Source organism: Erythrolamprus reginae, chromosome 2 (assembly GCF_031021105.1).
Source record: "Erythrolamprus reginae isolate rEryReg1 chromosome 2, rEryReg1.hap1, whole genome shotgun sequence".
NCBI classification, from domain to species: domain Eukaryota; kingdom Metazoa; phylum Chordata; class Lepidosauria; order Squamata; family Dipsadidae; genus Erythrolamprus; species Erythrolamprus reginae.
In genome coordinates this window covers 30,849,351-30,962,644 of record NC_091951.1, presented here as the reverse complement: position 1 = coordinate 30,962,644, position 113,294 = coordinate 30,849,351, and the positions used below count along the sequence as shown (strand labels likewise).

At 41.7% G+C, this 113,294-nt stretch overlaps 2 protein-coding genes and 2 pseudogenes across 2 annotated transcripts; all 4 read right to left on the bottom strand.

The window, feature by feature from the left end:
- Positions 1 to 1,939: 1,939 nt before the first annotated feature.
- On the bottom strand, positions 1,940 to 25,040 carry LOC139163153 (zinc finger protein 850-like; annotated as a pseudogene).
- A 3,852-nt stretch (positions 25,041 to 28,892) lies between these two features.
- LOC139159299 (zinc finger protein 850-like) lies at positions 28,893 to 57,332 on the bottom strand (annotated as a pseudogene).
- Positions 57,333 to 57,339: 7 nt separating this feature from the next.
- Positions 57,340 to 64,926, bottom strand: LOC139163116 (zinc finger protein 420-like). Its single transcript, XM_070744077.1, has 2 exons — positions 64,867 to 64,926; positions 57,340 to 61,005 (listed from the first exon to the last, which is right to left on the bottom strand). The coding sequence occupies exon 2, from the start codon at positions 60,434 to 60,436 to the stop codon at positions 58,991 to 58,993; it is 1,446 nt and encodes a 481-aa protein (XP_070600178.1). The 5' UTR covers positions 60,437 to 61,005; positions 64,867 to 64,926; the 3' UTR covers positions 57,340 to 58,990.
- A 3,541-nt stretch (positions 64,927 to 68,467) lies between these two features.
- LOC139163113 (zinc finger protein 420-like) lies at positions 68,468 to 78,195 on the bottom strand. Its single transcript, XM_070744068.1, has 2 exons — positions 78,114 to 78,195; positions 68,468 to 71,346 (listed from the first exon to the last, which is right to left on the bottom strand). Exon 2 carries the CDS (start codon positions 70,878 to 70,880, stop codon positions 69,333 to 69,335), a length of 1,548 nt encoding a protein of 515 aa, XP_070600169.1. The 5' UTR covers positions 70,881 to 71,346; positions 78,114 to 78,195; the 3' UTR covers positions 68,468 to 69,332.
- Positions 78,196 to 113,294: the final 35,099 nt, after the last annotated feature.

The following is a 113,294-nucleotide window of genomic DNA, read 5'->3' as shown; positions in this document are numbered from 1 at the left end:
TGAATGAAGGAAACCCAACTTACCTCGATTCTTTTTTCCTTGCGGAATTCAAGATGCCATAGTATTTCATTGCATAAAGCACTTCTTAGGTCGCATCCTGGACCAGGATGGAGGTTCATTTAAATGTCCCCTATCCTCTTGTCTCCCTTCAGGGACCTAATTTTGGCCCCTCAATTGGCATCCCAGTATTCCATAGCCAGAGATGGTTTCTAAATGGTATTGCTACTAGTTTGCACATGTGCTACTTCTGCACATACACAGAAACGTCCAGGGTGGGTGGGCAGAGCCTTCCAACACCAACACCACCAGTTCGCAGAACCGGTCCGAACCAGGAATAACCCTCTGCTGTCCTTAGCTACTGTTTTAGCTGCCTTAGAGAAAGAATTTGCACCTGGCAATTGCCTGGACTGGTTTATCTGCAGTTTCCTTGGCAAGGATTTCCCAAGTGGTCTCTCCCTTTCCTGTTTCCTAGGCCTGAGAGGACTCACCAGATATGCCCAGGTGGATTTACGCCTACAGCAGGACTGGAACTGAGTACCTCCCCGTCTTCAACTTGCAGCTTTTACCACTGCACCAAACTGGCTCTTCTTATTTCCCACAAAATATACTAGCTCATCTGTTCTGGTGGATCCAGACTTTCAAGATCTAGTCCAACATCTCAAGGTTGACTCAGCCTTCCATCCTTCCGAGGCAGGTAAAATGAGGACCCAGATTGTTGGAGGCAATATTCTGATTTTGAAAACTACTTAAAGGGGTCTGTAAAAGAACTATGAAGTGGTATATAAGTCTAAATGCTATTGTTATCTTTGCAGTTATGTTCCCATTAGTCTTCAGAAAATGGAACCTTTTTTGTCTTAAATCTGAGCTTCGAACTTTTCTTCTAAGGAAATGGAGTGGTGGTTTCTTGTCTGGCTCTAGGAAGGAGCCAGCACCTTTAGATTGCCCATTGCAGAATTTTAATTCTTTTTATGATAGATAGATGAAACTGGCTGATGGGATGCAGATAGATGATAAATAAACAGACAGAGTAAAGATGGACAGGTGATAGAAAGTATTTGTAGGTTTTATGGGGATTAATTAATTTGCTCTGCTGTAAATTATTATTATTATTATTATTATTATTATTATTATTATTATTATTTATTGGATTTGTATGCCGCCCCTCTCTGAGTCATCTGGTAGGACCCAGTGGGAGAGCCTTCTCCGTGGCGGCCCCGACCCTCTGGAACCAACTCCCCCCAGAGATTAGGACTGTCCCCACCCTCCTCGCCATTCGTAAGTTATTAAAAACTCATCTTTGTCACCAGGCATTGGGAAACTAACACACACCCCAATTGTCAAGGCCGGTGTATGGTTTGATTGGTTGTGTGATTATTTTAATTTATTATAAGGGTTTTAAATTGTATTTTAAAATTGGATTTGTACACTGTCTATGTTGTTGTGAGCCGCCCCGAGTCCTCGGAGACGGGCAGCATACAAATCTAATAAATTATTATTAATTATTATTATTATTTATAGGGAATTCCACTTTTGCCCACATATCAGTTTCATTGTGTCTATGTTGAATGTTTCTCTAATGGGATTCAATTACAGTTCTTTATTTCTTGTTTCTTTCTCTAAATGTAATTCTTAATTATGGCATAAATTGTTATTCCTCTCCTCATGCTCATACTCATAGCTCCACTTTCTTGCCACCTGGTATTTTGGTTGTAACGTTTCCCCCCAAGTAAGACATCCCCTGTTAATAAGCCCAATCGGGCTTTTGAGATCATGGCAATAAGGCCAAGTGAGACATACATTCCCCCCACCCCACCCCACCCCAAAGGGGGTGAAAATTGTGGTGCATCTTGAAATAAAATAATGATGAGTTACTCATTCATAAAATGTAGTTAATGTACCAACAGGCTTTATATACAATTAACATGCTATAATACTCTTTTCTAAACTCACCCAGGATATATTCAATAAAACAAATGAAAATGACTTGAGATAATTCTTCCTGGAAGAAGCCCAAGGCCAGGCTATTGGAATACCCCTGATCAGGATATAAAGCAGTAAGATAAGAATGTCATGGGGGGGGGGGACACTATTGGAGGACAAGATAAGATAGCCATGATTATTAAGAGAGAATTGACATGCTGACCCTTTAGAATATAGACTAACATAGAAAATTACTTAGCAAAATAAAAAGGTGTGGGGAGGGATTCTTAGGTGTGATGTGTATTGTGTAGGAAGTATAAGGATTGAATTGAAGAATGTGTTTTGCTCTTCTTATGCTCAATCGAACATGGGAAGAGACTTGGAGGTCGCCTTTGAAATAAACCTTTGAGTTGTGAACCAGATCTGTCTCTATATTGTGAGTATTAAAATAATTGGCAATCATATATCACAACGTTATACAACAAATGCTGCCGAAGCCCTGCCCACCAACCAGGCCCCAACTTTTGTCTATTTTCTACCTCCACACATGCTGTTTTTGGCACCCACACATCACATTTATGACTAGTTCTGGTGAATGGGCTGTGCTGAATGGGCAATAGCAGCAGTCAACAGGCCATGAAAAATAAGCTGCAGAAAACAGGATGTGTCAAACGGGCGGCATAGTAAAACGTGACAACAGAACTATCCAATAGCGTTACTAAAAAGAGAGAAAAAATAGCGTTACTAAAAAGAGAGAAAATTAAATAACACTCTGACTTTAATTAAATAGAATTTGATTATTTTAAGATTTGAAGTCTTTATTACATGGCATGTATTCAGTTAAAAGCTACATACATCAAAATTAATAATAGTAATTATACTAAAAAACCAAATACATTTATGTATTTATTTATACATTTATTTCTTTGGAAGGGACCTTGCAGGTCATCTAGTCCAGCCACCTGCTAGTGCAGGAGACCCTACATCGCACTAGTCCAATAGCAGTCCAGTCTTTTCTTGAAGGTCTCAAGTGTTGGAGAGTTCACCACCTCTGCACGCAAGTCATTCCAGTAGTTGATCCCTCTCAGAAAGAAAATTCCTCCTTATGTTCAGTTTGAATGTCCCCTTGGACAGCCTCCAACTGTTGCTCCTTGTCTGGCTCTCAGGTGATTTGGAAAATAATGTGTTCCCCTCCTCCCTGTGGTAACCATTCAAGTATTTGTAGACTGTTATCCTGTCCCCCCTTGACCTCCTCTTTCCTAGATGATCCATGCCCAATTCCTGCAACATGTTTTAGTTTCTAGTCCCTTTACCATTATGGTTGTTTACTTCTGCACTTTTCTAGAGTATCAATGTCTCTTTTTTAGTGTGGTGACCAAAACTGAATGCAATACTCTTAAGTGTGGTCTAATTAGGGCATTATAGAGTGGTAATAGCACCTCCCTTGTCTTGGAGTGTATCCCTCTATTTATGCACCTTAAGATTGTGCTGGCTTTTTTAGCCGCCGGTAAACATTGTTTATTTATTTATTTATTTATTTATTATTTGGATTTGTATGCCGCCCCTCTCCGAAGACTCGGGGCGGCTCACAACAAGTGAAAAACAATCCAATACAATCCAATTAATTAAAATATTATAAGTTTAAGAAAATCCCCTATACTAACATACACACATACAGGCATACCATATATAACTTCAACGTGCCCAGGGGGAGATGTTTAGTTTCCCCATGCCTGACGGCAAAGGTGGGTTTTGAGGAGTTTACGGAAGGCAGGAAGAGTAGGGGCAGTTCTGATCTCCGGGGGGAGTTGGTTCCAGAGGGCCGGTGCCGCCACAGAGAAGGCTCTCCCCCTGGGGCCCGCCAACCGGCATTGTTTAGTTGACGGGACCCGGAGGAGGCCCACTCTGTGGGACCGGATCGGTCGCTGGGATTCGTGCGGCAGAAGGCGGTCTCGGAGATTGTTGGCTCCTGTTTAGTTGGTTGCCCACTAAGACTCCAAAATCTATCTAAATGTAAGAACACACAGTTGTAGTTGGTTGGTGGATCCAGCGTGAGGCAATCTGTGCTGTGATTGGTTGCTGTGAGTGTGGAGGGAAAGGTTCCCTGTTTTCTGCCCTTTTCTTCTGTGGGCTTTCTATGCTGTTCTGTGATTTACCACATGATACTCCTGTTTGCTATGACCATTCTAAATTACAACAGTAAACACTGTAAAAAGTGACTAATGATCATTTTTCACAAATGCAATAGACTCATGGTCATTGTGTTATAACCTGAATTGAATTACTGAAATGAACACACTTAGAATAATGCATCAATCTTTGGTCACCATACTATAAAGAAGATGTTGAGATGTTAGGAAAAGTGCAGAGGAAAGGAACCATGATCAGGGAAATTGAGACCAAAACATATGAAGAACTGTTACAGGAACCGGGCATGGCAAGTCAAGATAGCAGCATTCCAGTATTTGAGGGGCTGCTACAGGGAAGAATGGGTCAAGCTATTTTCCAAAGTACCTGAAGGCCAGACAAGGGATAATGAACAAGGAGATATTCAATCTGGAAATAAGGAGACATTTTCTGACAGAGATCAATCAACCAATGGAACAGCTTGTCTTTGTAAGTTGCAAGAGCTTCATCACTGGAGACTTTCAAGGAGAGATAGAACTGCCATCTGTCAGAAATGGTGTAGGGTCTCCTGCTTGGGTGGGGTGTTGGTTTACATGACCTACAAGGTCCCTTCCAACTCTGTTAATCTTATATAATCTAAAAAGAGGATAGGATAAAATAGACTTCTTTATTGGCCAAGTGTAATTGGACACACAAGGAATTTGTCTTTGCATATGCTCTCAGTGTAAGAAAATGATACATTTGTCAAGAATCATAAGGTACAACAATAATTATTATAGGGTTCAAATAAGCAATCAGGAAGGAATAAATATTAATCTAAATTGTAAGGATACAAACAAGAAGGTAGAAACATAGAAGCATAGAAGACTGACGGCAGAAAAAGACCTCATGGTCCATCTAGTCTTCCCTTATACTATTTCCTGTATTTTATCTTAAGAATTTGTCTTTGCAATGGATATATGTTTATCCCAGGCATGTTTAAATTCAGTTACTGTGGATTTACCAACCACGTCTGCTGGAAGTTTGTTCCAAGCATCTACTACTCTTTCAGTAAAATAATATTTTCTCACGTTGCTTTTGATCTTTCCCCCAACTAACTTCAGATTGTGTCCCCTTGTTCTTGTGTTCACTTTCCTATTAAAAACACTTCCCTCCTGAACCTTATTTAACCGTTTAACATATTTAAATGTTTCGATCATGTCCCTTTTCCTTCTGTCCTCCAGACTATACAGATTGAGTTCATGAAGTCTTTCCTGATACGTTTTATGCTTAAGACCTTCCCCCATTCTTGTAGCCCGTCTTTGGACCCGTTCAATTTTTTCAATATCTTTTTGTAGCTGAGGTCTCCAGAACTGAACACAGTATTCCAAATGTAGTAGGGTCATAAGTGGGAGGAGATGGGTGATAGGAACAGTGAGAAAAACTAATAGTAATAGTAATGCAGCCTTAGTGAATTATTTCATGTTTTTCAAACTCAGCAAAATGTTTAACATCCTGACAGTGCTATCATAACATCAATCCACGGAGAGGGGCGGCATACAAATCTAATAAAAATTATTAACCTTCAAAAGGTAACGAGGCATCTCCCAGCAAAGGAGATCACAACAGGGGTTCTCATAAACTTGAAGCTGCTATGCTCAAAAACCACAACGCCTCTTTATACGTGAATTTTCGTGCTTTTGTCCCTCAAATGTTCTCCATTCTGTGCTTCACTATTCACAATCTTAACAGGGATTCTTCTTGCCCTCAATTTCTGAAAATGTTATATCTTGTGGGTCATGTGGATTTTCTTGTCTAACAAGGTCGGAAGCTTGCGAGAAGCACTGTTTGCTCTCTGCGCACTTGAAAGGTTCCTCACCTATGTGTAAACCTACATGATTGATAAGTTTAACTCTAGGACTGAAATCTTTCCCACAATCAGGACACTCATATGGTTTCTCCCCTGTGTGAGTCCTCTGGTGCAGTGATTTTCAACCTTTTTTGAGCTGCGGCACATTTTTTACATTTACAAAATCCTGGGGCACATCAACAACCAAAATGACACAAAATGACACTCTAACACAATACATATTATACATAGACAAAACCAAATGAGGCTGAGGCTTCATCTAGTGGTGGCAACATTTACCTCCAATCCTGACCAGGATTAGAAATCGACACCATTGGGAGGAGTAACAGCTTCAACTACTCGCTACGGCCACAAAATGACAAGTGCGAGGCAGCCCAAGTGGGGACCTTCCTGGGTGTGGATGAGAGGCGACCTGCTATTGGTTCATCGCTAGTGGTCGGGAGGAATCCTAGAAGGTGATTGGTCAGTGAGCATTCCCTGGGCCTCCACTCTTCCTGTCGCTGATAGCTGGAGGGATTGTGAGGGGAATGTTTATTTTTAGATGAAGGTGGCTGGCGGAAGGCCAGATAAATGGCCTCCGCAGGCCATATCTGGCTTGCGGGCTGTAGTTTGGGGACTCATGTTTAATTTCCCCACGGCACACCTGACCATGTCTCACGGCACACTAGTGTGCCACAGCACACTGGTTGAAAAACAATGCTCTGGTGTACTACAAGGTTAGTATTGTGACTGAAACTTTTCCCCAATCCAGAAAATTACACGGTTTCTCAACTGTGTGAGTTGTCTGATATTTTTTCAGGTTCCTATTCGAATTAAAATCTTTTCCACAATTTGGACACTTATATACAAGGGAGGACTACTGCCCCAGTAGTGGGGGACGCGGTGGGGTCCAATGTTGAATGAAAATGTAGGGCATCCTGCAAAAGCCACGCCCACAGTGTGGTAGTAAAAATTTTGGTAGCCCTTCACTGCTCATGTGGTTTCTCTCTTGTGTGACTTCTCTGGTGTCTCATCAGGTTGCAATTCTCACTGAAACTTTCCCCACAGTCTGGACACTCATACGGTTTCTCCCTTGTGTGAGTCCTCTGGTGTAGCACAAATTTAGAATTCTGACTGAACATTTTCCCTCAATCCAGACAATTATTATTATTATTATATTACTATATTGTATTATTTATTAGATATGTTAGATTAGATTTATTAGATTATATGGATCCTCACCTGTGTGAGTCATCTGATGTTTCTTCAGGTAGCTATTCGAACTAAAACATTTTCCACAATGTGGACACTCATATGGTTTCTCTCTTGTGTGACTCCTCTGGTGTCTCGTCAGGTTGGAATTCTGACTGAAGCTTTTCCCACAGTCTGGACACTCATACAGTTTCTCTCCAGTGTGAGTCCTTTGGTGTGTCATCAGGTGGTTATTTTGACTGAAGCTTTTCCCACAATCCAGACACTCATATGGTTTCTCTCCTGTGTGAGTCCTCTGATGTATCATTAGGTGGTTATTTTGAGTGAAGCTTTTCCCACAATCCGGACACTCATATGGTTTCTCTCCTGTGTGAGTCCTTTGATGTATCATCAGGTGGTAATTTTGACTAAAACTTTTCTCACAATCCGGACACTCATACGGTTTCTCTCCTGTGTGAGTCCTCTGATGTGTCATCAGGTGGTTATTTCGACTGAAGCTTTTCCCACAATCCGAACACTCATATGGTTTCTCTCCTGTGTGAGTCCCCTGATGTGTCATCAGAGTGGAACTATGACTAAAACATTTCCCACACTCTGGACACTCATACAGTTTCTCCCCTGTGTGAATCCTCTGGTGTCTAGTCAGGTGGGAATTTTCACTGAAACTTTTCCCACAGTCTGGACACTCATACGGTTTCTCTCCTGTGTGAGTCCTCTGATGTTTCACCAGACTGGAATTCTGACTGAAGCTTTTCCCACATTCTGGACACTCATAAGGTTTCTCTCCTGTGTGAGTCCTCTGATGTTTCACCAGACTGGAATTCTGACTGAAACTTTTCCCACACTCTGGACACTCATAAGGTTTCTCCCCTGTGTGAGTGCTCTGGTGTCTACTCAGGTGGAAATTTTCACTGAAGCTTTTCCCACAGTCTGGACACTCATACGGTTTCTCTCCTGTGTGAGTCCTCTGATGTCTCGTCAGGTCATAATTTTGACTAAAACCTTTCCCACAATACGGACACACATACAGTTTCTCCCTTGTATAACCCCTCTGGTGTAGTACATGTTTATAATTCTGACTGAAACTTTTCCCACAATCCAGAAAATCATATGGTTTCTCCCCTGTGTGAGTCATCTGTTGTGTCACCAGACTGGAATTCTGACTGAAATTTTTCCCACAGTCTGGACACTAATACGGTTTCTCTCCTGTATGAGTCCTCTGGTATTTCGTTAGGTCGGAATTTTGACTAAAACCTTTCCCATAATCTGGACACTCATACAGTTTCTCCCTTGTATGAGTCCTCTGGTGTAGCACAAGTTTAGAATTCTGTCTGACACTTTTCCCACAATTTGGACAATCATAAGGTTTCCTCCCAGTATGAATCCTCTGGTGTCTTTTGTACTTTTCTGGAGGCAGCGAAATACACTTTCATTGCTGGCTGGACTTGCTTTCCTTTCAAAGCTGCTTGGGTTTCTCACTTTTCCGGATTTATCTTGTTCGCAACTTTTCGGTCTACAAGATTGACATAAAACATTAGATTGACATAAAGTATTTATAAAATAGCTGCAGAAGATGTGAAAACATAAAGAAAGAAAAAACATGCATTACAATTAAAATAAGTCATAGCAAACACTCTTTTCCAACAACCCAAGAAATGATTATGCAGATAGATATCACCAGACGGTAAACACAGAAACCAGATTGACTATGTGCTCTACAGCCAAAGGTGGAGTACCTCTAAACCAGTGATGGTGAACCTTTTTTTCCTCGGGTGCCCCTGTTGATGTTTTTCCAGCACAGAGCTGCCAGAAGGAAGCTTTTAATGACAAGGAACCTAAATGGACAGGGGTTAATCTCTGTTTCTGAAAAGAAGCATCTTCAGAAATCTGTATAGTTCCTGTGTCTGTTTGTTCTGGTGATTGGTTTAACAAGCAACAGGTACTGTGTTTGCTCCTTTGCTTCAATCTAGTCTCAAGTGCTTTTTCTATCCGGGAGGCGTTCTTACTTCACTCCTTTAGTGGTTAATGGGACCGTCCTTTTGGGGTGTACTTCCAAGAGGCAGGATTTAAGCTTCGCACTGATTTTTTTACTGCCTTCCTGGGAGGCATGTGATCTTTCCTTAAATCTGGATTATTTCTTTAGGATATTTTATAAGGTGAGTGCGACCAGCTGGTACTTTTAAGGGGTAGAAATGGATCTAAGAATTGCTTCCTCTGGGCGTGCTCTTTCTGGAGAGCTTAAATTGCTTCTGATTTCTCATAGCATTTTAATGATTTTAATTCCTCAAGATGCTCTCGCACCTTGTCTGATTTTTAACTCCAGTTTTCAAATATTTCTAACCTAATGACTGGTTATTTAGAGCAGATTTTTGCAAGCAATGAGGTTTTTACTATTTTTCTACAGGTAATCCCTGATTTACAACTGTTCATCGCCACAGTCATGACAGGCCAGTTGAATACCGCCCCTCTACTTGACTGATGTCAAGTTGGACACACCCACCCAGTCACATGACCACCTGGACACGACAGGTGCACATAGAAACTACTCAGAGGGCTGAAAAAGTTACTTTTGATGCGTCCTCACACTTATGACTATCCTCACATTTTACATTTTGTGCCTTATCTTATTACCGTGGTAATGATTTTAATTCCTCAAGATGCTCTGGAAACTTGCCTGACTTTTAAATCCAGTTTTCAAGTATTTCTAATTTAATGATTGGTTATTTAGAGCAGATTTTTGCAAGCAATGAAGCTTTTTCTATTTTTTCTACAGGTAATCCCTGATTTACAGCAGTTCATTTACTGACCATTCAAAATTACAAAGTGATTTATGACCATTATTCACAGTTATGACCATTGCAATCACGATAGGCCAGGTAAGGAACGCCCCTCTACATGACTGATGTCAAGTTGGACACACCCACCCAGTCGCATGACCACCTGTACACGACAGGTGCACATAGGGACTTACTCAGAGGGCTGAAAAGTTTATTTTTGATGGGTCTTCACACTTATGACTGTTCTCACATTTTACATTTTGTGCCCTATTTTGTCACCATGGTAAAGAGAAGAACCGCAGTTGTGAAATGCATGACAATATTGTTAACAATGTGCAATGGGCATAAATGTGACAACTCTCATAAGTGCGGAGACAGGTCGTAAATGCAAGGACATTTTTTAGCTCTCTATGTCCCTATGCACTTAGCCATGCCCATCCAGTCACATGACAAGTTACTTACACCCACATCACACGACCAAGCCACGCCCCAAACAAGCCACAACCACAGAATCAGTTGTTAAAAAATTTGAATCCCACCACTGGAAGGAAGGACTTACTGGAGAAAAGCCTAATGATGGGAACAATTGAGGGCAAAAGAAGAAAGAGGCAACAGAGAATGAGGTGGATGGATGGAGTCACTGGAGCAGCAGGCGTGAGTTTAACTGGACTCCAGAGGATGGTAGAGCACAGGAAGGCATGCAGTACAGTTGTGGACTAACAACAATAATGAAAAGCAAACAGGGAAAAATGATAAATTAACTTCTAACCTTAATTATGATTCATTTGACATATAAAAGACCAGTCACAGTTTGATTATCCAAAAAACCATTAAATTCTCTTTAGGACTTCAGTTAAGTCAAAATTCTTAAATAACAAATTGTTTATTTTTAAATATACCAGGAAAGGTCGAGGCCAAATTATACAGATATCCACATAGGGACTAATATACATTGTACAAAACAATAAAGGAAACACTTAAAAAACAGAATATAACTTCAAGTAAATCATACTTCTGTGAAATCAAACTGTCCACTTAGGAAGCAACACTGATTGACAGTCAATTTCACATGCTGCTGTGCAAATGGAATAGTTGTGCAAATGAAATATCCAATGAGAATATTTCATTCATTCAGATCTAGGATGTGTTATTTGAGTGTTCCCTTTCTTTTTTTGAGCAGTATAGATTAGTACTGGTAATCTAGCATGCTTTCCTTCTGCGTCGGCTGGAGGGGTTCGGAGTGGGAGGCACTGTCCTTCAGTGGTTCTCCTCCTACCTCTCTGGTCGGTCGCAGTCGGTGTTAGTGGGGGGTCAGAGGTCAACTTCTAGGTTGATCCCTTGTGGGATGCCTCATGGGTCGGTCCTCTCCCCCCTGCTATTTAATATCTACATGAAACCGCTAAGATCATCCAAGAGCATGGGGTGAGGTATCATCAGTACGCTGATGATACCCAGCTGTACGTCTGCACCCCATGTCCAGCCAGCGAAGCAGTGGAAGTGATGTGCCAGTGCCTGGAGGCTGTTGGGGTCTGGATGGGTGTCAACATACTCAAGCTCAACCCTGATAAGATGGATTGGCTGTGGGTTTTGCCTCCCAAGGAGAATTCCATCTGTCCATCCATCACACTTTGGGGGGGGGGGAATTATTGACCCCCTCAGAGAGGGTTCAAAACTTGGGCTTCCTCCTCGAGCCACAGCTAACATTAGTAAATCATCTTTCAACTGTGGCGATTGGGGCGTTTGCCCAGGTTCACCTGGTGCACCAATTGAGGCCCTATTTGGACCGGGAGTCACTGCTCAGTCACTCATGCCCTCATCACCTCGAGGTTCGACTACTGTAACGCTGTTTACATGGGGCTACCTTCGAAGAGTGTTCGGAAACTTCAGATCGTGCAAAATGCAGCTGCGAGAGCAATCATGGGCTTTCCTAAGTATGCCCATGTCACACCAACACTCCGAAGTCTGCATTGGTTGCCGATCAGTTTCCAGTCACAATTCAAAGTGTTGTTTGTGACCTATAAAGCCCTTCATGGCATAGGGCCAGGATATCTCAGAGACCGCCTTCTGCCGCACAAATCCCAGCGACCGGTTAGGTGCCACAGAGTTGGCCTTCTCCGGGTCCCGTCAACTAAACAACATTGTCTGGCGGGACCCAGGGGAAGAGCCTTCTCTGTGGCGGCCCAACCCTCTGGAACCAGCTCTCCCCAGAGATTAGAGTTGCCCCCACCCTCCTTGTCTTTCGTAAACTCCTTAAAACCCACCTCTGCCGCCAGGCATGGGGGAACTGAGACATCTGTATTGTTTTTTAATAAGGGGTTTTTAGTGACTTTTTAATTATTAGATTTCTTATACATTGTTTTATTGTTGTGAGTTGCCCTGAGTCTACGGAGAGGGGCGACATACAAATCTAATAAATAATACTACGCCTATGAATATATGTCTCCTCTGCGTGAGTCCTCTGGTGTATCATCAGGTGAGAATTCTGACTGAAAGTTATTCCCCAATTGAGAAACGCATATGGCTTCTCCCACGTGTGTCCTCTTGTGTATCACATTTCCTAAAGTTAGTTGACACATTGAGGGCAGTAGCTGGGGGTTTGGATCCCTTCTTGGATAGTGTTTTCATTCAAATTATTCTTACTTGCTTCACGGGGTCAAGTTTGAATGCCTGCCATTACTTTATAATGGAAAAAATATATTAACCTTAATTATCATTCATTTTACAAATAAAAAATTAGTAAGATTAAGTTTAAATATACACACAAACATTAAATTCTCTTCTGGACTTCAATGCCAAGTTGGTATTTTCAAATATATCAGGAAATGTCGAGGCTAGATTATAAAGATACGGACATAGGGACAAATATAGATAGCTACGCCTACGAATATATGCCTGGTAAAAGTCCATTTCTACTTCAGCTTCAAAAATGTCTGAGAAGTGGGTACCCTTAAACGTTTGTCACTAATTTTGGAGGGTAGGACAGTTTCACCAGATCAGGGGCTTCAATTGATGCTGGTACCAAAAGCATCTGCAAGATATAATCCAGGTTTTGTGCATCAAACGCCCCAGTTTCCAAGGACATACCCATAAAATCAAAGAGTCCAATGAAGTTTTTTTTTTAAATCTCCCAACAAGCAGAAAATTGCAGGCACCACTTTCATAACGACCAGCACCACTAGAACAAAGTTTGGGGAGGGGAGGAACGTGCAGCAGCACCCGACATAGTTCAGCCTGGTTTCTTCTCTGCTTCAGCCTCGTGGAGGGAACCAAGCAGCCCTCCTTGCACCGGCTTCTCCCCCGACCTGTCCTCAACTCACCTTCCAGCTACTGAACTCTTGGGAAGAGCAGGAGAGGCGCCGTCCAAGCCACCGACCTCCGATGGGTCAGCCGGAAGAGAAGATTCCTCAGTTCTTCCTCTTTTCCACATCCCCTCTAGGAATCGAGTACTCCATTGTTTCAACCGCTTCAGGCTCCCTCGCGCTCCCTCCCATTGGATGTGGGTACTCAGCCACCATCGATGCCTTTCGGCTATACAGTATTTAGCCGCTTTCTAGTCGCCGGGTGTTTCGCCATCTAGCGACATAGAATTGAATTACAAGATTATGTCGTTTGCATGATTTTTGTTTGCTTGTTGTAAAGCGACATCGAGGACACTCATACCAACTGCAAGAACTAAAGCAAGGGAAAGGGAATGGGCTTTGCTGACTGGGCCGTATCATCAGCAAATCGGCCACAGCGAATAGACCGCAACAAACAGGCAATAGCAGCAGCCAACAGGCCATGAAAAATAAGCTGCAGAAAACAGGATGTCTCAAATGGGAGGCAACGAATGGGCAGTGGTAAACAAGTCGCAGTGAATGGGCCGCAGTGGCAAAAGGGCTTCAATAGTGGCAAATGGACCGCAGCAAATGGGCCAAATGAATACTGGATGGATACTGGGAGGCAAAGGCTTTTCTTTTTCTTCTTCTTTTCCTTCCACCAAAAGGTAGGTATGTCTCACAGTCCGGAGCAACTTATACTACAAAAAGATTACGGCGTTTCAAGCATTTTCAGAGCCTAAGCATTATAAAAGGTGACAACAGATCTGTCTAACTGCCTTACTAAAAAGAGAAAATTAAATAATATTCTGACGGGAATTTAATAGAATTTGATTATTTTAAGATTTAAAATATTTATTACAGTCGACAGCATAATGAACATGGCATGAATTCAGTTAAAAGCTAGACATCAAGATTAATAATAGTAATTATACTAAAAAACCAAAGACATTTATTTATTTATACCTTTATTTATTATTAGAGTTGGAAGGGATCTTTCAGGTCATCTAGTCCAGCCCCCTGCTAGTGCAAGAGATCCTACAACGCACTAGTCCAATAGCAGTCCAGTCTTTTCTTGAAGGTCACTAGTGTTGGAGCGTTAACCACCTCTGTGGGGAGTCGTTCCACTACTTGATTCCTCTCAGAAAAAAAATTCCTCCTTATTTCCAGGTTGAATCTCCCCTTGGACAGCCTCCAACCGTTGCTCCTTGTCTGGCTCTCTGGTGATTTGGAAAATAATGTACTCATCTCCTCTCTGTGGTAACCACTCAAGTACAGTATTTGTAGACTGCTATCATGTCCCCCTCTTGACCTTCTCTTTCCTAGACTATCCATGCCCAATTCCTGCAATCTTTCTTCCTATGTTTTAATTTCTAGCCCCTTTACCATTATGGTTGCTCTCTTATGCACTTTTCTAGAGTATCAATGTCTCTTTTTTAGTGTGGTGACCAAAACTGAATGCAGTACTCTAGGTGTGGTCTTATTAGGGCATTATAGAGTGGTATTAGCACCTCCCTTGTCTTGGAGTGTATGTCTGTATTTATGCAGCTTAAGATTGTGTTGGCTTTTTTAGCCACTGCTGAACATCTGTTTCTTGATTATTTTGTCTAGTATTTTCCTGGGAATTGGCGTAAGGCTGATAGGTCTATAGTTTCTTGGATCTGCTTTTTTGCCTTTTTTATAAATGGGACTATATTGGCTCATTTCCAATCATCTGGTAGTTCTCCTGTGATCAATGATCTTTGGAAGATGTGATATGAAGTGGTTTGGCGATGACCTCTGCTAGTTCATGAAAGACAAGAGCTTACGTATATAAAAACCGGAGTCTAAATGGAACTGTTAAAGTATTAACAGCCGCCCCGAGTCTTCGGAGAGGGGCGGCATACAAATCTAAGTAATAAATAAAAATAAATTAAATGTAATATCTGAAGGAGTGGGGCTGTACAGTGAGCCAGAATGCACAGTTATGGTTGGTTAATGGCTCCTGCATGAGGCAATCTGTGCTGTGATTGGTTGCTGTGAGTGTGGAGGGAAAGTTTCCCTGTTTTCTGCCCTTTTCTTCTGCGGGCTTTCTATGCTGTTCTGTGATTTACCACATGATGCTCCTGTTTCCTATGACCATTCCAAATTACAACAGTAAACACTGTAAAAAGTGACTAATGATCATTTTTCACAAATGCAGTGGACTCATGGTCATTGTGTTATAACCTGAATTGAATTACTGAAATGAACACACTTAGAATAATGCATCCACCGTTGGTCACCATACTATAAACAAGATGTTGAGACATTAGAAAAAGTGCAGAGGAAAGTAACCATGATCAGGGAAATTGAGACCAATTTCTCAGCTAGTCTAGTGAAGATTAGGACTTTAAGCGATATGATAGCAGCGTTCCAGTATTTGAAAGGATCCCATCAAGGATTGCCATCTATCAGAAATGGTGTAGGGTCTCCTGCTTGGGTGAAATGTTGGTTTGCATGACCTACAAGGTCCCTTCCAACTCTGTTAATCTTATATAATCTATAAAATAGGATAGGATAGGATAGAATTCTTTATTGGCCAAGTGTGATTGGACATACCAGGAATTTGTCTCTGCCTATGCTCAGTGTACATGAAAGAAAATGATACATTTGTCAAGAATCATGAGGTACAACAATAATTGTTATAGGGTTCACATAAGCAACCAGGAAGGAATAAATATTAATCTAAATGGTAAGGATACAAACAAGAAGTTACAGTCATAAGTGGGAGGAGATGGGTGATAGGAACAATGAGAAAAACTGATAGTAATTGTAATGCAGCCTTAGTGAATTATTTGAGGTCTTTCAAACTCAGCAAAATGTTTAACATGCTTACAGTGCTATCGTAATATCAACCTTCAAAAGGGAACAAGAGGCATCTCTCAGCAAAGGAGATCACAGCAGGGGTTTACATAAACCTGAAGATGCCACGCTCAAAAACCACACCTTTTTCTCTACAATATTGCAACAGTTATTTGCACATTAAGGTCAATAAGGTCCTATCTTCCAATATATTTTTTTAGGATGTGAAGCAGATCTCTAAATATAAATATATATGTTGTTTTATATTATATCTTGTGTAATGTGGAAAAATATTCCAAAGCACTTTTTCCCTGCAATTCTGCTATTTTTGCAAAAGGAAATATGCACTACCTTTTCATCATAGCAATACACAAGTAGTTAACCTTGATCAAGGTAACATTATCCATTTTCTTTTCCATTTCATGCATAATACTGAGAGATGTTTGGCTAAACAGGATCAGGCCAGAAATTAAATACTTCATCTCTCAGGTGAATTTGCAAAGGCAGATCAGAATGGAAATTCAAGCTTTCCTTTTACTGATGATCTTCTGGGTCATGTGGATTTCCTTATGTCTAACAAGGTCGGAAGCTTGCGAGAAGCACTGTTTGCACTCTGCGCACTTGAAAGGTTTCTCACCTATGTGTAAACCTATATGATTGATAAGTTTAGCTCTAGTACTGAAATCTTTCCCACAATCAGGACACTCATATGGTTTCTCTCCTATGTGAGTCCTCTGGTGTAGCACAAGGTTAGAATTCTGACTGAAACTTTTCCCACAGTCTGGACATTCATATGGTTTCTCTCCTGTGTGAGTCCTCTGATGTGTGATAAGGTGGTTATTTTGACCAAAGCTTTTCCCACAATCCGGACACTCATATGGTTTCTCTCCTGTGTGAGTCTGCTGATGTATCATCAGGTTGTAATTTTGACTGAAACCTTTCCCACAGTCTGGACACTGATATGGTTTCTCTCCTGTGTGAGTCCTCTGATGTGTGATCAGGTAGCTATTTTGACTAAAGCGTTTCCCACAATCCAGACACTCATATGGTTTCTCTCCTGTGTGAGTCCTTTGATGTATCATCAGGTGGGAATTTTGACTGAAACCTTTCCCACAATCCGGACACTCATATGGTTTCTCTCCTGTGTGAGTCCTTTGATGTACCATCAGGTGGTTACTTCGACTGAAGCTTTTCCCACAATCCGGACACTCATATGGTTTCTCTCCTGTGTGAGTCCGCTGATGTGTCACCAGAGTAAAACTTTCACTAAAACATTTCCCACAGTCTAGACATTCATACGGTTTCTCTCCTGTATGAGTCCTCTGATGTGTCACCAGACTGGAATTGTGACTGAAGCTTTTCCCACAATTTGGACATTCATACGGCTTCTCTCCTGTGTGAGTTCTCTGATGTCTCGTCAGGTCGTAATTGTGACTGAAGCTTTTCCCACAAACTGGACACTCATACGGCTTCTCTCCTGTGTGAGTTCTCTGATGTCTCGTCAGTTCGTAATTTTGACTAAATCCTTTCCCACAATCTGGACACTCATACGGTTTCTCCATTGTGTGACCCCTCTGGTGTAGTACAAGTTTATAATTCTGACTGAAACTTTTCCCACAATCCATACCTTCATATGGTTTCTCCCCAGTGTGAGTCATCTGTTGTGTCACCAGACTGGAATTCTGGCTGAAATTTTTCCTAGTCTGGACACTCAAACGGTTTCTCTCCTGTGTGAGTGCTCTGGTATTTCGTTAGGTCGAAATTTTGACTAAAGCCTTTCCCCTAATCTGGACACTCATACAGTTTCTCCCTTGTATGATCCCTCTGGTGTAGCACAAGTTTAGAATTCTGTCTGACACTTTTCCCACAAGCCGGACAATCATAAGTTTTCTCTCCCGTGTGAGTCCTCTGGTGTTTTTTCAGGTTGTTGTTTGAACAAAAACATTTTCCACAATGTGGACACTCATATTTCTCCCCAGTATGAGTCTTCTGATGTCATATCAGCTCATAATTTTCCACAATACGAACACTCATATGGTTCCTCTCCTGTGTGTGTCTTCTTATGCACAACTAGGTGGGAATTCTGAATGAAACTTTTTCCACACTCTGAACACACATATGGTTTCTCCCTGTGTGAATCTTCTGGTATTACCAGTTCAGAATTCCGACTAAAAGTTTTCACACAATCTAGACACTCATACAGTTTCTCCCCCATGTGAGTCTTCTTTTGTATCACACTTCCTAAAGCGACGAAATGGGCAGTGGGCGGCATTTACTTCATTGTGTTCTCACATGAATTATCGGCTGTGCTCTGCAATCTGCTTTACTCTAGAAGATGCATATATTGTGGGATTTTTCCACCAAGAATATTTTGGGATTTCCAAGGTGAAAAATATTTTGGATCTCTTCTTGGATGCTGCTTTCATTCAAGCTATTCTTACTTGATTCACAGGGTGAACTTTGAATGCCTGCCTATCCTATGTGACTATCACACGACCACTTCCTCTTGCACTGATTTCCAGATTACGTCTCCTTTTTCTGAATTGGAACACAATCCTCTGATCTTTTTCTGCAGTGTTTCCTTAAGTTCTACATATTCATTTTTTTCCAACTTAAAACTCTCTTCATATTCTCTCTTTTGCCCCACACCTGCCTGCAGAAGGAGAAGTCTTTTGTAGCTTTCTGGAGGCAGTGAAATACACTTTCATTGCTGGCTGGACTTGGTTTCATTCCAAAGTTGCTTGTGTTTCTCACTTTTACGGATTTATCTTCCTCGCAACTTTTCATTCTAGAAAGATTGACATAAAACATTAGATTGACATAAATTATTTCTAAAATAGCTATAGAAGATGTGAAAACATAAAGAAAGAAAAAACATGCATTACAATTAAAATAAGTCATAGAAAACACTCTTTTCCAACAACCCAAGAAATGATTATGCAGATAGATATCACAAGAAAGTAAACACAGAAATCAGATTGACTATGTGCTCTACAGCCAAAGGTGGAGAAGCTCTATACCAGTGATGGCGACTCTTTTTTTCCTCGGGTGCCGAAAGAGTGTGGGTGCGTGCTATCGTGCATGCTCGATTGCCCATACCCATAATTCAATACCTGGGGAGGATGAAAACAGCTTCCCCTGCCCTCTGGAGGCAGGAAACAACTTGTTTCCCAACTTCTGATTAGCCCAGAAGGGTTGTGTTTCACCCTCCCCAGGCTCCAAAGACTTCCCTGGAGCCTGGGGAAGGTGAAAACACCATTCCCCATTCCTCCGGAGGCTCTCTGGATGCAAAACAATGATCTCCCAGAGCCTCTGTGCCAGACAAAAACCAGCTGGCCAGCATACACAGGCATGTTGCAGCTGAGCTAGGGCAACGGCTCGCGTGTCAGCAGATATGGCTCCGCATGCCGCCTGTGGCACCCGTGCCATAAGTTCACCATCACTGCTCTATACAGTCAGTAAAAAAAAAAAAAAGACCAGGACCTGACTGTGACTCAGATCATGAGCTTTCACTTAAAGAAAGTAGGGGAATGTTGTAATCATAGATTTATAAGCACTGAAATTAAGGAATAAGATATTGCTGGAGAGTGATGTCATAAGCCTAATTATGTGCTGTATAAAATCTTAAATTCTTCCTCTATGGAAAGGCAACAAAGTCTAGGCTGAATAAGCATTCTGCAGAATCATGACCATGTATGGAAAGCATTTAAAGAAAACATATAGAACTTCCATATAAGGAAATATATGCATTACTGACATTCCTTTTCAATCACACAATCTATGGGAAAAGGCAAGGAAGGTAAGAAGTTTGCCTTATATGGTGCTGGTTTAAATGTATGTGGCGCTCGCTAATTGGTCATTCTGTACCACATGTCAGAACTGTGAATACACAATAAATAGGAGAAACCTGGATTCATTCTGGGTCGTCCTCCCATCGAGAAAACATTCTCTGTCATTTCATTCTGATGTGACAATTCATGGCCTGCTGTGCCTTCCCCGAGGGCCACCCACCGGGGGAGGGCGGAAGGCTTTCAGGGGAAAGTACTATGCCACTCAGGTATGAACTTAATTGTATCTCGGCTGAATATACAGTAGAGGTGACAAATAAAGTTAAGGAATTTTATCTGATAGACAGAATGGAGGTTCACAACATTGTACAAGAGATTGCAACTAAAACCATCCCAAAGAAAAGAAATGCAAGAAAGCAAAGTGGCTGTCTGAGGAAGCTTTGCAAATAGCTGAGGACAGAAGTTAAGCAAAGTCAAATGGGCCTTAGAAAGTCTGAGGAACAATAAAGCTAGTGGAGGTGACAATATTCCAACTGACCTTTCAAAACCTTAAAAGACAATGCAGTAAAAGTGCTACACTCAACATGGCAGCAAATTTGGAAAACTCAACAGTGGCCAAAGGATTGGAAAAGGTCAGTCTACATTACTATTCCAAAGAAAGATAATGCCAAAGAAGGCTCAGACCATTGCACCATTGCACCTATTTCACTTTCAAAGTTATGCTCAAAATCCTACAAGCTTAGCTCCAGGTGTATGTGGGCGGAGAACTACCAGAAGTGTAGGCAGGAATTTGAAGAGACAGCAAAACTAGAGATCAAATTGAAAATGAAATACTTATTAGAAGATATTTGCCTTTGTTTTTTCCTACCTTACAGGCTTAATCCTGCAAGGCATTACAACATTCTGGTGTTGTTTCTATAGCCTAATCTTGATTGTCCTGCATGCAGAAACTGCCTCTCCGTTAACCCTATTACATTTTGCATAGTTCCAGTGTCTGTTTGTTCTGGTGATTGGTTTAACAAGCAACAGGTACTGTGTTTGCTCCTTTGCTTCAATCTAGTCTCAAGTGCTTTTTCTATGGGGGAGGGGGTCTTACTTCACTCCTTTAGTGGTTATTGGGACTGTCCTTTTGGGGTGTACTTCCAAGAGGCAGGATTTAAGCTTCGCACTGATTTTTTTACTGCCTTCCTGGGAGGCATGTGATCTTTCCTTAAATCTGGATGATTCCTTTAGGATATCTTATAAGGTGAGTGCGACCCGCTGGTACCTTTAAGGGGTAGAAATGGATCTAAGAATTGCTTCTTCTGGGTGTGCTCTTTCTGGAGAGCTTAAATGACCCCTCTGCTACAGGGTTTCACTTTATGAGCAAGAGTTGGCTGCTGAGTTATCATAGCATTTTAATGATTTTAATTCCTCAAGATGCTCTGGAACCTTGCCTGATTTTTAACTCCAGTTTTCAAGTATTTCTCATCTAATGATTGGGTTATTTAGAGCAGATTATTGGAAGTAATGAGGCTTTTTCTATTTTTCTACAGGTAGTCTATGATTTACAACTGTTCATTTAGTGACCATTCAAAATTACAATGGCACTGAAAAAGTGACTTATGACCATTTTTCACACTTATGACCATTGCAACATCGCCACAGTCACGATAGGCCAGGTGAGGAGCGCCCCTCTACATGACTGATGTCAAGTTGGACACGCCCACCCAGTCACATTACCACCTCGACATGACAGGTGCACATAGGGACTACTCAGAGGGCTGAAAAGGTTATTTTTGATGGGTGCCTACAGTTATAACTGTCCTCACATTTTACATTTTGTGCCCTATCTTGTCACCATGGTAACGAGAAGAACCGCAGTTGTGAAATGCTTGAAACGGTTATTAAGAATGTGCAATGGGCAGAAATGTGAAGACTCTCATAAGTGTGGAGACTGGTCGTAAATGTAAGGACTTTTTTCAGCACTCTACTGGTCCCTATGCACTTAGCCATGCCCATCCAGTCACATGACAAGTTACTTACACCCACATCACATGACCAAGCCACACCCCAAATAAGCCACACCCACAAAATCAGTTGTTAAAAAATTTGAATCCCACCACTGGAAGGAAGGACTTACTGGAGAAAAGCCTAATGATGGGAAGGATTGAGGGCAAAAGAAGAAAGAGGCAACAGAGAATGAGGTGGCTGGATGGAGTCACTGGAGCAGCAGGCGTGAGCTTAACTGGATTCCACAGGATGGTAGAGGACATGAAGGCCTGCAGTAAAGTTGTGGACTAACAACGATAAGGAAAAGCAAACAGGGAAAAATGATAAATTAACTTCTAACCTTAATTATGATTCATTTGACATATAAAAGACCAGTCAGAGTTTGATTATCCAAAAAACATTATATTCTCTTTGGGACTTCAGTTAAGTCAAAATTCTTAAATAACAAATTGGTTATTTTTAAATATACCAGGAAATGTCAAGGCCAAATTATACAGATATCCACATAGGAACTAATGTACATTGTACAAAACAATAAAGGAAACACTTAAAAAACAGAATATAACTTCAAGTAAATCAAACTTCTGTGAAATCAAACTGTCCACTTAGGAAGAAACACTGATTGACAGTCAATTTCACATGCTGTTGTGCAAATGGAATAGTTGTGCAAATGAAATATCCAATGAGAATATTTCATTCATTCAGATCTAGGATGTGTTATTTGAGTGTTCCCTTTCTTTTTTTGAGCAGTATAGATTACTACTGGTAATCCAGCATGGTATCCTTCTGGGCCGGCTAGAGGGGTTGGAGTGGGAGGCACTGTCCTTCAGTGGTTCTCATCCTACCTCTCGGGTCGGTCGCAGTCGGTGTTAGTGGGGGGTCAGAGGTCGATCTCTAGGTTGCTCCCTTGTGGGGTGCCTCAGGGGTCGGTCCTCTCCCCCTTTCTATTTAATATCTACATGAAACCCCTGAGTGAGATCATCCAAGGGCATGGGGTGAGGTATCATCAGTATGCTGTTAACACCCAGCTGTACATCTCCACCCCATGTACAGCCAGCGAAGCAGTGGAAGTGATGTGCCAGTGCCTGGAGGCTTTTGGGGTCTAGATGGGTGTCAACAGACTCAAGCTCAACCTTGATAAGACAGAGTGGCTGTGGGTTTTGCCTCCCAAGGACAATTCCATCTGTCCATGCATCACACTCAGGGGGGGGGGAATTATTGACCCCCCTCACAGAGGGTTCACAACTTGGGCTTCCTCCTCGAGCCACAGCTAACATTAGAAAACCATCTTTCAGCTGTGGCGAGGGAGGCGTTTGCCCAGGTTCGCCTGGTGCACTAGTTGCAGCCCTATTTGGACCGGGAGTCACTGCTCAGTCACTCATGCCCTCGTCACCTCGAGGTTCGACTACTGTAACACTCTCTACATGGGGCTACCTTCGAAGAGTGTTCGGAAATTTCAGATCGTGCATAATGCAGCTGCGAGAGCAATCATGGGCTTCCCTAAGTAAGCCCATGTCACAACAACACTCCGCAGTCTGCATTGGTTACCGATCAATTTCCGGTCACAATTCAAAGTGTTGGTTGTGACCTATAAAGTCCTTCATGACATCGGGCCAGGATATCTCAGAAACCACCTTCTGCCGCACGAATCCCAGCAACCGGTTAGGTGCCACAGAGTTGACCTTCTCTGGGTCCCGTCGACTAAACAACGTTGTCTGGCGGGACCCAGGGGAAGAGCCTTCTCTGTGGCAGCCCAACCCTCTGGAACCAGCTCCCCCTGGAGATTAGAGTTGCCGCCACCCTCATCTTTCGTAAACTCCTTAAAACCCACCTCTGCCGCCAGACATGGGGGAACTGAGACATCTGTATTTTTATAAATAAGGGGTTTTTAGTGACTTTTTAATTATTAGATTTCGTATACATTGTTTTATTATTGCTGTGAGCCGCCCCGAGTCTACAGAGAGGGGCGGCATCTAAATCTAATAAATAATACATAATACTACGCCTATGAATATATGTCTCTGTTGTGTGAGGCCTCTGGTGTATCATCAGGTGAGAATTCTGACTGAAAGTTATTCCCCAATTGAGAAACACATGGCTTCTCCCACATGTGTGTCCTCTTGTGTATCACATTTCCAAAAGTTAGTTGACACATTGAGGGCAGTGGCTGGGAGTTTGGATCCCTTCTTGGATAGTGTTTTCATTCAAATTATTCTTACTTGCTTCACGGGGTCAAGTTTGAATGCCTGCCATTACTTTATAATGGAAAAATATAGAGATGCTAAAATGCTAAGTTAACCTTAATTATGATTCATTTTACAAATAAAAAATTAGTTAGCTCTAAGTTCAAATATACACACAAACATTAAATTCTCTTCTGGACTTCAATACCAAGTTGGTATTTTCAAATATATCAGGAAATGTCGAGGCTACATTATACAGATACGGACATAGGGACAAATATAGATAGCTACGCCTACGAATATATGCCTGGTAAAAGTCCATTTGTATTTTTGTCTCTAATTTTGGAGGATGGGACAGCTTCACCAGATCAGGAGCTTCAATTGATGCTGGTACCAAAAGCATCTGCAAGATATAATCCAGGCTTTTGTGCATCAAACGCCCCAGTTTCCAAGGAAAGGACACACCCATAAAATCAAAGAGTCCAATGAAGAATTTTTTTAAAAAATCTCCCAACAAGCAGAAAATTGCAGGCACCACTTTCATAACGACCAGCACCACTAGAACAAAGTTTGGGGAGGGGAGGAACATGCAGCAGCACCCGACATAGTTCACCCTGGTTTCTTCTCTGCTTCAGCCTCGTGGAGGGAACCCAGCAGCCCTCCTTGCACCGGCTTCTCCCTCGACCTGTCCTTAATTCACCTTCCAGCTGCTGAACTCCTGGGAAGAGCAAGAGAGGCGCCGTCCAAGCCACCGTCCTCCGATGGGCCAGCCGGAAGAGAAGATTCCTCAGTTCTTCCTCTCTTTTCCACATCCCCTCTAGGAATCGAGTACTCCATTGTTTCAACCGCTTCAAGTTCCCTCGCGCTCCCTCCCATTGGATGTGGGTACTCAACCGCCATCGATGCCGTTCTGCTGTATTTAGCCGCTTTCTAGTCGCTGGGTGTTTCGCCATCTAGCGACATAGAACTGAATTACAAGATTATGTCGTTTGCCAGATTTTTGTTTGCTTGTTGTAAAGTGACATCGAGGACACTCATACCAACTGCAAGAACTAAAGCAAGGGAAAGGGAATGGGCTGTGCTGACTGGGCCGCAGCAGCAGCAAATCGGCCACAGCGAATAGACCGCAACAAACGGGCAATAGCAGCAGCCAACAGGCCATGAAAAATAAGCTGCAGAAAACAGGATGTCTCAAACGGGCAGTGAATGGGCCGCAGTGGCAAAAGGGCTTCAATAGTGGCAAATGGACCGCAGCAAATGGGCCAAATGAATACTGGATGGATACTGGGAGGCAAAGGCTTTTTCCCCCTTCTTTTCCTTCCACCAAAAGGTAGGTATGTCTCACAGTCCGGAGCAACCTATACTACAAAAAGATACGGTGTTTGATTTTCAGAGCCTAAGCATTATAAAAGGTGACAACAGATCTGTCTTAACAGCTTTACTAAAAAGAGAAAATTAAATAATATTCGGACGGAAATTAAATAGAATTTGATTATTTTAAAATTTAAAATATTTATTACAGTCGACAGCATAATGAACATGGCATGAATTCAGTTAAAAGCTAGACATCAAGATTAATAATAGTAATTATACCAAAAAACCCAAAGACATTTATTTATTTATACCTTTATTTGAGTTGGAAGGGATCTTTCAGGTCTAGTCCAGCCCCCTGCTAGTGCAGGAGACCCTACATCGCACTAGTCCAATAGCAGTCCAGTCTTTTCTTGAAGGTCACTAGTGTTGGAGTGTTAACCACCTCTGCCGGCAAGTCGTTCCACTGGTTGATCCCTCTCAGAAAAAAAATTCCTCCTTATTTCCAGGTTGAATCTCCCCTTGGACAGCCTCCAACAGTTGCTCCTTGTCTGGAGATCTGGTGATTTGGAAAATAATGTATTCCCCTCCTCCCTGTGGTAACCACTCAAGTATTTGTAGACTGCTATCATCTCCCCCCTTGACCTTCTTTCCTAGATTATCCAGCCCAATTCCTGCAATCTTTCTTCCTATGTTTTAGTTTCTAGCCCCATAACCATTGTGGTTGCTCACTTCTAGAATATCAATGTCTCTTTTTTAGTGTGGTGACCAAAACTGAATGCAAGTGGTATTAGCAGCTCCCTTGTCTTGGAATGTATGTCTCTATTTATGCAGCTTAAGATTGTATTGGCTTTTTTAGCCGCGGCTGAACATTTTTGGCTCATGTTTAGTTTGTTGTCCACTAAGACTCCAAAATCTCTCACACATTCACTGCTGTTGAGATGTTTTTGCTGTTTGTATTTGTGTTTTGGGTTTTTGGTACGTAGGTATAGGATCCTACTTTTCTCTGCATTTAACTTCATTTTGTTCGTTTGGGCCCTTAGCACTATTTTGTTTAGATCCCTGTGTATCCTGAGCCTATCCTCTGGGTCTTGGCCACTCCCGCCAGCTTGGTGTCATCTGCAAATTTGATTACTTCCCCTTCTACTCCCCCATCTAAGTCATTACTGAATATGTTGAAAACTACTGGGCTTAGGATCCTTGTGGTATCCCGCTACTGACATCATTCCATGTGGACATGGACCCATTTAGTACGACTCGCTGAGAGTTATTGGTTAGTCAGTTTCCAATCCACCTGGTTGTGTTGCTGTCTACCCCACTTTTCTCTACCCTGTTTCCCCGAAAATAAGTCACCCCCGAAAGTAAGATATAGGAGAGGTTTCATAGAATAGCCTAATATAAGGCATCCCCTGAATGTAAGACGTAGATGTTTCATTTCGCAGCATTCCCAAACTGAACATATATAACTGATGTCCATAAATTGCATCCCAAAACTCTGAATCAATCAGATTTAAAAGACATCCAACATGCATCCAAAATGTGGCTGCGTGTTTGGATGCATTTTTGCTGCAGCAGGATATAGGATAAAATTCTTTGGAATAAAATAAGACAAAAAGTGAAAATAAGACGGACATATTTGGAAGCAAAAATTAATATCTCATCTGTCTCATTTTCAGGGAAACACGGTAGTTTGCGGAGTAATAGATTATGTCAACCTTGTCAGCACCTTTGCTGAAATCCAGGTACACTAAGTCCACTGTGTTGCTCTGGTCAATTGATTTGATCACAGTATTGAAGAATGAGGTGAGGTTGGTTTGGAATGATTTATTCCTGACACACCTGTATTGGCTATTGGGCATTATGTTATTTTTCTCTAGGTGGTGGCAGATCTGTTTCTTGATTATTTTGTCTAGTATTTTCCTAGGTATTGGCACAAGGCTGATAGGTCTATAGTTTCTTGAATCTGCTTTTTTGCCTTTTTTATAGATGGGACTATATTGGCTCATTTCCAATCATCTGGTAGTTCTCCTGTGAGCAAAGATCTTTGGAAGATATGATAAAGTGGTTTGGCGATGACCTCTGTAGTTCATGAAAGACAAGAGCGTAGGTATATAAAAACAGGAGTCTAAATGGAACTGTTAAAGTATTAAATGTAATATCTGAAGGACTGGGGCTGTACAGTGAGCCAGAATGCACAATTATGGTTGGTTAATGGCTCCTGCGTGAGGCAATCTGCGCTGTGATTGGTTGCTGTGAGTGTGGAGGGAAAGTTTCCCTGTTTTCTGCCCTTTTCTTCTGTGGGCTTTCTATGCTGTTCTGTGATTTACCACATGATGCTTCTGTTTGCTATGACCATTCTAAATTACAACAGTAAACACTGTAAAAAGTGACTAATGATCATTTTTCACAAATGCAGTAGACTCATGGTCATTGTGTTATAACCTGAATTGAATTACTGAAATGAACACACTTAGAATAATGCATCCACCTTTGGTCACCATACTATAAAGAAGATGTTGAGATGTTAGAAAAAGTGCAGAGGAAAGGAACCATGATCAGGGAAATTGAGACCAAAACATATGAAGAGCGGTTACAGGAACTGGGCAAGGCTAGTCTAGCGAAGATTAGGACTTTAAGTGATATGATAGCAGCGTTCCAGTATTTGAAAGACTCCCATCAAGGATTGCCATCTATCAGAAATGGTGTAGGGTCTCCTGCTTGGGTGGGATGTTGGTTTGCATGACCTACAAGGTCCCTTCCAACTCTGTTAATCTAATATAATGTAAAAATAGGATAGGATAGGATAGAATGATACATTTGTCAAGAATCATGAGGTACAACAATAATTGTTATAGGGTTCACATAAGCAATCAGGAAGGAATAAATATTAATCTAAATGGTAAGGATACAAACAAGAAGTTAGTCATAAGTGGGAGGAGATGAGTGATAGGAACAATGAGAAAAACTGATAGTAATAGTAATGCAGCCTTAGTGAATTATTTGATGTCTTTCAAACTCAGCAAAATGTTTAACATGCTTACAGTGCTATCGTAATATCAACCTTCAAAATGTAACAAGAGGCATCTCCCAGCAAAGGAGATCACAGCAGGGGTTCACATAAATTTGAAGATGCTACGCTCAAAAACCACACCCTTTTCTCTATAATATTGCAAGTGTTATTTGCACATTAAGGTCAATAAACTTTATATGTGAATTTTTGTGCTTTTCTCACTCAAATGTTCTCCATTTTGTGCTTCACTATTCGCAATCTTAGCAGGGATTCTTCTTGCCCTCAATTTATGAAAATGTTAGGAAACATAAATTCTGAACCCTCTTTACTTCTCTTCTCCTGTCAATTCATATCTCTGGAGCTAAAATTGGTAAGTAAATCATAGCATTCCTATCTTCCAATATATTTTTAAGGATGTGAAGCAGATCTCTAAATATAAATATATATGTTGTTTTATATTATATCTTGTGTAATGTGGAAAAATATTCCAAAGCACTTTTTGCCTGCAAGTATGCTATTTTTGCAAAAGAAAATATGCACTACCTTTTCATCATAGCAATACACAAGTAGCTAGCCTTGATCAAGGTAACATTATCCATTTTCATTTTTATTTTATTTTCAGTTTCATGCATAATACTGAGAGATGTTTGGCTAAACAGGATCAGGCCAGAAATTAAATACAATTCAAGGTTTCCCTTTACTGATGATCTTCTGGGTCATGTGGATTTCCCATGGATTTTCTCACCTACGTGTAAACCTACATGATTGATAAGTTTAGCTCTAGTACTGAAATCTTTACCACAATCAGGACACTCATATGGTTTCTCTCCTGTGTGAGTCGTCTGATGTTTCACCAGATTGGAAATCTGACTGAAACTTTTCCCACAGTCTGGACACTCATATGGTTTCTCTCCTGTGTGAGTCCTCTGATGTGTAATCAGGTGGTTATTTTGACTGAAGCTTTTCCCACAATCTGGACACTCATATGGTTTCTCTCCTGTGTGAGTCCTTTGATGTATCATCAGGTGGTAATTTTGACTGAAACATTTCCCACAATCTGGACACTCATATGGTTTCTCTCTTGTGTGAGTACTCTGATGTTTCATAAGGTGGTTACTTCGACTGAAGCTTTTCCCACAATCCGGACACTCATATGGTTTCTCTCCTGTGTGAGTCCTCTGATGTGTCATCAGAGTAGAACTTTGACTAAAACTTTTCCCACAGTCTGAACACTCATACGGTTTCTCTCCTGTATGAATCCTCTGATGTGTCACCAGACTGGAATTGTGACTGAAGCTTTTCCCACAATTTGGACACTCATACGGCTTCTCTCCTGTGTGAGTTCTCTGATGTCTCGTCAGGTCGTAATTGTGACTGAAGCTTTTTCCACAATCTGGACACTCATACGGTTTCTCCATTGTGTGACCCCTCTGGTGTAGTACAAATTTATAATTCTGACTGAAACTTTTCCCACAATCCATACCTTCATGTGGTTTCTTCCCTGTGTGAGTCATCTGTTGTGTCACCAGACTGGAATTCTGGCTGAAACCTTTCCCACAATCTGGACAATCATAAGGTTTCTCCCTGTGTGAATTTTCTGGTATATTACCAGTTCAGAATTCCGACTAAAAGTTTTCACACAATCTAGACACTCATACAGTTTTTCCCCCATGTGAGTCTTCTTTTGTATCACACTTCCTAAAGCTACGAAATGGGCAGTGGGTGGCCTTGGCTTCACTGTGTTCTCTCATGCATTATCGGCTGTGCTCTGCAATCTGCTTTACTCTAGAAGATGCATATATTGTGGGATTTTTCCACCAAGAACATTTTGGGATTTCCAAGGTGAAAAATATTTTGGATCTCTTCTTGGATGCTGCTTTCATTCAAGCTGTTCTTACTTGATTCACAGGGTGAAGTTTGAATGCCTTCCTATCCTATGTGACTATCAAATTACCACTTCCTCCTGCACTGATTTCCAGATTACGTCCCCTTTTTCTGAATTGGAACACAATCCTCTTTGATCTTTTTCTGCAGTGTTTCATTAAGTTCTACATATTCATTTTTTCCAACTTAAAACTCTCTTCATATTCTCTCTTTTGTCGATCACCTGCCTGCAGAAGGAGAAGTCTTTTGTAGCTTTCTGTAGGCGGCGAAATACACTTTCATTGCTGGCTGGACTTGTTTTCCTTTCAAAGCTGCTTGGGTTTCTCACTTTTCTGGATTTATCTTGTTCGCAACTTTTCGGTCTAGAAAGATTGACATAAAACATTAGATTGACATAAAGTATTTATAAAATAGCTGCAGAAGATGTGAAAACATAAAGAAAGAAAAAACATGCATTACAATTAAAATAAATCATCGCAAACACTCTTTTGCAACAACCCAAGAAATGATTATGCAGATAGATATCACCAGATGGTAAACACAGAAATAAGATTGACTATGTGCTCTACAGCCAAAAGTGGAGTAGCTCTATACAGTCATACCTCGTCTTACGAACCTAATTGGTTCCAGGGGGAGGTTCGTATGACGAAAGGTTCGTAAGACGAAACATTGTTTCCCATAGGAAACAATGTAAACTCAATTAATCCGTGCAACCCAAAAAAAAAACCCCGCAAAAAAACGCTGCCGCCTGGCTGTCACCTTTTAAAACAGCCTGTGGATTTCTCAGCGACCTCCCGAACGCCGAATGCCTAACCCTAAGTTCCGGGTTCGGCGTTCGGGACGCCGCCGAGAAGCCCCCAGGCTGTTTTAAAAGGTGACAGCCGGGCGGCGGGGCTTCCCAGAAGCCTCCGAACGCCGAACGTGGAAGTTCGGGTTTGGCGTTCGGCTTCGGGAGTCTGCTGGGAAGCCACCTGACTGTTTTAAAAGGTGACAGCCGGGCTGGAGGGCTTCCCAGCAGCCTCCCGAACCCCGAACCCGGAAGTTCGGCAAAGGTTCGGGGTTCGGGAGGCTGCTGGGAAGCCCCCCAGCCCGGCTGTGGCCTTTTAAAATAGCCAGGCGGCTTCCCAGCAGCCTCCCGAAGCCGAACCCCAAACCCGAACTTCCGCGTTCGGAAGCTGTTGGGAAGCCCCCCGGCTGTTTTAAAAGGTCACAGCCAGGCTGGGGGGCTTCCCAGCAGCCTCCCGAACCCCTAACCTTTGCCGAACTTCCGCGTTCGGCGTTCAGAAGCTGCTGGGAAGCCCCCCGGCTGTTTTAAAAGGTGACAGCCGGGCTGGGGGGCTTCCCAGCAGGCTCCCGAACCCAGAGGTTCGGCAAAAGTTCGGAGTTCGGGAGGCTGCTGGGAAGCCCCGCCGCCCGGCTGTCACCTTTTAAAACAGCCGGGGGGCTTCCAAGCAGCCTCCCGAACGCCAAACCCAGAAGTTCGGGTTTGGCGTTCGTAACACGAAAAAAGTTCATAAGAAGAGGCAAATTTTTTCTGAACCCCGGGTTCGTATCTCGAGTTGTTCGTAAGACAAGGGGTTCGTATCTTGAGGTACCACTGTAGCAGTGATGGCGAACCTTTTTTTCCTCAGGTGCCAAAAGAGTGTGGGTGCATGCTATCGTGCATGCTTGGTTGCCCATTCCCCTAATTCAATACCTGGGGAGGATGAAAACTGCTTCCCCCGCCCACTGAAGGCCCTCTGGAGGCAGGAAACGGCCTGTTTCCCAACTTCTGGTAAGACCAGAAGGCTCGTGTTTCACCCTCCCCAGACTCCAAAGACTTCCCTGGAGCCTGGGGAGGGTAAAAACACCATTCCCCATTCCCCCGGAGGCTGTCTGGATGCAAACAAACGATCTCCCAGAGCCCCTGTGCCAGACAAAAACCAGCTGGCCAACATACACAGGCATGTTGCAGCTGAGCTAAGGCAACGACTCGCGTGTCAGCAGATATGGCTCTACATACCACTTATGGCACCCGTGCTTGAGGTTCCCCATCACTGCTCTATACAGTCAGTAAAAAAAAAAAAAAAAGACCAGGAGCTGACTGTGACTCAGATCATGAGCTTTCACTTAAAGAAAGTAGGGGAAAGCACTACACCACTCAGGTATGAACTTAATTGTATCTCTGCTGAATATACAGTGGAGGTGACAAATAAATTTAAGGAATTTTATCTGATAGACAGAATGGAGGTTCACAACATTGTACAAGAGATTGCAACTAAAACCATCCCAAAGGAAAGAAATGCAAGAAAGCAAAGTGGCTGTCTGAGGAAGCTTTGCAAATAGCTGGGGACAGAAGTTAAGCAAAGTCAAATGGGCCTTAGAAAGTCTGAGGAACAATAAAGCTAGTGGAGGTGACAGTATTCCAATTGACCTTTCAAAATCTTAAAAGACAATGCAGTAAAAGTGCTACCCTCAACATGGCAGCAAATTTGGAAAACTCAACAGTGGCCACAGGATTGGAAAAGGTCAGTCTACATTCCAATTCCAAAGAAAGACAATGCCAAAGAAGGCTCAGATTATTGCACCATTCCAGCAAGCAAAAGAGCACAAAACTGGAGATCAAATTGAAAATGAAATACTTATTAGAAGATATTTGCCTTTGTTTTCCCCCACTTTACAGGCTTAATCCTGCAAGGCATTACAACATTCTGGTGTTGTTTCTGTAGCCTAATCTTGACTGTCCTGCATGTAGAAACTGCCTCTCCATTAACCCTTATTACATTCTGCATAGTTCCAGTGTCTGTTTGTTCTGGTCATTGGTTTAACAAGCAACAGGTACTGTGTTTGCTCCTTTGCTTCAATCTAGTCTCAAGTGCTTTTTCTATGGGGGAGGGGGTCTTACTTCACTCCTTTAGTGGTTATTGGGACCGTCCTTTTGGGGTGTACTTCCAAGAGGCAGGATGTAAGCTTCGCACTGATTTTTTTACTGCCTTCCTGGGAGGCATGTGATCTTTCCTTAAATCTGGATGATTTCTTTAGGATATCTTATAAGGTGAGTGCGACCCGCAGGTACCTTTAAGGGGTAGAAATGGATCTAAGAATTGCTTCTTCTGGGTGTGCTCTTTCTGGAGAGCTTAAATGACCCCTCTGCTACAGGGTTTCACTTTATGAGCAAGAGTTGGCTGCTGAGTTATCATAGCATTTTAATGATTTTAATTCCTCAAGATGCTCTTGCACCTTGCCTGATTTTTAATTCCAGTTTTCAAGTATTTCTCATCTAATGATTGGTTATTTAGAGCAGATTTTTGGAAGTAATGAGCCTTTTTCCATTTTTCTACAGGTAATCCCTGATTTACAACTGTTCACTTAGTGACCATTCAAAATTACAATTGCATTGAAAAAGTGACTTATGACCATTTTTCACACTTATGACCATTGCAGCATCGCCACAGTCATGACAGGCCAGTTGAGTACCACCCCTCTACATGACTGATGTCAAGTTGGACACACCCACCCAGTCACATTACCACCTGGACACGACAGGTGCACATAGGAACTACTCAGAGGGCTGAAACGGTTATTTTTGGTGGGTGCGTACAGTTATAACTGTCCTCACATTTTACATTTTGTGCCCTATCTTGTCACCATGGTAACGAGAAGAAGCGCAGTTGTGAAATGCTTGAAACGGTTATTAAGAATGTGCAATGGGCAGAAATGTGAAGACTCTCGTAAGTGCGGAGACTGGTCGTAACTGTAAGGACTTTTTTCAGCTCTCTAATAATCCCTATGCACTTAGCCATGCCCATCCAGTCACATGACAAGTTACTTACACCCACATCACATGACCAAGCCATGCCCCAAATAAGCGACACCCACAGAATCAGTTGTTAAAAAATTTGAATCCCACCACTGGAAGGAAGGACTTACTGGAGAAAAGCCTAATGATGGGAACGATTGAGGGCAAAAGAAGAAAGAGGGAACAGAGAATGAGGTGGATGGATGGAGTCACTGGAGCAGCAGGCGTGAGCTTAACTGGACTCCACAGGATGGCAAAGGACCGGAAGGCCTGGAGGAAAGTTGTGGATTAACAATAATAATGAAAAGCAAACATGGCAAAATGATAAATTAACTTCTAAACTTAATTATAATTAATTTCACAGAGGAGCCGGATTGTGGGGGCAATATGCTGACTCTGTTAAAAAGTGCTATTGCTAACATGTTGTAAGCCGCCCTGAGTCTAAGGAGAAGGGCGGCATAAAAATAGAATAAATAAAATAAATATCATAAATAAATAAAAGACTGGTCACAGTTTGAATATCCACAAAAACATTTAATTCTCTTCTGGACTTCAGTTACGTCAAACTTCTTAAATGCCAAATTGGTTATTTTCAAATATATCAGTAAAGTTAGTTGCCTCGTTGAGGGCAGTAGCTGGGCGTTTGGATCCCTTCTTGGATAGTATTTCCATTCAAGCTATTTTTATTTGCTTCACGGGGTCAAATTTGAATGCCTGCCATTACTTTATAATGGAAAAAATATACATGCAAAAATGCTAACTTTAATTATTATTCATTTTAACCTTAATTATGATTCATTTCACAGATGAAAAATTGCAAGATATAATCCAAGCTTTTGTGCATCAAACGCCCCAGTTTCCAAGGAAAGAACACATCCATAAAAGAGAAACATAGAAACATAGAAGTCTGACGGCAGAAAAAGACCTCATGGTCCATCTAGTCTGCCCTTATACTATTTTCTGTATTTTATCTTAGGATGGATATATGTTTATCCCAGGCATGTTTAAATTCAGTTACTGTGGATTTATCTACCACGTCTGCTGGAAGTTTGTTCCAAGGATCTACTACTCTTTCAGTAAAATAATATTTTCTCATGTTGCTTTTGATCTTACCCCCAACTAACTTCAGATTGTGTCCCCTTGTTCTTGTGTTCACTTTCCTATTAAAAACACTTCCCTCCTGGACCTTATTTAACCCTTTAATATATTTAAATGTTTCGATCATGTCCCCCCTTTTCCTTCTGTCCTCCAGACTATACAGATTGAGTTCATTAAGTCTTTCCTGATACGTTTTATGCTTAAGACCTTCCACCATTCTTGTAGCCCGTCTTTGGACCCGTTCAATTTTGTCAATATCTTTTTGTAGGTGAGGTCTCCAGAACTGAACACAGTATTCCAAATGTGGTCTCACCAGCATTCTATATAGCGGGATCATAATCTCCCTCTTCCTGCTTGTTATACCTCTAGTTATGCAGCCAAGCATCCTACTTGCTTTCCCTACTGCCTGACTGCACTGTTCACCCATTTTGAGACTGTCAGAAATCACTACCCCTAAATCCTTTTCTTTTGAAGTATTTGCTAACACAGAACTGCCAATACAATACTCAGATTGAGGATTCCTTTTCCCCAAGTGCATTATTTTACATTTGGAAACATTAAACTGCAGTTTCCATTGCTTTGACCATTTATCTAGTAAAGCTAAATCATTTACCATATTACAGACGCCTCCAGGAATATCAACCCTATTGCACACTTTAAAGTCATCGGCAAATAGGCAAACCTTCCCTACCAAACCTTCCCCTATGTCACTCACAAACATATTAAAAAGAATAGGACCCAGAACAGACCCTTGTGGCACACCGCTTGTAACCTGACTCTGCTCAGAATACTCGCCATTAACAATAACTCTCTGATGTCTACGCTTCAGCCAGCTGCAAATCCATTGAACTATCCAGGGATTAAGTCCAATCTTCACTAATTTATCTATCAGCTCTTTATGTGGAACCGTATCAAAGGCTTTGCTGAAGTCCAGGTAGGCAATATCCATGGCACCACCTTCATCCAACACCTTTGTGACATAGTCAAAGAAATCAATGAGATTAGTCTGACATGATTTGCCTTCAGTAAAGCCATGCTGATTTGGGTCCAATAAGTTATTGTTTTTTAGGTGCTGATTTATCCTGATTTATCAAAGAGTGCAATGAAGGAATTTTTTAAAAATCCCCCAACAAGCAGAAAATTGCACGCACCACTTCTAAAACGACCAGTATCACTGGAACAAAGTTTGGGGAGGGAAGGAACACGCAGCAGCAGCCGACATGGTTCAGCCTGTTTTCGTCTCTGCTTCAGCCTCGTGGAGGGAACCAAGCAGCCCTCCTTACAACGGCTTCTCCCCCGGCCTGTCCTCAACGCACCTTTTCCAGTTGCTGAACTCCTGGGAAGAGCAGGAGAGGCGCCCTCCACGCCACAGTCCACCGATGGATAAGCCGAAAGAGGAGATTCCTGTTCTTCCCCTCTTCCACACCCTCTCTTCCCCATCCTTTCTAGGAATCCAGTACTCTATTGTTTCAACCTCTTCAGGCTCCCTCGCTCTCCCTCCCATTGGATGTCGGTAGTCAGCCACCATCGATGCGGCTCTACTGTATTTACCCGCTTTCTAGTCGCCGGGTGTTTCCCATGTAATAGAGCGCTCGCCATCTAGCGACGCACGGCTGAATTACAGGCTTCTGTCGTTTGCAAGATTTTTGTTTGATTGTTCTAACGCGAAATCGATGCCACTCATACCAACTGCAAGAACTAAATCAAGGGAAAGCATCGTTTGGGGCGGGGGAAGACGACGGAGTTGCTGGCCTAGCTACATTTAGAAGACCTCTGTTCAGCTATTGGTTCTAATCTGTGTTGCATGCAGGAATCTTTCTTTCTTTTTTCCCCTTTTCCTCGCTTCCTGGACCAGGAAGGAGGTTCATTTAAATGTCCCCTATCCTCTTGTCTCCCTTCAGGGACCTAATTTTGGCCTTTCAATTGGCATCCCAGTATTCCATAGCCAGTGATAGTTTCTAAATGGTATTGCTACTAGTTTGCATATGTGCTACTTCTGCACATGCACAGAAACTTCCAGGGTGGGTGGGCAGAGCCTTCCAACACCAGCAACACCAATTTGCAGAACCGGTTGGAACCAGGAAACACCCTCTACTGTCCATAGCTACTGTTTTACATGCCTTAAAGACAGAATTCGCACCTGGCAATTGCCTGGACTGGTTTCCCTGCAGTTTCCTTGGCAAGGATTTCCCAAGTGATCTCTATCTTTCCTGTTTCTTGGGCCCGAGAGGGCTCACCAGATATGGCTAGATGGATTTACACCTGCTGGAACTGAGCACCTCCCCATCTGCAACTTGCAGCTTTTAGCACTCCACCAAACTGGCTCTTATTTCCCACATAATATACTGTACTATCTCATCTGTTCTGGTGGATCCAGCCTTTCAAGATGTAGTCCCAACATCTCAAGGGTTGACTCAGCCTTCCATCCTTCCGAGGCAGGTCCAATGAGGACCCAGATTATTCAAGGCAATATCCTGGTTCTGTAAACTACGTAAAGGGGTCTATAAAAGCACTATGAAGTGGTGTATAAGTCTAAATGTTATTGTTATCTGTGCAGGAATGAGCCAGTCCCTTTGGATTGCCCATTGCAGAATTTTAATTCTTTTTATGATAGATAGATGAAATTGACTGATTGGGATGGAGATAGATGATAAATAAACAGAGAGACAAGAGAGACAAAGGTGGACAGGTGATAGACAGTGTTTGTAGGTTTTATGGGGATTAATTTGCTCTGCTATAAATGAGTTATTTATAAGGAATTCCACTTTTTCCCATGTATCAATTTCATTGTGTTTATGTTGAATGTTTCTCTAATGGGATTCAATTACAGTTCGTTCTTTCTTGTTTCTTTCTCCAAACGTAATTCTTAAGCATGACATAAATTGTTATTCCTCTCCTCATGCTCATACTCATAGCTCCATTTTCTTGCCACCTGGTATTTTGGTTGTACCGTTTCCCCCCAAATAAGACTTCCCCTGTTAATAAGCCCAATTGGGCTTTTGCGTTCATGGCAATAAGGCCAAGTGCTTATTTCAGGGTTCAAAAAATAAAAGACATGGTCTTATTTTGGGGAAAACACGGTATGTATGAGATGTACATTCCCCCCACCCCACCCTAAAGTGGGTGAAAATTGTGGTGCATCTTGAAATAAAATGATGAGTTACTCATTCATAAAATGTAGTTAAGGTACCAACAGGCTTTATATACAATTAACATGCTATAATACTTTTTTCTAAACTCACCCAAGATATAGTCAATAAAACAAATCAAAATGACTTGAGATCATTCTTCCTGGAACAAGCCCAAGGCCAGGCTATTGGAATACCCGTGGTCAGGATATAATGCAGTAAGATAAAAATGTCATTGGGGGGGGGGGAACTATTAGAGGACAAGATAAGATAGCCATGATTATTAAGAGAGAATTGACATGCTGACCCTTTAGAACAGTGATTTTCAACCTTTTTTGAGCCGCGGCACATTTTTTACATTTACAAAACCCTGGGGCACATTGAGCGGGGGGAGGGTGGGGGCTAAAAAAAGTTTGGACAAAAAAATTATCTCTCTCTTCCTCCCTTTCACTCTATTTCTCTCTCTCTCTCCCTCTTTCTCTCCCTTCCTACTTTCTCTCTCCATCCCTCTTTCTTTCTCTTCCTTCCTATTTTTTGCTATTTCTCTCTCTCTCCCTCCCTACCTCCCTCTATGTCTTTCTCTCTCTCTCCTTCCCTCCCTCTCTTTCTATCTCTCTTGCTTTCTCTCTCTCTGTTCTCTTTCTCTCTCTTGCTCTCTCTCTTGCTTTCTTTCTCTCTCTTGCTTTCTTTCTCTCTCTCTCTTGCTTTCTTTCTCTCTCTCTCTTTCTCTCTCCCTCCCTACCTCCCTCTATGTCTTTCTCTCTCTCTCCTTCCCTCCCTTTCTATCTCTCTTGCTTTCTCTCTCTTGTTCTCTTTCTCTCTCTTGCTCTTTCTCTCTCTTGCTTTCTTTCTCTCTCTCTCTTGCTTTCTTTCTCTCTTGCTTTCTTTCTCTCTCCGAGCTTCGCGGCACACCTGACCATGTCTCACGGCACACTAGTGTGCCACGGCACACTGGTTGAAAAACACTGCTTTAGAATATAGACTAACATAGAAAATGACTTAGCAAAATAAAGAGGAGTGGGGAGGGATTCTTAGGTGTGATGTGTATTGTGTAGGAAGTATAAGGATTGAATTGAAGAATGTGTTTTGCTCTTCTTGTACTCAATCGAACATGGCAAGAGACTTGGAGGTCGCCTTTGAAATAAACCTTTGAGTTGTGAACCAGATCTGTCTCTATATTGCGAGTATTAAAATAATTGGCAATCATATCTCACAAATGTTGCCGAAGCCCTGCCCACCAACCAGCCCCCAATTTTTTTCTATTTTCTACCTCCACACATGCTGTTTTTGGCACCCACACATCTCATTTAGGACTGGTTCCGGTGAATGGGCTGTGCTGAAAGGGCCGCCGCAGCAGCTAACGGACCGCAGCGAATAGACCGCAACGAACAGGCAATAGCAGCAACCAACAGGCCATGAAAAATAAGCTGCAGAAAACAGGATGTGTCAAACGGGCGGCAACGAATGGGCAGTGGCAAACAAGTCGCAGTGAATGGGCCGCAGTGGCAAAGGGGCTGCAATAGTGGCAAATGAGCCAAATGGGACACTGGATGGATACTGGGAGGCAAAGGCTTTTTTTTTCTTCTTCTTTTCCTTCCACCAAACGGTAGGTATGTCTCACAGCCCGGAGCAACTTGTACTCCAAAAAATACGGTGTTTCAAGCATTTTCAGAGCCTAAGCATTATAAAATCTGACAACAGATCTGTCCAATAACATTACTAAAAAGAGAGAGAATTAAATAACACTCTGATGTTAATTAAATAGAATTTGATTATTTTAAGATTTAAAATCTTTATTACATGGCATGTATTCAGTTAAAAGCTACAGACATCAAAATTAATAATAGTAATTATACTAAAAAAACAGACATTTATTTATTTATTTATTTGGAAGGGACCTTGCAGGTCATCCAGTCCAGTCCCCTGCTAGTGCAGGAGACCCTACATCGCACTAGTCCAATAGCAGTTCAGTCTTTTCTTGAAGGTCACTAGTGTTGGAGCGTTCACCACCTCTGCGGGCAAGTCGTTCCACTGGTTGATCCCTCAGAAAGAAAATTCCTCCTTATTTCCAGGTTGAATCTCCCCTTGGACAGCCTCCAACCGTTGCTCCTTGTCTGGCTCTCTGGTGATTTGGAAAATAATGTGTTCCCCTCCTCCCTGTGACAACCACTCAAATATTTGTAGACTGCTATCATGTCTCCTCTTGACCGCCTCTTTCCTAGACTATCCATGCCCAATTCCTGCAATCTTTCTTCCTATGTTTTAGTTTCTAGTCCCTTTACCATTATGGTTGCTTACTTCTGCACTTTTCTAGAGTATCAATGTCTCTTTTTTAGTGTGGTGACCAAAACATAATGCAGTACTCTAGGTGTGGTCTAACTAGAGCATTATAGAGTGGTATTAGCACCTCCCTTGTCTTGGAGTGTATCCCTCTATTTATGCAGCTTAAGATTGTATTGGCTTTTTTAGCCGCCGCTAAACATTGTTGGCTCCTGTTTAGTTTGTTGTCCACTAAGTCTCCAAAATCTCTCTCACATTCACTGCTGTTGAGAATGTTTTTGCCCAGTTTATATGTGTTTTGGGGTTTTTGGTACCTAGGCGTAGGATCCTACTTTTGTCTGCATTGAATTTCGTTTTGTTTCGGCTGTTAGCACTAGTCTGTTTAGATCCCTCTGTATCCTGAGCCTATCCTCTGGGGTGTTGGCCACTCCCACCAACTTGGTGTCATCTGCAAATTTGATTACTTCCCCTTCAACTCCCTCATCTAAGTCATTAATGTATATTTGTAAAGTACTGAGCTTAGGATACTTGTGGTATAGGAGACATTTCATTTCGCAGCATTCCCGAACTGAACATATATAACACTGATGTGCATAAATTGCATCCCAAAACGCTGCATGAATCAGATTTAAAACACATCCAACATGCGGCTGCATGTTTGGATGCATTTTTGGTGCAGCAGGATACAGAATACAATTCATTCAAAAAAAATAAGACATCCACTGAAAATAAGACGTAGCACATCTTTGGTAGAAAATAATAATATAAGACGCTGTCTCATTTTCGGGGAAACACGGTAGTTTGCGGAGTAATAGATTATGGTCAGCACCTTGTGAAAAGCTTTGCTAAAATCCAGATATAATAAGTCCCCTGCATTGCTCTGGTCAATTGCTTTGCTGACAGTATTGACGAATGACGTTTGATTTTGTTCCTGACACCCATGTTGGCTATTGGGTATTAGGTTATTTGTCTCTAGGTGGTGGCAGATCTGTTTCTTGATTATTTTTTCTAGTATTTTATCTGGTATAGGTAAAGGCTGGAAGGACTGTAGTTTCCTGGGTCTGTTTTTTGGCCTTTTTATAGATTGGCTCATTTCCAATCATCTGGCTGTTCTCTTGTGAGCAATGATCTTTGGAAGATGTGTTAAAGTGGTCTGGCGATGACCTCTGCTAGTTCATGAAAGACAAGAGCTTACGTATATAAAAACAAGTCTAAATGGAACTGTTAAAGTATTTAAATGTAATATCTGAAGGAGTGGGGCTGTACAGTGAGCCAGAAAACACAGTTGTGGTTGGTTGATGGCTCCTGCGTGAGGCAATCTGCGCTGTGATTGGTTGCTGTGAGTGTGGAGGGAAAGCTTCCCTGTTTTCTGCCATTTTCTTCTGTGGGCTTTCTATGCTGTTCTGTGATTTACCACATGATGCTCCTGTTTGCTATGACCATTCTAAATTACAACAGTAAACACTGTAAAAAATGACTAATGATCATTTTTCACAATTTTGACCACTGCAGTAAACACATTCAGTAATTGAATTACTGAAATGAACACACTTAGAATAATGCATCCACCTTTGGTCACCATACTATAAAGAAGATGTTGAGACGTTAGAAAAAGTGCAGAGGAAAGGAACCTAGATCAGGGAAATTGAGACCAAAACATATGAAGAGCGGTTAAAGGAACCGGGCATGGCTAGTTTGGTGAAGAGAAGGACTTTGAGTGATATGATAGCAGCGTTCCAGTATTTGAGGGGCTGCTACAGGGAAGAAGGGGTCAAGCTATTTTCCAAAGCACCTGAAGGCCAGACAAGGGATAATGAACAAGGAGATATTCAATCTGTAAATAAGGAGACATTTTCTGATAATGAGACCAATCAACCAATGGAACAGCTTGTCTTTGTAAGTTGCGATAGCTTCATCACTGGAGACTTTCAAGAAGAGATAGGACTGCCATATGTCAGAAATGGTGTAGGGTCTCCTGCTTGGGTGGGGTGTTGGTTTACATGACCTACAAAGTCCCTTCCAACTCTGTTAATCTTATATAATCTAAAAATAGGATAAGATAGAATTAAATTCTTTATTGGCCAAGTGTGATTGGACACACAAGGAATTTGTCTTTGCATATGCTCTCAGTGTACATGAAAGAAAATGATACATTTGTCAAGAATCATAAGGTTTAACAATAATTGTTTTTTTTAAATAAAGTTTATTGGTTAACAAAAGGTAAATAGGGGAAGGGAAAATGGGGTACATTAAATTAAAAGAGGGATAGGAATAATTATTACATGATATTGTATTTTGACGTATATATCTTACTTTGTAACAAAAATTCAATGTACACATTTATATCTTGATACTATAAATACTTCATTTTTCTATCTTATCTTATTACTTAAAAGGTAGTAAGTAGTGATAAGGATAGTAAGAAAGATATTCTCCCTTCCTTATTATTTTACAAATACTTTATAAAATCGTAAGCCCATCAACAATAATTGTTATAGGGTTCAAATAAGCAATCAGGAAGGAATAAATATTAATCTAAATTGTAAGGATACAAACAAGAAGTTACAATCATAAGTGGGAGGAAATGAGTGACAGGAATAATGAGAAAAACGAAATAGTAATAGTAATGCAGCCTTAGTGAATTATTTGATGTTTTTCAAACTCAGCAAAATGTTTAACATCCTGACACTGCTATCATAACATCAGTCTACAGAGAGGGGTGGCATACAAATCTAATAAAAATTATTAACCTTCAAAAGGTAACAAGAGGCATCACCAGCAAAGGAGATCACAGCAGGGGTTCTCATAAACTTGAAGCTGCTATGTTCAAAAACCACAACGCCTATTTATACGTGAATTTTTGTGCTTTTCTCACTCAAATGTTCTCCATTCTGTACTTCACTGTTCACAATCTTAACACAATCTTTTCAATTTCTAAAAATGTTAGGAAAGATAAATTTTGAACCCTCTTTACTTTTCTTCTCCTGTCACTTCATATCTGTGAAGCTAAAATTGGTAAGTAAATCATAGCATTCCTATCTTCCAATATATTTTTTTAGGATGTGAAGCAGATTTCTAAAAAAACATATATGTTGCTTTTCTACTATCTCTTGATCAATGTGGAAAAAACATTCCAAAGCACTTTTTGCCTGCAAGTATGCTATTTTTGCAAAAGGAAATATCCACTACCTTTTCATCATAGCAATACACAAGTAGTTAACCTTGATCAAGGTAACATTATCCATTTTCATTTTTATTTTATTTTCCGTTTCATGCATAACACTGAGAGATGTTTGGCCAGACAGGATCAGGCCAGAAATTAAATACTTCATCTCTCAGGTGAACTTGCAAAGGCAGATCAGAAAAGAAATTCAAGCTTTCCCTTTACTGATGATCTTCTGGGTCATGTGGATTTTCTTATGTCTAACAAGGTTGGAAGCTTGCGAGAAGCACTGTTTGCACTCTGCGCACTTGAAAGGTTTCTCACCTATGTTTAAAGCTACATGATTCATAAGTTTAGCTCTAGGACTGAAATCTTTCCCACAATCAGGACAATCAAAAGGTTTCTCCCCTGTGTGAGTCTTCTGGTGTACTACAAGGTTAGTATTGTGACTGAAACTTTTCCCCAATCCAGAAAATTACACAGTTTCTCACATGTGTGAGTTGTCTGATGTTTTTTCAGGTTCCTATTCGAAGTAAAATCTTTTCCACAATTTGGACACTTATATAAAGGGGAGGACTACTGCCCCGGTAGAGGGGGACGCAGTGGGGTCGAATGTTGAATGAAAATGCAGGTTATCCTGCAAAAGCCACACCTACAATGTGGTAGTAAAAATTTTGGTAGCCCTTCACTGCTCATGTGGTTTCTCACTTGTGTGACTCCTCTGGTGTCTTGTCACGTTGGAATACTTACTGAAACTTTTCCCACAGTCTGGACACTCATACGGTTTCTCTCCTGTGTGAGTCCTCTGATGTGTCATCAGGTGGTTATTTCGACGGAAGCTTTTCCCACAATCCGGACACTCGTATGGTTTTTCTCCTGTGTGAGTCCTCTGATGTTTCACCAGACTGGAATTCTGACTGAAGTTTTTCCCACACTCTGGACACTCATATGGTTTCTCCCCTGTGTGAGTCCTCTGGTGTCTACTCAGGTGGGAATTTTCCCTGAAACTTTTCCCACAGTCTGGACACTCATACGGTTTCTCTCCTGTATGAGTCCTCTGATGTTTCAACAGACTGGAATTCTGACTGAAGCTTTTCCCACACTCTGGACACTCATATGGTTTCTCTCCTGTGTGAGTCCTCTGGTGTCTAGCCAGATCGGAATTCAGACTGAAGCTTTTTCCACACTCTGGACACTCATACAGTTTCTCCCCTGTGTGTGTCCTCTGGTGTCTAATCAGGTGGAAATTTTCACTGAAACATTTCCCACAGTCTGGACACTCATGTGGTTTCTCTCCTGTATGAGTCTTCTGATGTTTCACCAGATTGGAATTGTGACTGAAGCTTTTCCCACAATCTGGACACTCATATGGTTTCTCTCTTGTGTGAGTCCTCCGATGTGTTATCAGGTGGTTATTTCGACTCAAGCTTTTCCCACAATCTGGACACTGATATGGTTTCTCTCCTGTGTGAGTCCTCTGATGTGTCATCAGAGTGGAACTATGACTAAAACATTTCCCACAGTCTGGACACTCATATGGTTTCTCTCCTGTGTGACTCCTCTGATGTCTCGTCAGGTCGGAATTCTGACTGAAGCTTTTCCCACACTCAGGACACTCATACAGTTTCTCCCCTGTGTGAGTCCTCTGGTGTCTAATCAGGTGGGAATTCTCACTGAAACTTTTCCCACACTCTGGACACTCGTACGGTTTCTCTCCTGTGTGAGTCCTCTGATGTGTCACCAGACTGGAATTCTGACTGAAGCTTTTCCCACAATCTGGACACTCATACGGCTTCTCTCCTGTGTGAGTTCTCTGATGTCTCGTCAGGTCGTAATTTTGACTAAAACCTTTCCCACAATCTGGACACTCATAAGGTTTCTCCATTGTGTGACCCCTCTGGTGTAGTACAAGTTTATAATTCTGACTGAAACTTTTCCCACAATCCAGAAAAATATTTGGTTTCTCCCCTGTGTGAGTCATCAATTGTGTCACCAGACTGGAATTCTGACTGTAAACTTTTCCCACAATCTGGACAATCATAATGTTTCTCCCCCATATGAATCCTCTGGTGTTTTTTCAGGTTGCTGTTTGAACAAAATCCTTTTCCACAATGTGGACACTCATATTTCTCCCCAGTATGAGTCTTCTCATGTAATACCAGCTCATAATTTTCCACAATACGAACACTCATATGGTTCCTCTCCTGTGTGTGTCTTCTTATGCACAACTAGGTGGGAATTCTGAATGAAACTTTTTCCAAACTCTGAACACACATATGATTTCTCCCTGTGTGAATATCCTGGTGTATTACCAGTTCAGAATTCCGACTAAAAGTTTTCCCACAATCTAAACACTCATACAGTTTCTCCCCCATGTGAGTCTTCTTTTGTATCACACTTCCTAATGCGACGAAATGGGCAGTGGGTGGCCTTTACTTCACTGTGTCCTCTCATGCATTATCGGCTGTGCTCTGCAACCTGCTTTTCCCTAGAAGATGCATATATTGTGGGATTTTTCCACCAAGAATATTTTGGGATTTCCAAGGTGAAAAATATTTTGGATCTCTTCTTGGATGCTGCTTTCATTCAAGCTATTCTTACTTGATTCACAGGGTGAAGTTTGAATGCCTTCCTATCCTATGTGACTATCAAATGACCACTTCCTCCTGCACTGATTTCCAGATTACGTCTCTTTTTTCTGAATTTGAACGCAATCCTCTTTGATCTTTTTCTGGAATGTTTCCTTAAGTTCTACATATTCATTTTTTTCCAATTTAAAACTCTCTTCATATTCTCTCTTTTGTCCCTCACTTGCCTGCAGAAGGAGAAGTCTTTTGTAGCTTTCTGGAGGTGGTGAAATACACTTTCATTGCTGGCTGGACTTGATTTCCTTTCAAAGCTGCTTGTGTTTCTCACGTTTCCGGATTTATCTTGCTCGCAACTTTTCGGTCTACAAGATTGACATGAAACATTAGATTGACATAAAGTATTTATAAAACAGCTGCAGAAGATGTGAAAACATAAAGAAAGAAAAAACATGCATTACAATTAAAATAAGTCATAGCAAACACTCTTTTCCAACAACCCAAGAAATGATTATGCAGATAGATATCACCAGAAAGTAAACACAGAAATCAGATTGACTATGTGCTCTGCAGCCAAAGGTGGAGAAGCTCTATACCAGTGATGGCGAACCTTTTTTTCCTCGGGTGCCAAAAGAGTATGGGTGCGTGCTATGGTGCATGCTCGATTGCCCATTCCCCTAATTCAATACCTGGAGAGGATGAAAACAGCTTGTTTCCCAACTTCTAGTAAGCCCAGAAGGCTTGTGTTTCACCCTCCCCAGACTCCAAAGACTTTCCTGGAGCCTGGAGAGGGTAAAAACACCATTACCCATTCCCCCGGAGGCTCTCTGGATGCAAAAAAACGACCTCCCAAAGCCTCTGTGTGAGAAAAAAATCAGCTGGCCAGCATACACAGGCATGTTGCAGCTGAGCTAGGGCAACGGCTCGCGTGTCAGCAGATATGGCTCTGCATGCCACCTGTGGCACCCGTTCCATAGGTTCGCCATCCCTGCTATATACAGTCAGTAAAAAAAAAAAAAGACCCAGAGCTGACTGTGACACAGATCATGAGCTTTCACTTAAAGAAAGTAGGGGAAAGCACTACACCACTCAGGTATGAACTTGATTGTATCTCTGCTGAATATAGAGTGGAGGTGACAAATAGATTTAAGGAATTTTATCTGCTACAGGGTTTCACTTGATGAGCTATAGTTGGCTGCTGACTTATCACAGCATTTTAATGATTTTAATTCCTCAAGATGCTCTGGAACCTTGCCTGATTTTTAACTATAGTTTTCAAGTATTTCTAATCTAATGATTGGTTATTTAGAGCAGATTTTTGCAAGCAATGAAGCTTTTTCTATTTTTCTACAGGTAATCCCTGATTTATAACTGTTCATTTAGTGACCATTCAAAAGTACAATGGCACTGAAAAAGTGACTTATGACCGTTTTCCCACACTTATGACCATTGCAGCATCGCCACAGTCATGACAGGCCAGTTGAGTACCACCCCTCTACATGACTGATGTCAAGTTGGACACGCCCACCCAGTCACATGACCACCTGGATATACCAGGTGCACATAGGGACTACTTAGAAGGCTGAAAAGGATATTTTTGATGTGTCCTCACGTTTATGACTGTCCTCACATTTTACATTTTGTGCCCTATCTTGTCACCATAGTAAAGAGAAGAACCGCAGTTGTGAAATGCATGAAACGGTTATTAAGAATGTGCAATGGGCAGAAATGTGAAGACTCTCGTAAGTGGGGAGACTGGTCGTAAATGTATGGACTTTTTTCAGCTCTCTACTGGTCCCTATGCACTTAGCCATGCCCATCCAGTCACATAACAAGTTACTTGCACCCACATCATATGACCAAGCCACGCCCCAAATAATACGCACAGAACCTGTTGTTAAAAATTTTGAATCCCACCACTGGAAGGAAGGACTTACTGGAGAAAAGCCTAATGATGGGAACTATTGAGGGCAAAAGAAGAAAGAGGCAACAGAGAATGAGGTGGCTGGATGGAGTCACTGAAGTAGCAGGCGTGAGCTTAACTGGACTCCACAGGATGGCAAAGGACCGGAAGGCATGCAGTAAAGTTGTGCACTAACAACAATAATGAAAATCAAACATGGCAAAATGATAAATTAACTTCTAACCTTAATTATAATTAATTTCACATATAAAAGACTAGACACAGTTTGAATATCCACAAAAACATTAAATTGTCTTCTGGACTTCAGTTAAGTCAAACATTTAAATAATAAATTGGTTATTTTCAAATATATCAAGAAATGTCAAGGCTAAATTATACAGATACGCACATCATCATCATCATTTATTAGATTTGTATGCTGCCCCTCTCCGTAGAATTGGGGTGGATAGTAACTCATATAGATTACTACAGCTACGAATATATGTCTCCACTGTGTGAGTCCTCTGGTGTATCATCAGGTGAGAATTTTGACTGAAAGTTTTCCCACAATTGAGAAAGTCATACGGCTTCTCCCACTAGTGTGTCCTCTTGTGTATCACATTTCCTAAAGTTAGTAGGGCAGTGGCTCGGGGTTTGGATCCCTTCTTGCATAATGTTTTCATTCAAGCTATTCTTACTTGCTTCACAGGGTCAAGTTTGATTGCCTGCCATTACTTTATAATGGAAAAATATATAGATGCCAAAATTCTAAGTTAACTTTAATTATGATTCATTTTAACTTTAATTATGATTCATTTCATTTTAGAAATGAAAAATTAGTGAGATCTAAGTTCAAATATACACACAAACATTAAATTATCTTCTGGACTTCAGTTAAATCAAAATTCTTCAATACCAAGTTGGTATTTTCAAATATATCAGGAAATTTCGAGGCTAGATTATACAGATACGGACATATGGACAAATATAAATAGTTACGGCTACCAATATATGTTTCAAAAATGTCTGAGAAGTGAGTACCCTTAAAATGTTTGTCTCTAATTTTAGAGGATGGGGCAGCTTCACCAGATGAGAGGCTTCAATTGCTGCGTGGTACCCAAAGCATCTGCAAGCTATAATCCAGACTTTTGTGCATCAAACGCCCCACTTTCCAAGGAAAGGACACATCCATAAAATCAAAGAGTCCAATTTAAATTGAAGGATTTTTTTTTAAATCCCCCAACAAGCAGAAAAATGCAGGCACCACTTTCATAACAACCAGCACCACTGGAACAAAGTTTGGGAAGGGGAGGAACATGCAGCAGCGCCCGACATGGTTCAGCCTGGTTTCTCCTCTGCTTCAGCCTCGTGGAGGGAACCAAACAGCCCTCCTTGCACCGCCTTCTCCTCCGACCTGTCCTCAACTCACCTTCCAGATGCTGAAGTCCTGGGAAGAGCAGGAGAGGCGCCCTCCAAGCCACCCTCCTCCGATGGGTCAGCCGGAAAGAAGATTCCTCATTTCTTCCGCTCTCTTTCACATCCTCTCTAGGAATCGGGTACTCTATTGTTTCAACCTCTTCAGGCTCCGTCGCTCTCCCTCCCATTGGATGTGGGTACTCAGCCACCATCGATGCGGCTCTACTGTACTTATTCGCTTTCTAGTCGCCGGGTGTTTCCCATGTAATAGAGCGCTCGCCACCTAGCGACACACGGCTGAATTACAGGCATCTGTCGTTTGCAAGATTTTTGTTTGATTGTTCTAACGGGGCATCAATGGCACTCATACCAACTGCAAGAACTAAAGAAAGGAAAAGCATAGTTTGGGGCGGGGGAAGACGATAGAGTTGCTAGCCTAGCTACATTCAGAAGACCTCAGTTCAGCTCCTGGTTCTAATCTGTGTTGCATGCAGGAATCTTTCTTTTTTCCTTTTTCCTTGGCAAGGATTTTCCAAGTGGTCTCTCCCTTTCCTGTTTCCTGGGCCTGAGAGGACTCACCGGATATGCCCAGATGGATTTATGCCTATGATAGTACTCGAACTGAGCACCTCCCCGTCTGCAACTTGCAGCTTTTACCACTCCTCCAAACTGGCTCTTATTTCCCACATAATATACTGTACTATCTCATCTGTTCTGGTGGATCCAGCCTTTCAAGATCTAGTTCAACATCTCAGATTGACTCAGCCTTCCATCCATCCGAGGCAGGTCAAATGAGGACCCAGATTATTTGAGGCAATATCCTGGTTCTGTAAACTACGTAAAGGGGTCTGTAAAAGCACTATAAAGTTGTATATAAATCTAAATGCTATTGTTACTTTTGCAGTTATATTCCCATTATTCTTCAGAAAATGGAGCCTTTTTTGTCTTAAATCTGAGCTTCAAACTTTTCTTCTAAGGAAATGGAGTGGTGGTTTCTTGTCTGGCTCTAGGAACGAGCCAGCACCTTTGGATTGCCCATTGCAGAATTTTAATTATTTTTATGATAGATGGAACCGGCTGATTGGATGGATAGATGATAAACAGACAGACAGAGAGAGAGAGTAAAGATGAACATTTGATAGACAGTGTTTGTAGATTTTATGGGGATTAATTAATTTGCTCAGCTGTAAATGAGTTATTTAAAGGGAATTCCACGTTCTCCAATATATCAGTTTCATTGTTTCTATGTTGAATGTTTGTCTAATGGGATTCAACTACAGTTCTTTTTTTCTTGTTTCTTTCTCTAAACGTAATTCTTAAACATTCACATTCACTGCTGTTGAGAATGTTTTGGCCCAGTTTGTATGTGTGTTTTGGGTTTTTCTTACCTAGGTGTAAGATCCTACTTTTCTCTGCATTGAACTTCAATTTGTTTGTTTGGGCCCTTAGCACTTGTTTGTTTAGATCCCTCGGTATCCTGAGCCTATCCTCTGGGGTGTTGACCACTCCCGCCAGCTTGATGTCATCTGCAAATTTGATTACTTCCCCTTCTACTCCCTCATCTAAGTCATTAATGAATATGTTGAAAAGTACTGGGCTTAGGATCCTTATAGTGCCCCGCTGACTTCTTTCCATGTGGACATGGACCCATTTAGGACAACTCACTGAGTGTTGTTGGTTAGTCAGTTGCCAATCCACCTTATAGTGTTGCTCTCTATCCCACTTTTCTCTACCCTCTTTCCCCGAAAATAAGTCACCCCCGAAAGTAAGACATAGGAGAGGTTTCGTAGAATTGCTTATTATTATTATTATTATTATTATTATTATTATTATTATTATTATTAATTAGATTTGTATGCCGCCCCTCTCCGAAGACTCGGGGCGGCTAACAACAATATAAAAAGACAATGTAAACAAATCTAATATTAAAAACAATCTAAAAAAACCCCAATTTAAAAAAACACTCATACATACAAGCCTAATATAAGGCATCCCCCGAAAATAAGATGTAGGAGACATTCTGTTTCGCAGCATTCCCGAACAGAACATATATAACACTGCTGTCCATAAATTGCATCCCAAAACGCTGCATGAATCAGATTTAAAACTCATCCAACATGCATCCAACACACGGCTGCGTGTTTGGATGCATTTTTGCTGCAGCAGGATACAGGATACAATTCATTGGAAAAAAATAAGACATCCACTGAAAATAAGACGTAGCACATCTTTGGTAGAAAAAATTAATATAAGACGCTGTCTCATTTTCGGGGAAACACGGTAGTTTGCGGTGTAATAGATTATGGTCAGCACCTTGTCAGCAGCTTTGCTAAAATCCAGGTATAATAAGTCCCCTGCGTTGCTCTGGTCAATTGATTAGGTCACAGTATGAAAGAATGAGATGAGGTTGGTTTGGCATCATTTGTTCCCGAGACACCCGTGTTGGCTATTGGGTATTATATTATTTGTCTCTAGGTGGTGGCAGATCTGTTTCTTCATTATTTTTTCTAGTATTTTATCTAGTATAGACGTAAGGCTGATAGGTCTGTACTTTCTTGGGTCTGTTTTTTTGCCTTTTTTATAGATGGACAATGTTGGCTCGTTTCCAATCATCTGGTAGTTCTCCTGTGAGCATCGATATTTGGAAGATGTGATAAAGTGGTCTGCCGATGACCTATGCTAGTTCATGAAAGACAAGAGCTTACGTATATAAAAACAGGAGTCTAAATGGAACTGTTAAAGTATTTAAATGTAATATCTGAAGGAGTGGGGCTGTACAGTGAGCCAGAACACACAGTTATGGTTGGTTAATGGCTCCTGCGTGAGGCAATCTGCACTGTGATTGGTTGCTGTGAGTGTGGAGGGAAAGCTTCCCTCTTTTCTGCCCTTTTCTTCTGCGGGCTTTCTATGCTATTCTGTGATTTACCTCAAGATGCTCCTGTTTGCTATGACCATTCCAAATTACAACAGTAAACACTGTAAAAAGTGACTAATGATCATTTTTCACAAATGCAGTAGACTCATGGTCATTGTGTTATAACCTGAATTGAATTACTGAAATGAACACTTAAAATAATGCATCCACCTTTGGTCACCATACTATAAAGAAGATGTTGAGATGTTAGAAAAAGTGCAGAGGAAAGGAACCATGTTTAGGGAAATTGAGACCAAAATATATGAAGAACAGTTACAGGAACTGGGCATGGCAAGTCTAGAGAAGAGAAGGACTTTAAGTGATATGATAGCAGCGTTCCAGTATTTGAAGGCTGCTACAGGGAAGAAGGGGTCAAGCTATTTTCCAAAGCACCTGAAGGCCAGACAAGGAATAATGGATGGAAACGGAACAAGAAGATATTCAATCTGGAAATAAGGAAACATTTTCTGACAATGAGACCAATCAAAAATGGAACAGCTTGTCTTTGTAAGTTGCGAGAGCTTCATCACTGGAGACTTTCAAGAAGAGATAGGACTGCCATCTGTCAGAAATGGTGTAGTGTCTCCTGTTGGGTGGAAGGTTGGTTTACCTGACCTACAAGGTCTCTTCCAACTCTGTTAATCTTATAGAATCTAAAATAGGATAAGATAGAATTGAATTCTTTATTGGCCAAGTGTGATTGGACATACAAGGAATTTATCTTTGCATATGCTCTCAGTGTACATGAAAGAAAATGATACATTTGTCAAGAAACATGAGGTACAACAATAATTGTTATAGGTTTCAAATAAGCAATCAGGAAGGAATAAATATTAATCTAAATTGTAAGGATTCAAAATAGGATAAGATAGAATTGAATTCTTTATTGGCCAAGTGTGATTGGACATATAAGGAATTTGTCTTTGCATATACTCTCAGTGAAAGAAAAAGATACATTTGTCAAGAATCATGAGGCACAACAATAGTTGTTATAGAGTTCAAATAAGCAATCAGGAAGGAATAAATATAAATCTAAATACGGTAGTAAGAATACAAACAACAAGTTACAGTCATAAGCGGGAGAAGATGAATGATAGAAACAATGAGAAAAACTAATAGTAAATAGTAATGCAGCCTTAGTGAATTATTTGATGTCTTTCAAACTCAGCAAAATGTTTAACATCCTGACAGTGCTATCATAACATCTACTAAAAATTATTAACCTTCAAAAGGTAACAAGAGGCATCTCCCAGCAAAGGAGATCCCAGCAGGGGTTCTCATAAACTTGAAGATGCTACGCTCAAAAACCACAACACCTTTTTCTCTATAATATTGCAACAGTTATTTGCACATTAAGTTCAATAACCTTTATATGTGAATTTTTGTGCTTTTCTCACTCAAATGTTCTCCATTCTGTACTTCACTGTTCACAATCTTAACAGGGATTCTTTTTGCCCTCAATTTCTGAAAATGTTAGGAAAGATAAATTTGGAACCCTCTTTACTTCTCTTCTCCTGTCACTTCATATCTGTGGAGCTAAAACTGGTAAGTAAATCATAGCATTCTTATTTTCCAATATATTTTAAGGATGTGAAGCAGATTTCTAAAAAAAATATATGTTGCTTTTCTATTATATCTTGTTCAATGTGGAAAAAACATTCCAAAGCGCTTTTTGCTTGCAATTATGCTATTTTTACAAAAGGAAATATCCACTACCTTTTCTTCATAGCAATACACAAGTACAGTGATACTTCGTCTTACAAATGCCTCATCATACAAACTTTTCAAGATACAAACCCGGGGTTTAAGATTTTTTTGCCTCTTCTTACAAACTATTTTCACCTTACAAACCCACCGCTGCCGCTTGGATGCCCCACCTCTGGGCTTCCGTTGCCAGCGAAGGACCCGTTTTTGCACTGCTGGGATTCCCCTGAGGCTCCCCTCCACGGGAAACCCCACCTCTGGACTTCCATGTTTTTGTGATGCTGCAGGGGAATCCCAGGTGAATCCCAGCAGCGCAAAATGGGTGCTTCGCTGGCAACGGAAGTCTGGAGGTGGGGTTTCCCATGGAGGGGAGCCTCAGGGGAATCCCAGCAGCACAGAAATAGGCACTTTGGCTGGCAAAAGGGGTGAATTTTGGGCTTGCACGCATTAATCGCTTTTCCATTGATTCCTATGGGAAACACTGTTTCATCTTACAAACTTTTCACCTTAAGAACCTCATCCCGGAACCAATTAAGTTTGTAAGATGAGGTATCACTGTAGTTAACCTTGATCAAGGTAACATTATCCATTTTCATTTTTCTTTCCCCCCCCCATTTAATCCATAATGCTGAGAGATGTTTGGCTAAACAGGATCAGGCCAGAAATTAAATACTTCATCTCTCAGGTGAACTTGCAAAGGTAGAAGAGAAAGGAAATTCAAGCTTTCCCTTTACTGATGATCTTCTGGGTCATGTGGATTTTCTTATGTCTAAGAAGGTAGGAAGCTTGTGAGAAGCACTGTTTGCACTCTGCGCACTTGAAAGGTTTCTCACCTATGTGTAAAGCTACATGATTGATAAGTTTAGCTCTAGTACTGAAATCTTTCCCACAATCAGGATACTCATATGGTTTCTCTCCTGTATGTGTCCTCTGGTGGTATAGCACAAGGTTATAATTCTAACTGAAACTTTTCCCACAATTTGGACAATTATATGGCTTCTCACCTTTGTGAGTTGTCTGATGTTTTTTCAGGTTGCTATTCAAAAGATTGCTAAAACCTTTACCATATTGTGGACACTCATATGCAGGGGTGGGCTACTGCACGCACGGGGGGAACACAGTGAGGTAGCAAAAATGGAGCTCCTCCCCAGAGCACCTAATTCGCACTAAAAGATGTTGAATGAAAATGCAGGGCATCATGCATAAGCCAGGCCCACAGTGTGGTAGTAAAAATGTTGGTAGCCCTTCACTGCTCATATGGTTTCTCTCTTGTGTGACTCCCCTGGTGTCTCTTCAGATTGGAATTGTGACTAAAACCTATCCCACAATCTGGACACTCATACGGTTTCTCTCTTGTGTGACTCCTGTGGTGTCTCATCAGGTTGGAATTCTGACTGAAACTTTTCCCACAGTCTGAACATTCATACGGTTTCTCCCTTGTATGAATCCTCTGGTGTAGCACAAGTTTAGAATTCTGTCTGAAGGTTTTCCCACAATCTGGACAATTATATGGTTTCTCACCTGTGTGAGTCATCTGATGTTTTTTCAGGTTGCTATTCGAACTAAAACTTTTTCCACAATGTGTACAATCATATGGTTTCTCTCCTGTGTGAGTCCTCTGGTGTGTCACCAGACTGGAATTATCACTGAAACTTTTCCCACAATCCGGACACTCATATGGTTTCTCTCCTGTGTGAGTCCTCTGGTGAGTCACCAGAATGAAATTCTGACTGAATCTTTTCCCACAGTCTGGACACTCATATGGTTTCTCTCCTGTGTGAGTCACCTGATGTTTCACCAGAGTGGAATTCAGACTGAAACTTTCCCCACAGTCTGGACACTCATACGGTTTCTCTCCTGTGTGAGTCCTCTGGTGTGTCACCAGAGTGGAATTCTGACTGAAACCTTTCCCACAGTCTGGACACTCATACGGTTTCTCTCCTGTGTGAGTCATCTGATGTTTCACCAGAGTGGAATTCTGACTGAAAGTTGTCCCACAGTCTGGACACTCATACGGTTTCTCTCCTGTGTGAGTCCTCTGGTGTGTCACCAGAATGGAATTCTGACTGAAACCTCTCCCACAGTCTGGACACTCATAGGGTTTCTCTCCTGTGTGAGTCGTCTGATGTATCATCAGGTGGGAGTTCTGACTGAAGCTTTTCCCACAATCAGGACATTCGTATGGTTTCTCCCCTGTGTGAATCTTCTGGTGTATTACCAGGTGAGAATTCCTACTAAAAGTTTTCCCACAATCCAGACATTCATATGGTTTCTCCCCCATGTCAATCTTCTTTTGTATGACACTTCCTAAAGCTAGGAAATGGGCAGTGGATGGCCTTTGCTTCATTGGGTTCTCTCATGCATTATCGGCTGTGCTCTGCAATCTGCTTTTCCCTAGAAGCTGCATATTGTGGGATACTTTTGGATTTTCAAGATGAAAAATATTTTGGATCTCTTCTTGGATGCTGCTTTCATTCAATCAATCTATTCTTACTTGATTCATAGGGTGAAGTTTGAATGCCTGCCTATCCTATGTGACTATCAAATGACCACTTCCTCTGATGTAGCACAAGTTTAGAATTCTGTCTGACACTTTTCCCACAATCCAGACAATCATAAGGTTTCTCCTCCGTGTGAGTCCTCTGGTGTTGGAACACAATCCTCTTTGATCTTTTTCTGGAGTGTTTCCTTGAGTTCTACATATTCATTATTTTCCAACTTAAAACTTCATATTCTCTCTTTTGTCCGTCACCTGCCTGCAGAAGGAAAAATCTTTTGTAACTTTCTGGAAGCGGCGAAATACACTTTCATTGATTTCCTTTCAAAGCTGCTTGGGTTTCTCACTTTTCCGGATTTATCTTCGTCGCAACTTTTCGGTCTACAAGATTGACACAAAACATTAGATTGACATAATTCTAAAATACCGTATATACTCGAGTATAAGCCGAGTTTTTCAGCCCCAAAAATGGGCTGAAAAACCCGACCTCGGCTTATACTCGGGTGACCACAAGAGGGCGCCGGGTGACCACAAGAGGGCGCACCGCCGGAGCCCGGCAGACATTGCTGGCTTGGGCGAGTGTGGGAAACGGCAAAGTGTGGTGAACCGAAGCAGCTGTGGCAAGAGTGTGGCAGTTGCCTCCTCTCCCCTGCTCTAGCAAAGATGCCAGCCAACTGCAAGAGCGGAAAAGACGATGGGAAGCTGATGAGGTCAGGGGGGGGGACTTGGAGGAGTAAAGATTTTGCATGCTTGCAAAGGCACTGAAACGGTGCCTTTTTAAGAAAGAAAAGGGAGGGGAAGCTTGGAGGAGTAAAGATTTTGCATGCTTGCAAAGGCACTGAAACGGTGTCTTTTGAAGAAAGAAAAGGGAGGGGCGCCCCCCTTGCCTTTCTTCCTTCCCACTCACCCTTTATCCTAGCCTTGCTTCTTCCACCCGCCCCCTTTAGCTGCTCCTCCCTGCCCTCTGTTCGCCTCCCTTCTAAAGTTTGGGATTTTCCTGAAGGATTTGCACGCATTATTTGCTTTTACATTGATTCCTATGGGAAACATTGATTCATCTTACGAACTTTTCACCTTACAAACCTCCTCCTGGTACCAATTAAGTTCGTATGATGAGGTACCACTGTATACTGTATTTTTTTGCACCTTTTTCCTCCCTAAAAGAGGCTGATAATTAGGGTTCGGCTTATACTCTGAATGTAGCTTTTCCCCCCCAGCCCTAACTAGCTGCTAACAATCTTCCCAGTTCTTACCTTGTAGGCTCTTTCATTGTTTCTCCCTGTGAAGAATGTTTTACAAGCCCTAAGTCTTTGCAGGGTTTGGGCTTTTTTTCGTTGTTCTAACTTGCTCTGAGTAAGTTTCCTTCTAGCCTTAACCAGGTACTAACGATGTTTCCGGCTCTTACCGGCTTGTAAGCTCTTTCATTGTTACTCACTGCGAAGAATGTTTTCCAAACCCTGTCTTTGATTTTTCTTTTCATTCTCTATTGGCTCCAAATGTTTCTTTCCAACCCTAACCAGATGCTAACAATGTCCCCAGCTTTTACCGGCTTGCAAGCTCTTTCATTGTTACTCTCTGCCAAGAATGTTCTCCAAACCCTGTCTTTGTAATGGGGGGAGGTGTTATTGCTTTACTTGGTCCAGATGTTTCTTTCCGGTCCTAACCAGGTGCTATTAATGTTCCCAAGCTCTGTATACCAGAAGAAAAATGTTCCCAAGCTCTTTCTTTGTTACTCTCTGAGAAGAATATTTTCCAAGCCCTTAGTCTTTGCAGGTTTCCCCCCCCCCCATTGGTCTAACTTGCTCCAAATGTAAAGTGACCAGATTTTAAGATTGGTAAAGAGGGATACCATTGAGCGGTGTGTGTGTGTGTGTGTGTAAAAAGTTTAGCAAAAATGTTTTGCAAAAAAATATTTCTCATTCGCTTTCTCTCTTCCTTCCTTCCTCTTTATCTCTTCCTTCCTTCCTCTTTTTTGCTTTCTTCCTCCCTCCCTCCCTTTCTCTCTCTCTCTCTCTCCCTTTCTTTCTTTTTCTCTGCCTTCCTCTCTTTTCTCTCTTTCTCTTCCACCCTCCCTTTTCCTCTATTTCTCTATTTCCCTCCCTTTTTCTTTATCTCTCTCCCTCCCTCCTTCCCTCCCTCTCGCTCTTTCTTCTTCACCCTTCCTTCCTCTTCTCCCCTCCCTCCTCTTTCTCCATACGTAAGGTGACCAGATTTTAATATTGCTAGTAAGTAAAGAGGGATACCATTGACCGGGGGGGGGGAGCTTCTTGATTAAAAATTTGGTGCAAAACCTCTCTCTCTCTCTCTTTCACAACGCTCGGACCTAGTAGGTGCGCTCCTGCATGGACACTATTATGGTTTCTTTCCTGTGTGAGTCCTCTGATGTTTTCTCAGGTTGCTATTTGAACTAAAACCTTTTCCACAATCAGCGCACTCATATGGTTTCTCTCCAGTGTGAGTTCTCTGGTGTAAAACCAATGTATAATTCCGACTAAAACCTTTCCCACAATCCGGACAATCATAAGGTTTCTCCCCAGTATGAGTCCTTTGATGTCTCACAATGTCGGCATTCCGAATGAAACATTTCCCACAATCTGGACACTCATATGGTTTCTCCCCAGTATGAGTGCTCTGGTGTAATATTAGCGCATAATTCCGACTGAAACTTTTCCCACAATCAGGGCACTCATATGGTTTCTCTCCAGTGTGAGTTCTCTGGTGTAAAACCAATGTATAATTCCGACTAAAACCTTTCCCACAATCCAGACAATAAAAAGGTTTCTCCCCAGTATGAGTCCTTTGATGTCTCACAAGGTCAGCATCCCGAATGAAACATTTCCCACAATCTGGACACTCATATGGTTTCTTCCCACTGTGAGTGCTCTGATGTAATACCAGCGCATAATTCCGACTGAAACTTTTCCCACAATCAGGGCACTCAAACAATTTCTCTCCAGTGTGAGTTTTCTTATGCAGCAGTAGGTGGTAATTCTGAAAGAAACTGTTTCCACACTCTGAATACTCGTATGGTTTCTCTCCTGTGTGTGTTCTCTGATGTAATACCAGATCAGAATTGTGAATGAAACTTTTCGCACAATCTGGGCATTCGTATGGTTTCTCTCCTGTATGCATCCTCTGGTGTTTCACCAGACTGGAATTATGTCGGAAACTTTGGCCACAATCAGGACACTCGTATGGTTTCTCCCCAGTGTGACTCTTCTGGTGTCGCACAAGTTGGGAATTCTGACTGAAACGTTTCCCACAATCAGGACACTCATATGGTTTCTCCCCAGTGTGGGTCCTCTGGTGTAGCACAAGGTGGGAACTGCGACTGAAACTTTTCCCACAATCCAGACAATCATAAGGTTTCTCCCCGGTATGAGTCCTATGGTGTATCACCAGGTCAGCATTCCGAGTGAAACATTTTCCACAATCTGGACACCCATATGGTTTTTCCCCAGTATGAGTGCTCTGATGTAATAACAGTGAATAATTCCGACTAAAACCTTTCCCACAATCAGGACACTCACACGGTTTCTCCCCTGTGTGAGTCCTCTTATGTACCACTAGGTGGGAATTCTGAATGAAACTTTTTCCACACTCTGAACACTCATATGGTCTTTCTCCTGTGTGTGATCTCTGATGTATTATCAGGTAAGAATTGTGAATAAAACTTTTCCCACAATCTGGGCATTCATACAGTTTCACTCCTGTATGCCTCCTCTGGTGTTTCAGCAGACTGGAATTATGGTTGAAACCTTTGCCACTGTCTGGACACTCATATGGTTTCTCCCCCATGAGTCCTCTTTTGTATCACACTTCCTAAATCTAGGAAATGGACAATGAGTGGCCTTTACTTCATTGTGTTCTCTCATTCATTATCGGCGTTGCTCTGCAATCTGCTTTTCCCTACAATAGGCATATTGTGGGATTTTTCCACCAAGGATGTTTTTTGATTCTCAAGATGAAAAATATTTTGGTTCCCTTCTTGGATGCTGCTTTCATTCAAGCTATTCTTACTTGATTCATAGGGTGAAGTTTGAATGCCTGCCTATCCTATGTGACTATCAAATGACCACTTCCTCCTGCACTGATTTACAGATTACGTCTCCTTTTTCTGAACTTGAACGCAATCTGCTTTGATCTTTTTCTGCAGTGTTTCCTTGAGTTCTACATATTCATTTTTTTCCAACTCAAAACTCTTCATATTCTCTCTTTTGTCTGTCACCTGCCTGCAGAAGGAGAAGTCTTTTGTAGTTTGCTGGGGGTGATGAAAACCACTTTCACTGCTGGCTGGATATACTTTCCTTTTAATGCTGCTTTGGGTTCTCACATGTCTGGAATTCTCTTCACAGCATCTCTTCGGTCTACAAGATTGACATAAAACATTAGATTGACAAAAAATATTTATAAAATTTCTGCAGAAGATGTGAAAACAGCAAGAAAGAAAAAAACATGCATTGTAATTAAAACAATGAGGTCATAGCAAACACTCTTTTCTAACAACCCAAGAAATGATTCTACAGATGGACATCACCAGATGGTAAACACAGAAATCCGATTGACTATGTGCTCTGCAGCTAAAGATGGAGAAGCTCTATACAGTAGTAAAAAAAGTAATAGCAGGAGCTGCTGTGACTCAGATCATAAACTTCTCTTGGCAAAATTTAGGCTTAAATTGAAGAAAAAAGGAGAAAACACGAGACAACTCAAGTATAAACTAAATTATATCCCTGTTGAATATACAGTAGAGGTGACAAAAAAAACACTGGGAGCCACAAACACCCTTCCCGTGCCTGACTATTTTCTGAGTGGCCAAAAAACTAGCATATGTAGTTGAATTAACCATTCTTTTTTTCTTCTGAAATGTTTCTTTTTTAAATTTATCCTTTGTTGGCCTACTACAGTCAAAAAGCTCAATAAATTGTGTGACAGCGAGTATCGGGCATTGGCTGTTGTGATGCATATTTTGAGTGACGGAGCCACAGCAGACGGATGAAAGAGCCACATGTTGCTGACCCCTGACTTTGATTTATTGACCACCGGAGTTTTTTTCTCTTTACTGGTACTTTTAACAAGCAACAGCTACTGTGTTTGTCCTTTTCTTCATTCTAGTCTCGACTGCTTTTTCTACCTGGGGAGGGGGTCTTACTTCACTGCTTTAGTGGTTATTGGGACTGTCCTTTTGGGGTATACTTCCAAGAGGCAGGATGCAAGCTTGGCACTTATTTTTTTACTGCCTTCTTGGGGAGCATGTGATGTCTCCTTAAATCTTGTCTCGCAAGGTAGTGTTTTTGGACCCACACTATTCATACTATACATAAATGATCTTTGCGATTGCATCACTAGCAATTGTGTTCTCTTTGCAGATGTCAAACTATTTAATACCACTGACAATGCTGCTACCCTTCAAAAAGACCTTGACCACATAGCAGAATGGTCTAAAACCTGGCAACTTCAAATCTCCATCACTAAATGTTCTGTCTTATACATTGGTAAAAAGAATCAGAATACTAAATATAAACTTGGAGGAATTGAACTTATTGATAACCCTCAATCTGTCAAGGACCTTGGAGTACTCATATCCAATGACCTAAGTCCTAGAGCCCACTGCAACAACATTGCCAAAAAGGCTTTAAGAGTTGTTAACCTAATCCTTCGCAGCAGCTTCTCTGGTAATTTTGAACTGCTAGCAAGAGCTTACAAAACATTTGTCAGACCAATCCTAGAATACAGCTTGCCTGTATGGAACCCACATTGCATATCTGACATCAACACAATTGAGAGAGTCCAGAAATATTTCACAAGAAGAGTCCTTCATTCCTCTTCTCATAACAAAATACCTTACTCCGCCAGACTTGAAATTCTTGATTTAGACAACTTACAACTCCTTCCCGACTTAATTATAGTTCATAAAATCATATACCAAAATGTCCTACCTGTTAACGACTACTTCACCTTCAACCGCAACAACACACGGGCACAAAATCGATTTAAACTAAATGTCAACCGCTCCAAACTTGACTGCAAAAAATACGACTTCAGCACCAGATTAATCAAGGCCTGGAATGCACTACCTGATTCTGTGGTTTCTACTCCTAACCCCAAAATCTTTAACCTTAGACTATGTACAATTGACCTCTCCCCCTTTCTAAGAGGTCTGTAAGGGGTGTGCATAAGCGCACCATTGTGCCTACCGTCCCTGTCCTATTGTCTTCTTTTGTTACTTTTTATCATTACTTATCTAATGTTTAATTTGTACAAACTATCACCCTATAATTGTTTGACAAATAAATAAAATAAATAAAATAAAATTGCTTCTCCTAGGTGTGTGCTTTCTGCTACAGGGTTTAACTTTACGAGCAAGAGTTGGCTGATGATAGTTATCATTGAATTTTAACCATTTTAATTCCTCAAGGTGCTCTAGCATCTTGCCTAATTTGTAACTCCAGTTTTCAGGTATTGCTAATCTAATAATTGGTTATTTTTAGAGCACCTTTTTGCAAGCAATTTTTTTTTCTATTTTTGTACACATAATCCCTGATTTACAGCAGCTCATTTAGTGACCATTCAAAACTACAATGGCACAGAAAAGGTGAATTATGACCATTTTTCACACAGGACCATTGCAGCATCGGCACAGTCATGACAGGCCAGGTGATAAGTGCCCCTCTACATGACTGATATGAAATTGGACACACCCACCCAGTCATATGACCACTTGGACATGCCTGGACTACTAAGAGGAGTAAAGTTATTTTTGATGGGTCCTCACACTTATGACTGTCCTCACATTTTACATTTTGTGCCCTATCTTGTCACCGTGGTAAGGAGAAGAACCGCAGTTGTGAAATGCATGAAACAGTTATTAAGAATGTGCAATGGGCAGAAATGTGAAGACTCTCGTAAGTGCAGAGACCCTGTCGTAAATGCAAGGACTTTTTTCAGCCCTTTAAGTAGTCCCTATGCACGTAGCCATGCCCATCCAGTCACATGACCAGTTACTTACACCCACATCACATGACCAAGCCACGCCCCAAATAAGCCACACCCACAGAACCAGTTGTTAAAAAATTTGAATCGCACCACTGGAAGGAAGGACTTACTGGAGAAAAGCCTAATGATGGGAACGATTGAGGGCAAAAGAAGAAAGAGGCAACAGAGAATGAGGTGGCTGGATGGAGTCACTGAAGCAGCAGGCATGAGCTTAACTGGACTCCGCAGGATGGTAGAGGACACGAAGGCCTGCAGTAAAGTTGTGGACTAACAACAATAATGAAAAGCAAACAGGGCAAAATTATGAATTAACTTCTAACCTTAATTATAATTAATTTGACATATAAAAGACTATAGTTTGAATATCCACAAAAACATTACATTCTCTTCCGGACTTCAGTTAAGTCAAAATTCTTAAATAACAAATTGGTTATTTTCAAATATATCAGAAAATGTCAAGGCTAAATTATACAGATAAGTACATAGGGACTAATACAGATTACTTTGGATCCCTTCTTGGATAGTGTTTTCATTCAAGCTATTCTTACTTGTTCCACAGGCTCAAGTTTGAATGCTTGCCATTACTTTATAATGGAAAAATATATAGATGCTAAAATGCTAAGTTAACTTTAATTATGATTCATTTTGCAAATGAGAAATTAGTGACATCTAAATTCAGATATACCCAGAAACATTAAATTCACTTCTTCTCTTTAGTTAAATCAAAATTTTTCAACACCAAGTTGGTTTATTTTCAAATATATCAGGAAATGTCGTGGCTAGATGATACAAATATACACAAGAGACAAATGGATATACGCCTAGGAATATATGCCTGGTAAAGTCCATGTGTATTTCAGCTTCAAAAATGTCTGAGAATTGGATACACAAGCGTTTGTCTCTAATATTAGAGAGTGGGGCAGCTTCACCAGATGAGGGGCTTCAATAGATGCATGGTACCCTAAGGATCTGCAAGATATAATCCATGCTTTTGTGTATCAAACCCCCCAGATTCCAAGGAAAGACCATATGAGTTTTTTTTTAATCTCCCGACAGGCAGAAAATTGCAGGCACCACTTTCATAACGACCAGCACCACTGGAACAAAGTTTGGGGAAGGGAGGAACGTGCAGCAGCACCCGACATGGTTCAGCCTGGTTTCTTCTCTGCTTCTGCCTCGTGGAGGGAACCAAACAGCCCTCCTTGCACCGCCTTCTCCTCCGATCAACTCACCTTCCAGCTGCTGAAGTCTTGGGAAGAGCAGGAGAGGCGCCCTCCAAGCCACCGTCTTCCGATGGGTCACCCGGAAGAGGAGATTCCTTAGTTCTTCCCCTCTCTTCCACATCCATTCTAGGAATCCAGTGCTCTATTGTTTCAACCCCTTCAGGCTCCGTCGCTCTCCCTCCCGTTGGATATTGGGTACTCAGCCACTATCGATGGCCGCTCTATTGTACTGACACGGTTTCTAGTCGCCGGGTGTTACCCATTTAATAGAGCCATCTAGCGACATACGGCTGAATTACAGGCTTTTGTCATGTGCAAGATTTTTGTTTGAATATTATGCGCCAGATAGATGCATTCATCCCAACTGCAACTGAAGCAAGAACTAAACCAAGGGTAAATATCGTTTGAGGTGGGGGGAGACGATGGAGGTGCTGGCCTTACTATATTCATAAGTTCAGCTATTGGCACTAATCTCTGTTGCAAGCAGGAATCTGTATGAAACAACCACAATTTACCTTGTTTCTTTTTTCCTTGCAGAACTCAAGGTGCCATATTATTTCATAGCATAAAGCATTCTGCACCAGGAAGGAGGTTCATTTAAATGTCTCTTATCTGCTTGTCTCTCTTTAGGGACATAAGTTTGGCCTGTCAATTGCCATCTCAGCAGTGATGGGCTACCAAAATTTTCACTACCACTGTGGACGTGGTTTATGCATTTTGTTTCAATATCTTTCAGTGCAAATTGGGTGTTCTGGGGTGGGGATCCATTTTCGCTACCCCACTACGTTCCCCCACCCCGTCCGGGCAGAAGCCCACCCCTGGGCTTTGGCAAACAGTCTGCAGCAAATGGACTGCAATGGCAAATGGGGTGCAGAAGCAACAAATGAATACCAGACATGGCATTGGACCAGATTACCTCTGGAACAGCCTGCTACCGCACGAATCGCAGCAACCGATAAGGTCCCACAGAGTTGGCCTTCTCCGGGTCCCGTCGACTAAACAATGTCATTTGGCGGGCCCCAGGGGAAGAGCCTTCTTTGTGACGGCCCCGGCCCTCTGGAACCAACTCCCCCAGGAAATTAGAACTGCCCCCACCCTCCCTGTCTTTCGTAAACTACTCAAGACTCATTTATACCGCCAGGCATGGGGGAGTTGAGATATTCCTTCCCCCCTAGGCCATTACAAGTGATGCATGGTATGTTTGTGTGTATGTTTGGTTTTATAATAGGGGTTTTTAGTTGTTTTTTATTATTGGATTGTACATGTTGTGTTTATTGTTGTTGTTAGCTGCCCCGAGTCTGCGGAGAGGGGCAGCATACAAATCCAATAAATAATAATAATAATAATAATAATAATAATAATTATTATTATTATTATTATTATTATTATTATTATAGATGGCAGATTTTTTTCTTGTTTTCTTCCCCAATCTTATACTCCGAAAAATACAGTATTTAAAATATTTTCAGAGCCTAAGCATAATAAAATCCAGAAGGAGTTGGGCAGTTTATAAAGTCTCTCCAGTAGTGTTACTAAAAAGAGAGAGAATACACTCTGATGTCAATTAATTTGATTAAGATTTAACATTTTTATTACAGTGAAAGACCAGCATAATGAATGTGACTTGTATTCAGCTAAAAGGTACAAGCATTGAAGTTAATTATAGTAATTATACTAAAAAACCAAGGACAATTATATGTAGTAGCTGGGGTTGTACAGTGGGCCAGAATACAGAGTTGTTGTTGATTGGTGGCTCCTGCATAAGGGCCTGCAATTGGTTGCTTTGAGTGTGGAGGGGAAGTTTCCCTGTTTTCCCGCCTTTTTCTTCTGTGGGTTTTATTCGGTGTTCTGTGATTTACCCCATGAGGCTGTGTTTGCTGTGACCATTCAACATTACAACAGTTAACACTATAAAAAGTGACTTATGACCATTTTTCACAATTATGACTACTACATGGTCATGTGATTTACATGCAGATGCTTGACAACGATCTCACCTTTATGATGGTTGTAGTATCTTGGGGCCATGTGATCACAATTTGCAAATTACTGACATCCAAAGTCAAAGGAAAAACCAGGTTTAACAATCTGTTCCCCAATTTAACAACTTACTTACTTACTTACTTACTTACTTACTTACTTACTTACTTACTTACTTACTTACTTACTTACTTATTCGATTTGTATGCCGCCCCTCTCCGTAGTGATTCACTTACCAAATAAGGCAAGAAAAGTCGAAAGGTGGTACAAAACTCACATAAACAAATTTCTCACTTCTCAAGATAATTTTTGGGCTCAATTGTGGTCATAAGTTGAGGACTCCCTGCACAATATGTATTAACCTGGCTACTATAGGAAAGCAGGAAGGAACTGTAGAACTGTCCAGTGTGCCCTGAGATTTTATACACTACTGGAAAGACAAGTCTGGTATAAACATCTGTAATAGAGCTACTGGAAAAATATGTGCACTGTTGTTGTTTTTCCCAAAAAAAAAATATTTTATTTTTTCCTCCATGACTTCATGTATAAATGTAAACATATACTGTATACCTTAATATATTACAATAAAATATATAATTATACATTTTGGTCAGTCATTCAAAAATCATTAACTTATTCTGTGCTTATATCGACAGTCATCTGTCTGTTCTGCTTCTTTCCATTATACTCCCCTCCCTCTTTCTCTATCTCCTCCTATTCTCTTCCTCCTTCACTCCCCTCTACCTCTCTCTACTCCTTCTCTTCTCCTTCCTCCTACTTCCTCTATCAACCTCTGTACCTTTCTCTGAGTGCTCTTTATCCTAGCCCGTCATGTATTAAACAGACTGATCATATCTTCCCAAATTTTGAACTAACACTGCTTTTTCTGAAAAATTTTATTATTATATTATGTCTCTCTATATAAGACTTTGTTTTAGGTATATGTTGTCAAAATAGTACTCCCTCTCCAATAAAAAGAAAAAGAAAAAAAAGTGTAATTTTGTTTTCTGGGATTTCCATCAATTAATTCCAAATTTTAACTCCAAACTAAACCACTATTATCTTAACTTCCCAAAATAGTTATTTTTCCATAATGCTTCCTCTCCTTCCTTAATTTCTTTACCAATCATTTGTTTTTTTGTCCTCTATTTTATCATAACTAAATGCCCCATATGAATCAACACTTCAATTATATAATTTATCTTAACATCTCATGCACATATTAATTATTCATTTCAACTCTTCATATTAATCATCAAAATCCTTTCTATATTATTTCAAATCAATTAAATATTCAGATCTTAACGTAATACATTTTCCAAACTTTCCGTGTAAACAGATCTTATATAAAAAAAATTAACTATCATAAAAAACTTTAAATTGTTATCATCTGATCCACTCTCTTTGTTTTCTACATCAATATAAGTCTTTAGTTATATTAAATCAAGAAGTTAATGTAACTGCATTATCTATACATCCATCTAATTTGCAATATTAACCTATATAAACAGAGCCAGAAACTCTTAACAAAGTAATTACTGATTACCAATATATATATCAAGAAAGGAAACACATTTCTATAACATTTCAACACCATCATCCATTTCCTTTTAGTTTCCCAACCATTTCCTTTTTATAAACATATTTCCTCCATCCCCATTTCCTTATCTTCTTCTCTTTCTTTCTTTCTTTCTTTCTTTCTTTCTTTCTTTCTTTCTTTCTTTCTTTTACTTTTATACCAACAGATTCTCTTTCCCCAAGCTCTCTTTCTCCTTCTGGGTATATATTATTTGTATATATCTCACTTTAATTTCTCTTGATCTTTTCTCCCTATTTCCATTTTTGATTCTTTCTTTATCATTATGTATCTCAAACCCTGTACGGGCGTCAACCCATTCATTTTAGATATCTTTTCCTCTTTTATCACTATAAATATCAGTGGATATTTAGGAAAAAGAGATATCTACTACTTTTTCTTGAAAGCAACAAACAAGTAGTTAACCTTGATCAAGCTGACATTATCTATTTTCATTTCTTTTCTATCCCACTTCATGCCTAATACTGAGACATGTTTGGCAAAACAGAATCCGAACAAAATTACATACTTATTTTCTCAGGTGAACTTGCAAAGGCAGATCAGAAAAGAAATTCAAACTTTCTATTTACTCTTTATCTTCTGGTTCATGTGAATTTTCTTATAACAAGATAGGAAGTTAGCGGGAAGCCCCCTCCACACTCTGGGGACTTGAAAGGTTTCCCACCTATGTGTAAACCTACATGATTGATAGGTTTAGTCCTAGAACTGAAATATTTCCCACAACCAGGACACTCATACGGTTTCTCCCCAGTATGAGATCTTTCGTATACAACCAGACTGGAAATATGACTGACATTTTTGCCAGTCTGGACACTTAAATGGTTTCTCTGCTGTGTGACTCCTCTGGGGTTGCACAAGTTGAGAATTCTGAATGAAACTTTCCCCACAATCTGGACACTCATGGTCTTTCTCCTGTGTGAGTCCTTTGGTGTATCACCAGATTGGAATTACTAGTGAAACATTTCCCACATCTTGGACATTCATATGGTTTCTCCCCAGTATGAGTCCTCTGATGTCTCACCAGGTGATTACTCAGACTGAAACATTTTCCACAATCAAGACACTTGTATGGTTTCTCCCCTGTGTGAGTCTTCTTATGCACCACTAGGTGGGAACCCTTAATGAAACTTTTGCCACAGTCTGGACACTTATAAGGTCTTTCTCCTGTGTGAGTTCTCTGATGTATTACCAGGTTAGATTTGTGAATGTAACTTTTGCCACAGTCTGGACATTCATATGGTCTTTCTCCTGTGTGACTCATCTGGTGTAGCACAAGGTGCGAATTCTGAACGAAACTCTTCCCACAATCTGGAGACTCATATGGTCTTTCTCCTGCGTGAGTCCTTTGGTGTCTCCTCAGACTGGAGTTACGACTGAAACCTTTGCCACAGTCTGGACACTGATATGGTCTTTCTCCTGTGTGACACATCTGATGTAGCACAAGGTGAGAATTCTGAACAAAACTCTTCCCACAATCCGGACACTCATATGGTCTTTCTCCTTTGTGAGTCCTTTGGTGTATCACCAGATTGGAATTCCTAGTGAAACATTTCCCACATCTTGGACATTCATATGGTCTTTCTCCTGTGTGACACGTCTGATGTAGCACAAGGTGAGAATTCTGAACGAAACTCTTCCCACAATCTGGACACTCATATGGTCTTTCTCCTGTGTGAGTCCTTTGGTGTGTCACCAGATTGGAATTCCTAGTGAAACATTTCCCACATCTTGGACATTCATATGGTTTCTCCCCAGTATGAGTCCTCTGATGTCTCACCAGGTCGGAATTCAGACTGAAACATTTTCCACAATCAGGACACTTATATGGTTTCTCCCCTGTGTGAGTCTTCCTATGCGCCACTAGGTGGGAACCAGTAATGAAACCTTTTCCACACAGTGAACACTTATAAGGTCTTTCTCCTGTGTGAGTCCTTTGGTGTATCACCAGATAGGAATTCCTAGTGAAACATTTCCCACATCTTGGGCATTCATATGGTTTCTTCTCAGTATGAGTCCTCTGATGTCTCACCAGGTCGGAATTCAGACTGAAACATTTTCCACAATCAGGACACTTATATGGTTTCTCCCCTGTGTGAGTCTTCCTATGCGCCACTAGGTGGGAATCCTGAATGAAACTTTTTCCACACACTGAACACTTATAAGGTCTTTCTCCTGTGTGAGTCCTTTGGTGTCTCACCAGACTGGAGTTATGACTGAAACTTTTGCCACAGTCTGGACATTCATATGGTCTTTCTCCTGTGTGACACGTCTGATGTAGCACAAGGTGAGAATTCTGAACGAAACTCTTCCCACAATCTGGACACTCATATGGTCTTTCTCCTGTGTGAGTCCTTTGGTGTCTCACCAGACTGGAGTTATGACTGAAACGTTTGCCACAGTCTGGACACTCGTATGCTTTCTCCCCCATTTCAGTCCTCTTGTGCATCACACTTCCTAAAGCTAGGAAATGGGCAGTTACCTAATTGTGTACTTTTATGCGTTGTTGGCTGTGCCCTGCAATCTGCCTTTCCCTACAATATGCATATTGTATTTTTCCACCAAGGATATTTTTGGATTCTCAAGATGAAAAATATTTTAGATCCTTTCTTGGATCCTGCTTGCAGTCAATCCTGAATCCCAGATTACATCTCCTTTTTCTGAATTTGGAGACAATCCTCTTTGAACTTTTTCTGGAGTGTTTCCTCGAGTTCTACACATTCATTTTTTCTTCCAATTCAAAACTCTCTTCATATTCTTTCTTTTGTCTGTCACCTTCCTGCAGAAGAAAAAATATTCCGTAGTTTCCTGGAGGCGGCGAAAAACACTTTCACTGCTGGCTGGATTTGCTTTCCTTTTTAATGCTGCTTGGGATTCTCACTTGTCCGGAATTCTCTTCCTAGCCATTTTTCAGTCTACAAGATTGACATAAAATGTTAGATTGACATAAAATATTTATAAAATGGCTGCAGAAGATCTGAAAACAGCAAGCAAGAAAAAACATGCATTGTAATGAAAATAATGAGGTCATAGAAAACACTCTTTCCAACAACCTAAGAGACAACTATACACCTAGACATCACAAGACAGTCAACACAGAAATCAGATTAACTATGTGCTGTGCAGCCCAAGGTGAAAAAGCTCTATACCAGTGATGTTGATCCTATGACAGTGATGGCGAAACTTTTTTTCCTCGGGTGCCAAAAGAGCATGCCTGCACACTATTGCACAGGCGTGAGTGCCCACCAGGGCCGCCATCAGGAATTTTGGGGCCCTATACAGCCTAAGTGTCTCTCTCTTTCTTCCTCTTTCTTCCTGTCTCTCACTCTCTTCCTTCCTCTCTCATATCTCTCTCTCTCTCTCTTTCTTTCTCTCTCTTTCTCTATCTTGCTTTCTTCCTCTCTATCACTCTCTTCCTTCCTCTCTCATCTCTTTCTTTCTTTCTCTCTCTTTCTCTATCTTGCTTTCTTCCTCTCTCTCACTCTCTTCCTTCCTCTCTCATCTCTCTCTCTCTCTCTCTTTTTTTTTCTCTCTCTCTCTTTCTCTATCTCTCCCCCTCTTGCTCCATCTCCCCCCTCTTGCTCTCTCTCTCTTTTTCTCACTTACCCTCTCTTGTTTTCTTTCTCTCTCTCTCTTGCTTTCTCTCTCTCTCTCTTTCTCTCGTTTTCTTTCTCTCACTCTTTCTCTCTCTCATCCTCTCTCTCTTGCTATCTCTTTCTTTCCCCCCCTCTTTCTCTCTCTCTCTCTTTCTCACTTTCTCTCTATCTTGCTCTGTCGCTCTCACTCTCTCTCCGGAGGCTGGCGAAAGTGATTTTTAACGTTGGGCGCGCGGGCTGGCGTGCGCTCTCCCCATCCCCCTGCCAGCCTGCCCGGAACATTCAAAGTAAGAAAAACCTTCGCCAGGGGGCCAGCACACGGTGGTGGGCCAAAGAGAACGAGAGAGAGAGAAAGAAAGCGAGAGAGAAAGAGAACAAGAGATAAAGAAAGCAAGAGAGAGAGAGAGCAAGAGAGAAAGAAAGAAAGAGAGAGAGAGAAAGAGAAAGAGAGGGAGGGAAGGTGGGAGAGAGAAAGACATAGAGGGAGGTAGGGAGGGAGAGAGAGAGAGAAAGAGCAAAAAAGAGGAAAGGAGGAAGAGAGAAAGAAAGAGGGATGGAGAGAGAAAAAAGAGGAAGGGAGAGAAAGAGGGAGGGAGAGAGAAATAGAGCGAAAGGGAAGAAAAGAGAGAGAGAGATAATTTTTTTGTCCAAACTTTTTTTAGCCTCCCCCCCTCATCTCAATGTGCCCCATGGTTTTGTAAATGTAAGAAAATGTGCCGCGGCTCAAAAAAGGTTGAAAATCACTGTTTTAGACAGCTTTCCTGAACCCTGGGGACTTAGGAAAATGACCCAATGGCCCTACCAGAAGTCCGGGGACTTCAATGAGGCGTCTGCACAGGTGCAGGGATGGAGGCAGTATGATGTTTGTATGCATATATATGAGGGAGTGGTGGCAATTGCATTATGGGTGTGGGCACAAACGGACGTGGGCACCCTTTTGACACCCAAGTGGAAAACGGGTTGCCCTCACTGCTTTGGGATATCTTATGTGCTGAGTGAGACCAGCACATAAGATCTAAGGATTGCTTCTCCTGGGTGGGCTTTCTGGAGAATGTGACCTCCCTGCTAAAGGATTAAAAATTTATGAGCAAGAGTTTTTGGCTGATAGTTGTTGTGGTTAGCTCTGACCCAGCTCCTGCCCCAAGGACTGTGGATGTGGGCGAGACATCACATGCTGCAGGCCTGTTTTGCCCCCGGTGGAATCTGATGATGAAGGCTCCTCTGACCAAGAAGACATGAGTGACAGGGAGGAGGAGAGTGGGGCAGACAGCTCAGAAGGAGATCAATTATCTAGCTCCTCCTTGGATTCAGAACAAGAGTTAATGATACAGCCACCCATGCATAGGCAACAACAACTGAGAGATTATTATCAAAGAAAATGAGGCCACCTGTGGTTGGGTGGGGCTGTGGTGATTAGTGAGGCTGCTATAAATAGCAGCCTTTGGGTTTGGCCATTGTGGAGGATTATCTGATCCTTGTGTTTCGTGACTGCTTTATTTATTTATTTTATTTATTATTTGGATTTGTATGCCGCCCCTCTCCGAAAACTCGGGGCGGCTCACAACAAGTGAAAAGACAATCCAATACATAATCCAATTAATTAAAATATTATAAATTTAAGAAAAACCCCTATACTAACATACACACACACAAGCATACCATATATAAATTCAACGTGCCCAGGGGAAGATGTTTAGTTTCCCCATGCCTGACGGCAAAGGTGGGTTTTGAGGAGTTTACGGAGGGCCGGGGCCGCCACAGAGAAGGCTCTCCCCCTGGGGCCCGCCAACCGACATTGTTTAGTTGACGGGACCCGGAGGAGGCCCACTCTGTGGGACCTAATCGGTCGCTGGGATTCGTGCGACAGAAGGCGGTCTCGGAGATATTCTGGTCCAGTGCCATGAAGGGCTTTAAAGGTCATAACCAACACTTTGAATTGTGACCGGAAACTGATCGGCAGCCAATGCAGACTGCGGAGTGATGGTGAAACATGGGCATACCTGGGTAGGCCCATGACTGCTCTTGCAGCTGCATTCTGCACGATCTGAAGTTTCCGAACACTTTTCAAAGGTAGCCCCATGTAGAGAGCATTACAGTAGTCGAACCTCGAGGTGATGAGGGCATGAGTGACTGTGAGCAATGAGTCCCGGTCCAGATAGGGCCGCAACTGGTGCACCAGGCGGACCTGGGCAAACGCCCCCCTCGCCATAGCTGAAAGATGGTTCTCTAATGTGAGCTGTGGATCGAGGAGGACGCCCAAGTTGCGGACCCTCTCTGAGGGGGTCAGTAATTCCCCCCCCAGGGTAATGGACGGACAGATGGGATTGTCCTTGGGAGGCAAAACCCACAGCCACTCCGTCTTATCCGGGTTGAGCTTGAGTCTGTTGACACCCATCCAGGCCCCAACAGCCTCCAGGCACTGGCACATCACTTCCACCGCTTCGTTGACTGGACATGATTTACTGACTTTGACCTTTCGTGTGCTGATTTTTCCCCGCATTGAAACTAAACCAGAGCAAAGTGTGTTTCACTTTGTGAAAGAAGAAGGACTGTGAATTGCCTCACAGCTGCAAGATAAGTATCACAGAACTGATAAGGGACTTGTACAAATTACCAGTTCGTTTGGAGACCAGTGCTCTTTGCTATACCAAAAGAGGGCTTGGTTTAAGTGAATTTTCATTATAAAGAACATTGTTTTGAATTTTCAAACCTATGTGTGTGTGTCTGAAATTTGTACCTGTGAATTTTTGGGAGGTGTCTACCAGAGAGCAGGACAGAACAATAGTTATCATTGCATTTTAACTATTTTAATTCCCCAAGATGCTCTGGCACCCTGCCTGATTTCTAACTCCAGCTTGTAGGTATTTCTAGTCTAATGATTTGTTATTTAGGGCAGATTTTTGTATTTTTGTACAGGTAATCCCTGATTTATAACAATTCATTTAGTAACCATTCAAAGTTACAATGGGAGTGAAAAAAAGTGACCTATGACCGCTTTTCATACTTATGACCATTGCAGTATCCCCACAGTCACAAGAGGCCAGGCAAGAACAGCCCCTTGACGTGACTGACATCAAGTTGGCCATGCCCACCCAGTCACATGACCACCTGCCCATTCTGGGTGAATATAAGGACTACTCACAGGATTGAAATAGTCCTCGCACTTACGACTGTTCTCACATTTTACATTTTGCACCCTATCTCATCACCATCATTGTGAAATGAGTGCTACGATTCTTAAAGATGCTGTATCTGATATAAATGTGAGGACAATCATAAGTGCGAGGAGCAGTGTTCCCTCTAATTTTTTTGGGTGTGGGCGGAAAAGTATAGTGTCTGAGAGGCAGTCCCTTTGGGACTGGGCGGCACAGAAATAATAAATAAACAAACAAACAAACAAACAAAAAACCCACCCTGTTTTGCCTCAGAGAATTTCAAAATAAAATACTGTACTGTGTGTCTATAACAGTGAGCTCATAATAGTGCAACTCTATCAATATCAAAATGCCACTTAAATAGTTGAGCTAGTTTCAAACAAGATTTTGATTTTCTTTCTCTCTTCCTTACTCCCATTCTTTTTCTTTCTCTTTTCATTCCTCTCTTTTTTCTATCTGTTTCTCTCTCTTCCTCTCTTCCCCTCTCTCTCCTTCCCTCTCACTCTTTCCCTCTCGGCTTCTGGGCAGGTTTGGAAAACTCTGAGTTGATGATTTTTAAGTGAGCGATTGCTCACTGCTCAGCTTAGAGGGAACTATGGTGAGGAGCAACTATAATTCACTTTTTTCAGCCCTCTTACTCCATATGCATGTAGCCATGCCTACTAGGTCGCATGACCAGCTAGCCATGCCCACCTAGTCACATGACCACCAAGCAAATAAGCCACACCCATAGAACCAGTTTTTAAAACCTTTGAATCTCATCACTGGAAGGAAGGACTCACTGAAGAGCCCAATGCTGGGAAATATTGAGGGCAAAAGAAGAAGGGGACAACAGAGAATGAGGTGGCAGGATGGAGTCATTGAAGCAATAGGTGTGAGCTTCAATGGATTCCAGAAAATGGTAGAGGACACGAAGGCCTGGAGGAAATTTTTCCATGGGGTGGCGGTGGGTCAGATATGACTTCATAACTAATAACAATAATGAAAAAGCAAACACGCCAAAATGCTAAATTAACTTCTAACCTTAATTATGATTCCTTTGACATATAAAAGACTAGTGACAGTTTGAATATCCACAAAAACATTAAATTCTCTTCTGGACGTCAGTTAAGTCAAACTTCTTAAATAACAAATTGGTTATTTTCAAATATATCAGGAAATGTCGAGGCTAAATTATAAAGATACGCACATAGGGACTAATATAGATTACTACGCCTATGAATATATGTCTCCGCTGTGTGAGTCCTCGTGTGTATCATCAGGTGAGAATTCTGACTGAAAGTTTTCCCACCATTGAGAAACGCATATGGTTTCTCCCACATGTGTGTCCACTTGTGTATCACATTTCCTAAAGTTAGTTGCCACATTGAGGGCAATGGCTGGGGGTTTGGATCCCTTCTTGCATAATGTTTTCATTCAAGCTATTCTTACTTGCTTCACAGGGTCAAGTTTGAATGCCTGCCATTACTTTATAATGGAAAACTATATAGATGCCAAAATGCTAAGTTAACTTTAATTATGATTCATTTTAACCTTCAACACTCCGTGGCTTGCATTGGCTGCCGATCAGTTTCCGGTCACAATTCAAAGTGTTGGTTATGACCTTTAAAGCCCTACATGGCAATGGACCAGATTACCTCCGGAACCACCTGCTACCGCACGAATCCCAGCAACCGATAAGGTCCCACAGAGTTGGCCTTCTCCGGGTCCCGTCGACTAAACAATGTTGTTTGGCAGGCCCCAGGGAAAGAGCCTTCTCTGTGGCGGCCCCGGCCCTCTGGAACCAACTCCCCCCGGATATTAGAACTGCCCCCACCCTCCCTGTCTTTCGTAAACTACTCAAGACTCATTTATACCGCCAGGTATGGAGGAGTTGAGATAGCTCTTCCCCCTAGGCCATTACTATGCATGGTATGCTTGTGTGTATGTTTGGTTTTATAATAGGAGGTTTTAGTTGTTTTTATTATTGGATTGTACATGTGGTGTTTATTATTGTTGTTAGCCGCCCCGAGTCTGCGGAGAGGGGCAGCATACAAATCCAATAAATTATTATTATTATTATTATTATTATTATTATTATTATTATTATTATTATTAATTATGATTCATTTCACAAAGGAAAAATGAGTGAGGTCTAAGTTCAAATATACACACACAAACATTAAATTCTCTTCTGGACTTCAGTTAATTCAAAATTCTTCAATACCAAGTTGGTTATTTTCAAATATATTAGGAAATGTCGAGGCTAGATTATACATTTCCCCCTGCCTATGTAGTTTTAGTGCATGATGTGACTGTATGTATGTTTTTTATATTGGGGTTCCTTGTTTTTAGATTTTTCAAATGTACAATTGCTATTTTAGATTTTAAATTATTAGATTTGTCAATACACTACATATTGTTTTTTTATCACTGTTGTGAGCCGCCCCGAGTCTGCGGAGAGGGGCAGCATACAAATCTAATAAATAAATAAAATACAGATATGCACAAGAGACAAATAGAGATATGTCTATGAATATACATGCCTGGTAAAAGTCCATTTGTATTTCAGCTTCAAAAATGTCCGAGAAGTGGGTACACTTAAACGTTTGTCTCTAATATTAGAGGGTGGGGCAGCTTCACCAGATTAGGGGCTTCAATTGATGCCTGGTACCCTAAACATCTGCAAGATATAATCCCAACTTTTGTGTATCAAACGCCCCAGTTTCCAAGGAAAGACCATATGAGGTTTTTTGAATCTCCCAACAGGCAGAAAATTGCAGGCACCACTTTCATAACGACCAGCACCAGTGGAACAAAGTTTGGGGAGGGGAGGAACACGCAGCAGCACCTGACATGGTTCAACCTGGTTTCTTCTCTGCTTCTGCCTCGTGGAGGGAACCAAACAGCCCTCCTTGCACCGGCGTCTCCTTCGACCTGCTCTCAACTCACCTTCCAGCTGCTGAACTCCTTGGAAGGGCAGGAGAGACGCCCTCCACGCCCCGTCCTCCGAATGGTCAGCTGCAAGAGGAGATTCCTCAGTTCTTCCCCTCTAATATACTTATAATACAGCGCGCGCCATCTAGCGACACACCGCTGAAGTACAGGCTTCTGTCGTTTGCAAGATTTTGGTTTGATTACTACAACGCGACATAGATGCACTCATACCAACTGTAACTGAAGCAAGAACTAAAGCAAACAAGAGCATCGTTTGGGATGGGAGAAATCGATGGAGTTGCTGGCCTAACTACATTCAAAGGACCCCAGTTCAGCTATTGGCTCTAATCTCTGCTGCGTGCAGGAATCTGAATGAAACAAAGCGAACTGACCTTGATTCTTTTTCCTTTCCGGAATTCAAGGTGCCATAGTATTTATTTATTTATTTTTATTTATTTTGTCCAATACACAATGAGAGTTTTAGTGGGTATATATATGTCACCTGTTTTTTTGCTGAATTTGAAAATTAAGGGGAGACTAGGATAGATCTATTTCGGCCTTATTTTGGCCTCATCAGCTAGCCATACCCACTGGGACTTGAACCTGCAACCTTTGCCTTGTAAGGTAGAGAATTATCCTCTAGGGCTAGGCTACAGTGTCCAATCCCTTCAGCTCTGCACCAGGGAAGGGTTACATATTTTTGTGTCAAATCACCCTGGTGTGTGTGTGTGTGTGTGTGTGTGTGTGTATATATATATATATATAGATAGATAGATAGATAGATAGATAGATAGATAGATAGATAGATAGATAGATAGATAGATAGATATAGATAGATAGATATATAGATATATAGATATATAGATATATAGATATATAGATATATAGATATATAGAGATATGGATATGGATATATCAATATACCAGGGTGATCCGACATAAAAAACATATATACCCCTCCCTGGTACAGAGCTGGAGAGGGATCAGGTCTGATGGCTCAACTGTTAATTCTCTGCCTTACAAGGCAGAGGCTGCCAGATCAAATCCCAGTAAGGAAGGGTGTGGCTAGCTGATGAGGCCAGAACAAGGCCGAAATGGTACCATCCTAGTCTCCCTTCATTTTAAAATTTCAGCTAAAAATATTTAATACATACAGTATATATATATACACACACACACACACACATAGTAAAATGCATGATGAAGGTTATAGAGGAGATACTCATAGTAAAATATATCTAAGAAAGAATAGAAAAGAAATTATAGTAATAGAACATATCAATGAAAGAATAGAAGAAGAGATATAGGAATAGAAGAAAGCTATAGGAGATATAGGAGAGCAATAGGACGGGATGCAAGGCACTCTAGTGCACTTGTACTCGCCCCTTACTGACCTCCTAGGAATCTGGATAGGTCAACCATGGATAATCTAAGGGTAAGGTGTTGGGGGTTTGGGGATGACACTATGGAGTCCGGTAATGAGTTCCACACTTCGACCACTCAGTTACTGAAGTCATATTTTTTACAATCAAGTTTGAAGCGGTTAATATTAACTTTAAATCTGTTGTGTGCTCTTGTGTTGTTGTGGTTGAAGCTGAAGTAGTCGCCAACAGGCAAGACGTTGCAGCATATGATCTATGCATATTTCATTGCATAAAGCACTTCTTAGGTCACATCCTGGACCAGGATGGAGGTTCATTTAAATGTTCCCTAAACTCCTGTCTCACTTCAGGGACCTAATTTTGGCCTCTCAATTAGCATCCCAGTATTCCATAGCCAGTGATGGATTCTAAATTGTATTGCTACTAGTTTACACATGTGGTACATTTGCACATGCGCAGAAATATCCAGGGTGGGTGGGCAGGGTCTTCAAACACCACTACCACCAGGTCGCGGAACCGGGCCAAACCAGGAATAATTGTCTGCTTTCCATAGATACTGAGAGCTACATTCACGCCTGACCTAACACTGAACTGGAACTTCATTGCAGTTTTAATCTCCGGTCCTTGGACCTTATTCCCAATGTTTATTTCAAGTGCCTTAATGAACTCAATCTGCATAGTCTGGAGGACAGAAGGAAAGGGGGGACATGATCAAAACATTTAAATATGTTAAAGGGTTAAATAAGGTCCAGGAGGGAAGTGTTTTTAATAGGAAAGTGAACACAAGAACAAGGGGACACAATCTGAAGTTAATTGGGGGAAAGATCAAAAGCAACATGAGAAAATATTATTTTATTGAAAGAGTAGTAGATCCTTGGAACAAACTTCCAGCAGACGTGGTAGATAAATCCACAGTAACTGAATTCAGAACAAGAGTTAATGATACAGCCACGCATGCGGAGAGCGATGCATAGGCAACAACAACTGAGAGATTATTATCAAAGAAAATGAGGCCACCTGTGGTTGGGTGGGGCTGTGGTAATTAGTGAGGCTTCTATAAAGAGCAGCCTGTGGGTTTGGCCATTGTGGAGGATTATCTGATAATTGTGTTTTGTGACTGCTTTACTGACTTTGACTTTTTGTGTGCTGATTTTTCCCCGCTTTGAAACTAAACCAGAGCAAAGTGTGTTTCACTTTGTGAAAGAAGAAGGACTGTGAATTGCCTCACAGCTGCAAGATAAGTATCACAAAACTGATAAGGGACTTGTACAAATGACCAGTTTGTTTGGAGATGAATGCTCTTTGCTATACCAAAAGAGGGCTTGGTTTTAAGTGAATTTTCATTATAAAGAACATTGTTTTGAATTTTCAAACGTGTGTGTGTCTGAAATTTGTACCTGTGAATTTTTGGGAGGATTCTACCAGAGACCCCGACAGAACACTATCGGAAAGCAGCAAGGAACTGCAGAACTGTCCAGTGTGCCCTGAGATTTTATGCACTACTGGAAAGACAAGTCTAGTATAAACATCTGTAATAGAGCTACTGGAAAAATATGTGCACTGTTGTTATTTTTCCCCAAAAAAATTATTTTATTTTTTCCTCTATGACTTCATGTATAAATGTAAACATGTATACCTTAATATATTACAATAAAATATATAATTATACATTTTGGTCAGTCATTCAAAAATCATTAACTTATTCTGTGCTTATATCGACAGTCATCTGTCTGTTCTGCTTCTTTCCATTATACTCCCCTCCCTCTTTCTCTATCTCCTCCTCCTATTCTCTTCCTCCTTCACTCCCCTCTACCTCTCTCTACTCCTTCTCTTCTCCCTCCTCCTACTTCCTCTATCAACCTCTGTACCTTTCTCTGAGTGCTCTTTATCCTAGCCCATCATGTATTAAACAGACTGATCATATCTCCCCAAATTTTGAACTAACAGTGCTTTTTCTGAAAAATTTTATTATTATATTATGTCTCTCTATATAAGACTTTGTTTTAGGTGTATGTTGTCAAAATAGTACTCCCTCTCCAATAAAAAGAAAAAGAAAAAAAGTGTAATTTTGTTTTCTGGGATTTCCGTCAATTAATTCCAAATTTCAACTCCAAATTAAACCACTATTATCTTAACTTCCCAAAATAGTTATTTTTCCATAATGTTTCCTCTCCTTCCTTAATTTCTTTACCAATCATTTGTTTTTTTTGTCCTCTATTTTATCATAACTAAATGCCCCATATGAATCAACACTTCAATTATATCATTTATCTTAACATCTCATGCACATATTAATTATTCATTTCAACTCTTCATATTAATCATCAAAAACCTTTCTATATTATTTCAAATCAATTAATTATTCAGATCTTAACGTAATACATTTTCCAAACTTTCCGTGTAAACAGATCTTATATTAAAAAAATTAAGTATCATAAAACACTTTAAATTGTTATCATTTGATCCACTCTAACTCTTTGTTTTCTAAATCAATATAAGTCTTTACTTATATTAAATCAAGAAGTTAATGTAACTGCATTATCTATACATCCATCTAATTTGCAATATTAACCTATATAAACAGAGCCAGAAACTCTTAACAAAGTAATTACTGATTACCAATATATATATCAAGAAAGGAAACACATTTCTATAACATTTCAACACCATCATCCATTTTCTTTTAGTTTCCCAACCATTTCCTTTTTATAAATATATTTCCTCCATCCCCATTTCCTTATCTTCTTCTCTTTCTTTCTTTCTTTCTTTCTTTCTTTCTTTCTTTTACTTTTATACCAACAGATTCTCTTTCCCCAAGCTCTCTTTCTCCTTCTGGGTATATATTATTTGTATATATCTCACTTTAATTTCTCTTGATCTTTTCTCCCTATTTCCATTTTTGATTCTTTCTTTATCATTATGTATCTCAAACCCCGTATGGGCGTCAACCCATTCATTTTAGATATCTTTTCCTCTTTTATCACTATAAATATCAGTGGATATTTAGGAAAAAGAGTTATCCATTACCTTTTCCTGAAAGCAACAAACAAGTAGTTAACCTTGATCAAGCTGACATTATCCATTTTCATTTCTTTTCTATCCCACTTCATGCCTAATACTGAGACATGTTTGGCAAAACAGAATCCGAACAAAATTACATACTTATTTTCTCAGGTGAACTTGCAAAGGCAGATCAGAAAAGAAATTCAAACTTTCTATTTACTCTTTATCTTCTGGTTCATGTGAATTTTCTTATAACAAGGTAGGAAGTTAGCGGGAAGCCCCCTCCACACTCTGGGGACTTGAAAGGTTTCCCACCTATGTGTAAACCTACATGATTGATAGGTTTAGTCCTAGAACTGAAATATTTCCCACAACCAGGACACTCATACGGTTTCTCCCCAGTATGAGATCTTTCGTATACAACCAGACTGGAAATATGACTGACATTTTTGCCAGTCTGGACACTTAAATGGTTTCTCTGCTGTGTGACTCCTCTGGGGTTGCACAAATTGAGAATTCTGAATGAAACTGAAGTAGACCCAGAGACAGGGTTTTGAGCAATCGGTACTTTTATTCAGCTCAGAGAACAAGTGACAGCTCAGCAAGGTAAAGTGACAGTTCAGCGAGTACCGACTGGCTCTGCAGGGAGAAACCGCTTCTTTTATACTTTTGCGGTTCCCGCCAAAGCGAGAGCCGGCCGCGTCTGAGCCAATCAGGAGCGACTTCCTGCTTGGGCTCAGACAGCGCTGGAAAAGAGGAACAAACTATTTACAGCGTTACAAGGTAGCCATTCCAGGATACAACACCCCTCCCCTCATAGTTGGACTCATCCATCAAGAAAGCCACGTGACGAAGTCGTCCAATCGGTGAGGCCTTCGAGGCTCTCGCGCTGACCTGCGCAGTCCATTTTCTCCTTCGCCACTGACTGTGGAGGATGGCTCGCCGCTGCTCTCCCGGTGCGGCGGACTTGGCCTGGCGGGCCCAACGAAGGCCTCGGAGGACGAGGATGGCTCGGCGTCGCTGGATGGTTCCCCCTGGCCCGATAAGTCTCTTTGCGTGTTTCTTAGTTCGGGCAATGTACAAAAGTCTGTTGAAGGGGGAGAGTCCGAGTCAGCGGGTTGTTGCAATTGGTTTTCAGTTCGTTTCCGAATGTGGTCTATGTGTCGTTTCCACAAACGACCATCCTCCAGTTTAACAATATAAGTCTTGGGTGCGTTTTGCTTAACAATAATTCCCTTCATCCAGTTTACATTTCCATCAAAGCATTTTACATATACATTTTGACCCAAATACATTTCTCTTTCTGGTTTCATGCACATTTGGTTATTATTCACACAGAACCTTGGATTTAACCTGTCTAATGGTGACCTCAACTTTCTCCCCATCAATAACTCTGCAGGGCTTACATGTGTGTGCGAGTTAGGGGTAATGTGCTGGGTTAATAAGAATTGGTCCAAGTTCTGTTGCACATCTCCAGGGCCTGACCTGTGCAATGCCTCCTTTGCCACCCTTACGTAACGTTCTGCCAACCCGTTAGCCCAGGGCGAGTAAGGCGAGATGAGGGCATGTCTGACCCCTAGGCCATCTAGGAATAATTCGAATTGCCTGGCTGTTAGTTGTGGTCCATTGTCAGACACTAATAGATCAGGGCAACCATGGGATGCAAACAGTCTGCTCAATACCTTGATAGTGGCACTTGTGGTTATGTTGTTCATTGCTATTATTTCCAACCATTTGGAGAAAGCATCAACCACTATTAGGAAGTACTGAGACCCCACTGGGCCAGCAAAATCAATGTGGATCCTAGACCAAGGGCCAGCAGGCTGTTCCCACTCAGCCGGAGTTGTTTTGGGGGGACTGGGCCTAGACTCTTGGCACGGGTCACACTTTGAAACCCAACTTTCAATATCAGCATCAAGCCCTGGCCACCATAAATGCCCCCTTGCTAGGCTCTTCATCCTGACAATCCCAGGATGGCCCACGTGTAACATTTTGAGTACCTTTTCCCTTAGGCGTTTGGGGATGATCACTCTATCCCCCCACAGCAAACAACCTTTTACATATGATAATTCAAGCCTTTTGTTCTTAAAATCACACAATTCAGGTTTAACAATATCATTTTGCCATCCCTTTAGAACACAGTTCACCACTTGTTTAAGGATTTGGTCTTGCTGCGTGTGTGCAGCTACCTCTTTTGCTGTGGTTAGTGGGTTTTCCTCGAGTTCTATCATTAGCACATCTGTGGCAGGAACAGGGTCTTCTACCAAGTCTGCTATGGGGCATCTGCTGAGGCCGTCTGCATGATTGATTTCCTTCCCCCCCTTGTGGGTGAGCTCATACTGATACCCTGAGAGGAAAAGGGCCCATCTGATTAGTCTTGGAGACATAAAAGGTGGAGTGGGCTTGTTGGGGGCTAGCAGGCCTAGTAGGGGTTTGTGGTCAGTGACTAGCTCAAAGCTTCTCCCAAAAATGTAATTGTGAAACTTCTTTACCCCTGCCACTAATGCTAGAGCCTCCTTGTCTAACTGGCTATAATTCCTCTCTGTGCTGGTCATGGTTCTTGAAAAGAATGCTATTGGGGCCTCTGTCTTATTCGGTAGAACGTGAGCTAAGACTCCTCCTATGCCGTACGGCGAAGCGTCGCACGTGAGCCTAATGGGTAGTGAAGCACTATATTGGACTACTACACTTTTAGAAGTTATTAAATTTTTTATTTGAGAAAAAGCTTCACGTTCAGTTTTCCCCCATGTCCAGCGGGCTTCCTTCTGGAGTAAACGATGGAGAGGCTCTGCTACTGTTGCCTTCTGCTTTAAAAAAACGGAATAAAAATTAAGGAGGCCCAAAAATGCCTGCAACTCATTCTTATCTTGTGGCTCTGGGGCTTCTCTAATTGCTCTCAGCTTCTCTGTTGTGGGGTGGATACCTTCCTTATCTATTTTATACCCAAGGAATTCAACACTGTCAGTTCCCCAGACACATTTATCAGGCTTGATTCGTAACCCTTTGTCCTGTAGCCTCTTAAGTACTTCCCTTATTCTTTTGTTCACTTGTCCCTGGTTTTCCCCTGCAATTAAGATGTCATCAAAATATGGAATTGCCCCATTTACCCCTGACAATAGGCGTTCCATGATGCTCTGGAATATTCCTGGGGCTATGCTTACCCCAAACTGTAACCTCGTGCATTTGAAAGCCCCCCTGTGTGTTACAATCGTTTGGGCGTTTGCTGTTTGTTCATCGACCGGAAGCTGCTGGTAAGCCTGGGCCAGGTCGATCTTTGCGAACCTTTTTCCCTCCCCCAGGGAGTGTAAGAGTTGTTGCACGACCGGGATGGGGTAGGGGTGGTGTTGGAGTGCCTTATTCAAGGTTGATTTGTAATCAGCGCAAACTCTTAAAGAGCCATCTGGCTTCAATGGTGTCACTATGGGAGTTTCCCATGGCCCCTGTTCCACAGGGACCAAAATACCTTGACTAATGAGTTTGTCCAGCTGCATGTCTAGCTTGGGGAGAAGCGGAAGGGGAACCCTGCGAGGTTTCAGTCTGACCGGTGGGACCTTGGGGTCGATAGAGAAAGATATAGGGGGTCCCTTATACAATCCCAAGGTGGGGCTGAACACTTCAGGGAACTCTTTCACAAAGTTAGGCATATTATCACAGTTTACATTACACACACCCGAAATTTCGATCCCCAACGGTTCCATCCACGCTAGACCCAGCAGGGAGTGTTTGGCCCCCGTCACAATAAGCATGGGAAGGGTACATTTCACATTCTTAAAGGCAATAGGTACATTTGCTGTTCCCAGGACCGAGATTACCCCCCCTTGGAAGTCTCTGATCACCAATGAGGTTTGAGTTAAGTCAGCCTTAGACACATTAGGCATGTATAGTTTAAATTTTTCCCAGGGCATGATGGTATATCTCGAGCCCGTATCCAGCTCCATTGAGCAAGGCTGGTTATTTAGTAACAATGAGATAACAATTTTAGCCCCCTTTTTGGTTGCCGTGTTATTCACGGAAAATTTAGAGTTACCTCTATTGTAGTCGCGGTTAGCGCTTGAGTAGTTCCTTTGACCCGAGCTGCGGAACGGTCTCCTTTCTCGCGATTGGGGGGGTTGGTTTTGAGGTCGCTGGTATTGTTGTGTGGCAAACGTTTCTTCTGGTGCCGTTGCTCTGCATGCGATGGCGATGTGGCCTCTCCGGTTGCAACGGTGGCAAGTAGCGTCTCGGAAGGGGCATCGATGGCGCTGGTGATTTCCCCGGCAGCCCGCGCAGGGGGCTGGGTGAGTAGCTCTAGGATGTCTCGGCTGGTCTTGCAGGAGGAGGCAGTTGTCCCCGTTTCTAGTCGGCTGGCTGAGGTCGTCTGTTCCCTCGGCGCTGGGAGACTCGGCGTTGATTTTGGCAATGATTTCTCGCCTTCCGTGCTCCTTTAATTCTCTTGCCGCTGCGTCGGCTGCTTCCGCGGTTTGTGCTAATTTAATTACGGTTTGTAGCGTCGGCTCTTCTTCGGTGAGGAGTTTGTTTCTCACCGAGTTGCTCTTCATGCCGAAAACCAAGGCGTCGGTAAGGCGAGCTTCCGGGTCTTGAAACTTGCATTGAGCAAGTACCGTTCGAAGCCGCGTTGTGAATTGGCTGATTGACTCGGTTTCTCTCTGAGCCATCATGTGAAATTGATGCCGGTAAACCATGGCTGGTCTGGTTGGTTTAAAATGGCTCGCTAGTTTCTGTTGAAGGACGTCCCACGCTGTGGCTCTTGCTTGTTCTGGCTCGGTGAGAGTTTGGGCAAGTCTACGGATCTCTGCGCCGCAGTAGTTGAGAAAAATAGCCCGTCTGCGATCGGCTCCGGCGTCCTGCATTCCCGCCGCCTCGAGGAATATCTCGAAGGTGGCCATGTACTCGTCCCATGTCATTTTCTCGGAATCGAAGAGTTCTGGAGCCTGGCCGATCTGGATTTTGTCCATGTTGCACGCGAAGTTCTTCCGTTCGTTCGTCGCCAGTGAAGTAGACCCAGAGACAGGGTTTTGAGCAATCGGTACTTTTATTCAGCTCAGAGAACAAGTGACAGCTCAGCAAGGTAAAGTGACAGTTCAGCAAGTACCGACTGGCTCTGCAGGGAGAAACCGCTTCTTTTATACTTTTGCGGTTCCCGCCAAAGCGAGAGCCGGCCGCGTCTGAGCCAATCAGGAGCGACTTCCTGCTTGGGCTCAGACAGCGCTGGAAAAGAGGAACAAACTATTTACAGCGTTACAAGGTAGCCATTCCAGGATACAACAGAAACTTTCCCCACAATCTGGACATTCATGGTCTTTCTCCTGTGTGAGTCCTTTGGTGTATCACCAGATTGGAATTACTAGTGAAACATTTCCCACATCTTGGACATTCATATGGTTTCTCCCCAGTATGAGTCCTCTGATGTTTCACCAGGTGATTACTCAGACTGAAACATTTTCCACAATCAAGACACTTATATGGTTTCTCCCCTGTGTGAGTCTTCTTATGCGCCACTAGGTGGGAACCAGTAATGAAACTTTTTCCACACACTGAACACTTATAAGGTCTTTCTCCTGTGTGAGTTCTCTGATGTATTACCAGGTTACATTTGTGAACGTAACTTTTGCCACAGTCTGGACATTCATATGGTCTTTCTCCTGTGTGACACGTCTGATGTCTCACAAGGTGAGAATTCTGAACGAAACTCTTCCCACAATCTGGACACTCATATGGACTTTCTCCTGCGTGAGTCCTTTGGTGTCTCCTCAGACTGGTGTTACGACTGAAACCTTTGCCACAGTCTGGACACTGATATGGTCTTTCTCCTGTGTGACACGTCTGATGTAGCAGAAAGTGCGAATTCTTAATGAAACTCTCCCCACAATATGGACACTCATATGGTCTTTCTCCTGCGTGAGTCCTTTGGTGTCTCCTCAGACTGGAGTTATGACTGAAACTTTTGCCACAGTCTGGACATTCATATGGTCTTTCTCCTGTGTGACACGTCTGATGTACCACAAGGTGAGAATTCTGAACGAAACTCTTCCCACAATCTGGACACTCATATGGTCTTTCTCCTGTATGAGTCCTTTGGTGTCTCACCAGATTGGAATTCCTAGTGAAACATTTCCCACATCTTGGACATTCATATGGTTTCTCCCCAGTATGAGTCCTCTGATGTCTCACCAGGTGATTACTCAGACTGAAACATTTTCCACAATCAAGACACTTATATGGTTTCTCCCCTGTGTGAGTCTTCTTATGCGCCACTAGGTGGGAACCCTTAATGAAACTTTTTCCACACACTGAACACTTATAAGGTCTTTCTCCTGTGTGAGTCCTTTGGTGTCTCACCAGACTGGAGTTATGACTGAAACGTTTGCCACAGTCTGGACACTCGTATGCTTTCTCCCCCATTTCAGTCCTCTTGTGCATCACACTTCCTAAACTAGGAAATGGGCAGTTACCTAATTGTGTACTTTTATGTGTTATTGGCTGTGCTCTGCAATCTGCCTTTCCCTACAATATGCATATTGTGGGATTATTCCACCAAGGATATTTTTGGATTCTCAAGATGAAAAATATTTTAGATCCTTTCTTGGATCCTGCTTGCAGTCAATCTTGAATCCCAGATTACATCTCCTTTTTCTGAATTTGGAGACAACCCTCTTTGAACTTTTTCTGGAGTGTTTCCTCGAGTTCTACACATTCATTTTTTTTTCCAATTCAAAACTCTCTTCATATTCTTTCTTTTGTCTGTCACCTTCCTGCAGAAGAAAAAATATTCCGTAGTTTCCTGGAGGCGGCGAAAAAAACTTTCACTGCTGGCTGGATTTGCTTTCCTTTTTAATGCTGCTTGGGATTCTCACTTGTCCGGAATTCTCTTCCTAGCCATTTTTCGGTCTACAAGATTGACATAAAATGTTAGATTGACATAAAATATTTATAAAATGGCTGCAGAAGATCTGAAAACAGCAAGCAAGAAAAAACATGCATTGTAATGAAAATAATGAGGTCATAGAAAACACTCTTTCCAACAACCTAAGAGACAACTATACACCTAGACATCACAAGACAGTCAACACAGAAATCAGATTAACTATGTGCTGTGCAGCCCAAGGTGAAGAAGCTCTATACCAGTGATGTTGATCCTATGACAGTGATGGCGAAACTTTTTTTCCTCGGGTGCCAAAAGAGCATGCCTGGACACTATTTCACAGGCGTGAGTGCCCACCAGGGCCGCCATCAGGAATTTTGGGGCCCCATACAGCCTAAGTGTCCGCCCCCCCCCCCGCCATTTTAAAACTACTGCCCCCCAAATCCCGTGCCATGCCACCATGGCCACACACCCTGGGCAAGCCCTCCCCCGGCCCTCTGAGGTCAAACACAGCCCTGATGTGGCCCTCAATGAAACTGAGTTTGACACCCCTGGCCTAGAGGCTAAATCCTATGAACAAGAGCTAAGAGAATGAGTATGTTTAGCTCAACAAATAGAAAACTGAGGGGCAATATAATAGTAGTTTCCCAATCCTTAAAGGGCTGCCACAGAGCAGATGGCATCTATTTATTCTCCATGCCACCTAAAGGTAGCACAAGAAGTAATGGGCGGAACCTCACCAAGAAGAAATGCAATCTGGAAATAAGGAAAAACCTGGGACTGAGCGGCGTAGAAATAAATGAATGAATGAATGAATGAATAAATAAATAAATAAATAAATAAATCCCTTCTTTTTTATTAAAAGAAATTAATAATTTTAAAAAACCAAAATCCATTACTATTAAAACTAAAACAACCAGCAAAACTATTAATAAAAACAGGTGAAGGCTGTGTTTTTTTCCCTGTTATTATTTAAGTGCTTTTACCATATGCTTTAAATCAAGAGTCACTTCTCTCTCTGTTTCTCTCTCTTTCCTGTCATTCTCTGCCTCAATCATTTTCTCATTTCTCTTTTTTCTCCCCTTTTTTCTATCATTTCTCTCTCTCTCTTCCTTCCACTCTTCTCTCTCTCTTTCTTCCTCTTTCTTCCTCTCTCTCACTCTCTTCCTTGCTCTCTCATCTCTCTCTCTCTCTCTTTCTTTCTTTCTTTCTCTCTCTTTCTCTCTCTTGCTTTCTTCCTCTCTATCACTCTCTTCCTTCCTCTCTCATCTCTTTCTTTCTTTCTTTTTCTCTCTTTATCTTGCTTTCTTCCTCTCTCTCACTCTCTTCCTTCCTCTCTCATCTCTCTTTTTTCTTTCTCTCTCTCTTTCTCTATCTCTCCCCCTCTTGCTCCATCTCCCCCCTTTTGCTCTCTCTCTCTTTTTCTCACTTTCCCGCTCTTGTTTTCTTTCTCTCTCTCTTTTGCTTTCTCTCTCTCACTCTTTCTCTCTTGTTTTCTTTCTCTCACTCTTTCTCTCTCGTTCTCTCTCTCTTGCTATCTCTTTCTTTCCCCCTCTTCATCTCTCTCTCTCTCTCTCTCACACTTTCTCTCTATCTTCCTCTGTCGCTCTCACTCTCTCTCGTTCTCCGGAGGCTGGCGAAAGTGATTTTTAATGTCGGGTGCGCGGGCTGGCGTGCACTCTCCCCATCCCCCTGCCAGCCCGCCCGGAACATTCAAAGTAAGAAAAACCTTCGCCAGGGGGCCAGCACACGGTGGCGGGCCAAAACCGCCCCTCCCCCATTTTTCAATTTGGGCGGTCCTCTGATGCCAGCAGAAGTAATACTGGCCTATCGGCGGCCCTGGTGCCCACACCCATAATTCAATGCCTGGGGAGAGCGAAAACTGCTTCTCCTGTCCCCCCGGGAAGCCCTCTGGAGGCTGGAAATGGATGTTGTTTGAAACAAGATGTTGTTTGCCAAATTGAATTTCCAGAGGACCGTAAAGTGTATATATTGCTATCCTCGTTAGATAAGACATGGGAGCAGTTTGTGTTAAGTATGCATAGTGTTTCCGAACGTTCATTGAATTTGGACAAAGACAATTTACGGCTGAGGGTCAAGAAGGGACTGTTAAAGAGAGAACTGAGCACATTGTAGTAATAAAATGCTTCACGTGTGGTAAAAAAGGTCATATAGGATGAAAAGGATGAAGGTGGTGCCGTGGATATTGCCTATCTGCACTTCAGCAAAGCCTTTGATACGGTTCCACATAAAGAGCTGATAGATAAATTAGTGAACATTGGACTTAATCCCTGGATAGTTCAGTGGATTTGCAGCTGGCTGAAGCGCAGACATCAGAGGGTTGTTGTTAATGGCGAGTATTCTGAGCAGAGACTGGTTACAAGCGGTGTGGCACAAGGGTCTGTTCTGGGTCCTATTCTTTTTAATATGTTTGTGAGTGACATAGGGGAAGGTTTGGTAGGGAAGGTTTGCCTATTTGCCGATGACTCCAAAGTTTCCAATTGGGTTGATTTTCCTGGAGGCATCTGTAATATGATAAATGATTTAGCTTTACTAGATAAATGGTCAAAGCAATGGAAACTGCAGTTTAATGTTTCCAAATGTAAAATAATGCACTTGGGGAAAAGGAATCCTCAATCTGAGTATTGTATAGGCAGTTCTGTGTTAGCAAAAACTTCAGAAGAGAACGATTTAGGGGTAGTGATTTCTGACAGTCTCAAAATGGGTGAACAGTATGGTCGCGCAGTAGGAAAAGCAAATAGGATGCTTGGCTGCATATCTAGAGGTATAACAAGCAGGAGGAGGGAGATTGGGGGGGACATGATCGAAACATTTAAATATATTAAAGGGTTAAATAAGGTTCAGGAGGGAAGTGTTTTTAATAGGAAAGTGAACACAAGAACAAGGGGACACAATCTGAAGTTAGTTGGGGGAAAGATCAAAAGCAACATGAGAAAATATTATTTTACTGAAAGAGTAGTAGATCCTTGGAACAAACTTCCAGCAGACATGGTAGATAAATCCACAGTAACTGAATTTAAACATGCCTGGGATAAACATATATCCATCCTAAGATAAAATACAGAAAATAGTATAAGGGCAGACTAGATGGACCATGAGGTCTTTTTCTGCCGTCAGACTTCTATGTTTCTATGTTTCTATTGTGATCCCGCTACATAGAGCGCTGGTGAGACCACATTTGGAATACTGTGTTCAGTTCTGGAGACCTCACCTACAAAAAGATATTGACAAAATTGAACGGGTCTAAAGACGGGCTACAAGAATGGTGGAAGGTCTTAAGCATAAAATGTATCAGGAAAGACTTAATGAACTCAATCTGTATAGTCTGGAGGACAGAAGGAAAAGGGGGGACATGATCGAAACATTTAAATATGTTAAAGGGTTAAATAATGTTCAGGAGGGAAGTGTTTTTAATAGGAAAGTAAACACAAGCACGAGGGGACACAATCTGAAGTTAGTTGGGGGAAAGATCAAAAGCAACATGAGAAAATATTATTTTACTGAAAGAGTAGTAGATCCTTGGAACAAACTTCCAGCAGACTTGGTTGGTAAATCCACAGTAACTGAATTTAAACATGCCTGGGATAAACATATATCCATCCTAAGATAAAATACAGGAAATAGTATAAGGGCAGACTAGATGGAAAATGAGGTCTTTTTCTGCCGTCAATCATCTATGTTTCTATGTTTTTATGTATCTATAGCTAGGGATTGCTTCAGCAAGAAAAGAAAGCACCAGTTTACAACCAAGGAGGGGCGTGTCGACGCAGCCATGGAAAGTTCAGTGATGCTGGTTTCTGGCAGAGACTCTCTGGAAGAAGCGAAATGGATCCTGGATTCTGCATGTTCTCAACATATTGTTAATAATATGTGGATAAGCCATGTTAGTTTAGCAGGTGGAACCGAGTCAAAAGTACAAGCGTCAGGATCAGCATATGTTTCACGTTTAGATAAGATCATTGACAATGTAATTTGTGTACCTACGCTTAAATTTTGTCAGCTAAGTGTAGAAAAACTGGCTGCTGAAAACAAATGTTGTATTATGAAAAATAACCTGGTTTGTGCTGAAGGGGAATTGCAAGATGATTTGTATGTAATGAAAAATAAGAATAATATTGTGAAAGGCAAAGCTACATGTATTGTAAACCAACCTTTACATGGCAATTGTTTACACTATTATCGTAGAGTATTAGGTCATGTTAAATTTGGTGCTGTGAAAAAAGTAACAGAGAATTGTGGTTTAAAGTTAAAAGGCTGCAGAAAATTTCTAGACTGCTCAGTTTGCAGTAGCCTAAAAGTGAAGAAATCTCCTATTCCAAAGTTTAGCACACGCATAACAAAGAGACCATTTGAGTTGGTACATGGAGATTTGTCTGGTCTATTTAAAGCCAGTCAAGGTGGTGCTAAGTATGTATTTGTACTGGTAGATAACTTTACTAGATATACATTTTGCATCTTATTAAAGTACAAGAGTGAGATTTTTGGAAAGCTTAAAAATGCCCCCCCCCCCCCCCCCGTAGGATCTCTGGAAGACAAAAACGCCCTCCCAGAGCCTCTGTGAGAGCCAAAAATCAGCTGGCCGGCACATACATACATGTATGTTAGAGCTGAGCTAGGGCAACGGCTCACGTGCGACCAGATACAGCTCCACGTACCACCTATGGCACCCGTGCCATAGGTTCGCCAGCACTGCCCTATGACATATCTGAGGACACATGAAGTGTTGCCCTATGTCAGCTCCAGTGCACATGCGCGTGGTGGTCAGCTGATTTTGGGCCATTTTTGCTTTCCCCAGGATTCAGGAAAGCTCTTGAAGTCAAGGAATGGCAAAAAAGGAGCCAACGGGCCAGAAGAGAGCTTCTGGTGGGGCCCTTGAGCCGTTTTTTCGCCATCCCCAGGGTTCAGCAAAGCCTCCCAAACTTGGGGATGGCAAAAACATCAAAATGGGACAAATCGTCCTTTTAGCCCTTTTCATCATTTTTTGCCGTTCTGACTTCAGGATGCTTTCCTGAACTCTGGGGAGGGAGAAAAACAGCCCAACGGGTCAACTGGAAGTTCGTTTCTTTTAGACCAGTGTTTTTCAATCAGTGCGCCGCAGCACCCTAGTGTGCCATGAGATATGGTCAGGTGTGCCGCAAAGCTCAGAGAGAGAAAGAAAACAAGAGAGAGAGAAAGAGAGAGAGAGAGCAAGAGGGAGAGAAAGCAAGCAAGCAAGAGAGAGAGAAAGAAAGAGAGAGAGGGAGAGAGATAGAAAGAGCAAGAGGGAGAGAGATAGAAAGAGCAAGAGGGAAAGAAAGCAAGCAAGCAAGAGAGAGAGAAAGAAAACAAGAGAGAGAGAAAGAAAGAGAGAGAGAAAGAAAGAGAGAGAGAGAGAGAAAGAGAGAGAGAGAAAGAAAGAGAGAGAAAAAGAAAGAGAGAGAGAGAAAGAAAGAGAGAGAAAAAGAAAGAGAATGAGAGAGAGAGAGAGAAAGAAAGCGAGAGAGAAAGAGAACAAGAGATAAAGAAAGCAAGAGAGAGAGAGAGAGAGCAAGATAGAAAGAAAGAAAGAGAGAAAGAGAAAGAGAGGGAGGGAAGGTGGGAGAGAGAAAGACATAGAGGGAGGGAGGGAGGGAGAGAGAGAGAAAGAGGAAAAAAGAGGAAAGAAGGAAGAGAAAAAGAAAGAGGGATGGAGAGAGAAAAAAGAGGAAGGGAGAGAAAGAGGGAGGGAGAGAGAAATAGAGCGAAGTAGAGCAAAAGGGAGGAAGAGAGAGAGAGATAATTTTTTTGTCCAAACTTTTTTTAGCCTCCCCCCCCCATCTCAATGTGCCCCATGGTTTTGTAAATGTAAGAAAATGTGCCGCGGCTCAAAAAAGGTTGAAAATCACTGTTTTAGACGGCTTCCCTGAACCCTGGGGACTTAGGAAAATGACCCAATGGCCCTACCAGAAGTCCGGGGGCTTCAATGAGGCGTCTGCACATGTGCAGGGATGGGGGCAGTATGATGTTTGTATGCATATACACGAGGGAGTGGTGGCAATTGCATTATGGGTGTGGGTACAAATGGACGTGGGCACCCTTTTGACACCCAAGTGGAAAACGGGTTGCCCTCACTGCTTTAGGATATCTTAGGAGCTGAGTGAGACCAGCTGGTATCTTTAATTGGCACAAAAGGATCTAAGGATTGCTTCTCCTGGGTGTGCTTTCTGGAGAATGTAAGTGACCTCCCTGCTAAAGGATTAAAAATGTATGAGCAAGAGTTTTTGGCTGATAGTTGTTGTGGTTAGCTCTGGCCCAGCTCCAAATAAGGCAAGAAAAGTCGAAAAATCACATAACAAATTTCTCACTTCTCAAAATAAATTTTGGGCTCAATTGTGGTCATAAGTTGAGGACTCCCTGCACAGTATATAGTAACAGAGCTACTATCTGTTGTGGTTAGCTCTGGCCCTGCTCCTGCCCCAAGGACTGTGGATGTGGGGGGAGACATCCACATGCTACAGGCCTGTTTTGCCCCCGGTGGAATCTGATGATGAAGGCTCCTCTGACCAAGAAGACATGAGTGACAGGGAGGAGGAGAGTGGGGCAGACAGCTCAGAAGGAGATCAATTATCTAGCTCCTCCTTGGATTCAGAACAAGAGTTAATGATACAGCCACGCATGAGGAGAGCGATGCATAGGCAACAACAACTGAGAGATTATTATCAAAGAAAATGAGGCCACCTGTGGTTGGGTGGGGCTGTGCTAATTAATGAGGCTGCTATAAATAGCAGCCTGTGGGTTTGGCCATTGTGGAGGATTATCTGATCCTTGTGTTTCGTGACTGCTTTACTGACTTTGACCTTTTGTGTGCTCATTTTTCCCCGCTTTGAAACTAAACCAGGGCAAAATGTGTTTCACTTTGTGAAAGAAGAAGGACTGTGAATTGCCTCACAGCTGCAAGATAAGTATCACAGAACTGATAAGGGACTTGTACAAATTACCAGTTTGTTTGGAGACGAGTGCTCTTTGCTATACCAAAAGAGGGCTTGGTTTAAGTGAATTTTCATTATAAAGAACATTGTTTTGAATTTTCAAACGTGTGTGTGTCTGAAATTTGTACCTGTGAATTTTTGGGAGGAGTCTACCAGAGAGCCCGACAGAACAATAGTTGTCATTGCATTTTAACTATTTTAATTCCTCAAGATGCTCTGGCATCCTGCCTGATTTCTAACTCCAGCTTGCAGGTATTTCTAGTCTAATGATTTGTTATTTAGGGCAGATTTTTGTATTTTTGTACAGGTAATCCCTGACTTATAACAATTTATTTAGTAACCATTCAAAGTTACAATGGCAGTGAAAAAAAGTGACCTATGACCGCTTTTCATACTTATGACCGTTGCAGTATCCCCACAGTCACAAGAGGCCAGGCAAGAACAGACCCTTGACATCAAGTTGGCCACGCCCACCCAGTCACATGATCACTTGCCCATTCTGGGTGAATATAAGGACTACTCATAGGGCTGAAAAAGTTATTTCAATCAGTCCTCGCACTTACAACTATCCTCACATTTTACATTTTGCACCCTATCTCGTCACCATCATTGTGAAATGAGTGCTACGGTTCTTACAAATGCTGTAGCTGATATAAATGTGAGGACAATCATAAGTGCGAGGAGCAGCTATAATTCACTTTTTTGAGCCCTCTTACTCCATATGCATGTAGCCATGCCCACCCAGTCACATGACCAGCTAGCCATGTCTACCTAGTCACATGACCAGCAAGCAAATAAGCCACACCCATAGAACCAGTTGTTAAAACCTTTGAATCTCATCACTGGAAGGAAGGACTCACTGAAGAGCCCAATGCTGGGAACTATTGAGGGCAAAAGAAGAAGTGGACAAGAGAGAATGAGGTGGCAGGATGGAGTCAGTGAAGCAATGGATGTGAGCTTCAATGGATTCCAGAGGATGGTAGAGGACACAAAGGCCTGGAGGAAATTTGTCCATGGGGTGGCGGTGGGTCGGATATGACTTCATAACTAACAACAATAATGAAAAAACAAACACGCCAAAATGCTAAATTAACTTCTAACCTTAATTATGATTCATTTGACATATAAAAGACTAGTGACACTTTGAATATCCACAAAAACATTAAATTCTCTTCTGGACGTCAGTTAAGTCAAACTTCTTAAATAACAAATTGGTTATTTTCAAATATATCAGTAAATGTCAAGGCTAAATTATACAGATACGCACATAGAGACTAATATAGATTAGTATGCCTATGAATCTATGTCTCCACTGTGTGAGTCCTCTGGTGTATCATCAGGTGAGAATTCTGACTGAAAGTTTTCCCACCATTGAGAAACGCATATGGTTTCTCCCACATGTGTGTCCACTTGTGTATCACATTTCCTAAAGTTTGTTGCCACATTGTGGGCAGTGGCCAGCGTTCCTGTAAGCTGTGCCCGTGCGCACGCGCGCACCAAAATACCCCCCGCACACCCTTTTCCATGGCCGCACGCTCCCCATCCCCCTGCCAGCCCACGGGGGGGGGGGGGGCGGGGAGGCGCCGGCAGTAGAAGGAAAACAAGAGAGAGAAAGAAAACAAGAGAGAAAGAGAGAGAGAGAGAGCAAGAGGGGGAGAGAGAAAGAGAGAGAAATGACTCTTGATTTAAAGCATATGGTAAAAAGCACCCATATAATAACAGATGAAAAAAACCCCAGCCGTGTGTGTGTGTGTGTGTGTGTGTGTGAACTTTTGAACCATTTCCAAAGGCTCACCTGTTATTGGAAATGGTTCAAGAGTTCACACACACACACACACACACAAGGGGGGAGGATACAGGGATGGAAAAAGAGAAGAAGATAGTAATAATAGTAATAGATTTTGGTTTTGTTTTATTATTAATTTCTTTTAATAAAAAAGAAGGGAATTTTTTTCTTGTTTGTTTGTTTATTTATTCATTCATTCATTCATTCATTCATTCATTCATTCATTCATTCATTCATTCATTCATTCTATGCCGCCCAATCCCAAAGGGACTGCCGCTCAGACACTATACTTTTCCGTCCACACAGAAAAAAAATTAGAGGGAACATTGGCAGTGGCTGGGGGTTTGGATCCCTTCTTGGATAGTGTTTTCATTCAAGCTATTCTTACTTGCTTCACAGGGTCAGGTATGAATGCCTGCCATTACTTTATAATGGAAAAATATATAGATGCCAAAATGCTAAGTTAACTTTAATTATGATTCATTTTAACCTTAGTTAAGATTCATTTACAAAGGAAAAATGAGTGAGGTCTAAGTTCAAATATACACACAAACATTAAATTCTCTTCTGGACTTCAGTTAAATCAGAATTCTTCAATACCAAGTTGGTTATTTTCAAATATATCAGGAAATGTTGAGGCTAGATTATACAGATACGGACATAGGGACAAATAGAGATATGCCTACAAATATATGCCTGGTAAAAGTCCATTTGTATTTCAGCTTCAAAAATGTCTGAGAAGTGGGTGCACTTAAACGTTTGTCTCTAATATTAGAGGGTGGGGCAGCTTCACCAGATTAGGGGCTTCAATTGATGCGTGGGACCCTAAATATCTGCAAGATATAATCCCAGCTTTTGTGTATCAAACGCTCCAGTTTCCAAGAAAAGACAATATGAGGTTTTTTGAATCTCCCAACAGGCAGAAAATTGCAGGCACCACTTTCATAACGACCAGCACCACTGGAACAAAGTTTGGGGAGGGGAGGAACACGCAGCAGCACCTGACATGGTTCAACCTGGTTTCTTCTCTGCTTCTGCCTCGTGGAGGGAACCAAACAGCCCTCCTTGCACCGGCGTCTCCTCCGACTTGCTCTCAACTCACCTTCCAGCTGCTGAACTCCTGGGAAGGGCAGGAGAGACGCCCTCCACGCCCCGTCCTCCGAATGGTCAGCCGCAAGAGGAGATTCCTCAGTTCTTCCCCTCTACCTATACAGTATAATACAGCGCGCGCCATCTAGCGACACACCGCTGAAGTACAGGCTTCTGTCGTTTGCAAGATTTTGGTTTGATTACGGTAACGCGACATCGATGCACTCATACCAACTGCAACTGAAGCAAGAACTAAAGGAAGCGAGAGCATCGTTTGGAATGGAAGAAGTCGATGGAGTTGCTGGCCTAACTACATTCAGAGGACCCGAGTTCAGCTATTGGCTCTAATCTCTGCTGCGTGCAGGAATCTGAATGAAACAAACCGAACTGACCTTGATTCTTTTTTCCTTCCGGAAAGTGCCATAGTATTTATTTATTTATTTGTTTGTTTGTTTGTTTGCTTATATTTATTTATTTATTTTGTCCAATGCACAATTAGGGTTTTAGTGGGTATATATATATATACACACATAGTATTTATTTATTTATTTTGTCCAATGCACAATTAGGGTTTTAGTGGGCATATATATATATACACATAGTAAAATACATGATGAAGGTTATAGAGGAAATACTCATAGTAAAATATATCTAAGAAAGAATAGAAGAGAAGGTATAGGAATAGAACATATCAATGAAAGAATAGAAGAAGAGATATAGGAATAGAACATATCAATGAAAGAAGAGAAGAAATAGGAATAAAATATATCAATGAAAGAATAGAAGAAATACTGTATAGCAATAGAAGAAAGGTACAGGAGATATAGGAGAGCAATAGGACAGGGGACGGAAGGCACTCTAGTGCACTTTTACTTACCCCTTACTGATCTCTTGGGAATATGGATAGGTCAACCATAGATAATCTAAGGGTAAAGTGTTGGAGGTTTGGGGATGACACTATGGAGTCCGGTAATGAGTTCCACACTTTGACCACTCAGTTACTGAAGTCATATTTTTTACAGTCAAGTTTGCAGCGGTTAATATTAAGTTTAAATCTGTTGTGTGCTCTTGTGTTGTTGTGGTTGAAGCTGAAGTAGTTGACAGGCTGGACGTTGCAGCATATGATCTATGCATATTTCATTGCATAAAGCACTTCTTAGGTCGCATCCTGAACCAGGATGGAGGTTCATTTAAATGTCCCCTAAACTCCTGTCTCACTTCAGGGACCTAATTTTGGCCTCTCCATTAGCATCCCAGTATTCCATAGCCAGTGATGGCTTCTAAATTGTATTGCTACTAGTTTGCACATGTGGTACTTTTGCACATGCAGAGAAACGTCCAGGGTGGGTGGGCAGGGTCTTCAAGCACCACTACCACCAGTTCGCGGAACTGGGCCAAACCAGGAATTACTGTCTGCTTTCCATAGTTACTGAGAGCTACATTCACGCCTGACGTAACACTGAACTGGAACTTCATTGCAGTTTTAATCTCCGGTCCTTGTACCTTATTCCCAATGTTTATTTTAAGTGCCTTAATGAACTCAATCTGTATAGTCTGAAGGACAGAAGGAAAAGGGGGGGACATGATCAAAACATTTAAATATGTCAAAGGGTTAAATAATGTTCAGGAGGGAAGTGTTTTTAATAGGAAAGTGAACACAAGAACAAGGGGACACAATCTGAAGTTAGTCGGGGGAAAGATCAAAAGCAACATGAGAAAATATTATTTTACTGAAAGAGTAGTATATCCTTGGAACAAACTTCCAGCAGACGTGGTAGATAAATCCACAGTATGAATTTAAACATGCCTGGGATAAACATATATCCATCCTAAGAAAAAATACAGAAAATAGTATAAGGGCAGACTAGATGGACCATGAGGTCTTTTTCTGCCATCAGACTTCTATGTTTCTATGTTTCAAGATAGAATTTGCATCTGGCAATTGCCTGGTTTGCTTTCTCTGCAGTTTCCTTGGCAAAGATTTTCCTAGTGGGCTCTATCTTTCCTGTTCTCCCTAAGCCTGAGGGAAGGTCTGGCCAGATGGATTTACGCCTATGGCAGGAAAGGAGCTGAGCATCTCGCCATCTGTAACTTGAAGCTTTCACCATTGTACCAAACTGGCTCTTCTTACTCCCCATATAATTTATCCACTCATCTGTTCCGGTGGATGCAACATTTCAAGATCTAGTCCAACTTCTTTGCAGTTATGTTCCCATTAGTCTTCAGGAAATTGACCTCTTTTGTCTTAAATCTGAGCTTCAGACCTTTCTTCTGAGGAAATGGAATGGTGGTTTTTGGTCTGGCTCTGAAAACCAGCCAGCTCCTCTGGATTGCCCATTACAGAATTTTATTTCATTTTAGGATAGATGAAATGGATGGGTGGACGGATAGATATAGATAGGCGGATGATAGATAGATGATATAGTGTAGGGATAGACAGATGGACAGATGATAGACAGTGTTTGTAGGTTTTATGGGGCTTAATTAATCTATTTGTTCTGCTCTAAAAGAGTTATAGAGAATTCTATTAGTTCCTATGTATCAGTTTCATTGTGTCGGTGTTGAATGATTGTCTAATGGGATTCAATTAGTGTTTTTTATCTTTCTCTACACTTAGTTATTAAGCATGGCATAAATTGTTATTCCTCTCTCCATGTCCATACTCATTGTTCATCTTTCTTACCACCTTGGATTTTGATAGTACCTTATTTTCCCCAAAATAAGACATCCCCTGGTAATAAGCCCAATTGGACTTTTGAGTGCATGGCAATAAGGCCAAGCGCTTATTTCAGGATTCAAAAAGAAAATATAAGACAGGGTCTTAATTTGGGGTAAACACAGTATGTATGAGACACGTTGCAGAAGAAAAAGAAATTGGATTCTTTTGAGAATCGAACGAAAAACACTCTTCGCAAAGAATTCTTGCAGGAGCCACTAAGCCACAAACTCTTCCAACTTGTTCACCTCCATATCATTTGTGTTAATATCCCATTTTATTTCCCAAAGACATCAGAATATTTTAGAGTTTCTATCATGGAATCATATTCTCAAATATTCAGAGGTTTTTGAGTTACTGTACTTTTCAGAGTATAAGACACACTTCCCTCCACCTCACCCCAACCCCCAAAGCGGGTGAAAATTGTGGTGCATCTTGAAAGAAAATAATTCAATTTTCAATTCAATTCAATTTATTAGATTTGTATGCCGTCCCTCTCCGAAGACTCGGGGCGGCTCACAACAGTAATAAAAACAGTATAACAATAGAACAAATCTAATAATAAAAATTATATAAAAAACCCCAACTGTTTAAAACCATACAACACATACATACCAAACATGAAATATAAGAAAGCCAGGGGAGATGTCTTAGTTCCCCCATGCCTGGCGATATAGGTGGGTCTTGAGTAACTTGCGAAAGACAAGGAGGGTGGGGGCTGTTCTAATCTCCGGGGGGAGTTGATTCCAGAGGGCCGGGGCCGCCACAGAGAAGGCTCTTCCCCTGGGGCCCGCCAAATGACATTGTTTGGTCGACGGGACCCGGAGAAGGCCAACTCTGTGGGACCGTATCGGCCGCTGGGATTCGTGCAGTAGAAGGCGGTTCCGGAGGTATTCTGGTCCAATGCCATGAAGGGCTTTAAAGGTCATTACCAACACTTTGAATTGTGACCGGAAACAGATCGGTAGCCAGTGCAGGCCACGGAGTGTTGTAGAAACGTGGGCGAATCTAGGAAGCCCCACGATAGCTCTCGCGGCTGCATTCCGCACGATCTGAAGTTTCCAAACACTTTTCAAAGGTAGCCCCAGGTAGAGAGCGTTGCAGTAATCGCAACTTGAGGTGATAAGGGTGATAATGATTCACCTCCCTCTGCTGAGTGTGCAAACAGAATCAAGTGGGGGCCCTCTTATCACAACAGCATGGGTGCGACATCTGGCCTGCCAGAAAGGAGGGGGGTCGGTGGGATGGGGGAGAGGATCTCTGGAGGGTGGGAGCGCTAGAGTATTTCGGTTATAACTGGGAGGGGTAGGTATGGTGGGAGCTTGGGGGTTGCAAATGGGTTATGCTGAATGGATGAATAGAAATGGTGAATGGGGTGTGGTATTTATTTATTTATTTATTCAATTTTTATGCCGCCCTTCTCCTAAGACTCAGGGAGGCTTACAACCATGTTAGCAACAGCACTTTTTAACAGAGCCAGCATATTGCCCCCACAATCTGGGTCCTCATTTTACCCACCTCGGAAGGATGGAAGGCTGAGTCAACCTTGAGCCGGTGCTGAGATTTGAACCGCTAACCTTCAGATCTACAGTCAGCTTCAGTAGCCTGCAGTACAGCACTCTACCTGCTGCGCCACCCCGGTAGCAGTGAATGAGGAGCCATGCTGAACAGGCCGCCACAACGGCAAATGGGCTTTGGCAAATGGAGTGCAGTGGCAAATGGGCTGCAAAAGCAACAAATAAATATCAGATGGCAGGGTTTTTTCTTGTTTTCCTCCCCTAAAAAGGTAGGTATGTCTCCTATTCCAGAGCAGCTTATATTCTGAAAAGTACGGTATTTCAAACATTTTCAGAGCCTAAGCATAATAAAATCCAAAAGGAGTTGGATGGCTTATAAAATGTCTCCAGTAGTGTTGGGCGAACCGAACTTGCAAAGTTCGGGCTCGTGCCGAACTTTGCAGTGTTCAGCATGCCGAACCCAAACATTTTTGAAAGTTCAGGTAAAGTTCGGGTTCGGGGTTCACTCGAACACCGCAAAACGACGACGCCCGGGAGGAGAGTGGGGAATCCCATTGTGGGATTTCCCACCTCCTTTTGCTTGCAGCACCGCAAGCAAAAGGAGGTGGGGAATCCCACGAAGGGATTCCAGGGGCGGGGCTTTGACGTCACAGAGCCTCCTTCCTCTCCATTTTGGCCGGCCAGGAAGTAGTCTCCGTGACGTCAAAGCCCCGCCCCCGGAATCCCATTGTGGGATTCCCCACCTACTTTTGCTTGCAATGCCACTATGGCATCCTTTTCTATAAAAATAAAAAATAAAAATGAAAGAATTTCCCACCTCCTTGTTTATTTTTACAGAAAAGGACGCCGCAGCGGCTTGCTGCTGCTTGGGTTCGGGTTTGGCGAACTCACCCGAACTTCACAGCAAAGTTCGGGTGAGTTCGCCTAACCTGAACTTCGTTGGGTTCACCCAACACTAATCTCCAGTACTGTTACTGTTGTACATACTCCTGATCAGTTGGAGGATGATGAAGATATTGAGGACTCGGATTCAGATAGTGTTTATGAAGTAGTGGGGGGCCCGGGGTTACAGGTAGTAGAACAGGTGGGAGGCCAGCCACGGGATGGGGCTATGAGTTCAGGATCTAGCGAGGGAGAATCAGATGCTCCCTGGGTTAATCCTAAATTCAGAAGAATTCAGAAACGTAGAGAGCAAAGGTCTGGAAGAAGATATTAAGGAGAGGAATGGGTTAAATATTGTAGTGAGGTAATTGGCACGTCAGGGGGACAGTGGAGAAGAAGGGTGGAGTTTCAACGTTGATGAAAGTAAATATGGAGGTGTTTTCACCATACTAAAGTAAGCCAAAGTATTTTGTATTGTATTTAGTCAGAGATGCTGTCTTCTTTAAAGCTATGTAGGAAATAAATCTTGTCTAAATGAAGCAGAAAAAGGAATGTGAGATATGCGGCTAGAAGAGAGATAATGGACCGATTGATGTCTGGAATGTGTTGAAGTGCAAGAGAGCAGAGAAATAAACAGAGTTGCTTATTTCATGAAATGATGCATTTAAGGAGAGTTATTTGTAATTACTAAACTTCTATCAGAAACCAGAACAGTTACTAAAAAGGGAGAGAATACACTCTGATGTGAATTAAACAGAATTTGATTAAGATTTAACATTTTTATTCCCATCAAAGACCAGCATAATGAATGTGGCGTGTATTCAGCTAAAAAGTAAAAACATCAGTTAGTAATTATACTAAAAAACCAAAGACATGAAAGACAAAGCATACGTATATAAAAACAGGAAACTAAATGAAACTGTTGCAAGTAATTAAATGTAGTAGCTGGGGCTATGCAGTGGGCCAGAATACAGAGTTGTGGTTGATTGATGGCTCCTGCGTGAGGCAATCTGCGTTGCAATTGGTTGCTGAGTGTGGAGGGGAAGTTTCCCTGTTTTCCCGCCTTTTTCTTCTGTGGGCTTTGTATGCTGTTCTGTGATTTACCCCATGAGGCTCCGTTTGCTGTGACCATTCAATATTACAACAGTTAACACTATAAAAAGTGACTTATGACCCTTCATGGCACCGGACCAGATTACCTCAGGGACCGCCTTCTGCTGCATGAATCCCAGCGACCAGTTAGGTCCCACAGAGTGGATCTTCTCCGGGTCCCATCAACTAAGCAATGTCGCCTGGCGGGACCCAGGGGAAGAGCCTTCTCTGTGGCGGCCCCAGCCCTCTGGAACCAACTCCCCCCAGAGATTAGAACTGCCCCCACCCTCCTTGCCTTTCGTAAACAACTTAAAACCCACCTCTGCCGCCAGGCATGGGGGAATTGAGATCCTCTTTCCCCCTAGGCCTTTACAATTCTATGCATGGTATGTATGTTTGGTTTTTATATTAATTGATTTTTAATCATCAATACCAAATTACTATTGTACACTGTTTTATTGTCGCTGTTAGCCGCCCCGAGTCTCTGGAGAGGGGCGGCATACAAATCCAATAAATAAATAAATAAATAAATAAATTTTTCACAATTATGACTACTGCGTTGTCATGTGATTTACATGCAGATGCTTGACAACAATCGCACATTTATGATGGTTGTAGTATCGTGGGGTCATGTGATCACCATTTGCAAATTTCTGACGACCAAAGTCAATGGAGAAACCAGACTCATTTAACAACTGCAGTGATTCACTTAACAAATAAGGCAAGAAAAGTTGAAAAATGGTGCAAAACTCACTTAACAAATTTCTCACCTAGCAACGTAACTTTTGGGCTCAATTGTGGTTGTAGATTGAGGGGTATAAAAAAAATTAACAATCATAACACTTTTGTTATCATTTGATTCACTTCCATTCTCTCTATTTATTTTCTACATCAATACAAGTCTTTCATTATATTAAATCAAGACGTTAATTTAACTACGTTATCTATTCATCTATCTAATTTATAATACAATGGTCCCTCTACCTAAGAATGCCTCTACTTAAGAACTTTTCTAGATAAGAACCGGGTGTTCAAGATTTTTTTGCCTCTTCTTAAGAACCATTTTCTACTTAAGAACCCGAGCCTGGAAAAATTTCCCAGGAAATTTGAGAGAGGCACGAAAGCCTGGCCAGTTTCCTGCCATTCCCCCTGGGTTTCTCTCTCTGCGCAGTATATGGGAGTCTTAAAGTTTCGGATTTTTTTCATTCCCTTCACCTCACCTTCTTCTTTCGGCAGCAACTGTCCTCCTCCTCCTCCTCCTCCCACCCAAAGTCCGAGCTTTTATTTTTTTCCCAATGGGTTTGCACGCATTATTTGCTTTTGCATTGATTCCTATGGGAAAAATTGCTTCTACTTACAAACTTTGTTACTTAAGAACCTGGTTACGGAACGAATTAAGTTCTTAAGTAGAGGTACCACTGTATTAACCTATATAAAGGGAACCAGAAACTCTTAACAAAGTAATTATATTGATTATATATGTCAAGAAACACATTTCTATAACATTCCAACACCATCATCCATTTTCTTTGTTTCCCAACTATTTCCTTTTTCTAAATATATTTTCTCCATCCCCATTTAATAATAATAATAATTTTAATAATAATTTATTAATTTGTGTGCCGCCCCTCTCCGAAGACTCGGGGCGGCAAACAGCAAACAAATCTAATATTTAAAAGAGATATCTAAAAAACCCATTATATAAAACCATACAACACAAGCGTACCATACATAAAACTATATAAGCCTGGGGGAATTGTTTCAATTCCCCCATGCCTGGCGGTACATGTTGGGTCTTAAGCAATTTACAAAAGACAAGGAGGGTGGGGGCAGCTCTAATATCTGGGGCGAGTTGATTCCAGAGGGCCGGGGCCGCCACAGAGAAGGCTCTTCCCCTGGGGCCCACCAGATGACATTGTTTTGTCGACGGGACCCGGAGAAGACCAACTCTGTGGGACCTTATCGGCCGCTGGGATTCGTGCGGTAGAAAACAGTCTCAGAGGTATTCTTGTCCGATGCCATGTAGGGCTTTATAGGTCATTACCAACACTTTGAATTGTGACCGGAAACTGATCGGCAGCCAATGCAAGCCCACAATAGCTCTCGCGGCCGCATTCTGCACGATCTGAAGTTTCCAAACACTTTTCAGAGGTAGCCCCATGTAGAGAGCGTTGCAGTAGTCGAACCTCGAGGTGATTTCCTTATCTTCTTCTCTTTCTTTCTTTCTTTCTTTCTTTCTTTCTTTTACTTTATACCAAGAGCTTTCTTACCCAAAGCTCTTTCTCCTTCTCAGATATATTATTTGTATAAATGTTTCTTGATCTTTTCTCCCTACTTCCCTTTTTGATTCTTTTTTTTATAATTATATATCTCAAAGTAGTCATGATCAAATTCTGTATGCTCATCAACCTATTCATTTTAGATATCGTTTCCTCTTTTATCACTATAAATACCAGTGGATATTTAGGAAAAGGTTCTGGGCCTTCCACAATATGTCCATATCTCACCATCACTCCACAGACTGCATTGGCTGCCAATTGGTTTCTGGACACAATTGAAAGTGTTGGTTATGACCTATAAAGCCTTACATGGCATAGGACCAGATTATCTCCAAGACCGCCTTCTGCCACATGAACCCGAGCATCAGGTCCCACAGAGTTGCTCTCCTCAGGATCCCATCAGCCAGACAATGCCGGCTGGCGGGGCCTAGGGGAAGAGCCTTCTCTGTGGAAGCCCCGACCCTCTGGAATCCACTCCCCCCCAGAGATTCGCAGTCCCCACTCTCCTTGCCTTCCATAAGAATTTGAAAACTCACTTATGTCGTCAGGCTTGGGGTCATTAGACCCCAGCCTCTGCCCAATCAATGTATTCAATGTGATAATATGTATGTGACAGTTTGATACCACACGAATACCAGCGACTGATAAGGTCCCACAGAGTTGGCCTTCTCCGGATCCCGTCGACTAAACAATGTCGTTTGGCGGGCCCCAGGGGAAGAGCCTTCTCTGTGGCGGCCCCGGCCCTCTGGAATCAACTCCCCCCGAGATTAGAACTGCTCCCACCCTTGTCTTTTGTAAACTACTCAAGACCCATCTATACCGCCAGGCATGGGGGAGTTGAGACACCTTTCCCCCAGGCTTTTTTATATTTATGTTTGGATATGTATGCGTTTTTTGGTTTTTAAATATGATAGGGTTTTATATGCTTCTTTTTTAATATTAGATTTGTTTCGCTATAATATTGTTTTTATGATTGTTGTGAGCCACCCCGAGTCTTTGGAGAGGGGCGGGATACAAATCTAATAAATTATTATTATTATTATTGTTGTTGTTGTTGTTGTTGTTGTTACTATTATTGATATTAAATGTTTAGTTTTTAATATAATTTTTAACTTAACTATTCTATTAATTGTTGTAAGCCACCCCGAATCCACAGAGAGGGGCGGCATATAAGTCAAATAAACAAATAAATAAATAAATAGCAACACACAAGTAGTTAACCTTGATCAAGCTAACATTATGCATTTTCATTTCCTTTCTCTCCCCTAATACTGAGACATGTTTGGCAAAACATAATCTGGCCAAAATTAAATACTTAATTTCTCAGGAAAACTTGCAAAGGCAGATCAGAAAAGAAATTCAAACTTTCTCTTTACTCTTGATCTTCTGGTTCATGTGAATTTTCTTATGTTTAACCAGGTAGGAAGTTAGCGAGAAGCCCCGTCCGCACTCTGGACACTTGAAAGGTTTCTCACCTGTGTGTAAACCTACATGATTGATAAGTTTAGCTCTAGTACTGAAATCTTTCCCACAATCAGGACATTCATATGGTTTCTCCCCGGTATGAGTCCTCTGGTGTATCACCAGGTGAGTACTCAGACTGAAACATTTCTCACAATCAGGACACACGTACGGTTTCTCCCCGGTATGAGTCCTCTGATGTAATACCAGCGCATAATTCCAACGAAAATCTTTCCCACAATCAGGACACTCATACGGTTTCTCCCCTGTGTGAGTCCTCTTATGTTCAACTAGGTGGGAATTCTGAACAAAACCTTTTCCACACTCTGTACACTCATATGGCCTTTCTCCTGTGTGAGTTCTCTGATGTATTACCAGGTCAGATTTCTGAATGTAACTTTTCCCACAGTCTGGACACTCATATGGTTTATCTCCTGTGTGATTCCTCTGGTGTCTCACCAGACTGGAATTATGACTGAAACTTTTGCCACAGTCTGGACACTCATATGGTTCCTCTCCTGTGTGACTCCTCTGGTGTGTCACCAGAGTGGAATTATGACTGAAACATTTCCCACAGTCTGGACACTCATATGGTTTCTCTCCTGTATGACTCCTCTGGTGTCTCGCCAGACTGGAATTATGACTCAAACTTTTCCCACAGTCTGAACACTCATATGATTTCTCTCCTGTGTGACTCCTCTGGTGTCTCACCAGATTGAAATTATTACTGAAACGTTTGCCGCAGTCTGGACACTCATATGGTTTCTCTCCGGTGTGAGTCATCTGATGTTTCACCAGACTGGAATTATGACTGAAAGTTTTGCTACAGTTTGAACACTCGTATGGTTTCTCTCCCATTTCAGTCCTCTTGTGCATTATACTTCCTAAAGCTAGGAAATGGGCAGTGGATGGCCTTTGCTTAATTGTGTCCTTTCATGCATGCAATCTGCTTTTCCCTACAATATGCATATTGTGGGATGTTACCTCCAAGGATATTTTTGGATTCTCAAGATGAAAAATATTTTGTATCCCTTCTTGGATGCTGCTTTCATTCAGGCTTCATTCCCAGATTATGTCTCTCTTTTTTTGAATTTGAACACAATCCTCTTTGACCTTTTTCTGGAGTGTTTCCTTGAGTTCTACATATTCATTTTTTTCCAACTCAAAACTCTCTTCATCTCTTCTGTCTTTTGTAGTTATCTGAAGGTCGCTAAAACACTTTCATTGCTGGCTGGATTTGCTTCCTTTTTAATGCTGCTTGGGATTCTCACTTGTCCAGAATTCTCCTCCCAGCATTTTTTCAGTCTACAAGATTGACATAAAAGATTAGTTTGAAAGGTTAAATTGACATAAAAGATTTATGAAATGGATGCAGAGGATGTGAAAACACCAAGAAGTAAAAGATACCAAAGTGCTAAGTTAACTTCTAACCTTAATTATTTGACAAATGAAAAATTAGTGAGATCTAAGCTCAAATATACACACAAACATTAAATCCTCTTCTGGACTTCAGTTAAATCAAAATTCTTCAATAACAAGTTGGTTATTTTCAAATATATCAGGAAATGTCAAAGTTAGATTATACAAATATGCACGAAGAGACAAATGAGATATATGCCTAGGGATACATGTCTGGTAAAAGTCCATGTGTATTTGAGCATCAAAAATGTCTGAGAAGTGGGTACCCTTAAACGTTTGGATCTAATTTTAGAGGATAGGACAGCTTCACCAGATGAGGAGCTACAATTGATACATGGTACCCAAAGCATCTGCAAAATATAATCCTGGTTTTTGTGCATCAAACGCCCCAGTTTTCATGAAAAGAACACATCCATAAAATCTAAGAGTCCAATTTAAACTGAAGGGAATTTTTAAAAATCCCCCAACAAGCAGAAAATTGCAGGCACCACTTTCATAACGACCAGCATCACTGGAACAAAGATTGAGGAGGGGAGGAACAGGCAGCAGCACCCGACATGTTCAGCCTGGTTTCTTCTCTGCTGCTGCCTCATTGAGGAAACCAAGCAGCCCTCCTTGCACCGGCCTCTCCTCCGACCTGCCCTCAACTCACCTTCCAGCTGCCGAACTCCTGGGAAGAGCAGAAGAGGCGCCCTCCAAGCCACCGTCCTCCGATGGGTCAGCCGGAAGAGGAGATTCTTCAGTTCTTCCCCTCTCTTCCATATTCTCTCTAGGAATGCAGTACTCTATTGTTTCAACCCTTCAGGCTCCGTCGCTTCCCCTCCCGTTGGGTGTAGGCACTCAGCCACCAGCGATGCCTCTCTACTGTACTGACCTGCTTTGTAGTCGCCGGGTGTTACTCGTATAATACAGCGCGCGCCATCTCGCGACAGACGGACGAATTACAGGCTTCTGTCGTTTTGCAAAATTTTCTAATTTTACTATTCGCGACATCGATGCACTCACACCAACTGCAACCGAAGCAAGGACTAAAGCAAGCGAGAGCATCGTTTGGAGTGGGGGAAGACGATGGAGTTGCTGACTTAACTAGATTCAAAATACGATTGGCTCTAATCTCTGTTGTACGCAGGAATCTGAATGAAACCACCCCAATTTATGTGGACGTGGGGTTTTTTTCTTTCAAGAAGTCAAGGTGCCGTAGTATTTCATAGCACAAGGCATTACCGGACTCCATAGTGTCATCCCCAAACCCCCAACACTTTACCCTTAGATTATCTACGGTTGACCTATCCAGATTCACTCACCTGTCTCCCTTCAGAGACATAATTTTTGCCTCTCAATTGGCCTCCCAGTATTTCCTAGCCATTAGTGGGTGCTAAATTGCGTTGCTACTGGTTTGTGCATGCAGGAGTATTCTGGGTGGGTGGGCAGAGTCTCCCACCACCGCTGTTACTAGTTTGCTGAACCGGGAGTAGCCCACTACTATCCATAGCTCTTAGAAGCTACCTTCACGCCTGCCCTAACATTTATTTATTATTTTATTTATTAATAATCTTCAACCTCACATTATTTACAATAGATTGATTTATTTGTCATACAAATATAGTATTGTATTGTATGTTTAATATAAGTATAGAGATAGAAAAGATAAAAACACATTAGGAGAGGAACGGTAGGCACAAAGGTGCACTTATGCATGCTCCTTACAGATCTCTTAGAAAAGGGGAGAGGTCTATTGTAGATAATGTGAGGTTGAAGATTTTGGGATTGGGGGAAGAAACAACAGAGTCCGGTAGTGAATTCCAGGCGTTGACCATGCTCTATTGCTGAAATCGTATTTTCTACAGTCTAGTTTGGAGCGATTTACATTTAGTTTGTATCTATTGCGTGCTCTTGTGTTGCTGTTGTTAAAGGTGAAGTAGTTGCCAACAGGGAGTACATTGTGATGTATGATTTTATGAACAACAGTTAAATCAGTTTGGAGATGACATAGCTGTAAATTTTCTAAACATAGTAATTGACGTCTGGAGGAGTAAGGTTAGATTTGTATGCCGCCCTTTTCCAAAAACTCAGGACTTCTTTGCAGTTTTAATCTCCTGTCCTTGAATCTTACTCCCAATATTTGTTTTTGGTGCCTTCAAGATAGACTTGGCACCTGGCAATTGCCTGGACTGGTGTCTCTGCATTTTCCCTGGCAAGGATTTTCCAAATGGTCTCTCCCTTTCCTGTTTCCTATGCCTGAGAGAAGGACTTGCCAGGTCAGCCCAGATGGATTTACGTCTACAGCAGGACTTGAACCGAGCACCTCCCCCTCTGTAACTTGCAACTTTCACCACTGTGATTTTATAAGATACTGTACTTATAAAATCTCTCAGTTTCTCTCTAGCGGAATTCAAGAGCTGATCTGTTGGAGGGAATAAGCCCTTTAACTGAATGGAGATCTGGCAGCGAAGCGAATTGACAGACTGAGCATACAGATAGAGACGGAGAAAAAATAGAAGTGGTTACTTGACAAGTGATAACTATATAATTTGGATCTTTGAGTAGAAAAAGTAAAGTTTTCAAATTGGAGAGAACTAAAGGACTGTTACAATTCAATGACTTTAAAATGCTAAAAAATGGAAACGTAAAAGAGCAGCAGTGCTACAAAGATGATGCAAGATTGAAGGAAGATTGCATATAGAGCGAAGAAAGATACACAACTCTTCTAAGTGGCAATGAACAATAAATAGTAAATAGG

Excerpts from the sequence above, each read along its gene's own strand:
- LOC139163116 (XM_070744077.1), bottom strand. The coding sequence starts at position 60,436 with ATGGGGGAGAAACCATATGAGTGTCCAGACAGTGGCAAAGGTTTCAAC.
- LOC139163113 (XM_070744068.1), bottom strand. The coding sequence starts at position 70,880 with ATGCACAAGAGGACTGAAATGGGGGAGAAAGCATACGAGTGTCCAGAC.